Source organism: Perca flavescens, chromosome 19, assembly GCF_004354835.1.
Source record: "Perca flavescens isolate YP-PL-M2 chromosome 19, PFLA_1.0, whole genome shotgun sequence".
In the NCBI taxonomy this organism is placed as follows: Eukaryota; Metazoa; Chordata; class Actinopteri; order Perciformes; family Percidae; genus Perca; species Perca flavescens.
This window is the reverse complement of record NC_041349.1, coordinates 7,617,791-7,761,969: the sequence shown is the minus strand read 5'-3', so window position 1 is coordinate 7,761,969 and position 144,179 is coordinate 7,617,791. Positions and strand designations below refer to the sequence as shown.

The 144,179-nt window shown below is 39.0% G+C and overlaps 3 protein-coding genes, 2 long non-coding RNA genes, 6 other non-coding genes and 1 pseudogene across 14 annotated transcripts; 10 read left to right on the top strand and 2 right to left on the bottom strand.

The window, feature by feature from the left end:
• Nucleotides 1-10,389: 10,389 nt before the first annotated feature.
• On the top strand, nt 10,390-18,902 carry LOC114545860 (L-amino-acid oxidase-like; annotated as a pseudogene).
• Nucleotides 18,903-67,991: 49,089 nt separating this feature from the next.
• LOC114546181 (tripartite motif-containing protein 2) lies at nt 67,992-82,078 on the bottom strand. The gene is made up of 14 exons (XM_028564869.1): nt 81,796-82,078; nt 74,284-74,456; nt 73,896-74,044; nt 72,975-73,155; nt 72,126-72,385; nt 71,895-72,033; nt 71,636-71,800; nt 70,166-70,319; nt 69,870-69,973; nt 69,573-69,740; nt 69,173-69,341; nt 68,568-68,638; nt 68,245-68,385; nt 67,992-68,144 (listed from the first exon to the last, which is right to left on the bottom strand). The coding sequence occupies exons 1-14, from the start codon at nt 82,076-82,078 to the stop codon at nt 67,992-67,994; spliced, it is 2,310 nt and encodes a 769-aa protein (XP_028420670.1).
• Nucleotides 82,079-86,659: 4,581 nt separating this feature from the next.
• LOC114545757 (uncharacterized) lies at nt 86,660-91,584 on the top strand. Of its 2 annotated transcripts, none has more exons than XR_003690933.1 (8): nt 86,660-86,760; nt 88,113-88,188; nt 88,566-88,688; nt 89,399-89,465; nt 90,036-90,117; nt 90,340-90,408; nt 90,800-90,864; nt 91,076-91,584. It is a non-coding gene; the product is annotated as an uncharacterized LOC114545757 (long non-coding RNA). The 2 variants fall into 2 exon arrangements; XR_003690932.1 differs by having other exon boundaries at nt 90,202-90,408.
• Nucleotides 88,248-88,342, top strand: LOC114546251 (small nucleolar RNA SNORD14). Its single transcript, XR_003690997.1, has one exon. It is a non-coding gene; the product is annotated as a small nucleolar RNA SNORD14 (small nucleolar RNA).
• LOC114546248 (small nucleolar RNA SNORD14) lies at nt 89,228-89,322 on the top strand. The gene has a single exon (XR_003690994.1). It is a non-coding gene; the product is annotated as a small nucleolar RNA SNORD14 (small nucleolar RNA).
• On the top strand, nt 89,850-89,944 carry LOC114546269 (small nucleolar RNA SNORD14). The gene has a single exon (XR_003691014.1). It is a non-coding gene; the product is annotated as a small nucleolar RNA SNORD14 (small nucleolar RNA).
• On the top strand, nt 90,168-90,262 carry LOC114546250 (small nucleolar RNA SNORD14). The gene has a single exon (XR_003690996.1). It is a non-coding gene; the product is annotated as a small nucleolar RNA SNORD14 (small nucleolar RNA).
• Nucleotides 90,630-90,724, top strand: LOC114546268 (small nucleolar RNA SNORD14). Its single transcript, XR_003691013.1, has one exon. It is a non-coding gene; the product is annotated as a small nucleolar RNA SNORD14 (small nucleolar RNA).
• LOC114546249 (small nucleolar RNA SNORD14) lies at nt 90,902-90,996 on the top strand. Its single transcript, XR_003690995.1, has one exon. It is a non-coding gene; the product is annotated as a small nucleolar RNA SNORD14 (small nucleolar RNA).
• A 2,549-nt stretch (nt 91,585-94,133) lies between the features above and the next one.
• rnf175 (ring finger protein 175) lies at nt 94,134-106,097 on the top strand. Its single transcript, XM_028564109.1, has 9 exons — nt 94,134-94,308; nt 94,622-94,659; nt 94,849-94,990; nt 96,060-96,214; nt 97,519-97,626; nt 100,865-100,985; nt 102,159-102,292; nt 103,756-103,857; nt 105,009-106,097. The coding sequence occupies exons 1-9, from the start codon at nt 94,288-94,290 to the stop codon at nt 105,127-105,129; spliced, it is 942 nt and encodes a 313-aa protein (XP_028419910.1). The 5' UTR covers nt 94,134-94,287; the 3' UTR covers nt 105,130-106,097.
• A 998-nt stretch (nt 106,098-107,095) lies between these two features.
• Nucleotides 107,096-111,339, top strand: LOC114545820 (protein FAM111A-like). Of its 2 annotated transcripts, none has more exons than XM_028564360.1 (4): nt 107,096-107,129; nt 108,105-108,176; nt 108,607-108,657; nt 108,754-111,339. In XM_028564360.1, the coding sequence occupies exons 2-4, from the start codon at nt 108,159-108,161 to the stop codon at nt 110,398-110,400; spliced, it is 1,716 nt and encodes a 571-aa protein (XP_028420161.1). In that variant the 5' UTR covers nt 107,096-107,129; nt 108,105-108,158; the 3' UTR covers nt 110,401-111,339. The 2 variants fall into 2 exon arrangements, with proteins under 2 accessions (XP_028420161.1, XP_028420160.1); XM_028564359.1 differs by having other exon boundaries at nt 107,100-107,215.
• An 18,396-nt stretch (nt 111,340-129,735) lies between these two features.
• Nucleotides 129,736-132,283, bottom strand: LOC114573895 (uncharacterized). 2 transcript variants are annotated; one of them, XR_003694984.1, is made up of 3 exons: nt 132,238-132,283; nt 131,848-131,910; nt 129,736-129,990 (listed from the first exon to the last, which is right to left on the bottom strand). It is a non-coding gene; the product is annotated as an uncharacterized LOC114573895 (long non-coding RNA). The 2 variants fall into 2 exon arrangements; XR_003694983.1 differs by lacking the exon at nt 129,736-129,990 and adding an exon at nt 131,529-131,593.
• Between the last annotated feature and the right edge of the window lie 11,896 nt (nt 132,284-144,179).

Here is a 144,179-nt window from a genome sequence, read left to right as displayed (position 1 = left end):
ATTTGGACCGGGATATGGCATGGTTCTGGTGCGTTGCCCTCTCTACTGGACCCAATTCAGTACATAGATCCAAGAGCGCAGCTATATTACTATTACAGCTATATTAGGGAATTTAAATCGGCATATTAGCCAGAAATCGTCATGGTCCCTGAAGTCTCTTTCTCTCCTGATTCTTCCATTGGGGGTTAGTCCTCCTGCAGTGCCATCATGCAGCATTACGCACAGGTTCACCGCAGTATTTATGTTTACAACAATTTGTGATTGTTAACACCTTGCTAAAATCACAGCATCAACTAGTGGTATCCCCCACCCCGAAATACAAGTTGAAGACGAAATGTAATAGGCAAATACACTTTTCTTCATGCAGGTTTTGTTATGAACAGTATTAAAGTTTAGACCGATAACGAGGACATTAAGTGTAACGATTGCGCGAGAGCTTAACGGCTGTATTCCCAGACTTTGACTGTTCTGCCATTATCTAATGCTAGGGTATTTGATGCTATCCTGTATTCCATGCAGTCGGGCCATCTCATCTTCCTGCGGACAATGTGACGGTGAGACAGCGCCGATTAAATATTAAGAACGAGTTTTGATTTAAGATTTGAGTTGGAGGTGTTTATGGAACAATTATCACTCACTACAAGCGCAAATAACACTGCTGGATTTCATCTTCATGGTAATGTGGATGATATTTGAGTGAAAGAATGTGTGTGAGGCATCAATACTAGAAAATATTACGAGTAATCTCATTCTTGGAAAAATTCCTGTTTATTTACATAAATATAATACGCAGAGTTACTTCATAATTGCAGAAGGTGAATTTTGTTGTTGAGGCCCTTGGAGGGTGCCACTGTTGTCACTGTCTTGTTAACTTAAAACTCAATAATGATGTAGGGATGTTATATGTCTTGCCTACACATCAAAAGCAGTTAGTGAATGTCATCGTTTACTGTCTGGGCTCACACGGTAAAAATACATTACAGTAATAAGCTAACCATCACCTCCATTTTCACCAGCATCGTCCGTTGGTTTGCTAAAAAGCTAAAGGTCAAGCTGAATGAATTCATCATGTATGACCCCAACACCTTTTACTTGGTAAATGGGTTGCTTAAGAATTCTAGAACAGTGCATAATGACTCTGACGTTCTGAAGTACAACGTGCGCCCAAGTGAGAAAGGGAAGTTGGTCGATGAACTGCTACAAAAAGCTTTGCACAAGGTACGTCAGACAGAAGAAAGGAAGGAGGGATGGAAAGAAAGTTACACAAATTCACACATCCTTTCGAAGCAAATTATTATTTATTGTGGAGTAGGTTATCACCGGTATAGAAGGTTTATATAAAACATGGTGCAACATAACTAATTGCAGAAGTCAGAGTTTACTCTTAAAGGTGGTAGGATTGCAAATATCCAGGACTTAGACAAATAATTTGAACATCGACAACTTCTCAGTCCCTCCCCCCTATCCGCTAAAGCCCAAAACACTGTCCTAAGCCCCTCCCCCCACGAGAGAGCAGTGCACGATAGAGCGGGGAGAAACCTATCTGCAGCTCGTGTGATGGGAAGGGGGAGGGGAGGACGCTATGAAATGTGTGTGCAAGAGCAGTGATTGACACACAGTTGTCCCTCCCCCGCCCTGATATTTTAGTGCATTATGAATAGGGAACAATGGACGCATGAGAGGAGGGAGCATCACTGTGCCCTCTGGATTTTCATCTTAACCCCAGCCATAGTTTTTAATCCAATATTTTAGTGCACCTGGTCTGATAAATAGCATTCTTTTTCTCATGCATTTTCAATCTAGCGGCATGAGAAGTCTGGAGGAGGAAAGAGCATCACTGCACAGGGGTGGTGGCCCTCTCGATTTGGGTGCCATCTTCTACCCCAGCCATAGTTTCTAAATTCAATCAAGACTATTGCAGGAGCGTCCTCCTGATTGAGACTGCACCTGGTCTGACAAAAATGACCCTCTAGGGTCTACTTTTTAGGTCAATCAGTACTATCATAGTGATTAAGGTCAAATTTCAAAACTTGGTGATTGCATTCCTCCTTGAGAAATTTGGCAAAGATCCATGCAGTTGTAATGGCATCAAAAATGGTTTTTGGCAGTTACTGATGGGTTGTTGTTCCTAGGCAAAAGTATAGTCTGATCGAATTCATTTCTAAAACAGCTTTTGCGATAACTGTCTCTAAAAATCAATAGTACTTTCAACACTAACCTTGCTTCAACCTTGATGTTTGTTGTGTTCATTTTAATTTCTGTTTGGCTGCAATGTCAAGGTCAAGGTCAAATTTACAAAGCACATTTACAAGCAGTCACTCCTGCCCCAAAGTGCTGTACAGATACTAATACCGGTAACAGCATAAAAAGCATACTAATTAGCCAAGAAGAAAAAGTAAAAGCCTATTAAAACATAGTATCCCCGAAATAATAATAATAATAATTAAAACACATGTAAACATGATTACAAACAATATTAACAATGTCACAGCTCAGCTTGTGTTAAAAGCCATTTCAAAGAGATGAGTTTTTAAAAGTGATTTAAATGACTCAATAGAGCTAGCTGCTTTAATATTGAGGGGAAGATCATTCCAGAGCTTAGGACCTGCAACTGAAAAAGCTCTATTCCCTCTGGTTTTCAGTCTGGATCTAGGACAGCCCAAAAGAAGCTGGTCATTTGACCTAAGTGCTCTGACTGGGTTATGTGAAATCAACATATCAGCTAAATAAGAAGGTGCCAATCCATTTAAAGATTTAAAAACAAATAATACAATCTTAAAATGGATCCTGAGAGCGACAGGCAACCAGTGGAGAGACGATAGTACTGGGGTAATGTGGTCATAGCGCTTTTTCCCTGTCAGCAGGCGTGCAGCTGCATTTTGAACTAATTGCAATCGGCGAACAGAAGACTGGTCGAGGCCATAGTATAAAGAGTTGCAGTAGTCCAGGCGATTTGTAATCAGGGCATGTACAACTTTTTCCAGTTGACTCAGATTCAGATTCAGATTCAGATTCACTTTATTCGCCATTTGCAGTGTAACCCGCATTGAAAAAAAGTAGCTCAAAGTGCAAAGTCAACACATAAGAAGACACAACATAAAAACAGACAAACAAAGCCACATAAAACCTCAATATTAAAATGCTCAATATTAAAATGCTATACAATGAAATCCATACATAAATTTAAAGTGCCTAGTTAAAGGTGCTTTATTCAAAGCAATCACAGCTTGTGGAAGGAAACTGTTTTAATGACGATCAGTAGAACATTTGGCAGAACGATACCTTCTCCCTGAGGGAAGCATCTCAAAGAAAGCCCCTGCTGGATGGCCTGAGGTATCATTAGCCAGTTGCAAAGCTCGATTCAAAAGCTTTGTATGTGAACTTCAGGAGCGGTAAAGTGCAGCCAATAATTCTGCTGGCTGAGCGAACCACTTTATTCAAAGCCTTCTTCTCTTTTAGAGTGAGATTACCAAACCACACAGTAATACAACTGGTTAGGACACTCTCGAGGTAATCTTCAAAAACCAAACCACAACAAATGGCGGCCATTTAGAAATATTTTATTTTGGTGATTGTGTAGTATTGTCCATTACACAACATCATTGACACATGGTAAATACAGAGAATGAAAGAACAGGCAGTTGACATCTGAGCTCATTTAAACATAACAAAAACAGTCAGCACATTACAAAGAAACAAACTGTAAAATGTGATCATACAAATTTTCTACTTTTAATCTAGGTTCATTTGTGCTCTCAAATTATTGAATTAAATGCTCAAATTAATAGTTTTTTTGTCCATTACTTCATCCTTGTCCTTTCAATACTCTTTTTCTGTGTGCATGTTTAGCAATTCTGGCCAGCTTTATTAGTTGGGTGCAAACATACATTTCAAGTTTCCAGGTGAGGGATAAATGATCTTTATGTGCCACATAGGTTAAACATGATTTCATTACATTATAGATACATGTACGTAGATATACTGAGGATGTTTATGTTAAACAATATTGTTATATCATGAACATCCTATGAATATAATTCAAATGTTAAGAAATGTGTAATTTGTGAGTGTGACTCAGTAAACACAATAGTTGATACAATATAAATGTATTATTGATTCAAGGGAAAAAAATACTCATTTTGTTGATGACTTAAGAAAACAAATTTGTGTGCTTGGTGAAAGTCACATGTAACCCCTTCAAATCACAGCTGCTGCGAGAAGAAAACAATCTGCTGCAAACCCTGTAATTCGATGCCACAGATATAACAGGAAAACTCCAAGAAATCCTGGTGGAACTACTCTATAGACATGATAAAACTTGCTCTCTTTCCTTTGTTTTGTCCAATAATAACAATGCTAACCTTCTGTGCTACGAATTCCTAAAATGAATTCCTTTTTATAGTCTCAAGTGAAATTATAGTGTCAATGACATTGCTTTAATGGCAACGAGGCAATTTTCCTGCTCTGTGTAGGAACAGCAGAGGTAAAACCAAACTGCTGGGCAGACTAAACCAGATTCCAGTAACCAGTGCAACACACCCGTCATCGTAGTTTAGCACATGTGAGTAGTTCAGAACAAGACCAACAAAGGACCCTGCAAGCCACAACCACAACACTCCCATTGTGGCAGTGATGGTGTGGAAAGCCCTCTGCTTTGATTGATCAACCCGCTCCCTGTCCCCGCCCACTTCCCCCGGCCCTGGACGAATCAGAACGCGGAGAACCGAAAGGCTGAAGAAAGATACGACAACTGAAGCGAAGACTGTCAAACATAACATTGAGATATAGGGAAAGTCAGAGCCACCTGCTACACCACTCCATCCAAAGATCAGCAACCAAACACATACAATGCTGATATTTCGTATCTTGACTCCACCTGACTGTCTCAGCCCCATGTAGGTGACGGGGTGAACAACAGCCAGGTAGCGCTCGGCACAAGTCAGGATGTGAAAGAAAAGCACTCCAGGGAAAACCATATTATACACATAAAACCCTACCATCACCAACTCTAAGAGATTAGTGTATACACCACAACAGAAGGCTATGCTTCCAAAAGCAAAGATCAGCTCAAGAGCAGCCATGTTGTAGGAGAACATGTCAGAGTGGCTCGTTGTTGCAAAGGAGCGCTGTCGCCGCCATCGTTGGTGACCCAGGTAGAGGACAAGGGTGGAGAGAGGGAGGAGGAGGATGTTTTTATTGACGATGTAGGCTACAGAGAGGAGACGTCCAGCTCTGGAGTTTTGGCAGGTGTAAAATTGGGAGGAAGAGGAGTTGATGGACATAATGGTTTTGTATGGATTTGCTTTAATGGAGAAAAGGGAGACAAGAGGAATCATTTCAAAGATGATTAAAGTGATTTAAAACTATGACACATTATTTTGTTTATCCATTGCACATTTTGTCTATAGTAACAATAGATATTTTTGTGTTTAATATTAGTATTAGAGTATTTACTGTATGCAGATGTAATAGGCATGTGTGACTACATGACAGCAGAGTATGCTAACCTGACCACAACAGTCCAACAACTATCCCTGCTTCATGTGCCAATTGGAATTTGTCTTGAGACTTTTCCGTGTAAAAGTATGGCAGTGTATTACTGTCACAAAATCTAAATGTTAATTGAATTGTATTACAACATACGGAGTTATATATTAACAACAAAGGTTTTCTTGTTTCAGTGAGATACATTTATTGTCAAAAGTGCTAAAATGATTTTTTTAACATGAATTCTTTATTAAAATTGAATAATTTTGTATGCAAGTATAACAATGAAAGTGTTCTATTAATGTGAACCATAACTTTGAATAAACTGAAATAATAACTAAAAGTTTCATGGACGAAACTTAGGGAAGTTAATTCTAAAGAAATAAAAGGATGAAATTCTAGGACAAAAATAAAAATAGCAACAGTATCAAGAGAATTAGATCCTAACACAAAATGTCACTGATTTGAGTCACAATTTGGCTTACTATCTCATCGCTTTGACTTTAGTCTCATTTTGGACATAATGTTGACTTAAGTCGACTGTTAAGTTGACTTAATAAATGTGATGACTTTAAATTTTGGTTTTCATAATGAATAACTTTTCACCACTTTTGTTTTGTTCTTTTCTTGGCAGACATGTGCTTCCATGAAATGTTCATCATGTTACAAAACACGTTTTAAGAAAATATCTAATTAAGCTAAGTCCCTTCTTAAGATTAAAGTTATTAAAAATAAAACTTCAGATTTTTTTCACAATTACATTTTATTTTCAGATACTGGCAAACACTACTGGGTATTTTTTGTGTGGTTACCTTCAAAAGATATTTGAGTAAAGTTAAAAGAAAAAATGGACAAGTTAATTTACAGAAGGTTACTGGTCTCTTGTTTTTCCCCAACTTGAGTCAATGAATAGAATAGGGTAATGCTAAGTGTTAATGTTCATAAACATTGACACAGTGTTGGTTAATATCCAAGGAAAAGTAATGAAATAATATTAACTGAAAACTGTTACTTAATTAAAGGACACCCACCTTCTCAGCAGTGCTTGTTTTTTATCTTTCTCCTGCACATCCAAACTCACCGACTGCTATTCACTCGTTCTGATCCCAAGATATATTAATGCTTCTGTGTCTGAGTGAAGTAATGACACCCAGGACAGGTTATGTTTGCATGTTGTCAAACAAATAATGGATTCCGTGTCACTTTATACTCTTAATCTTGGCAGGCAAATTTCCTTTTCACATTACTCTTCTACAGTGAGGATATTTCAGGAACGAAATGTTTGAACTGGAATAATTTGTTAGATTTGTGTTTTTCTGCTAAAATCTATAATGCAATGTTTATATTCAAACATTTGCATTTGAATCACTCGTGGTGTTAAGATATTTCCTTTCATTAACTTTCAGTCCATCATGTTTGACAGGATTCAAATAACCTGCTAACTTAGACAGGTGTTTATTCAAATTCAGTGTCATGCTGACTGGAAGTCACTGTGTGTACAGACAGCAGTTTGGTGGAAATGTTTTGTCAGGTTCTTCATAATGACCATGAATACAAATGACTGTGTTGTACAAATAAAGATTTTATTGTAATTAGAGTAGGTGGGACCATGGCCAGCTGGGAGTTAACATCACAATTCCCACTCTATTAGTTAAACGAGTAACTGCAGTCCTAAACAGTTCTAACCGTACTTCTTAACAGTTTGGGGCCAAAATTCACTGCAACCTCAGTCAACGGTGTGTTCTAATATATATATATATATATATATATATATATATATATATATATATATATATATATATATATATATATATATTGTGGTCTAATTGCCAGATATTTTAGCTAATTGCACTGCTACAATAGATGTCTGAAAATAAGTATTTGCACTTTGCAATCCATTTTATCGCAAAAGAATCAAGTGAAAAGCCACAGTGTCCATGTTTCAATCAAATCAAATTCAATTTAATTTAATTTAATTTCAATGGTATTTATATTGTCAAATCATAACAGAAGTTATCTCAGGACACTTTACAGAGTAGTATATTACAGAGTTGGTCTAGACCATAGTATAATTTATAAAGACCCTACAATACAGATTATAGACAAACAACCAACACACACACACACACACACAAACACAGAGAAAATAAAAAAATAAAAGAAGTAAATAAAAGGTTTAGAACACATAACCACAGGCTCAGGCTTCTAAAAAGCTTACATCAGGAAAGAAAAAGGAGAGAGAGAAAAAAAAAGTTTCAGTAACAAAGAGAGAAAATGGAGAAAAGAAAGGGGCCATTATATTACATACCAAGGTAGAACCAAGGGGGTAAGCTTCGCTTCAGAACTTGAGCCATCTATGGCGCCATTTTGTTGCTAACTGGCCATCACCTCCTGTTAGCATTCCGCTGACCGCCATTTTTTTTTTACGTCACTTGACTGCGAATAACTTTACATCAGAAATGTTTGAAGACTCTATTTGTCCGTTGTTTAGTTCCAAAGAAACACGACAATGTATAAAAGGCTTCATTACCTTGTACCTCACGTTATGGCTCCGTAGCAGACGCTTTTGTAAAAATAAACTAACGATTGTGTCATAACCAAGTGCCTTACTGTCGCATAGTAGAGGAATTACCGTATAGTACAGTAGAAGCTCGCAGGCAGTTTTGACTTACATGAGCTGTTTAGGTTTAATTACTAATGTTAACTAGCATGTTAGTTAGCAATAATTAGCCTGTGCCCATGTTATCTCCTTACATATACCTACACTCTCCGTCTCTGTAAGATTGGGAATGATTGAGATTTCTCTTGGCACAGCTACCAGAAGACTTACAACTTTCAGACACGTTGCTCACGTCAAATTTACGTTGTCTCTGTCAATTGGAGGCTGCGCAGTAAAGCAAGAGATCACCGGAAAAGTGCTTCTAATAGCCTTCACTGGTCTCCGTCCAGAGCAACGGGGTCTATTGGTCCATTGTATATATGTCAATGACTGAACAGCGTTCAGTGTCCAATGGTTTTACGACAATGTTACAGTTTACAACGTTGCGACAGTCTTGACTGACGTCGCCGACGTCACAGTTTTACGGCAAACATGCCATCATGGCGTCTAGTAGGCTGGCGAAAATAAAGTTTGCAGAAAAGTTAGTTTGCCAGTAACGCAACAACAAAAAAAGTAAGCTGAAGTTCTTGAAATAATGTATTCACTGTTCCAGTTACACAACGCGATCCAGTAGAAGGATTAACGTCAGTCAAACAAGCAAATTAGGAGGTTGGAAACTTGCAGGATCTACTCACGGGAAGCGTTGCTTTAATGGGGAGGAGAAGGAGAAGTCTCGGAAGAATGTCTCAGCTTCATCAGAACAGCGGAGCAGTTTGGGCTTCTCATCAGTATTTAATTCCACCGGCACGGATTTTTTGTTTTTGACAGCATCAAGCCGACGTTGATTGATCAGTCCAGCACTGCAGTCGGGATACATGTGGACTCGAGTGCAGTGTAGGTGAGCTCCTTTCTCTCCCTGGCCAGACGTAGGATCTTGACTTTGTCCTGGAAATGTAAGACTTTGACCAGGATAGGTCCCGGAGAAGATCGGGTGCTGTAGCTTAACGTGGGAGAGCGGTGAGCCCTTAGGATGACCGGTGGTGTACCGGGGTAAAGTTAGTTTAATGTGTGACATTCATAGGTTTTCACAGATGTTACTTTCAATAGGTCCTTGTCAAAGCCTCGATTTCACTCAGTTTCAGTTTCAGGGTATATTTAACTAAAAATCCCAAAAAATTATGATGCATTTAAGAGCGCAAAGAACTGAATGTCTTGTCCAACGCGCCCGTCACAGCAGACGTACTTAGGGACCGTCGTAAAATTGCAGTACCCACTATTTCAATCTTTAGTACCTTTTTTTTTTGCTGTTCAACATAGAAATATTAAACTACTTCCATTATAGAGAGGGAGAGCCATTAAACATTTCACAATTGTGAATTAGTAAAAATATAATAAAGATAATTAAGATTAATAAAGATGTATATTTACCAATAAAGATGGTCTGTTTCTTATTAATGAATATATTGACAACTTTCACAGCTGTTAATACTTTGAAAATACCATATCAATATCCCTGATATGCTGACTAATAAATGCATATTTAAAGATTATTATTTTAAAAGGTTTCTCATTTATGAATATATTAGCATCAAACCACCTGTAATATGTATCAGACACCTTACACTGAGTGAAATTGAGCCTTTGACACGGACCTATTGAAGGTATTATGCGTGAAAACCGACAAATGTTAAACATTAAACTAACTTTAACCTGGTGACCGGTTTAAGTGGTGACTAAATTAACTGGTGAAACCTTAGACAACCTAGAGCTTGCATGTTGAACTTGGTTTTGTGTACCGTTTTAACGTGTTAACTTTTGTTTGGTTGTTTTGTTTTTCACACCCAACCTGTCTTGTGGCCTATGTTGAGGATTTGATTTTGGTAGGTCTAAATCAGGGGTGTCAAACTCAATTTCACAAAGGGCCACACTAGAAATGACAATCAAAATAAGAGCCAGACATGTTCAGTTTATTGACATGCTTGTATTTAACAAAAAAATTTCTTAGCCATCGTAGAATTTAGCAAGTCATGAAAAACAAACATTACATTTTTAAAAGCAGCTGCCACCCAGCAGACTCACCATAACTTGTTTCACAGCCTGAATATTAAAAAAAATCTCTGCTTCTTCGAGGAATTAAAGTCTTAAAGTCGGCATATCTGTCAAATTTTGTGTGGTGCACAACTAGTCTAAATTTGACACGTGATGATTAAAGGTGAATATGAAACATCTGGGCGCAGTGTAACGTTACCGCAACCATTCTGAGTTAGAGCTGCTTCATCAACAAGCACCTCATACTTTTTCCCGTACATGCACAACCATGGTACAAATAAGAATGACAACGTGAACATTTCGACGATTTATTGACGTTTGCAGTGTTTTGAATAGGCATTGATACAGTCACCTACATGATTATTCGTTCAATTTTAAATTAGCAGTTTGAAGAGGTCCCTGTGAATCAATGTGAAGAATGGTGATGTCTCAAACTACATTCTGAAGCATGTCTGCAAAACAATATGCAATACATAGGCCTACATGAACAAAGTAATGTATTTCCTGGTTATCAAGACCGGGTTCCTCATGCCATGCCAACGTCACTTCTCAAACAACGTCACCAGTTAATTCAGACACCACTTAAACCGTAACACCGGCACAGTGGGGAAGTTCTCCTTGCCGAAAAGTAGAGGGATCATCTGGTTCATGAAGGCAATCGTGTGTCTTCCCTCACTTCGTTCCGGAACATTAATAAAAGGAAGGTTAGAGGACCAACTTTTATTCTCAGCTTCATCAACTTTATTCTTCAGGTAGGCATTTTCCTTTTTGAGTGTTACAAGTGTTTGCACGTTTTGTCAGGTCATTAATATTATCCGCATTAGAGCTCACCCTATGTTCGAGCTCCGTGACTTGCTCAGACACAGAGGACACAGATCCCTGAATATTGTTCAGACCAGCTTGAATAGTCTTGATCTGGTTTATTGTAGGGTTGCATGATTGCACGACGTTGCGCAATATTATATCGAAAGTGTTGCAATAAGTATGCAATATTTAGCTTATTTGTGGAGTGCTGTGTCCCGTCCGTTGGCTGTGTGGCTTAGTTGTGTTTGATTTAGAGCCCACTTGAAACGCTGTAATGATCCATGTTGCCAATGTTTCATTGGCCAGTTACCGTGCAACTTGCACATGTTAGTTCACGTCAGTGCACTGATCCACTACGTGACAAACCCTATGGAGCGTACCACGTGTGTGCATATTTCGACTGTTACAGTGTAAGTGAAGAAATAGATAGAGACAACAAAACGGAACGAATCAGAGAAGCGAAAGAAAAGTTGTGTCCTGTTCTCTTTATTTATTTATTTTACACTGTCCAACCAGTAGAACATGTCCTGTTCTGTAAACATGGTCGTTATTTATTTATTCACGTTGGACCAGTCCAATATGACCGTCGGTTGAAATATACCTTGTATTGTAAGAAAACTTGTTGTATTTGTTATGAATCTATTTTTGAAACGTTTTCCCATAACTTTTGTAATTTTACACAGGTTTAAAAATATAGAAATTAATATCGATATCGCAATATTCATAATCGATATCGCAATATCATATTTTGTTAATATCGTGCAAACCTAATTTATTGGAATTTCTTTAACACTGGAAGTGCCGGAATTCCATAACTACTAGAATTGCGCCAGATTCCAAAGTCTGTAATCTCTCATGATAAATACCCAATTGCCATATTAATGCATTTATTGTGTAAGGATATCTTTACAAAAACGAAATAACACCAACATGTACATTTTTAACAAGTTTAATTATACATTTGAGTAGTAATACATTTATCAATAATTCCTATCGTGGCAAAGTAAACCGTGATTATTTCGTACATTCACACCAGTATTTTTTCCGTATGGAAATCTATTCAACATAACTTATAACAGACAAATAACAATTAAAAATATCTTATTTGATTATAAAACATTTTATTTGAATATTACAGCCGAACCTAACCTGGCACTGCCACCATTTTGGTGTCGGCTGCGGTGCGCAGCGCTGCTCGGACCATGTTCTGCTGCCCTTTTTTCCTCCATAAACTCCGCTCTCAGCTCCTGTGGCCGTTGCTGCATGAACTTCCTCCGGGCAATTTTACTGCTGGTGCCCTTCTTGAAGAGGATGTGTGCATTATTTTCAGCCAGGTCGAGGATGTATACCGTTATATGAATACAGCCACCGGCCATCTATGCATACCGTGCCTTTCGCAGAGTACACTTGTGGTGCTTGCCATCTTATTCAGAACAGAGCCCATCCACGGCATATTTATTGTAGTACATTACCGACTATGGCTTTGCCTTCGGCCCATCGGTGATGCCCACGCTTGTTACGTGAGACCGCTAGTGACGTTTCTTTGACAGAGACCATGATAGTTACTGATAGGATATGAAATTAAGTCTGTATGCTTTTAAATATATCTTACATACTGTTCAATGTTGTGTGGACTGCACGTTACATCTAAAAGGTGATATGAGGGACTCAAGTGTTAAAGATCATGGGAAACATCTGGGTGAGACGCCATGACAGGATCGGAGGCCATGAGAACTAATATTCTCCAGGTGTAATTGTTATGTTTCGTGCGAAAGAGAGCTGGAAAACAAGTTATGTAATCTTCATCTGTGACCTGTGGAGGGGGCCTAACCGACATCAGAGACCAGCTAAGTGTGGGACACTTAGTTGTGGTGATTGTGTGATTGACAGAGGGGTTCTCCAGATGGGAGGCCAGTGAGAAGAGTCTTCTCCCGCTCGGCCGTGAGTGCTCTGTGTGTGAATAAAGTAAGTCAGTTCAGTCAGTTCACATTAGCAGTGTACTGACGGAAGTATGTGGAATGAGACACAGCCTTAGACTTATCCCAACGAAACTCCTGTAGGAAGAGAAACTTGGACTCTTCATAACAGCATCAGAAAATGTCTGTAAATTTGATGCACGGTGTAATACAGTGAAGTGCCTCGCGTCCAGTCAACTAGACTTTCGATCTGTAAAACTGTAATGTACACTGAACCAAATATCCCAGAAGCAATAAAACTGGTTTCATAAAAGGGTATGCTTCTCTCTTTGTGTGATTTTAGTTTTCGTCAGTGTGCTGCTGCTGCTCCTACTGCTCACACTCTCTACCACAGCCTTGTTGCTGCTGTGCGCATGGAAGGACATCTGGCTGATTGTCTAAAGGAAAAAGACTACGATGAACTGCTGCAGACTGTGAAGACCGGCCTCCCGCACATAAATGCATCTCATCATGTTGTCATTGTAGGAGCTGGCATGGCTGGACTGACGGCTGCCAATCTACTGCAAGACGCAGGACACAAGGTACATGCAATGGGCTGATATTATAAAAACCACTGCACGGTGAAATTAGTAGCATTATTGACAGTAGTATTAGCAGCAGCAGCAGTAGTAGGAGATAGTAGTTGTATACAAGTAGCAGTATGAAAAGCAGTAGCAGTTGTAGCAATGCCAAAAGTAGTTTTACACCTGTGTAACACACCTATTACCTTTTGAAACATTACTTACGTGTATTTGTTTTTTTATGTTTGGCAAGATAACGATATTAGAGGCTAGTGGTCGTGTTGGAGGACGGGTGGAGACCTACAGTAATGAAGAAAAGGGCTGGTATGCTGAACTGGGAGCCATGAGGATCCCAAGAACTCACCAGTAAGTGTATTTTTTTAATTTATTCAGTTGAGCATTTTCATATAAATATCTGCATGCATCCCTTCCCCGTCTCGAACTAACATGATTGTGGAAAAAGGAAGCTTATGAAGCTATCACCTTTTTGGGGTGGATTTTGATTTTAAAACCGTCCATATAATGCGTATTATTTTGATATTATTACTGTTATATTATTTAAAACACTAAAGGGGAGATGAAAATGGAACTTGGATAGAATCCAAAAGAAATTAATGGTTAACCTAATGTAAAGGTGGTACAATTCGTACAGTGGAACAGACTCAAAGTTGTTATCTATAGAATGATACATTCCCGTTTATTGTCATAAAAGTGTCGTGCAAAATAACAAAATGCATTTTGTTGTAGAGGCCAGTGGAGCCTGCCATTGTTGCCACCGCCTTGTTGGTTACTTAACTAAAACTTAAAAAATGACGTCAAGATATTACATGTGGCACCATTAAATGTCTTGTCTACATCAACAGTAGTTACTAGCGGTGTGATGAGACACCTAGCTCACGAGAACGAGAAGCTGTAATAATAGATATAGCTAATGGTTGTAATTGTATGTAAAGCCTGTAAATTGGATGTAACATTCTTAGCGTTTCCCAAACTGCCGGAGATTACGGGCCCTATCTTGCTCTCAGCGCAATTGCCTTTGTACACCGACGCACGTATCATTGTATGTTGCACCCGACGCACGGCGGAAGTTTCCCTCCACAGACGCACGTCGGTAAATTAGGGAATGTATTTGCGCTCCCGGGGGCGGTTCAGCGAAAAGAGGAGGCGTGTTCCGGCGCAAACGTTATCTGGTGCTATTTTGCAGTTTCAGAAAACAATTCCGCCACTGACCAGGAAAAACCTGGTCTAAAGTCAGTGGCGCTAGTCTAAAGTCAGTGGCGCATTATTCAGATGCTATTTTAGGGGCGCATGCTTGGCGATAATGTAGCATGGGCACAACGCGCATACACTTCTCTCATCTAAACGGACGCAGCAGTTCCCATTTTTGCAAACCATACATAATTACAAAGAAAATGATTACTGAAAATGCGCTTCAGGGGTTTGGATAGATCAGGAGGCACTTTACAGTACAGTCCTCAAAAAGTCGCAGCATGCTTTGTGGCTTGTTGTGTTTCACACAACATTTCCATGACTCATGGATGTGTTGATGACATAAATGAGGAAATATTGAGGAATTAAGGAGACGTGATGTTGAACTACGGCGGGATTGGACACTCCGGCTGAATCTGGTCCGGGAGTAATGTGCGATGCGCTCCAGGTGGAGCAGGTGGACGGAGATGGAGTGGGGGGAGGAGGAAGGGGCACAACAGGAGCAGGTGGTGCGTTTGGAGGCCCACGCTCCATGGCTGCAGCAATCCTCTCCAGACTTGAGAAGAAGCGCCCGAGAGGCCGCAGCAACATCGCCACCCGGCCAAGACGGGCAATAATTACTTTGCTGCATCTCGGATAGCCTGTAAATAGCTGGTCGCCGGTCATGTCCGATCACATGAAAATCTGCCAATTCCGGTCACCAGCCGGTTAATCGGTGCATCTCTATTATAAAAAGAAGAGAGTCATCTACGCAAGTCTGTCTGAACTGCACGCTGCAGTCTGTGTGTGTGTCAGGCGCGAGTAAGAGAGAGAGAGCGGCTGTTCCCACTACCGTTCTAACGCTGGGTTTTACCGGCAGCTTTTTACAACTGCAACTCTGCTACCGCTCTGCAAAAGTGAACTCGGAGTCAAATTTGGCTAACATGCAGGGGATCCTCTATGCTGATTTAGAGTTCCAAGCTAGACTCATCTTCGAAGCCAGATGTATTATAAGACCAACCAGGTCAGACTCCGTCTACTGGCGGCTGCTCTGCACTTGTGACCGATATCGCGAGAACATTTTTACCTCGGCAAGTAGTCTCATCACACTTTAATCTCGTGGGACGAGATCTTGTCACACCTCTAGTAGTTGGTTAATGTCAGCAGGAAATTTCTTCATTCACTGTCTTGGCTCACAAGGTAAAGATACCTTATAGTATATTAACAAGCTAACCACCATCCTCTTTGTCACCAGCATCGTCCACTGGTTTGCTGAAGAGCTGAATGTCAAGCTAAATGAATTCATCATGTATGACCCCGACACCTCTTACTTGGTTAATGGGTTGTTGAAGAAGGCGTACACAGTGCAAAATGACCCTGACGTTCTGAAGTACAACGTGTGGCCAAGTGAGAAAGGGAAGTCGGCCGACGAACTGCTACAACAAGCTTTGCAGAAGGTATATAAGACAGAAGAAAGGAAGGAAGAATGGAAAGAAAGTTGCAGCAATTCACACGCAAATAAATGTTTCTCCATTGTAGAGCAGTTTATCATCGGCATAGAAGAGTTATATAAAACATGGTGCAAAATAGCTAATAGGATAACTTCCACAATATTGGATCTTCTGGGTCTTCATTAGTTCAAAGGTCACTACTGACCATATGGTTTGCCATTGATCAACAGCACACATCTGTGTCAAGTTGAACTATAAAAAAGTTCTGACCAAATTCACTAATTGCAGAAATCAGAGTTCACTTTTAAGCTGGTTCCACCAGTAAGGTTGAAACAGGACATGTTTCAAATGTGGACTATTTGAAATTTATTTTTTTGCTGTTCGATGGCTTCAATTGACTTTATTGTTGTGTTTGTTGGCCCAACCTGCAAGAGCTTCCATTGGGTGGCTTTTTGTGTCAGGCTGGGTCATACAGTTCAGTTACACATTCATGGTTCATTATAGACAAATCAAAGTTTAGTTTGTTAATAATCATACTGACACTATCAGCATAACTATCATCAATAGATAAATTATGTTTTCCTCTTTTCTGTAGGTGATGAAGTGGAGGCTCATGGATCTAAGGCTGCGCTGAAAAAATATGTCCAGAACTCTGTGAAGGTAAAACACAATGTGTTGTTATGAAATGTTGTAAAATGAGAAAACGGTGTTGTTGAGTAAATTGTGAATCACTACTGTTATTGTAGTGCAATACAAGTAACGTAAATTGGTCGTGCCATTTACTGGTTTGCCATTACGTTGGGGGCAAAAAACACCGATAAACACATGGAACTTTGTTTAATAGGAGTATCCGATAGAAGAAGGAGGTCTGAGTTCAGAAGCATTAAGGATGATCAGAGACCTGCTTAACATACACAGCGCTGAAAAAGATGATCTGTGTCCAGGCTGACATCAATGGCAACACTAAGTAAGACCATTCATCTCACACTGCCAACTTTTCAAGATTGGAATAACTTTTTTTTTATTTAATAAAGAGTTAAAAATTATAAAAACCCCTGTCCAGAAAATGGGATGGAAATCAAAAGTCATTATGAAAGGTTTTGGAAAACTGAAGCTATACACCGTTAACTAGCTTCGAGAGAAGACCACTACATTTTCATCATTTCATCTAAAAGACAATCATTTAGTGGCTTTACTTTTTAAACTTAAATGCAAACGAAAGTAATTTACGTCTAACAACAGAAAAACTCCTTTGACCTCCAACATGCAGTTGTTGGTGACGATACCATTAACTTAGCTTACCTTTGGTGTTTTAGTCAATTTTATTTAATTAAAAAAAAAAAATGATAAAAGAACGTCAGAAAAAGCACCAACATAATCTACAAAAACATCAGAAAAATTTACGAAAAAGTGACTAAAACGACAAAAAAAGTGTCAAAAACAAAAAGCAAAGCAAAGTTGCACGGTTGACGGGGAGACAACACAAGGGTTAATATCCTGTGTCGCTGTGCACCTGTAACACAGTCAAGGTAGATTTATGCACGTCTTTATGTTTTAAAGTTGTTATGGTGATCATGTTAGGTAACAAATGCCTAATAGCAAATCCAGCTGACAAATGGGAATATCTAATAGTTATGTTTCTGGCCACCTAATGCCATATGGAAATATTGCAAATTTGAACCGCTCTCTACAATACTGTATTCAATAAAATTATCTGTTTGTCTTTTTATTTTCAAGGTATGATGAAGTGACAGGTGGGTGGGACCTTCTTCCCAAAGCTTTTCTTAATGTCCTACATGTCCCAATTCTCCTCAACTCCAAGGTCAAACGCATCAACCAATCAGATAAAGGTGTAATAGTATCGTACAATACAGGACAACAGTCTTCTTGTACTAACCTTCCCGCTGATGTTGTCCTGGTTACAACCACAGCCAAAGCAGCCCTTTTCATTGACTTTGATCCACCTCTCTCCATCAGAACGATGGAGGGACTGCGGGCAGTGCACTACGACAACGCCACTAAAATCATCCTGACCTTCAGCGAGAAGTTCTGGGAGAAAGACGGCATCAGAGGAGGAAAGAGCATCACAGACCGGCCCTCTCGTTTCATCTACTACCCCAGCCACAGTTTCCCGACAAATAAAACCATTGGCGTCCTCCTGGCCTCCTACACCTGGTCTGACGACTCGCTCCTCTTCTTAGGTTTGAGCGATGAAGACGTGAAAGAGCTGGCTCTGAGAGATTTGGCGAAGATCCACGGGGAGCATGTCAGTTCTCTCTGCACAGGGATGGTGGTGAAGAGGTGGAGCGATGATCCTCACAGCTTGGGTGCCTTCGCACACTTCACACCATACCAACATTTAGAGTACTCTAAAGAGCTCTTCAGAAGTGAAGGCAGGGTGCACTTTGCAGGAGAACACACAGCCTTTCCTCACGCTTGGATTGAGGCAGCTATGAAATCTGCGATCAGGGCTGCTACCAACATTAACAACGAGTCAGCAAGAATTCAACACCATGATGAGCTCTAGGGTCTACCTTTTAGGACAATCAATTCTGTAGTAATAATAATAAGTCAATGTCAAATGTTAGTGTAGTTCAGGATGTAAAGACGTAAAATTACACAGTGTAAAATTGGAGCACTTTTGCTTGGGGATTGCATTACTTGCTTTTCGAGTAAGGCTCACTGTTATTGTCCTTCCACTACGCAGCTTTAATCTGCATCAAACTTGTTGATTTTTGCAGTGAACGATTGCTTGATGTCGCTAGGCAAAAGTATTATCAGATATACTCATTTACAAAGCAGCTTTGTAGTATAGTATGTGCACCACTAATGTTCCTTAAAGCTTGATGTTTACGTTGTGGTATTTTCTGTCTGTGATTGAATAAAGCTTTGTCAAGGTATGCTGTTTAACTGATAGTATTATTCAAAATTCAGAATTTAGGTTAACAGTTAAAGGGATTCTTCACCGATTAGCAGTAGAAACCCGGTAGTATTTTCGAATGGCCGTGCTTCCCTCCCTTATGTCCCCCTGAGACTAAATTTCTCTGTATTGTGGGTCTGGAAAAAAGCCTCTGATGGTGCCATTTAGGGTCATTGGATGCATTTTTGCCCAGAGGCTGTGGACTACAGCCAGCTAGTTCCGCATGTTTTCAACCCGCCCATTGGGGGTGGGACTGTCACTAGCCGATGCAAGTCGTGTGTCAGCCATCTTGAAGCTAAGCTAAACACTCGCTCTTTTTAGCAGCAAACTTTTACAACAATTGTGTGCATTCAAACTACCACACATGTGTACCACTGGGATACATTGGTACAGATCAGAGAATATGCCGGACACTTAATTACAGACGGAATGCTCAACATACTGCTACGGAGACCTCCGTAGTCGCTTGATGCCGCTAGCCAGGTAAGGGGACATCGAAAGTGAGGTGGAAAGCTAACGCTAGCCGGCCAGCTGTTCCATCCATCCTGCTTGCAAGTGCCCGCTCATTAGACAACAAACTGGACTACATTAAACTTCAATGAAACTCCCAACGCGAGTTCAGAGACTGCTGTGTTTTTGTTTTTGTTGAAACATGGCTGTACCGGACTATCCAGCTACCAGGCCTGCTAGCCCTTCGAGCAGATGTTGCTCTGCCGGGTAAGACTCGTGGAAGTGGGTTGTGTTAACACAGACACGGACTGGTGCAGAAATGGTTGTGCTTTTATCCAACTGCTTCTAACCGCTGGTGGAGTTTGTGAATGCACGGCTGGGTTTATACTCTGTGTTTACAGCCCACCAAGTGCTAATGCTTCTGTTGCCTCTCTAACGTCTCTTTCAGAGCATCAGAGAGCAGCGCAGACATTTAGGTGGCACCGTAATGAGGCGCTGAAATCCACGTTGATATTCCGTCCGGTAGATACGGGGCACCGGTGCCACAATAGCACCAATTTTAATGCGCCGTTAAGGTAAACAGTAAATTGCGTTGCCTGTATCTTTTTACGACAAATGCGCATATGTACAAAGCGGTTGCACAACAGCTGAAATGTTGTGTTGCGCACAAACTTTACAGAGACAACCAAATGAAATATTGACTTCTTTTGAAATAAGATTTTACAGTTTTGTAAGTTTTTATTTGTTATTGTATATTAAAAAAAACATTGAACATGTGGTTGCCAAAGGGGGCAACCAGAGGCCACGAAGCGGTTGCCAGTCGACTCAATCTAGCAACCGTTACTGTCAAGCCCTGCATCGCTAGCAACTACCATAACTTTTAAGTGCTGCTTATGTCAGGATCTTAAACATATTCAGAAGGCACTCAGTCAAGATACAAACATTGGCAAAATCAAACCACAACAAATGGTGCCCATTTAGAAATATTTTATTTTGAGGATTGTATAAAGCAATAGTCCACAACAATGAACAGCATTAACAAATGGCAAATACAGAGAATGTAAGAGTAGGCAGTTGACACTACTTATCTAAATTTAAATTTAACAATAACCTCAGCACATGTTACAAGGAACAAACAGTTAAATGCGTTAATACAAATTCACAATTTGTAATCTTGAATAGGTTCATTTGTGCTCTTAGAGGAGTTCATTCGTATTCACAAATTAGCTGTTTGTCAATGACTTAATCATTGTGCTTCCAATACTCTTTTTTTGCATGTTTAGCAATTGTAGCCAGCTTTGGCTGCTATTATTTGGGTACAAATATGCAGTTGAAGTTGTCAGGCAATGGGCAAATGATCTAAATGTGCCACATAGGTTATATATGATTTTATTACATTAATGATATATGTAAATATACTAAATATTTGTATGTTAAACAATAGTTGTATCATGAACGTCCTGTGACTATTATTAAAATGTTGTATGATGTGTGAGTGACTCATTAAAGTCAATGGTTGAAACAAAATAAATTTATTATTGTTTCAAATGAAAAAAAAATACTAATTTGTCTGCTCAAATTGGTGAATTAAGAAAAAGAAAATGTGACCCCTTTTAATCACAGCTGATGTGAGAAGAGAAATCTGCTGCAAATCAATTAATTTTGGGCCACAATTATAACAGGATAACGTGGAGATCCGGGTGGGACTACTGTATGGACATGATACAACTTGCTCTATTTCCATTTTTTATTCAATTATATCAAACCATTCTGTGCTACAACTTCCTATAATAAGTTCTTATTTATTGTCCAAAGTTCAATTATAGTGAAACTCGCACTTATCAAATTTAAAAGAAGTCATTGCTTTAATGGCAACGAGGCAGTTTTCCTGCTCTGTGTAGGAACAGCAGAGGTAAAACCAAACTGCTGGGCAGACTAAACCAAAATCCAGAAAGCAGTACCCTACACCTGTCATTGTAGTTTAGCAGATTTGAGTATTTCAGAGCAAGACAAACAAGGAACCCTGCAAACCACAACCACAACACTCCCATTATGGTAGTGATGGTATGGAAAGCCCTCTGCTTTGATTGATCAACTCGCTCCCTGTCCCCGCCCACTTCCCCCGGTCCTGGACGAATCAGAACACGGAGAACTGAAAGGCTGCAGAAAGGTACGACAACTGAAGCGAAGACCAGTGCACAGAAAATTGGTATATAGGGAAGATCAATGCCACCTGCTACAGCACTCCATCCAAAGCACAGTAACCAAACACATACAATGGTGATATTTCGTATCTTGACTCCACCCGACTGTCTCAGCCCCATGTAGGTGACGGGGTGAACAACAGCCAGGTAGCGCTCCACACAGGTCATGATGTGAAAGAACATCTCTCCAGGGAAAACTATAAAATACGCATATAACCCTACACTCACCAACTCTGAGAGACCAGTGTATACACCACAGAAGAAGGCTATGCTTCCAAATGCAAATATCAGCTCAACAGCAGCCATGTTGTAGGAGAAGATGTCAGAGTGGCTCGTTGTTGCGAAGGAGCGCTGCCGCCGCCATTGTTGGTGACCCAGGTAGAGGACGAAGGTGTAGAGAGGGAGGAGGAGGATGTTCTTAGTGATGATGTAGGCTACGGAGAAGGGAAATCCAGCTATGGATTGTAGGCAGGCATAAAAGTTGGAGGAAGACGAGTTGACTGACATATCGGTTTGTGTGGATTTGCTTTTATGAAAAAAAGGAAGACAAGAGGAACTGTGTTAAAATAACTGAGATAATTTAAAAGATTATTAAAGTGATTCAAAACTACAGCACATTTGTTTTGTAGCCATTTCACATTTTGTCCATAGTAAGCAGATATATTTGTTATGACATTGCGGATTATTTATTGTATGCAGATGTTTTAGGCTGTGTAAAAGTATGAGGATGTTTATTGCTGCCACGAAATTTCAAAAAATGTCAATTTGCTTGGTTTTCTTTAAGTTTTTTTATTACCACATAATGACTTATATAATAGCACAAAAGGTTTTCTTGTTTTAATTAGATACATTGATTCTTTGTCACAGCCGAGAAGTGTTGTGCTATGACATAAAATGACACATAACAAGAAACGTATTGTGGTTAAGAGAAAATAATGTGGAAAATAACTTGTAATAATGTGTAAAAATAACAGTTTCATGCAAGAAATATAAGGGAAATCGATTCTATGAATAAGCATTGTAACAGGTAATCAAAATAACGAGATCCTTACTTAAGATTTCACTATTTTGAGTGACTATGTGGCTTACTATGTCATTTTGACTTTAGTCCCAATTTGGACTACTAACTTACAAAATCAAAATTTGATTCAGCAAGTGTATTTTTGCTTTCATCATTAGTAACTTTTCACCACTTTTTTGTTCTTTCCTGGCAGACATGGGCTACCATTAAATGTTCATCATGTTACAGAAAAACAATAAAAAAACTTTGAAGAAACTCTTGAAGAAAATGTCTTATTAAACAGAGTCCCTTCTTAAGATAAAAGTTATTAAATATGGAATTGTAATTTTTAACAATTGAAATGTATTTTTCAGAAACTGACAAACAGAAGTGTGTACATTTTGTTTGAATAACTTAAGTAAGTAAAGTTAATTTCAACAAAAAATGGACAGGAAGTTAATGTACTGCTCTCTTGTTTGTCCTTAATTTGAGTCAATGACTGTTAAAAATGTAAATGGTATATCCAAAGAAAATTCCGTACAATATTTTACTGAAAACTGTAATGTAATTTAAGGACACCCACCTTCTCTGCACTGCTTGTTTCAGATCTTTCTAATGCACATTCAAACTCACCAACTGCTATTCACTCGTTCTGATCCAAATATGTATTAATGCTTCTGTGTCTGAGTGAATTAATGGCACCCAGGATTGTGGGATTTTTGCATGTTAAACAAATGATGGATTCCGTGTCACTTTATACTCTCAATCGTGGCAGGCAAATTTTCTTCTACAAGGAGGATATTTCAGGAGCACAGTTTAAAATGGAATACTTTGTTAGATTTGTGTGTTTTTTTGTGTTACAATATGTCATAATGCAATGTTTAGATCCAAACATAAGCATTTCAATCACTCGTGGTGTTAAGATATTTCCTATCATTAACTCAAACAACCTGCTAACTTAGACAGGTGTTGATTCAAATTCTGTGGCATGCTGACTGGGAGTCACTGTCTGTACAGACAGCAGTTTGGTGGAAATGTTTTGTCAGGTGCTTCGTAAACCACAGTTGTGGTCATAATACACTGCAATCTCAGTCAGGGTTCAAGTGTCTATTACTTTCTAATATATTATGATTGTATATCTTTTTGTGTGCTAATTGTGAGCTATTTTAGCTTATTGCACTGTCACAACTGATGTCCGAGAGTAAGTTTTATTTGCATTTTTGCAATGCAGTCAAACACAAAAGAATCATGAGTGAAAAGCCACAGTATCAATGTTACAAGTAAGTCCAATCATTCAACAAGTGAGACAATTTGCGGGGGAGGTTTTAATCCGGATGATGATGGATAGTAAAAACCAAGAGAAAGAAAAACAATATTACACATTTAAGTCTATAAAACCAGGTTTCAACCAACAATGCGTTACTGATGACCAAAGGAACCGTTAAAGGGAAACTTCACCGATTAGCATTAAGCTTTGTATCAGTAGAAACCTGGTAGTATTTTTGAATGACCATGCTTCCCTCCCTCATGTCCCCCTGAGAGGGGAGATCTCTGTATTGTGGGTCTGGAAAAAACCTCAGATGACGCAAAATGACGATTTTTGCGTCATCTGAGGCTTTTTTGCCCAGAGGCAAAAGACTACAGCCTGTATTAGGAGCCACTTCCGCACAGCCCAAAGGGGTTTGGACTGTTGGCTTTTTCCGGAGATTGCCGAGGAAAAAACAAGTGTCAGCCATCTTGAATCCTCGCTTAGCTTCTCAGCAGGAGCAGAAACTGTTCATCCCGACGGAAATTTTAGAACAACAATTATGTGCATTCAAACTACCACACACGTGTACCACCGGGATACATTGGAACACATCGGAGAATATGCAGGACACTTTATTACAGACGCACTACTCGACACACTACGCGAGCTTTGCCTGCACGGAGAGCAGCGGTGGTGCTCGATTCCTGTGGCCGGTAAAGTGACCTCATCAGTGGGGAGCGTTGAACGAGTGTGCCGGTGGAAAGCTAACGCTAGCCAGCCACCTGTTCACCAATCCTGCTTGCAAGTGTCCGCTCATTAAACAAACTGGACTACATCCAACTTTAACGAAACTCCCAACGCGAGTTCAGAGACTGCTGTGCTGTGTTTTTGTTGTTGTGGAAATATTGTTGTGGACAATCCAGCCTGCTGTCACCGGGTAAGACTACTAGTGGAGGTGGGCTGTGTTACCCCGGACTGCTTGTTGCAGAAATGGGGTGATTTGTATCCAACTAACTGCTAACTGCTGGTGGAGTTTGTGACTGTAAAATGCCGACAATTCTAGCTACATCCCAAGCAAATGTACGGCTGTGTTTATACTCGATGTTTATACCACAGCCCACCAAGACCTAATGCTAGTAGCTATGTGTTAGCCTTCTTTTATTACATGGCTTGGTTGAATTCTAATGTAGAATGCTGTTATTTCTGTTATATGTTATTTCTTGATAACAGGCCGCTGCTAAGGATAACACACCGTTGCCATGGACACAGTTCTGTTCACTCTGGAGCTATCAATCAATCCGCTGAAAGAAGTCCGGATAATGTATCAGTTGTGGCAAAAAAGTATATGTTTTAAATGTGTAACACCACTTGAGCCACGGTGAAACGTTTTTTTGTGTATATGGATGAAATGACAATAAAACACTTGTTGAGTTGATCGTCTCACTGTCTGTCTGTAAAGGGAAGCGTGGCTTGGGAGTGGCCTCATACAGCAGCAAAGCAAGTGCATTCTGGGATTTGGTGTCTTTCATCCATATGAGCCAAAAACACATTTTGTGGCTTATCTCGGCCTAGAAGGCACCAATTTCAATTTTCTTTTCACATTTCTACTACATTATTGACCCAATTTAAAGATATATTCAGCTTTCCAGCGTTAAAATTTCCCTTTAAGCAGCTCCTAGTCTATATCCACGACCTTCCACCTCCGGGATTGCTCCGGTGATGCAAAAAATTCCGCCGAATGCATGTCTTTTTGCTGATGTCCGTTTCCTTCCTCTTTCTTTATGTTGGCGTTCTAAACTCTGGTGGATTTCTGAGGACTATGGTTAACTGCTCCTCAGATATCTGCAGGGTAAATCCAGACAGCTAGCTAGACTATCTGTCCAATCTGAGTTTTCTCTCGTACAACTAAAACAAGAAAACTGCATTGCCTGTATCTTTTCACGGCAAACTCGCGTGTGTGGAAAGCGGTCGCACAACAGCTGAAATGTTGTGTTGCGCACAAACTGTTTAAACTTTACAGAGATAACCAAATGAAATATTGACTTCTTTTGAAATAAGATTTTACAGTTTTGTAAGTTTTTATTTGTTTTTACATATTAAAAGCTGAAGCTACCCCAAAATCTTCCTAAGCTAAATAATAATAAGAACAACAATAACAATTTGATTTATCCTCATTGATATTTATACACAACAAATTATATATATAGCTACAAAAAAATAGCCAAAAAGTCGGAAGTTAGACAGAAGTACAGAGAGTTGTTGTGCTATCAAGATGATGTACCGTCTCGTTGCATTGGTGTGAACTGGCAGCTTTCAGAGCGTTGCAGACCGGCGTGTTGCAAGTAACTGGGGGATTCATCTTGTCGCTACTCTTTGGTCTGAACTCGCTATACACCCACCACCCCACACATACACACACCGATACCCACGGTAATGGTGAAAGGAAGATTGATTTCACGTGCTATAGAGTGAAATTGTAAGTTGTTTTTAATTACCTGCTTACCTTTTGCTACGTTTTCTTGAGGTAAAGGAAAGGGGATATTTTGGTTTGCTATGGAAAACTACAGTCTAGCTAGAGTGACCGAGCGAATTACAAGAAATCACAACTTTTTATTTATTGCCAATAATATAGCCTATCTCTATAGTAGGCATATTCTAAACAATGTCAATCCCCATAGAATGTTGTTGTCACTGAAAACTAAAGTCAATGGGTCCCTGTTAATGCTATTGTATCGTTGTATCCTTCAATTCATTGAGCAGATGAGATGGATATTGGAAGATATTTAGAGATATATAGAGAAAGAGAAGCAGGAGATTGGCAGAGCAGTTGATTCTGAGGGAGCCCGTGTGATTGAGGTCAGTAGTGGTGTATAGGTCTAAGGATTGTTTTGTAACAATAAGCATTTGTTGGCAGGCCTAGGCACAATGCATAGCCTAAACTAAATTATTTCATTATATTTATTATATATGCTAGCTATATTCTAACCAATTTAACTTTCTGCATTCATTGGCTGTGATAAATTAAATAAATATGTAGATGTTGCCTAAATGTAGGCTAGGCTAAAGATGAGTACATGCCCACAGATTACACAATAAAATGAAAGCAATCCTACATACAGTACATACAGTATATAAAGTAATAATTACTCCAGATATTTTATTCCTTCCGCCATCAGGTTATTGTATTTAGACAGTAGCCACTTTAAATAGGATCCGTATTAAGATCGTAAATGATAAAGTATGCAGTGATGCCTATTTTTTTCTTTTTCTTGTACTGCTTTTTTTCATATTTGTTTAACTTACCAACTTATTAACTGTCTGGCCTCTGTTTATGTCATGATTGTGAGTTCTGTTATGTTCTGTTTCCTGTTTTATTTTGAAGTCCGTCTTGTCTCCCTTGTCTTGTCCAATTTACTTCCTGTCTTTGGTTTTCCCTCCTTTGTGATTGCCCTAATGTGTTTCACCTGTTTGCCCAGCCTAGTGTCACCTGTCCCTTGTTAGTCCTTGTTACCTGGTTTACCAAACACATACAATGGTGATATTTCGTATCTTGACTCCACCCGACTGTCTCAGCCCCATGTAGGTGACGGGGTGAACAACAGCCAGGTAGCGCTCCACACAGGTCAAGACGTGAAAGAACATTTCTCCAGGGAAAACCATAGTATACAAATAAAACCCTACCCTCACCAACTCTGAGAGACCAGTGTATACACCACAAAAGATGGCTGTGTTTCAAAATGCACAGATCAGCTCAACAGCAGCCATGTTGTAGGAGAAGATGTCAGAGTGGCTCGTTGTTGCAAAGGAGCGCTGTCGCCGCCATCGTTGGTGACCCAGGTAGAGGACGAAGGTGGAGAGAGGGAGGAGGAGGATGTTCTTAGTGACGCTGTAGGCAATGGAGAGGAGAAATCCAGCTCTGGAGTTTAGGCAGTGGGAAGAGTAGGAGGAAGAGGAGTTGACTGACATATTGGTTTATGTGGATTTGCTTTTATGGGAAAAAAGGAAGACAAGAAGAACAGAAATAAAATAATTGAGATCATTTCAAAGATGATTAAAGTGATTAAAAACTCCAACACATTGTTTTTGTAGCCATTGCAAATTTTGTCCACAGTAACAGCCGATATATCTGTTATAACGTTACGGATTATTTATTGTATGCAGATGTTTTAGGCTTTGTAAAATTATGACAAGGTATTGCTGCCACCAAATCCCAAAAAATATTTGCTTGTTTTTCTTAAAGTGAGAAAATTGAAATGGAAGTAAATTGAATATCTGGAAGTTGATATAAGTGTTTTTCATTACATCATACTGACTTATATAATAGAAAGAAAAGAAAGGTTTTCTTGTTTTAATTAGATACAATGATACAGTGTTGTGCTATAACATGAAATGACATTGACATAACAAGAACAGTGTTGTGATTAAGAGAAAATAATATGGAAAATAACTTGTAATAATGTGAAATAGTAATAAAGTTTCATGCAAAAAAGGAAAATTGATTCTATGAATAAAAATTGCAACAGGTAATCAAAATAAAGAGATCCTTACTTAACATGTCACTGTTTTGAGTCACTACGTGGCTTACTATGTCATTTTCACTTAAGAACTCAAAGTGTATTTTTGCTTTCACCATTGATAACTTCTCACCACGTTTTTGTTTTACAGAACATTTTTTAATTAAGTATTTTATTAAGCAAAGTCCCTTCTTAAGATGAAAATTATAAAAAATGGCATTTAACATTAATTTTAACAGATGAAATTTATTTTCAGAAACTGACAAACAGTATTGTGTATATTTTGTTCAGTTAACTTCAAAAGTAAATAAGGTTAATTTCAACAAAAAATTGACATGAAGTTAATGTACTGCTGACTGTTTGTCCCTAATTTGAGTCAATGACGGTTAAAAATGTAAATGGTATATTTTAGGGTAAGCAAAGAAATATGAACTGAAAACTGTAATGTAATAAAGGACACCTACCTCAGCAGTGTTTGTTTCTGATCTTTCTCCTGCGCATCCAAACTCACCGACTGCTATTCACTTGTTCTGATCCAAAGATATATTAATGCTTCTGTGTCTGAGTTAATTAATGGCACACAGGACTGTGGGATTTTTGCATGTTGTCAAACAAACTATGGATTTCGTGTCACTTCATACTCTTAGTCGTGGCAGGCAAATTTTCTTCCACAGGGAGGATATTTCAGGACCACAGAGTTGAAAATTTAATAATTTGGTAGATTTGTGTGTTTTTCTGTGTTAAAATCTGTCTTAATGCAATGTTTAGCTCCAAACATAAGCATTTCAATCACTCGTGGTGTTAAGATATTTGCTATCATTAAATTTCAGTCCATCATGTTTGACAGGATTCAAATAACCTGCTAACTTAGACAGGTGTTCATTCAAATTCAGTGTCATGCTGACTGGCAGTCACTGTGTGTACAGACAGCAGTTTGGGGGAAATGTTTTGTCAGGTGCGTCGTAATGACCATGGACACAAATTATCATGTTCTAATAAAGCTGTTACTGTAATTAGAGTAAGTGTGACCACAGCCAGGTGTGATTTAACCATCACATTTCCCCACTCTATTAGTTAAATGATTCACTGCAGTCATGACTGTACCTGCAAACAGCTGTGGCCAAAATACACTGCAACCTCAGTAAAGGGTTCAAGTGTTGATTATTTTCTAACATATTATATTTGTATACTTTTTTAGTCCACAACAATGAACAGCATTAACAAATGGCAAATACAGAGAATGAAAGAGCAGGCAGTTGACACTTTCAGAACCTGATCTAACCTTAACAATAACCAAAATGCTCAGCACATGTTACAAGGAACAAACACTTAAATGTGTTAATACAAATTCACAATTTGTAATCTTGAATAGGTTAATTTGTGGTCTTAGAGGAGTTTATTCATATTCACAAATTAGCTGTTTGTCGATAACTTAATCATTGTGTTTTCAATACAAATATACAGTTGAAGTTTTCAGGCAATGGGCAAATGATCTAAATGTGCCACATAGGTTATATATGATTTTATTACATTAATGATATATGTAAATATACTAAATATTTGTATGTTAAACAATAGTTGTATCATGAACATCCTGTGACTAAAATGTTGTATGATGTGTGAGTGAGTCATTAACGTCAATGGTTGAAACAAAATAAATTTATTATTGTTTCAAATGAAAAAATATACTAATTTGTCTGCTCAAGTTGGTGAATTAAGAAAGAGAAAATGTGACCCCTTTTAATCACAGCTGATGTAGAAGAAAAGAAATCTGCTGCAAATCAGTTAATTTTGGGCCACAATTATAACAGGATAACGTGGAGATCCGGGTGGGACTACTGTATGGACATGATACAACTTGCTCTATTTCCATTTTTTATTCAATTATATCAAATCCTTCTGTGCTACAACTTCCTACAATGTGTTCTTATTTATTGTCCGAAGTTCTATTATGATTATAGTGAAACTTGCGCTTATCACATTTTAAAGAAGTCATTGCTTTAATAGCAACGAGGCAGTTTTCCTGCTCTGTGTAGGAACAGCAGAGGTAAAACCAAATTGCTGGGCAGACTAAACCAGAATCCAGAAAATAGTGCCACACACCCGTTATCGTAGTTTAGCAGATTTGAGTATTTCAGAGCAAAACCAAGAAGGAACCCTGCAAACCACAACCACAACACTCCCATGATGGCAGTGATGGTGTGGAAAGCCCTCTGCTTTGATTGATCAACCCGCTCCCTGTCCCCGCCCACTTCCCCCGGCCCTGGACGAATCAGAACACGGAGAACCGAAAGGCTGCAGAAAGATACAACAACTGAAGCAAAGGCCAATGCACAGAAAATTGTTACATTTAGATCAAAGCCAACTCCTATGCCACTCCATCCAAAGGACAGCAACCAAACACATACAATTGTGATATTTCGTATCTTGACTCCACCCGACTGTCTCAGCCCCATGTAGGTGACGGGGTGAACAACAGCCAGGTATCGCTCCACACAGGTCAAGATGTGAAAGAAAAGCTCTCCCTGCAAAACCATTGAATACACATAAAACCCTACCATCACCAACTCTGAGTGACCAGTGTATACACCACAAAAGAAGGCTATGCTTCCAAATACATAGATCAGCTCAACAGCAGCCATGTTGTAGGTGAAGATGTCCGAGTGGCTCGTTGTTGCAAAGGAGCGCTGTCGCCGCCATCGTTTATGACCCAGGTAGAGGACGAAGGTGTAGAGAGGAAGGAGGAAGAAGGTCTTAGTGAAGTTGAAGGCTATGGAGAGGAGAAATCCAGCTCTGGAGTTTAGGCAGTAGGAAGAGGAGGAGGAAGTGGAGTTGACTGACATATCGGTTTGTGTGGATTTGCTTTTATTGAAAAAAAGGAAGACAGGAGGCAGAGAAATAAAATAACTGAGATCATTTCAAAGATGATTAAAGTGATTCAAAACTTCAACACATTGTTTTTGTAGCCATTGCACATTTTGTCCGTAGTAACAGCAGATATATTTGTTATAACATTGCGGATTATTTATTGTATGCAGATTTTTGTACAAGTATGACTTTGCTGCCAGCAAATCCCAAAAAAATATTTGTTTGTTTTTCTTTAATTGAGAAAATGGAAATAGAAGCAAATGGAATATCTTTTTTTATTACAACATACTGGCTTATGTAATAGAAAGAAAGGTTTTCTTGTTTTAATTAGATACAATGATACAGTGTTGTGCTATAACATGAAATGACATTGACATAACAAGAAAAGTGTTGTGATTAAGAAAAAATAATTTGGAAAATAACTTGTAATAATGTGAAAAAAATAACAGTTAATCAAAATAACGAGATCCTTACTCAAGACGTCACTGTTTTGAGTCACTATGTGGCTTACTATGTCATAATTTTGACTTTAGTACCATTTTGGACATCATTTTCACTTAAAAAGTCAAACATTTATTCATAAAGTCTATTTTTGCTTTCACCATTAATAACTTTTCACCACTTTTTTGTTCTTTCATGGCAGACAAAAAGTATTGTGTATATTTTGTTCGGTTAACTTCAAAAGTAAGTAAAGTTAATTTCAACACAAAATGGACTTGCTTGTCCCTAATTTGAGTCAATGACATTTAAAAATGTAAATGGTATATCCAAGGAAAAGCAATACAATATTAAAGGAAACTGTAATGTAATTAAAGGACACCCACCTTGTCAGCAGTGCTTGTTTCTGATCTTTCTCCTGCGCATCCAAACTCACCGACTGCTATTCACTCGTTCTGATCCACAGATATATTAATGCTTCTGTGTCTGAGTTAATTAATGGCACCCAGGACTGTGGGATTTTTGCATGTTGTCAAACAAATGATGGATTTCTTGTCACTTCATACTCTCAATCGTGGCAGGCAAAGTTTCTTTTCACATTATTCTTCCACAGGGAGGATATTTCAGGAGCACAGAGTTTAAAAATGTAATAGTTTGGTAGATTTGTGTGTTTTTCTATGTTAACATCAGTCATAATGTAATGTTTAGATCCAAACAGAAGCATGTGAATAACTCGTGGTGTTTAAATATTTCCTATCATTGACTATCAGACCATCATGTTTGACAGGATTCAAATAACCTGCTAACTTAGACAGGTGTTCATTCAAATTCAGTGTCATGCTGACTGGAAGTCACTGTGTGTATAGACAGCAGTTTGGTGGAAATGTTTTGTCAGGTGCGTCGTAATGACCATGAATACAAATTATCATGTTCTAATAAAGCTTTTACTGTAATTAGAGTAAGCGTGACCACGGCCAGGTGTGATTTAACCATCACATTTCCCCACTCTATTAGTTAAATGATTCACTGCAGTCATGACCATACCTGCAAACAGCTGTGGCCAAAATACACTGCAACCTCAGTCAAGGGTTCAAGTGTTGATTACTTTCTAACATATTATATTTGTATATGGTTTTTGTGTGCTTATTGGAAGATATTTTAGCTAATTGCACTGTCACAACAAAAGTCTGAGAATACGTTTTATTGCAGTTTGCAATGCAGTCTAACACAAAAGAATCATGAGTGAAAAGCCACAGTATCCTATTAAAAGCAAGTCTAATCGTTTAACAATGGAGATTATTTGCGGTGGAGTTTTTAGTTGACAAATTATAGACATGGCATATTTGCACGTCATTAACATCACAGAACACCTCTGTCAAATTACTAGAGGTCGCCAGGTCCACGTTTTTCCTGTGCGAAGTGACACAAAAACAATATTACACAATTAAGTTTCTAAAACTAGACCATGACATGACCTAGCACATGGGCTAAGCGTGTGCGTTGCCTAGCAACACCCTCGGCCTCTCCAGCCCCTCCTCGTGCACCCAGCACCACTACCGCCCTCTTGAGGCTAAATAGTTATGTGCAGCTCATAGGAGTAGCCATTTTGGTAGTTTTGTGTTAGACTACAATTCGACACCCCTCCCCCCTCCTCTTTCACTCACACACACACACACACACACACACACACACACGCACACACACGTCTGTGTCACACGAGACACAGACGTGTCCATGCTACAGGCTTGCTGTTCTGTTTTGCTTTTATTGTGATATTGTAAAAGGTAGATACGTTTTATTATTGAAGGATTATTGATTGGCTACCGATAATTGTGACATTAAGAAATTCTATTATACTTAAATAGCAGTTGCCTGTGATTATTTGTGTACTTATTGTGATAATTGCTGGTCGAACACGGATCCGTGCTCGGATTCACCCCCTTCCTTTGTTTCCTTTTAAAGGATTACCACAGAAATGAGATTGTTCCACAGTTTGATTATTGGCCCCTGACTTGCAGGGTGGTGCCCCGTTTTGATTGTTTGTCGATTTGATAAAGGTATAAATAACCATATTCATAACTTTATTAATATTGATAACACATCTTTGATAATTTGCCAATGATCAAATCTGTACCCTACGAGTACCCAACAACATGAAATGACATTGACATAACAAGAAATATGTTGTGATTAAGAGAAAATAATGTGGAAAATAACTTGTAATAATGTGAAATAATAATAAAGTTTCATGCAAGAACCTTTAGGGAAATTGATTCTATGAATAAAAATTGCAACAGGAAATCGAAATAACGAGATCCTTACTTAAGATATCACTGTTTTGAGTCACTATGTGGCTTACTATGTCATCATTTTGACTTTAGTCCCATTTTGGACATCATTTTGACTTAAAAAGTCAAAGTGTATTTTTGCTTTCATCATTAATATCTTCACCACTTTTTTGTTTTTTCCTGGCAGACATGGGCTTCCATATATTGTTCAATTGTACAATTACAAAACACTTTTTAAGCAATATATATTATTAAACAACATCCCTTCTTAAGATGAAAATCATTAAAAATGTTATATGTTAATGTTATGTTAATGTTATTTTTCAGATTCTGACAAACAGTATTGTATATATTTTGTTCGGTTAACTTCAAAAGTAAATTAGGTTAATTTCAACAAAAAATGGACATGAAATTAATGTACTGCTCTCTTGTTTGTCCCTAATTTGAGTCAATTACGGTTAAAAATGTAAATGATATATTTCAAGGAAAAGCAATGAAATATTAACTGAAAACTGTAATGTAATTAAAGGACACCTACCTCAGCAGTGTTTGTTTCTGATCTGTTTAAACTTTACATAGATAACCAAATGAAATATTGATTTCTTTTGAAATAAGATTTTAAAGTTTTGTTGTATTTGTTTTTACATGTTAAAAAATCACACTGAACAGGTGGTTGCCAAAGGGGGCAGCCAGAGGCCAAGAAACAGTTGCCAATTGACTCAATCTGTTTGCCAAGGGCAACCTGTTACTGTCGAGCCCTGCGTGACTAGCAACTAACATAAGTTTTAAGTGCTGCTTATGTCAGGATCTTAAACATGTTCAGAAGGCACTCAGTCAAGATACAAACATTGACAAAACAGATTATCTTCGAAAACCCAACCACAACAAATGGCGCCCATTTAGTAATATTTTATTTTGAGGCTTGTATATAGCAATAGTCCACAACAATGAACAGCATTGACAAATGGCAAATACAGAGAATGAAAGAGAAGGCAGTTGACACTTTCAGAAACTGATCTAACCTTAACCATAACCAAAATGCTCAGCACGTTAAAAGGAACAAACAGTTAAATGTGTTAATACAGATTCACAATTTGTAATCTTGAATAGGTTAATTTGTGCTCTTAGAGGAGTTCCTTCGTATTCACAAATTGCTGATTTGGGCTCTGAAATTAGTGACTTGTATTCTCAAATTAGCTGTTTGTCAATAACTTAAACACTGTGCTTTCAATACTTTTTTTGCATTAGTTGGGTACAAATATACAGTTGAAATTGTCAGGCAATGGGCAAATTATCTTAATGTGCTACATAGGCTACATATGATTTCACAACACATTCTCACACCCAACTCGTAAAATAAGGACGTTTGGTCAGGAGCCTTTCTCGTTCTTATTGACGTTAATAGTCTCCTTTAGTGTTTCATGTAAACGCGTTTGGTCGGGACTATTGCCGTCCCTTTTGACGCGCTTGGTCGGGACGGTTGGGTTTAGGAAAGGGTCGTGGGTGGGCGTACGGTTTTGTGTCACGTGGGAGGAAAGAAAAAAGCGACGGCCGCGGGTGAAGCGCGACAATAACAGAATTGCGGAGGTTGGATTTAGGAGAAAAACAACGGAGAAAGGACGCCTCAAAAGCCGGGAAACACACGCCGGAGACGGCCGCGATTAACGGGGAAACAACCAACCTCCTTACTCAGCAATTTCCCCTTACATACTTCTCGCTAAATCTCATTCAACTGCGGCTCTCCCCAGTACGTTACACAAATACGCCGAAGGGTGCCTTTGTCGTTGCATTAGACGCTGAAGGCCACTGTCCAAACGTCCTTATTTTACAAGTTCGGAATGAGAACGGGTTGGATTTCATTACGTTATGAATACATGTAAATATACTAAATATTTGTACGTTAAACAATATTGTTTTATCATGAACGTCCTGTGAATATAATTAAAATGTATGATTTGTGAGTGAGTCATTAAAGTCCATGGTGGAAACAATATGAATGTATTATTGTTTCAAGTGAAAAACAAATACTAATTTGTCTGCTCAAGTTGGTGAATTAAGAAAGAGAAAATGTGACCCCTTTAAATCACAGCTGCTTTGAGAAGAGACAGCTGCTGCAAATCAATTAATTTTGGGCCACAATTATAACAGGATAACGTGGAGATCTGGGTGGGACTACGGTATGGACATGATACAACTTGCTCTATTTCCATTTTTTATTCAATTATACCAACTCCTTCTGTGCTACAACTTCCTATAATAAGTTCTTTATTGTCTGAAGTTCAATTATAGTGAAACTTGCGCTTATCAAATTTAAAAGATGTCACTGCTCTAATGGCAACGAGGCAGTTTCCCTGCTCTGTGTAGGAACAGCAGAGGTAAAACCAAACTGCTGGGCAGACTAAACCAGAATCCAGAAAGTAGTGCCACACACCCGTCATCGTAGTGTAGCACATGTGAGTAGTTCAGAGCAAAACCAAGAAGGAACCCTGCAAACCACAACCACAACACTCCCATTATGGCAGTGATGGTGTGGAAAGCCCTCTGCTTTGATTGATCAACCCGCTCCCTTTCCCCACCCACTTCCCCCGGCCCTGGACGAATCAGAACGCAGAGAACTGAAAGGCTGCAGAAAGATACAACAACTGAACCAAAGACCAATGCACAGAAAATTGGGACATTTAGATCAAAGCCAAATTTTACACCACTCCATCCAAAGCACAACAACCAAACACATACAATGGTGATATTTCGTATCTTGACTCCAGCCGACTGTCTCAGCCCCATGTAGGTGACGGGGTGAACAACAGCCAGGTAGCGCTCCACACAGGTCAGGATGTGAAAGAACATCTCTCCAGGGAAAAACATATTATAAGCATAAAACCCTACCCTCACCAACTCTGAGAGACCAGTGTATACACCACAAAAGATGGCTGTGTTTCCAAATGCACAGATCAGCTCAAGAGCAGCCATGTTGTAGGTGAAGATGTCAGAGTGGCTTGTTGTTGCAAAGGAGCGCTGTCGCCGCCATCGTTGGTGACCCAGGTAGAGGACGAGGGTGGAGAGAGGGAGGATGAGGATGTTCTTCGTGACGTTGTAGGCAAAGGAGAGGAGAAATCCAGCTCTGGAGTTTAGGCAGTGGGAAGAGGAGGAGGAAGAGGAGTTGACTGACATATTGGTTTATGTGGATTTGCTTTTATGGGAAAAAAGGAAGACAAGAAGAACAGAAATAAAATAACTGAGATCATTTCAAAGATGATTAAAGTGATCAAAAACTCCAACACATTGTTTTTGTAGCCATTGCAAATTTTGTCCACAGTAACAGCAGATATATCTGTTATAACTAGGGCTGTCAAAATTAACGCGTTCATTTTTTAATATTTAACTCGTTAAAAAAAATTAACGAAATTAACGCAGCTGTGTTTGTTTACTTCATGTGGCGGCTAAGAAACGTAATACGTCTCCATAACAGCAGGCGGCGCTACTTTGTATTGTTGCCCAAGTAATGAAAACCGGCAGCTGATTGGACGAACGCGTCACATGGGTTTGTTTTCTCCGGATATTGAGAGCCAGACTGTCATGGCGGCCGTTCAGAATACGATCTCATATTGTACTAGAATAGTTCACTGAAACATGTTTCTGAAAACATTTTAAGCGAGAAATAGGCCGTTCAGTTGCTGAATCTGCTGTCTTCATTTCAGCTCAACAAAGGTCAGTTTAGAAGATTTTCGTCAGATTTTAAGAGAAACCTCACTCCGCTCGCCATTTCCAGGTGAGTCCCGACTACCCTGCCGGCGACTGATCTCTCGGCTCGTTGGAGACGAACTGCGCCTCGCCTGTAAAGTAGACGAGAGCAGGCGACAGCAGCCGGGGACGGTGACAAAAATCTGCTCTCAAGTCAGACAGTTTCTAGCCGTTTCAGCAGCCATCAGCAGGACTAAGCCAAATTGTTGCTGCTGTTGTTCTGAAAGATATTAAACATTCTGAACTTAGCAGAACCTTTCCTTGTTTGTTTTTTTCTTCATATTTGCAATGATTTAGCATTTAAATATCCATTATTATAAGCTTCAGTCTCAATTTAAAAAAGCGATTAATCGCGATTAACTACAGCAAATTGTGCAATTAATTAGTTAATTTTTTTTAATCGATTGACAGCCCTAGTTATAACGTTACGGATTATTTATTGTATGCAGATGTTTTAGGCTGTGTAAAAGTATGACAAGGTATTGCTGCCACCAAATCCCAAAAAATATATATTTATATATATATTTTCTTAAAGTGAGAAAATTGAAATGGAAGTAAATTGTATATCTGGAAGTTGATATAAGTGTTTTTCATTACATCATACTGACTTATATAATAGAAAGAAAAGAAAGGTTTTCTTGGTTTAATTAGATACAATGATACAGTGTTGTGCTATAATATGAAATGACATTGACATAACAAGAACAGTGTTGTGAATAATAGAAAATAATTTTGAAAATAACTTAGTAATAAAATAGTAATAAAGTTTCGTGCAAAAAAAAGGAAAGGAAAATTGATTCTATGAATACAAATTGCAACAGGTAATCAAAATAACGAGATCCTTACTTAAGATGTCACTGTTTTGAGTCACTACATGGCTTATTATTTCATTTTCACTTAACAACTCAAATTGTATTTTTGCTTACATCCTTGATAACTTTTCACCACTTTTTTGTTTTACAGAACGCTTTTTAAGAAAATATATTACTAAACAAAGTCTCTTCTTAAGATGAAAGTTATTAAAAATGGCATTTAACATTCATTTTAACAGTTGAAATTTATTTTTCAGAAACTGACAAACAGTATTGTGTATATTTTGTTCACTTAACTTCAAAAGTAAGTAAGATTAATTTCAACAAAAAATGGACATGAAGTTAATGTACTGCTCTCTTGTTTGACCCTAATTTAAGTCAATGACGGTTAAAAATGTAAATGGTATATTTCAGGGAAAAGCAAAGAAATATGAACTGAAAACTGTAATGTAATAAAGGACACCTACCTCAGCAGTGCTTGTTTCTGATCTTTCTCCTGCGCATCCAAACTCACCGACTGCTATTCACTCGTTCTGATCCAAAGATATATTAATGCTTCTGTGTCTGAGTGAATTAATGGCACAGGACTGTGGGATTTTTGCATGTTGTCAAACAAATGATGGATTTCGTGTCACTTTATACTCTCAATCATGGCAGGCAAATTTTCTTTTCACATTATTCTTCCACATGGAGGATATTTCAGGAGCACAGAGTTGAAAAATTTAATAATTTGGTAGTTTTGTGTGTTTTTCCGTGTTAAAATCTGTCATAATGCAATGTTTAGCTCCAAACATAAGCATTTCAATCACTTGTGGTGTTAAGATATTTCCTATCATTAACTTTTAGTACATTATGTTTGACAGGATTCAAATAACCTGCTAACTTAGACAGGTGTTCATTCAAATTCAGTGTCATGCTGACTGGAAGTCACTGTGTGTATAGACAGCAGTTTGGGGGAAATGTTTTGCAGGTGCATCGTAATGACCATGGATACAAATTATCATGTTCTAATAAAGCTTTTACTGTAATTAGAGTAAGCGTGACCACAGCCAGGTGTGATTTAACCATCACATTTCCCCACTCTATTAGTTAAATGAGTCACTGCAGTCATGACCATACCTGCAAACAGCTGTGGCCAAAATACACTGCAACCTCAGTCAAGGGTTCAAGTGTTGATTACTTTCTAACATATTATATTTGTATATATTTGTGTGTGCTTATTGGAAGATATTTTAGCTAATTGCACTGTCACAACAAAAATCTGAGAATATGTTTTATTGCAGTTTGCAATGCAGTCTAACACAAAAGACTCATGAGTGAAAAGCCACAGTATCCTATTACAAGCAAGTCTAATCATTTAACAATTGAGATTATTTGCGGTGGAGTTTTTAGTTGACAAATTACAGACATGGCATATTTGCACGTCATTAACATCACAGAACACCTCTGTCAAATTGCTAGAGGTCGCCAGGTCCACGCCTTTCCTGTGCGAAGAGACACAAAAACAATATTACACAATTAAGTCTCTAAAACTAGGTTTCAACCAACAATGTTTTACTGATGACCAAAGGAAACATTAAGCAGCTCCTAGTCTATATCGACGACTTGCTCCGGTAATGCAAGAAATTCCGCCAATTGCATGTCTTTTCGGCGATGTCCATTTCCTTTATCTTTTTTTGTGTTGGTGTTCTAACCTCCGGTGGATTTCTGAGGACTATGGTTAACTGCTCCTCAAAACTCTGCAGGGTAAATCCAGACAGCTAGCTAGACTATCTGTCCAATCTGAGTTTTCTCTCACATGACTAAAACATGTAAATTGCGTTGCCTGTATCTTTTCACAGCAAACACGTATGTATGGAAAGCGGTTGCACAACAGCTGAAATGTTGTGTTGCGCACAAACTGTTAACATTTTACAGAGACAACCAAATGAAATATTGACTTCTTTTTAAATTTGTAAGTTTTTATTTGTTTTTACATTAACTATTAAAAAAACACATTGAACAGGTGGTTGCCAAAGGGGGCAACCAGAGGCCACGAAATGGTTGCCAATCGACTCAATCTAGCAACCGTTACTGTCGAGCCCTGCATCACTAGCAACTAACATAAGTTTTAAGTGCTGCTTATGTCAGGATCTTAAACATATTCAGAAGGCACTCAGTCAAGACACAAACACTGGCAAAACAGATTATCTTCAAAAACCAAACCACAACAAATGGCGCCCATTTAGAAATATTTTATTTTGTGGATTGTATATAGCAATAGTCCACAACAATGAACAGCATTGACAAATTGCATATAGAGAGAATGAAAGGCCAGGCAGTTGACACTTTCAGAAACTGATCTTACCTTAATAACCAAAATGCTCAGCACATGTTACAAGGAACAAACAGTTAAATGTGTTTATACAAATTCACAATTTGTAATCTTGAATAGGTTAATTGTTGGTCTTAGAGGAGTTAATTCGTATTCATAAATTAACTGTTTGTCAATAACTTAATCATTGTGTTTTCAATACAAATATACAGTTGAAGTTGTCAGGCAATGGGCAAATGATCTAAATGTGCCACATAGGTTATATATGATTTTATTACATTAATGATATATGTAAATATACTAAATATTTATATGTTAAACAATAGTTGTATCATGAACGTCCTGTGACTGTTATTAAAATGTTGTATGATGTGTGAGTGAGTCATTAAAGTCAATGGTTGAAACAAAATATATTTATTATTGTTTCAAATGAAAAAAAAATACTAATTTGTCTGCTCAAGTTGGTGAATTAAGAAAGAGAAAATGTGACCCCTTTTAATCACAGCTGATGTGGGAAGAGAAAGCTGTTGCAAATCAATTAATTTTGGGCCACAATTATAACAGGATAACGTGGAGATCCGGGTGGGACTACTGTATGGACATGATACAACTTGCTCTATTTCCATTTTTTATTCAATTATATAAAATCTTTCTGTGCCACAACTTCCTATAATAAGTTCTTTATTGTCCAAAGTTCAATTATAGTGAAACTCGCGCTTATCAAATTTAAAAGAAGTCATTGCTCTAATGGACACGAGGCAGTTTTCCTGCTCTGTGAAGGAACAGCAGAGGTAAAACCAAACTGCTGGGCAGACTAAACCAGAATCCAGTAATCACTGCCACACACCCGTCATTGTAGTTTAGAAGATTTGAGTAGTATAGAGCAAGACCAAGAAGGAACCCTGCAAACCACAACCACAACACTCCCATGATGGCAGTGATGGTGTGGAAAGCCCTCTGCTTTGATTGATCAACCCGCTCCCTGTCCCCGCCCACTTCCCCTGGCCCTGGACGAATCAGAACACGGAGAACCGAAAGGCTGCAGAAAGATACGACAACTGAAGCGAAAACCAGTGCACAGAAAATTGGGACATTTAGATTATAGCCACCTGCTACACCACTCCATCCAAAGCACAGAAACCAAACACATACAATGGTGATATTTCGTATCTTGACTCCACCCGACTGTCTCAGCCCCATGTAGGTGACGGGGTGAACAACAGCCAGGTAGCGCTCCACACAGGTCAGGATGTGAAAGGACAGCTCTCCAGGGAAAACCATTGAATATACATAAAACCCTACCCTGATCAACTCTGAGAGACCAGTGTATGCACCACAATAGAAGACTGCCGTTCCAAATACATAGATCAGCTCAACAGCAGCCATGTTGTAGGAGAAGATGTCAGAGTGGCTCGTTGTTACAAAGGAGCGCTGTCGCCGCCATCGTTGGTGACCCAGGTAGAGGATGAGGATGGAGAGAGGGAGGAGGAGGATGTTCTTAGTGACGTTGTAGGCAAAGGAGAGGAGAAGTCCAGCTCTGGAGTCTTGGCAGGGGTAAAAGTGGGAGGAAGAGGAATTGACGGACATAATGGTTTGTGTGGATTTGCTTTTATGGAGAAAAAAAGGAAGACAAGAGGAACAGAAATAAAATAACTGAGATAATTTCAAAGTGATTCAAAACTCCAAAACATTGTTTTTGTAGCCATTGCAAATTTTGTCCATAGTAACAGCAGATATATCTGTTATAACATTGCGGATTATTTATTGTTTTAGGCTGTGTAAAGGTATGACTGTGTATTGCTGCCACCAAATCCCAAAACATATTTGCTCCTTTTTCTTTAAGTGAAAAAAATTGAAATGGAAGGAAATTGAATATCTGTAAGTTGATATAAGTGTTTTTCATTACAACATACTGACTTATATAATAGCAAGAAAGGTTTTCTTGTTTTAATTAGATATAATGATACAGTGTTGTGATATATCATGAAATGACATTGACATAACAAGAAAAGTGTTGTGATTAAGAGAAAATAATGTGGAAAATAATGTGAAATAATAACAAAGTTTCATGCAAAAAAAGGAAAGGAAAATTGATTTTATGAATACAAATTGCAACAGGTAATCAAAATAACGAGATCCTTACTTAAGATGTCACTGTTTTGAGTCACTACTGGCTTACTATGTCATTTTCACTTTAGTCCCATTTTGGACATCATTTTGATTTAAAAACTCAAAGTGTATTTTCAACACTTTTTTGTTTTACAAAAAACTTTTTAAGAAAATATATTATTAAACAAAGTCCCTTCTTAAGATATAAGTTATTAAAAATGGCATTTAACATTTATTTTAACAATTGAAATTTATTTTTCAGAAACTGACAAACAGTATTATGTATATTTTGTTCAGTTAACTTCAAAAGTTAGTAAGGTTAATTTCAACAAAAAATGGACGTGAAGTTAATGTACTGCTCTCTTGTTTGACCCTAATTTGAGTCAATGATGGTTAAAAATGTAAATGGTATATTTCAAGGAAAAGCAAAGACATATGAACTGAAAACTGTAATGTAATTAAAGGACACCTACCTCAGCAGTGCTTGTTTCTGATCTTTCTCCTGCGCATCCAAACTCACCGACTGCTATTCACTCGTTCTGATCCAAAGATATATTAATGCTTCTGTGTCTGAGTGAATTAATGGCACAGGACTGTGGGATTTTTGCATGTTGTCAAACAAATGATGGATTTCACGTCACTTTATACTCTCAATCGTGGCAGCCAAATTTTCTTTTCACATTATTCTTCCACAGGGAGGATATTTCAAAACCACAGAGTTTAAAAATGGAATAATTTGCTAGATTTGTGTTTTTTTGTGTTAAAATCTGTCATAATGCAATGTTTAGCTCCAAACATAAGCATTTCAATCACTCGTGGTGTTAAGATATTTGCTATCATTAACTTTCAGTACATTATGTTTGACAGGATTCAAATAACCTTCTAACTTAGACAGGTGTTCATTCAAATTCAGTGTCATGCTGACTTGAAGTCACTGTGTGTATAGACAGCAGTTTGGGGGAAATGTTTTGTCAGGTGCGTCGTAATGACCATGAATACAAATTATCATGTTCTAATAAAGCTTTTACTGTAATTAGAGTAAGCGTGACCACGGCCAGGTGTGATTTAACCATCACATTTCCCCACTCTATTAGTTAAATGAGTCACTGCAGTCATGACCGTACCTGCAAACAGGCGTGGCCAAAATACACTGCAACCTCAGTCAAGGGTTCAAGTGTTGATTACTTTCTAACATATTATATTTGTATATATTTGTGTGTGCTTATTGGAAGATATTTTAGCTAATTGCACTGTCACAACAAAAATCTGAGAATACGTTTTATTACAATTTGCAATGCAGTCTAACACAAAAGAATCATGAGTGAAAAGCCACAGTATCCTATTACAAGCAAGTCTAATCATTTAACAATTGAGATTATTTGCGGTGGAGTTTTTAGTTGACAAATTACAGACATGGCATATTTGCACGTCATTAACATCACAGAACACCTCTGTCAAATTACTAGAGGTCGCCAGGTCCACACCTTTCCTGTGCGAAGACACACAAAAACAATATTACACAATTAAGTCTCTAAAACTAGGTTTAAACCAACAATGTGTTACTGATGACCAAAGGAAACATTAAGCAGCTCCTAGTCTATATCGACGACTTGCTCCGGTAATGCAAGAAATTCCGGCAACTGCATGTCTTTTTGGCGATGTCCATTTCCTTTCTCTTTTTTTGTGTTGGTGTTCTAACCTCCGGTGGATTTCTGAGGACTATGGTTAACTGCTCCTCAAAACTCTGCAGGGTAAATCCAGACAGCTAGCTAGACTATCTGTCCAATCTGAGTTTTTCTCTCGCATGACTAAAACATGTAAATTCGGTTGCCTGTATCTTTTCACGGCAAACGCGCGTGTGGAAAGCGGTTGCACAACAGCTGAAATGTTGTGTTGCGCACAAATTCTTGAAACTTTACAAGGACAAACAAATGAAATATTGACTTCTTTTTAAATAAGATTTTACAGTTTTGTAAGTTTTTATTTGTTTTTCCATTAAATGTTAAAAAAAACACATTGAACAGTTGGTGCCATAAGGGGCAACCAGAGGCCATGAAATGGTTGCCAATCGACTTAATCTGGCAACCGTTACTGTCGAGCCCTGCATCACTAGCAACTAACATAAGTTTTAAGTGCTGCTTATGTCAGGATCTTAAACATATTCAGAAGTCACTCAGTCAAGATACAAACATTGGCAAAACAGATTATCTTCGAAAACCAAACCACAACAAATGGCGCCCATTTAGAAATATTTTATTTTGAGGATTGTATATAGCAATAGTCCACAACAATGAACAGCATTGACAAATTGTATATAGAGAGAATGAAAGGCCAGGCAGTTGACACTTTCAGAAACTGATCTAAATTTTTAAATAACTAAAAACCTCAGCACATGTTACAAGGAACAAACAGTTAAATGTGTTAATACAAATTCACAATTTCTAATGTTGAATAGGTTAATTTGTGGTCTTAGAGGAGTTCCTACGTATTCACAAATTGCTCATTTGGGCTATGAAATTAGTGACTTGTATTCTCAAATTAGCTGTTTGTCAATAACTTAAACATTGTGCTTTCAATACTCTTTTTGCATTAGTTGGGTACAAATATACAGTTGAAGTTGTCAGGCAATGGGCAAATTATCTAAATGTGGCACATAGGCTACATATGATTTCATTACATTATCGATACATATAAATATACTAAATATTTTTATGTTAAACAATATTGTTTTATCATGAACGTCCTGTGAATATAATTTAAATGTATGATTTGTGAGTGAGTCATTAAAGTCAATGGTTGAAACAATATGAATGTATTGTTTCAAAAGAAAAACAAAGACCAATTTGTCTGCACAAGTTGATGAATTAAGAAAGAGAAAATATGACCCCTTTAAATCACAGCTGCTGTGATGGGAGAAAGCAGCTGCAAATTAATTAATTTTGGGCCACAATTATAACAAGATAACGTGGAGATCCGGGTGGGACTACCGTATGGACATGATACAACTTGCTCTATTTCCATTTTTTATTCAATTATATAAAATCCTTCTGTGCCACAACTTCATATAATAAGTTCTTTATTGTCCGGAGTTCAATTATAGTGAAACTCGCCCTTATCAAATTTAAAAGAAGTCATTGCTCTAATGGACACGAGGCAGTTTTTCTGCTCTGTGAAGGAACAGCAGTGGTAAAACAAAACTGCTGGGCAGACTAAACCAGAATCCAGTAATCAGTGCCACACACCCGTCATTGTAGTTTAGAAGAGTTTAAATATGTCATAATGCAATGTTTAGATCTAAACGTAAGCATTTGACTCACTCGTGGTGTTAAGATATTTCCTATCATTAACTCAGATACCCTGCTAAATTAGACAGGTGTTTATTCAAATTCAGTGTCATGCTGACTGGAAGTCACTGTGTGCACAGACAGCAGTTTGGTGGAAATGTTTTGTCAGGTGATTCGTAAACCACAGTTATGGTCAAAATACACTGCAACCTCAGTCAGGGTTCAAGCGTGTATTACTTTCTAATATTGTTTGTATATCTTTTTGTGTGCTGATTGTGAGATATTTTAGCTTATCACAACTGTTGTCTGAGATTAAGTTTTATTTGCACTTTGCAATGCAGTCATCATGAGTGAAAAGCCACAGTATCCATGTTACAAGTAAGTCCAATCATTCAACAATTGAGACAATTTGCAGTGAAGGTTTTAGTTGACGAGTTTTAGACATGGCACATTTGCACGTCATTAACATCACAGATGACCTCAAATTACTAGAGGTCTCCAGGCCCCCACTTTTTCTGTGTAAATAGGGCTATAAATAGATATAAATATATAAAAACAGGAAATAACGTTAGCATATTTTTAGCTTTGACTTCATGATTCCCCCCTTCAGAATCTAAGCATCTGCACCTTAATCCATGTTATGGATGGTAAAAACCAAGAGAAACAAAAACAATATTACACATTAAAGTCTATAAAATCAGGTTTCAACCAACAATGTGTTACTGATGACCAAAAGAACGTCGTTGTGCTATCAAGATGATGTACCGTCTTGTTGCATTGGTGTGAACTGGCAGCTTTCAGAGCGTTGCAGACCGGCGTGTTGCAAGTAACTGGGGGATTCATCTTGTCTCGTCGCTACTCTTTGGTCTGAACTTGCTATACACCCTCCACCCCACACATACCCACACCGATACCCACGGTAATGGTGAAAGGAAGATTGATTACACGTGCTACAGAGTGAAATTGTAAGTTGTTTTTAATTACCTGCTTACCTTTTGCTACGTTTTCTGGAGGTAAAGGAAAGGGGATATTTTGGTTTGCTATGGAAAACTATAGTCTAGCTAGAGTGAACGAGCGAAATACAAGAAATCACAACTTTATTCATTGCCAATAATATAGCCTATCTCTATAGTAGGCATATTATATATAAATAAACAATATATAAACAATATCAATCCCCATAGAATGTTGTTGTCACTGAAAACTAAAGCCATAGGGTCCCTGTTAATGCTATTGTACCGTTGTATCCTTCAATTCATTGAGCAGATGAGATGGATATTGGAAGATATTTAGAGATATATAGAGAAAGAGAAGCAGGAGATTGGCAGAGCAGTTGATTCTGAGGGTGCCGGTGTGATTGAGGTCAGTAGTGGTCTATAGGTCTAAGGATTGTTTAGTAACAATAAGCATTTTTTGGCAGGTCTAGGCACAATGCATAGCCTAAACTTTTACAAGATACAAGCATTGGCAAAACAGATTCAAAAACCAAACCACAACAAATGGCACCCATTTAGAAATATTTTATATTGAGGATTGTATATAGCAATAGTCCACGACAAAGCACAGCATTGACAAATTGTAAAAAGAGAAAATGAAAGGCCAGGCCGTTGACACTTTCAGAAACTGATCTAAATTTAAAAATAACTAAAAACCTCAGCCCATGTTACAAGGAACAAACCGTTAAATGTGTTTAATACAAATTCACAATTTCTAATCTTGAATAGGTTCATTTGTGCTCTTAGAGGAGGTCCTTCGTATTCATATATTGCTCATTTGGGCTATGAAATTAGTGACTCGTATTCTCAAATTAGCTGTTTGTCAATAACTTAATCATTGTGCTTTCAATGCTCTTTTTTTGCATTAGTTGGGTACAAATATACAGTTGAAGTTGTCAGGCAATGGGCAAATCATCAAAATGTGCCAGATAGGTTACATATGATTTCATTACATTATCGATACATGTAAATATACTAAATATTTGTGCATTAAACAATATTGTTTTATCATGAACGTCCTGTGACTATTATTACAATGTTGTACGATTTGTGAGTGAGTCATTAAAGTCAATGGTTGAAACAATATAGATGTGTTATTGTTTCAAATGAGAAATACTAATTTGTCTGCACAAAGAAAATGTGACCCCTTTAAATCAAAGCTGCTGTGAGAAGAGAGCTGCTGCAAATCAATTAATTTTGGGCCACAGTTATAACAGGATAACGTGAAGATCGGGGTGGGACTACTGTATGGACATGATATAACTTGCTCTATTTTCTTTTTTTATAACTTCCTATAATAAGTTCTTTATTGTCCGAAGTTCAATTATAGTGAAACTTGCGCTTATCAAATAAGTCATTGCTTTAATGGCAACGAGGCAGTTTTCCTGCTCTGTGTAGGAACAGCAGAGGTAAAACCAAACTGCTGGGCAGACTAAATCAGATTCCAGTAACCAGTGCCACACACCCGTCATTGTAGTTTAGCAGATTTGAGTATTTCAGAGAAAAACCAAGAAGGAACCCTGCAAACCACAACCACAACACTCCCATTATGGCAGTGATGGTGTGGAAAGCCCTCTGCTTTGATTGATCAACCCGCTCCCTGTCCCCGCCCACTTCCCCCGGCCCTGGACTAATCAGAACACGGAGAACCGAAAGGCTGAAGAAAGATATTAAACTGAAGCAAAGATAATTGCACATAAAATTGAAATATAGGGAAAATCATAGCCACCTGCTACACCACTCCATCCAAAGCACACCAACCAAACACATATAATGCTGATATTTCGTAGGACGAATCAGAACACGGAGAACTGAAAGGCTGCAGAAAGATTACGACAACTGAAGCGAAGACCACTGCACAGAAGATTGGGACATTTAGATTATAGCCACCTGCTACCACCACTCCATCCAACGCACAGCAACCAAACACATACAATGCTGATATTTCGTATCTTGACTCCACCCGACTGTCTCAGCCCCATGTAGGTGACGGGGTGAACGTCAGGTAGCGCTCCACACAGGTCAGGATGTGAAAGAACATCTCTCCAGGGAAAACTATAAAATACGCATATAACCCTACGCTCACCAACTCTGAGAGACCAGTGTATACACCACAATAGAAGGCTGCAGTTCCAAATACATAGATCAGCTCAACAGCAGCCATGTTGTAGGAGAAGATGTCAGAGTGGCTCGTTGTTACAAAGGAGCGCTGTCGCCGCCATCGTTGGTGACCCAGGTAGAGGATGAGGATGGAGAGAGGGAGGAGGAGGATGTTCTTAGTGACGTTGTAGGCAATGGAAAGGAGAAGTCCAGCTCTGGAATCTTGGCAGGGGTAAAAGTGGGAGGAAGAGGAATTGACGGACATAATGGTTTGTGTGGATTTGCTTTTATGGAGAAAAAAAAGGAAGACAAGAGGAACAGAAATAAAATAACTGAGATAATTTCAAAGTGATTCAAAATTCCAACACATTGTTTTTGTAGTCATTGAAATTTTGTCCATAATAACAGCAGATATATTTGTTACAACGTTGCGGATTATTTATTGTATGCAGATGTTTTAGGCTGTGTAAAAGTATGACTGTGTATTGCTGCCACCAATCCCAAAACATATTTGCTCTTTTTTCTTTAAGTGAGAAAATTGAAATTGAAGTAAGTGGAATAGTCTGTGTTTTTCATTACAACATACTGACTTATATAATAGCAAGAAAGGTTTTCTTGTTTTAATTAGATACAATGATACAGTGTTGTGCTATAACATAAAATGACATTGACATAACAAGAAAAGTGTTGTGATTAAGAGAAAATAATGTGGAAAATAACAATGCAACAATGTTTCATGCAAAAAAAGGAAAGGACAATTGATTCTATGAATACAAATTGCAACAGATAATCAAAATAACGAGATCCTTACTTAAGATGGCATTGTTTTGAGTCACTACGTGGCTTACTATGTCATTTGACTTTAGTCCCATTTTGGACATCATTTTGATTTAAAGTGTATTTTTGCTTTCATCATTAAAAACTTTTCACCACTTTTTTGTTTTACAAAACCCGTTTTTCAGAAAATATATTATTAAACAAAGTCCCTTCTTAAGATGAAAGTTATTAAAATGTCTTAACATTTATTTTAACAGTTGAAATTTATTTTTCAAAACCTGACAAACAGTATTGTATATATTTTGTTCAGTTAACTTCAAAAGTTAGTAAGGTTAATTTCAACAAAAAATGGACATGAAGTTAATGTACTGCTCTCTTGTTTGTCCCTAATTTGAGTCAATGATGGTTAAAAATGTTAATGGTATATTTCAAGGAAAAGTAATGAAATATGAACTGAAAACTGTAATGTAATTAAAGGACACCTACCTCAGCAGTGCTTGTTTCTGATCTTTCTCCTGCACATCCAAACTCACCGACTGCTATTCACTCGTTCAGATCCAAAGATATATTAATGCTTCTGTGTCTGAGTGAATTAATGGCACCCAGGACTGTGGGATTTTTGGATGTTGTCAAACAAATGATGGATTTTGTGTCACTTTATACTCTCAATCGTGGCAGGAAAATTTTCTTTTCACATTATTCTTCCACAGGGAGGATGTCAGGAGCACAGAGTTTAAAAATGCAATAATTTGGTAGATTTGTGTGTTGTTCTCTGTTAAAATCTGTCATAATGCAATGTTTAGCTCCAAACATAAGCATTTCAATCACTTGTGGTGTTAAGATATTTCCTATCATTAACTTTCAGTCCATCATGTTTGACAGGATTCAAATAACCTGCTAACTTAGACAGGTGTTCATTCAAATTCAGTGTCATGCTGACTGGAAGTCACTGTGTGTATAGACAGCAGTTTGGTGGAAATGTTTTGTCAGGTGCGTCGTAATGACAAATGATTTTAAATGTGCCACATAGGTTATATATGATTTTATTACATTAATGATATATGTAAATATACTAAATATTTGTATGTTAAACAATAGTTGTATCATGAACATCCTGTGACTATTATTAAAATGTTGTATGATGTGTGAGTGAGTCATTAAAGTCAATGGTTAAAACAAAATAAATTTATTATTGTTTCAAATGAAAAAAATACTAACTTGTCTGCTCAAGTTGGTGAATTAAGAAAGAGAAAATGTGACCCCTTTTAATCACAGCTGCTTTGAGAAGAGACAGCTGCTGCAAATCAATTAATTTTGGGCCACAATTATGAAAGGATAACGTGGAGATCCGGGTGGGTCTACGGTATGGACATGATATAACTTGCTCTATTTCCATTTTTTATTCAATTATATCAACTCCTTCTGTGATACAACTTCCTGTAATAATTTCTTTATTGTTTGAAGTTTAATTATAGTGAAACTTGCGCTCATCAAATTTAAAAGAAGTCATTGGTTTAATGGCAACGAGGCAGTTTTCCTGCTCTGTGAAGGAACAGCAGAGGTAAAACCAAACTGCTGGGCAGACTAAACCAGATTCCAATAACCTGTGCCACACACATGTCATTGTAGTTTAGCCAATGTGAGTATTTCAGAGCAAAACCAAGAAGGAACCCTGCAAACCACAACCACAACACTCCCATTATGGCAGTGATGGTGTGGAAAGCCCTCTGCTTTGATTGATCAACCCGCTCCCTGTCCCCGCCCACTTCCCCCGGCCCTGGACGAATCAGAACACGGAGAACTGAAAGGCTGCAGAAAGATACGACAACTGAAGCGAAGACCACTGCACAGAAGATTGGGACATTTAGATTATAGCCACCTGCTACACCACTCCATCCAACGCACAGCAACCAAACACATACAATGGTGATATTTCGTATCTTGACTCCACCCGACTGTCTCAGCCCCATGTAGGTGACGGGGTGAACAACAGCCAGGTAGCGCTCCACACAGGTCAGGATGTGAAAGGACATCTCTCCAGGGAAAACCATTGAATATGCATTATACCCTACCCTCTCCAACTCTGAGAGACCAGTGTATACACCACAAAAGAAGGCTGTGGTTCCAAATGCAAAGATCAGCTCAACAGCAGCCATGTTGTAGGTGAAGATGTCAGAGTGGCTCGTGGTTGCAAAGGAGCGCTGCCGCCGCCATCGTTGGTGACCCAGGTAGAGGACGAAGGTGTAGAGAGGAAGGAGGAAGAAGGTCTTAGTGGAGTTGAAGGCTACGGAGAGGAGAAGTCCAGCTCTGGAGTTTAGGCAGTGGGAAGAGGAGGAGGAAGAGGAGTTGACTGACATATCGGTTTATGTGGATTTGCTTTTATGGGAAAAAAGGAAGACAAGAAGAACAGAAATAAAATAACTGAGATCATTTCAAAGATGATTAAAGTGATTAAAAACTCCAACACATTGTTTTTGTAGCCATTGCAAATTTTGTCCACAGTAACAGCACATATATTTGTTATTTGTTATATGTCATTTTCACTTAAAAACTCAAAGTGTATTTTTGCTTTCATCATTGATAACTTTTCACCACTTTTTTGTTTTACAGAACGCTTTTTAAGAAAATATATTATTAAACAAAGTCCCTTCTTCAGATGAAAGTTATTAAAAATGGCATTTAACATTCATTTTAACAGTTGAAATTTGTTTTTCAGAAACTGACAAACAGTATTGTGTATATTTTGTTCAGTTAACTTCAAAAGTAAGTAAGATTAATTTCAACAAAAAATTGACATGAAGTTAATGTACTGCTCTCTTGTTTGTCCCTAATTTGAGTCATTGATGGTTAAAAATGTAAATGGTATATTTCAAGGAAAAGCAAAGACATATGAACTGAAAACTGTAATGTAATTAAAGGACACCTACCTCAGCAGTGCTTGTTTCTGATCTTTCTCCTGCACATCCAAACTCACCGACTGCTATTCACTCGTTCTGATCCAAAGATATATTAATGCTTCTGTGTCTGAGTGAATTAATGGCACACAGGACTGTGGGATTTTTGCATGTTGTCAAACAAATGATGGATTTTGTGTCACTTTATACTCTCAATCATGGCAGGCAAATTTTCTTTTCACATTATTCTTCCACATGGAGGATATTTCAGGACCACAGAGTTTAAAAATGGAATAATTTGGTAGATTTGTGTGTTTTTCTGTGTTAAAATCTGTCATAATGCAATGTTTAGCTCCAAACATAAGCATTTCAATCACTCGTGGTGTTAAGATATTTGCTATCATTAACTTTCAGTACATTATGTTTGACAGGATTCAAATAACCTGCTAACTTAGACAGGTGTTCATTCAAATTCAGTGTCATGCTGACTGGAAGTCACTGTGTGTACGGACAGCAGTTTGGTGGAAATGTTTTGTCAGGTGCGTCGTAATGACCATGAATACAAATTATCATGTTCTAATAAAGCTTTTACTGTAATTAGAGTAAGCGTGACCACGGCCAGGTGTGATTTAACCATCACATTTCCCCACTCTATTAGTTAAATGAGTCACTGCAGTCATGACCATACCTGCAAACAGCCGTGGCCAAAATACACTGCAACCTCAGTCATGGGTTCAAGTGTTGATTACTTTCTAACATATTATATTTGTATATATTTGTGTGTGCTTATTGGAAGATATTTTAGCTAATTGCACTGTCACAACAAAAGTCTGAGAATACGTTTTAATGCAGTCTAACACAAAAGACTCATGAGTGAAAAGCCACAGTATCCTATTACAAGCAAGTCTAATCATTTAACAATTGAGATTATTTGCGGTGGAGTTTTTAGTTGACAAATGATAGACATGGAAACCTTTCCTGTGCGAAGAGACACAAAAACAATATTACACAATTAAATCTCTAAAACCAGGTTTCAACCAACAATGTGTTACTGATGACCAAAGGAACCGTTAAGCAGCTCCTAGTCTATATCGACGACTTGCTCCGGTAATGCAAGAAATTCCGCCAACTGCATGTCTTTTCGGCAATGTCCGTTTCCTTCCTCTTTTTTTGTGTTGGCGTTCTAAACTCTGGTAGATTTCTGAGGACTATGGTTAACCCCTTGACGCCTGAATTTATTCACAATTATATAAGAACTTTATTATGTGTGTTCCTGGCTCCAAGCTGATGCTAAATTAAGTTGAGATTGTTAATTTGTCTATAGCATATAGAATAGATATAAATTTAGGTATGATGCAAATTAGCGACAACAGGCATTTATGGTAAAATTCTTTACAAAATGGTAAAATTAATGAAACACATTTTCAAGTAATTGACAAATAAATTAATCTTGACAACAGCAAGAAAGAAAACACTCTCCTACTCCCTAACATTGACAGTAGTCTTTTCAGGGTTAGGGGCTAGGGTTAGGGGTTAGGGTTAATTTCGCTCCCGTGAACTGGATGTAGTTCCCACTCCGACCGGTCCTACGAGAAACCAGTGCGTGCAAAAGGTTTCTAGGTATGTATCGAATGTAAACAAACCGGCATTGGGGGGAATACACACGCTATCTCGCCTGCAGTCGGAATGGAAGGGGTTTGATGCAAATTAGCAACAGTCTGCGTTAAGGGGTAAATCCAGACAGCTAGCTAGACTATCTGTCCAATCTGAGTTTTCTCTCGCATTACTAAAACATGTAAATTGCGTTGCCTGTATCTTTTCACAGCAAACGCGCTTGTGTGGAAAGCGGTTGCACAACAGCTGAAATGTTGTGTTGCGAACAAACTGTTTAAACTTTACAGAGACAACCAACTGAAATATTGACTTCTTTTGAAATAAGATTTTACAGTTTTGTAAGTTTTTATTTGTTTTTACATTAAATATTAAAAAAACACATTGAACAGGTGGTGCCAAATGGGGCCACCATAGGCCACGAAATGGTTGCCAATCAACTCAATCTGGCAACCGTTACTGTCAAGCCCTGCATCACTAGAAACTAACATAAGTTTTAAATGCTGCTTATGTCAGGATCTTAAACATATTCAGAAGGCACTCAGTCAAGATACAAACATTGGCAAAACAGATTATCTTCAAAAGCCAAACCACAACAAATGGCGCCCATTTAGAAATATTTTATTTTGAGGATTGTATATAGCAATAGTCCACAACAATGAACAGCATTGACAAATGGAAAAGACACTTTCAGAAACTGATCTAACCTTAACAATAACCAAAATGCTCAGCACGTTAAAAGGAACAAAGAGTTAAATGTGTTAATACAAATTCACAATTTGTAATCTTCAATAGGTTAATTTGTGGTCTTAGAGGAGTTTATTCATATTCACAAATTAGCTGTTTGTCGATAACTTAATCATTGTGCTTTCAATACAAATATACAGTTGAAGTTGTCAGGCAATGGGCAAATGATCTAAATGTGCCACGTAGGTTATATATGATTTTATTACATTAATGATATATGTAAATATACTAAATATTTGTATGTTAAACAATAGTTGTATCATGAACGTCCTGTGACTATTATTAAAATGTTGTATGATGTGTGAGTGAGTCATTAAAGTCAATGGTTGAAACAAAATAAATTTATTATTGTTTCAAATGAAAACAAATACTAATTTGTCTGCTCAAGTTGGTAAATTAAGAAAACTAAAATGTGACCCCTTTGAATCACAGCTGATGTGAGAAGAGAAGTCTGCTGCAAATCAATTAATTTTGGGCCACAATTATAACAGGATAACGTGGAGATCCGGGTGGGACTACTGTATGGACATAATACAACTTGCTCTATTTCCATTTTTTATTCAATTATATCAAATCCTTCTGTGCCACAACTTCCTATAATAAGTCCTTTATTGTCCAAAGTTCAATTATAGTGAAACTCGCGCTTATCAAATTTAAAAGAAGTCATTGCTCTAATGGACACGAAAAAAAAAGAAATCGCCGCAGGGTGGTGCGACGTCCTGTTGTGTTCTTTAATCCCCCCCAAATGTAGCACAAGTAGACTTAATATTTCACAGTAACAGTTTTTCGTCAGATCTTTTATAGAACCCAACATTTCCTACTCTACCTGAATGCAGCTTTATTTCACGGAGAAAGAGAGAAAAAAAAGAGAAAAGCGAGAGATATTGACTGTGATTTGTTGTTTGGCAAACATTTAGCTGTTCCCCAAACAAACTCCCGTGCAGTTCAGGGCTTGTGTTTGGTGTTTTTAAATTTTCTTGTGGAAGAGATAGAGGCAGTAATGTAACCATTTACTGAATGGGACTTTCACACCTCCTCAAAACGCAGTGTGATGTGGGGTTGCGTTTCTCCAAAGTTTTTTTGCTAGACTCTTCTAACCTAGACTCTTCTAACCATTTATTATTCTAACCTAGACCCTTCTAACCTATACTCTTCTAACCTAGACACTTCTAACCTAGACTCTTCTAACCTAGACTCTTCTAACCTAGACTCTTCTAACCTAGACTCTTCTAACATAGACTCTTCTAACCTACTCTTCTAACCTTGACTCTTCTAACCTTGACTCTTCTAACCTACACTCTTCTAACATACTCTTCTAACCTAGACTCTTTTAACCTAGACTCTTCTAACATAGACTCTTCTAACCTTGACTCTTCTAACTTAGACTCTTCTAACCTAAACTCTTCTAACCTAGACTCTTCTAACATACACTCTTCTAACCTTGACTCTTCTAACCTATACTCTTCTAACATACTCTTCTAACCTAGACTCTTCTAACCTAGACTCTTCTAACCTAAACTCTTCTAACCTAGACTCTTCTAACATAGACTCTTCTAACCTTGACTCTTCTAACCTACACTCTTCTAACATACTCTTCTAACCTAGACTCTTTTAACCTAGACTCTTCTAACATAGACTCTTCTAACCTTGACTCTTCTAACTTAGACTCTTCTAACCTAAACTCTTCTAACCTAGACTCTTCTAACCTAGACTCTTCTAACCTAGACTCTTCTAACCTAGACTCTTCTAACCTAGACTCTTCTAACATAGACACTTCTAACCTTGACTCTTGTAACCTATACTCTTCTAACATAGACTCTTCTAACCTAGACTCTTCTAACCTAGACTCTTCTAACCTTGACTCTTCTAACCTAGACTCTTCTAACATAGACTCTTCTAACCTTGACACTTCTAACCTAGACTCTTCTAACCTAGACTCTTCTAACCTAGACTCTTCTAACCTAGACTCTTCTAACATAGACACTTCTAACCTATACTCTTCTAACCTAGACTCTTCTAACATAGACTCTTCTAACCTTGACTCTTCTAATCTAGACTCTTCTAACATAGACTCTTCTAACCTAGACTCTTCCAACCTAGACTCTTCTAACCTATACTCTTCTAACCTAGACTCTTCTAACCTAGACTTTTCTAACCTAGACTCTTCTAACCTATACTCTTCGAAGCATCAACAAAGGGCTCTCACTAACTTTCAAAGGTTGTAAACTTATTTCCATTGGGTAAGGAAATCCTTCTGCTTTAACCCCTTGATAAGTGCCAGCTTGTTTTCCGTTGGAACAATTCGATTATAGATTTAGATTTGAATGAAAAATAGATTTGAATGTTAAATTGCTAGCTGTTTCTGATTGGCTACTGTTAGTGTCTATAATACCTAATTAAAGTTTTAATGTTACATATTTAGTCGTTCTAATTGGCTTCTGTTATTTAAAGTGAATGGTTGCATTTTTTTTAAACACGTGTAAATATAATTTCTATATTCACATGGCTTTTTGATACCTGGGAAACTAATAAATATGTTTTTTGTCATTCAATGATATGATTTTTTCATTATTTGTGATAACAATAGTAACAACAATAATAGGCCTAATATTAGGGTGTAATCATTAATATTTGGGGCAACTAGCCTACATCTTGATGGGGGATGTTAGGGACCTGGATTATGGATGGGGGGGGTGCTGTCCCACAAAAGGTTGAGAACCACTGATCTAAATGGTTCAAGCCATTGCTTAGGATTGGTGTATTTCTGACACCCATTCATTTTAACCCACTCATGTTTTTATTGTACACATTACTGGATATGTCTGTCTTCATTAGAGCTCTATCACAGCAACTGTACATTAGCTAACACGGTATTAATTGAAATGCAATGGAGTATTTTCTAATAAATTGATAACATTTGATGGTGTAATGTAAATTTAGTTTAAGTGCTAGTCATACAATTGTTTGTATTAAATTTCACTGTGAAAGCAAATAAAGGAGACGTACCATCAATGTCCTCTATGAACACACAGTGTGCATGACACTGCTTAATTTGAATGAACACCTGTCTGTGTTTGCAGGTCATTTGAATCCTGTCAAACGTGATGTTTTGAAACATAGCTATTGATATGGAAATGTAAAAATCAATGTCAGTCTAAAAGAATGATTAAAAAAGAGATTTCCACTCACGCCTCCTTAACTGTATTAAACAGCAGCCTGATGTCAGCAGTCAGTGCACTTGAGATACGGGATAAGGATAATCAGACACACTACTGACAAGGTAGGTGTTCATTAATAGGTTAATGATTTTCAGTTAATACTTTTCATCGCCTAATACTGTACAAATATTTAAGTTGGTCTCTTCTTTTCCCTCCACTGGAGTCTTTGGCTGAATACCTATCTTTTTAATGTTGCCTTTCTTTAAATAACCTATTTTTAACTACTTTTTCCTTAAAATTCTTATACTGCACTGTACATTTTATTCTTGTCTTTTAATGATTTTAAATTGTTTTTATGTGAAGCACTTTGAATTGCCTTGTTGCTGAAATGTGCTATACAAATAAAGCTGCCTTGCCTTTGGCTAAAAAACGCTATAAATAACCAACTTCAGCTAATGTTTTCTCACTTTTACAGTTTTATAGTTTTAAGAAGTCTTTCATTCTCCAAATGTGTGTGGATATAAAATCCAGTTACTAGTTATCTTGTATTAAAAGGAGACATATATCATTAGTCCCTTGAAGGGAAATCCAATTTTTTCACCCTGTTCTTATACACATTACACACACATAGGTACATACACACACATGCAACAGAATATGGAAACTGTCTCAGCTTATTTCAAAGACTTTAAAAAAAGAAATACTTGCTTTAATGGATGTTGTTTGTTTATACAATAAAACCTTGTCATATATCAACTCCATAAGCCTATTCTCAGCAGACAGATAGAACAAAAACAATGATAGTTTTATATTCTTTGCGAAGTTCAAGCTGCATGCAAAGTTTGTTATGTTCCTTCTAATATTGGGTAACATACATGCCATTATTTTTGCCTTAATGATGATTTACCACCACAAAATAGGCTCAGACTAGAGTGGTCAGGTTGGCAACCCATTGCTTAATGTATATTTCTTCTTGTTAGCATTTAGTCTTGCTTGAAATATGACTAATGTGTTTTGACTGTAGCTAAAGTTTTCCCAGGATAGTGTGTCTTGGACACTCCAATGTTTAGGAGTAGGGCTTCAAATATTAATCTGCAACTACTTTGATGATCAATTAATCGGTTTGAGTCATTTTTTTATAAAAAAGAGGTGAAAATTCTCTGATTCCAGCTTCTTAATTGTAAGATGATAAATGTGAATATGTTCTAGTTTCTTCTCTCCTCTGTGACAGTAAACTGAATATTTCCGAGTTGCGGACAAAACGAGACATTTGACAATGTCATCGTGGGCTTTGGGAAACACTGATCGACATTTTTCATAATTTTCTGACATTGAATAGATCAAGCAACTATTAATCAAGAAAATAATCGACAGATAAATCGACAATGAAAATAATCGTTAGTTGCAGCCCTGTTAAGGAGCATCGTGTAGATCATTAAAATATAACTTTACTGAAGAATACTCCACAAAATACCATAAGAATATGAAATATAATTTATCTAAACTGTTTCTCAATCTCTCTTTCTTCCCTTTCTCTACAACAGCTACATAGAGTTGATATGGCAGCTAACTCCTCTTCCACCTTCAACTCCAGCAACCTTCAACCCTTTGATTGCTTCAGTTATGGCAATATCATTGCCAGCACTGTCGTAAGAATTATCCTCATCTTGCCTCTCTGCACTCTTGTCCTCTACCTTGGTCACCAACGATGGCGGCAGCAGCACTCCTTTAAAACAACAAGCCACACTGACATCTTCGCCTACCACATGGCTGCCATGAATCTGATCTGGGTCTTGGGTGGCTTCTGCTTCCTTTGTGGCACATATGCTAATTCCCAGCAGATGGTGATAGTATTCATCTATGTTATGCCTTTAGTTTTCTGTGGAGAGGCCTACTTTCACGTCCTGACCTGTGTGGAGCGATACCTCGCAGTTGTTCACCCCATCATCTACCTAGGGCTAAAAAATGAGCGTGGGGCCAGAATCAGAAACATCAGCATTGGGTGTGTTTGGCTGCTGAGCTTTGGATTGATGGGTGTAACAGCTCTGTATAAGTCTAGTTTGCCCATCATCCCATTGGTCTGCCTTTTGGTCTTCTCCTTAATAGCTGTGTCTTTTTGCAGCCTTTCTGTTCTCCGTGTTCTGATTCGCCCAGGGCCAGGCGACAGAGGTGGGAAAGAGGAGCGGGTTGACCAGTCAAAGAGAAGGGCTTTCTTTACTATCACAGCTATATTGGGAGTGCTGGGCTTGTGGTTTGTAGGGTTTCTTGTTTCCGCTGCCCTGCACAACTCTCCCCTGAGGAACACGACTGTCGGCTGTGTGGTGATGTTAAGTGTAGACTGGATGAATCTGCCCTCCAGTTTATTGTTATCTTTGCTGTATCTACACAGGGCAGGAAAACTACCATGTTGCTGAGTAAAGACATGGATTCTACTACATTTCAGCAAAGTACATTTCAATTGATCAGACCTGCATATAGTCTATTACACTAGCACAGTTTTAATGATTGGATTTAATATCGGAAATAGAAAACAGATTAGAGATATAGATTCAATTTGATTTGATTCAACTTTGTTGTCATTGTGCAGAGTACAAGTACAAAGACAACGAAATGCAATTTGCATCAAACCAGAAGTGCAAAAAGAGCATAAAAGTTAAATATTATATTCAAGTATAGACAGGACAAGAAATATAGTGCAGTGGAGACAGTAGTGTATAGTTGGTTAACAGAAGGTGGTGTAGAGTAATATATTTTAAATATAAATGTGTGTAGTGTATTAGCAGTTACCTTATGAGAGCAGAATAAATATGGCTATGTAATATCAACAATGTATGAACAATATGTACAGATATGTGCAATGTTGCAGAGGTAACATTATAATAGTAGTAAAGAAATTGCTCTTACAAAAGTCATACCAGGAATGCAGAGTTTTTGTAATTGTGGCTCTAAATGGCTGCATGTGCAACAGTTTTCTCAAAACTACAGATACAATTTTAATCCTCTTTTTTAGTTTTAATAAACAATTCATGATGCAATTCTGATAAAAAATTCACAATGTTTACCAAGTTGGTTACTACGTTGTTCATGGTGGTTACTTTGATATTAGGGAGGTGTTGGTTATAGCTACGGTGTCACAAGGTGTTACAATACAATCACGATTGGTATGTGGTTTGTATCCTATCATCTACTGTCTTGAAATCTGAATTGACTCTGGCAGGAGTTACGAGATCCAGAAAACAAAGTGACACAAACCAGGGTACAGTTCACAACATTCTAATTTCATGAGACCAATATCATCGGTCCACTCACTTCGATGACGTTAGAGTAGATAAGAAAGGGGCACCATAGGAAAGGACAACTGGTTACCAGACCTCTTCTGACAGCTGGAAGCTACATTAGCTGCTACAAGCATAAACACCACAATCCCCGGCCAAACTGTGGTTGGTTGAGTTGTATTCTGGGTAATGTGCCAGGTAGAAGGAAAGAATGCGTTGACTAAAATAGACTGTGGTTCTACTGAATAATTTTTAAACCTTCTATTTAAATTCTTTAATGTTATAGGAGTACAATGCTAAATAGGTGAAGTGTCTTTTTTAAGGTTTTGGTCACGTGAATTTTATATACTGTATAATATAGTAGTTTTATTTTAAATAATATTTGTGTGTTTAGTGATTGCGAGGCCTAGGTTTCACCTGTTCTGGGTAATTTCCCATTTGTTGTTGAGTGATTGCATAGAATTTTAGGGTGCTTTCCACAAAATGTTGTTGAGGTGTATTTTTTTTGCCGATTTGGGGTGGATGCTTCTGAGCACCAGATAATACTAATGTTTGCAGTAGTCTTGCACTAATAGTGGACAGTCATCACTGACAACATACAGAACTTAGGCTACCCCTGCCAGTTGTTTGAATGAATGAACGACAAATGCATAATCATATGAGATGATGCAGATCTTAGTCCATATAAACAACTCTGTGTGCCAGCCTGCACCTATGTGATTTGATTTGACTGCAGACCTTAATTCTTAAATAAAAGTTTGTTTAAGAGCTTCAGCTACCAACCAAAATAGATGTCACTTACTTTGTCTGACACACATGTTCGTTTTTCTGTACTTGTGAGGACTATCATTGATATAATGAATTCCCTGGCCCCTAACTTTATCCATCACATCTAAATGCCTATGTCACCAACTCTAAAATAAACCAAATTCTAAGATTAAGCTTAAAATCTGGTCTTAACCTTCAATTAAGTAGTGAGGACCTGCTTGTCCTAACTACAAGGGTTTAAAACTGAACTGAAAACAGGTGCTGTCTGGGCTGAAACCATTGGATTTAAATACACACCTCTTTGTTTAAAAATATTAATCTGAATGGACTCAAGCCATGGATAAGGATTGGCGTATTGGTGAAACCCATTCCACTTTTAAATTGTAAACATTACTGTATATGTCTGTATTTATTAGAGCGAAGTGACTGTATATTAGCTAACGTAGTGAGGCAAGTTATGAAATCATGGACATGATAGATCCTCACGTTTATGTAGAAATGAAGAAGACAACACATAACTTTTTTGTCATAGTTTCATGTTTGTGGTCAGAAATGGAAAAACAGATGTTATGTGTTTTTCAAAGGCACACACGCCACATGTGGTAGCTACTGGCCATGCAACTGATAGAATAAATTATCTATACTTTGTGTATAATACATGTTTGTGTCTATGATTTATTATGCAAGTTGTCCAGGAGTTAATGTTAGGTTTGAACCCATGCAGTGAGCTGATAATAAATGTTTACCATTTTTAGTAAATATTTAAAGTGTCATTTTGTGTCATATCTCATTGTGCACAACATACAGTTTAATCAGCTCACTATTCTGTTGTTGTACTTGAAAAATCCAACATTCAAATCTGTATATGGTCTGAAATAAATTCTTCAAATTCTTCTAAATTCTTTGGGAATATGGAGTGCCACAAGGTGGAGTTATATTGCCCTGGACAAAGCAATTCATAGTTGAAGGAGATGGTGTCTGGAATGAGTTGAATTGAAAAGGAAGTGTGGAGGTTAAATTGGATATAGGCCTATAGATTAAGACAACAACTCCATAGCCCGAGCAACATGGGCATTGGTAGTCAGCTCAGTTAAGGAGCCATGTTTCACATAAACCAATCATATCCAGATTATGCTGAAGAATCAGATAATTTTACAATAAAAGCCTCCAGTAGACATATTAATTGGAACAAGTCACCTTATATTATTAGTAGAACATGTTAGTGGCCTGCACATGTGACATTGTAGTATACAATTGTGATAAACTTAGATATTTTATTTTGTAGGACTAAATCGGGTGCTTTATGGGACACCTCACCACCACCACAAGGGGCAGGTGTGATTTAATGATTTCAGAAACAACAAAGCAGATGACAAAGTCACTGATCTATGGATGCAAATATCAGTAGAGTACAACACGTTGAGATCAGAATTTTTACAAAACCAAACCACAACAATTGGCTGCCATTTAGGGACCAATGCTTTATTTCAGTGTTGAGTGTTGGTGAATGTTAAAGAGATGGTCCGGGACAATGAACAGACATGACAGATAGTAAATACAGAGAGAAAGAGCAGGCAAGTGACACTATAAGAAATCAGTACTTTAAGAGCTGTGTTCCAAAACATTACATATCCATTTGAGAAAACTAAACTAAATTTATGTATAATGTTGTAGATCTAATGTTGCAAACCGAGAATGATATACACCCAAGCCACACATGTTACATTTTAAATAACAACTGTAGCATTTTTCTGTTGTGTTGATTAAGGAATTTCTTTTTCCAATTGTGAAAATGTCAGAAGTTCCCTCAAATGGATGTGCAGTCTACCAATGACCTATTTGTTTGAAATGGTTATTAACTATGTACTTACTTATGATTGCAATAAATTTAAAATCAAGATTAATGAGAAGGCAATTACATCATATCAAATTTAAACATTAATATGTATTACTGACATTAAGGCTGAATCTTCAGCAAACAAGGCCCAGATAACTTTAAGAAGCACAACCGGATTCTGTTGAAACAATCAATAGCGGCAAAAAATCCAAAATGAATCTCCAAGCTTACTTTTTATGAGCAAAATTGGAGATTAAACAGACTCATTGGGTGCAAAGGCAGATAATGTACTTTTAACAGACTGACAATCGGCACAATTAGGGAAACAACATGAACTCCTTTTTGGGACTCATTCATTTAAACATTGTTAGCTGCATGAAAACCAATGGCTACAAAATCTATTGAGTTAGCTTGTAACTAGTTGCACCCATTGACAGTCTTAGCATTTCAAAATACCTTCTTACTTGGTTTATAAGCTTGGACATGGTACTCTTAGCCATAGCTATCTTATTAGCTTTGTGTATATGTGTCCATTGGTTTCAATCAGAAATGCAATGCCAACAACCTGTTCTTGCTTATTGGCTAGCCTTATTATTTTCCCCCACAGCATTACGACTTTCGTTTGACAAAATATAATTGAATAAAAACGTTGATTTGTCCACTCACAACAGTATAAAATGTATTAAAATACCAACAATCATATTTAGATTAAACATAACAGACAAAATATACAAAAGAAGAAATATAATGGGCACTTAAGAATGTCAATGCACACAGTGGAACACAATCAAATGGCAAGTTAAAAATATTAAAATGACAAAACATGAATAAATAGATAAATAAGTAAATAAATAGAAGTAATAACTTACTTAAAGTTTACTATTTGATCAGGTGTGAACTTGATAGGATACAGCTCTACCACAAGCATCTGTTAGCCAACGCCCTTCTCACTCCCAACTCGTCAAATACTGACTCCCGTTCTTGTCCAACATGTTACTTAAACGTACATTGTTTAACCCCAGCCACTTTCCCTAAACCTAAGTGATTTTCCCTGCACGTCAAAAAGTAATGTCAGTCCTACCCAAGCATGTCAAATACTACGCCAAAGGGGTACCCAGAGTGTCAAACATCGTCGTAGATGGGATTACATTGGAATTATTTGAAAGCCACCTGCGTCTGTCTGAGATGCTAAAGGACACTTTTGGGTCAGTAACTAACGCCATAGGCACCTGACCGAACGTCAGTTTTTGACATGCTGGGAGTGTGATTGTGTTGGTTGGCCAAAGATGTTTTCTGTTTAATAACAATACAATGTTTACACTGTCTAACTGAATCCTGATGTAAGTAACTGATGTGAGTAACTTAAATGGTTTTCTTGCCTTAATTGATTGAATTGCTTTTTCTTATTATAACTGTCACATGGCACTTTTCCAAAAGTAATTTTTTTAAATGCTTAGCGATGTCAAATTTTTTTCATGTCCTCCACTGTTCTTACATTACTAACATTACTGTAAGTCTTGTGAACTGCAAAATGGGAGCTTACAGTTTAAATGCATAGTGGTTTGATGTTAACACTCACACAATACAGAGGCATGCTTGTAGGACACTGAGGCATTGTTTTATGAGTGATGACAGAACACGAATTGTACAAGCCAGCAACAGCACTTCTCAGAATTCTCAAATGAATCGAATCATTTGACAATTTCTATCCCCAGCATCTTGTTTATCGTTACCGAAATGGCGAGCAGAAACGAGTATGTAAAAATGTTACTGATTCCAAATATGGTAATTAATTTGAGCATTCTGACATTATTAAAGGTATTCTCACAAATATATATGATAGATTTATAGACTTTTTTTCTCCTTGCAACACATTTTTCAGGAAAACACTCAAGCATAGATGAGACGATGCTGCTCGTCAAAGCTACCATGTCAATCAACCAATTTAATCAATCATCCAGACAATCAGAATCAGTCAAGCAATCATTTCTAATCATGTCTCTATTGCCTAAGACTTAACGAATACTAGCATATGGCAAGAAACAAAATTAACATTCCCATATTCAGACAATCCTAATGTACAAAACAATGGTCAAAAGGCTAAAAGTGGCCCATGTCTTATTGTAATATTTTTGGTATGACCATCGCAGAGTGATTCTTCATTCAACAATATAGTCAATGTAAATTTGGCTCGGTGAGGATGCCCTTTTTATTCAATTTCTTGTTGCATATTTACAGATGCACACGTTTACTGTTGGGAGTTTCCCAGTATAATACAGTCCTCTACTGCTGGACCACTGTAATGAAAATTGCTTTGCTCAAGGCCATCCTGAGAAGCTCTAGAGGCGCTGACACACCAACCCGATTATCGGCCGTCAGACAGTCTGGTGAGGTCAGTGACCCGAGTCTGTTTGGTGTTTTCCGTGCCGTCGTCAGTCGGAGGAGCCGTCAGCATTCATTTGGGACTCAATATTTGACGAAAATTTTTTAAACTGACCTTTGTCGATCTGAAATGAAGACAGATTCAGCAACTGCCTATTTCGGCCTATTTCTTGCTTAAAATGTTTCAGAAACATGTTTCTGTGAACCTTTTTCGTAAAATACGAGATTGTATTCTGAATAAGCTGCCATTATGGTCGGCTTTGAAATTCGGGAGAAGCCAGACCCACGTGACGCGTTTGTCCAATCAATTAGAGATGATGTTGGAGCACAAATTTAATCTATGGTACAAGAGTCGTAGGGGAAATATGTGGTAATGGCCTAGAGTAAGAAATTATGTGAAACTAAGACGTAGACTTCTTTTAGCTCACTGGACATTATTTTGTCTGTTACATACAATATTACAAAGGCAGAACATTAGAACATTGTTAATCTTCCAATCCATTCTCTCCAAAACACCAGCTTTTATGAATTCACTCATGCTTTTGATACTTTTTCAATCCCATTCACTCAATGCTGGGTTTAGGAAGCAGTGGTCTCCAAAGAAGTTATTGTCATCTTTTTGCACCCTTTCTTTGTTCTTCCTTTATTTTTTAAAGCCTTTTTTCCATCCACTCCTCCCTTTTTCTATTAATGCCAAACTGGGAGAAAGAAGGACTTGTAGAGTTTGACATCATGAAGCAATCGTTGCATAACTGGTTTAAGTCCAGCCTTGCATCACTCAAGGGTCCCATTTTTTGTATTTCTCAAATTTGCAGTTTGGCAGCAAACTCTTGAATCCACCATTGTTCCATACTATCCTTATTCCTCTTCTTTAGACTTGTGTGTGTGCTGTAGTTTAAAGACCAATCTTTGTCCCACCAATCTCTGTTATCCACTGTTTTCTTTTTTGACGATAACTACAACGATTCTTAATCCAAATCATGTCATTTCAAAACTAAAACATTGTTTCGTTGTGGTCTAATGTTGTACTGATGGCTGATCCTTCTTTGCTTCCTCCTCTTTTCTATTCATCCCTTCTTTCGTTATAGGCAGCGGTAGAGGTTCATGCAATTATTCCTAGAATTTGACATTGTGTACCATATCTCTTCATTCCAACAACTGCTCCCTCCATCCGTCTTTTCCTTCCTCCGTCCAAGCCTCCATCATTGTAGGTAACGGTAGACTTTGAAGCAGTGGTTCCCGGAGTCAGCCACTACCACATGTCCGTCTGAGGTCAAAGAAAGACCTTGGGGTCCGTATAGAGGGTCAGCTGAGGTGTTGATGTAGGAGAGGAAGGAGCCGCTGCCATCAAACACCTGAAAATATTTTATATTACAATATTACAGAGAAAGAAAATGTAGTTTGATTACTGCAAAAACTCCTAATACTCCCAAGAAGGGGATTGTTATGTTGTACCTGTATTCTACTGTTGCCCCAGTCAGCTACGATGATGTTCCCATTAATGTCCACGGCTACACCAGTGGGAGCGTTGAACTGGCCATTTCCCTCACCATTAGAGCCAAATTTCAACACCAGCTCTCCCTCTGGGGTGAAAACCTGATTAGGACAAATAAAGAAAAATATATAGGGAGTATTAATGTGTCATGTTAAAATGTCCATAGATATCTACCTGTTCACCTGGATAACACTAGAGCAAAGGTCTAATTTCATTCTAAACAGTTCAAGGAAAAATAAAAGGTAATGTTCATCAGGGTAATGTCCAGTGAGTAAGGCTTTACCTTGACAGAGTGGTTATGGAAGTCAGTCACGATGATCTCATTGTTCTTGTTTACTGCTGCAAAGTGTGGACCTTCACAACAGGAGCACAAAAACAGGTTGTGCTTTTAACGCATCAACTAGCACTTCAGTTGCTTTCAGTGCTTACTATTCACTTCAACTGACATTTTAATTGCTGTCAGTGATCACACTTCAACAAAACATTTCTGCTTTCAGAGTTCACAATTCATTTGACAGAGCTCATACTTCATTTGACACTTTAACTACTTTCAGTCTTTGTACTTTACATGTGTCTCAACTACTTCAAGTGCTTACATTTTAACTGACATTTAACTGCTTTTAGTGCTTACACTTCAGCTGACACAACTTCTTTAGGTACCTTAAACTTTAACTGCAGATGCACATTTTGCTTTGTTTACTGAATAGTTACATAGTTGAGTATCATCCATCATTTTATATAGTATATATCAAATTACTTGGCGTATGATTTGAATTAATTGGAAGATCATACTTTAGTCTATAATACATTAAAGACTGGCATGATTGTCTGCCTTTTATCTTGTGGCTTTTATATTCATTTCTGGACAATCTATCTCTTTAAAAGTACCTGCAAATTGCTTGTCACCGGTGCCTCGACTACCAAACTTGGTGATGAGCTTGCCGGTCGGCTGGAAGATGAAGACAGTGCACGCTTTGTTGTCAACCACGATCACATGACCGTTCTGGTCCACGGACACGCCCTTTGGCCCCATAAGTCTACCAGAGCCAAGTTTCCCCTGATGGACCCCAAATACAAAGAGAAGGAAGAACCATTCAACAAAACACAGGACGTGAGTTTGAACAGTTTGTTTTCATACATCAGCAAATCTACCAGCGTGAAAAGTCCTTGAAAGATAAAATATGATTTATATTTCTATACTGATGCTCAATTAAATAAATGAAGACTCAAATCAAATTTAAAGTAACCCTTCATCCCTATAAACTCAAAGCCCCATCGGTGCACCTACCTTGAACTTGCCCTCGCTGGAGAAGATGCTGACCCACTTGTTGTCATAGTCGGCGATAATGATGTCACCGCTGGGGTGCACGGCCACGCCAGTGGGACGCTGCATTTGCCCTGGCGAACGACCCCGCACCCCAAAACGACTCTTGAATTCCCCCTCGTTGGAGAAAATCTGGAGTGGCGAGACACTTGTGAGGACCATCAAAGACACAATGCATATAAAACCTAAACCTACATCGATCTAATCCTAAAACCAAGTCCAAACCCTGAAACAAACATTTGAAGACAAAACATGCTTTACCTGGACACACTGATTGTTGCTGTCAGCAATCAGTATCCTGCCACTGGAGGAAGCAGCCACTCCTTGAAGGTTGGTGAACTCTCCTTTATTCCTCCCCTTCGTTCCTAAAAAGAGCAGCAAATTCAAATCAAATCACTGCTTAGGTAGGCCATTTTTATTAAAAGAAGGCAGCCAGCAAAGTAAAGCCAGTAAGCCCAAATCCAAGCTTTAAAATTTCCTTTCGACCTCATGAAAAGGAAGGATGTTGTAGCTTTAACAGTAATTTAAGCTTCAATAGCCATAACGTAGTGTCACACCGATCCTGAAGATGAGGTCGTCCTCGATGGGGTTCTGGGTTTTGCGCCGCGGGGTGCCCAAAGCACTGCTTGCCCTCTTGGAGCCCTTTTTCTTCTGGCCGGGGGACTTCCCTCGTCTCTTTGCCCCCTCAGAGGAGCCTGTGGACGGGGTGGCGTAGGCTGCTGAGTTGGTTGCTGTGGTGGTGGAGGGAGACACCTGGAGAGACAACGATGGAGGCAGAATTTATTGTTTACAAGCATCAATTGTAGGCAACGTGCATGTTAATTTGAAAACTTTTTCCAGGTTTGTGATTAATTGCTGGAATTATGTTGCATGCTTTGTTTTTCCTGAATGCTGATCTTCGAAACAATGCACATGGATGTGACATTGACATTCAGTGCAGTAGTATGCATAGTGAAGTAAGTAAGCTTTTCTGTGACACATGGTAAGCTAGCAAGTAAGGGAAAAGATTGACTGGGTGATGGAACTATTTCACTGCGATGCTTTGGGTAGTTTTGGGTTGAAGCAAGAAGGGATTGTGCAGAGATGAAACCGCACACTTGAAGTTCGATTTAGTTCTCTTGTTTGCATCAGATCAAAGTATTTTACATAGCTGGTTCCAGAAATGAGTGCAACACCATGAATGCCTTCAACAAAAGATCATCCAAAAGTGTTATCGCATGATTATCACCTCTTGCCTTGGCTTTTCAATCCGTCTTTCAAGGTGGTTGTTCTGAACGGTTATACTGTAAATACTTTTTCCTTCAGACGTAGTTGAACAACAATTTGTATGAACTACAGTAGTTTGTTTCAAGCATACAGTACAGGCCAAAAGTTTGGACACACCTTCTCATTCAAATGCGTTTCCTTTTATTTTCATGACTATTTACATTGTAGATTCTCACTGAAGGCATCAAAACTATGAATGAACACATATGGAATTATGTACTTAACAAAAAAGTTTGAAATAACTGAAAACATGTCTTATATTTTAGATTCTTCAAAGTAGCCACCCTTTTTTTTTATTAATAAGGGGAAAAATTCACTAATTAACCCTGACAAAGCACACCTGTGAAGTGAAAACCATTTCAGGTGACTACCTCATGAAGCTCATTGAGAGAACACCAAGGGTTTGCAGAGTTATCAAAAAATTATTAAAAAAAACAATTAATAAAAAAAAGGGGTGGCTACTTTGAAGAATCTAAAATATAAGACATGTTTTCAGTTATTTCAAACTTTTTTGTTAAGTACATAATTCCATATGTGTTCATTCATAGTTTTGATGCCTTCAGTGAGAATCTACAATGTAAATAGTCATGAAAATAAAGAAACGCATTGAATGAGAAGGTGTGTCCAAACTTTTGGCCTATTCTACAGGATTTCAGTCAATGTTTCTCCATTCATTTATTATTTTTTTTTAATTACGGCTTCACATTTGGCTTTAAAACTGTTACACATCCTCCACCTACCTCTACCTCTGTCTCTAAGATCCTGTTGACAGTCAGTTTGAAGGGGCTTCCTTTGATGTGTTGGTCATACAGACGGAGAGCCAATGAGAAGTCGCCCTCCTTCGGCACTGTGTACACAAACTCATAAGTCCCATTTTTGTGGTCCAATATTTCCCCGTCCACTATGCTGCCATCTGGGGTGAATACCTGGATTAACAGATGGGTAAGATTTTGTTATTTTTTGTGGGTGTAGCCACAGAATTGCGCTGTATTGTTTTGTGTGTGTGGTTGTGAAAAAGACCTCAGCTGATAGGATTGCATTGCCACTCTTGCAGGCTCCCCCTGACTTGTCTCTTGTCACTATGGTAACTGAGGCAGGAAGTCCCACAATGCACTGCTCCAGGCCTGCACCCATGGCTTCGCTCTGGCTCGCCACCGCACTGAGGAAGAGGAGGAAGATGGGGAAAATCAAGTGGTGTTAAATGTAAACATGCTTTTATAGCAGAGGTGATCGTTCTGAACATTGTCTTACCTGGTAGTGACGATGGTCCCCAGGTTGTGTATGGACTTCCTCAGACCATCTGTCTCCATCAACAGATCAAGCTGGTCATTCTCCTCCGGCTGACATGGTAGGCCAAGGCCGACCAGCTCCCCCAGTCTCTCCTGCAGCTCCTGCTCCAACTGCAGGCTCGCCACGCACGCCTCCCCAGCCAGAGCCTCCTCCGTCTCGGTACAGGAGGCCATGAGGTCACCCTCTCCCCGCGCGAGGCTGTCCACCTGGGCCTGAAGGACCTGGACACAGAAGACACATGATGTTTTTGATGTGTTGTCAGATGTTTTTTTTATTTCATGAAGTAGCCCACTGACATCATAGGCTGTACTAGTATTTTCACTCCCAACTCATCAAATACTGATGCTTGATCAGGACTCAGGACCTCTTGGCGTTTCTTTTTGACGCTTTGGCTATTCCTTTGGCATCATTTTTCAACGTACAGGGTAAAACCACATAGTTAGGGTTAGGCCAAGGATGTGGATGGGGTTTAAAGATGTACGTTTAAGTGACACAGGATATGAACCCTCCAACTTTTACTCTTACTCAGAGTTTCAGTCTTTAATAATACTACTACCTACTGTTGCTCTTCATACTACGCCATCTTACAGTGCCACGGTAGAGCTGTTGCTCTGCCCGGTGCATCCCATACAGATGCTAAAGGGTGCCTTGTGCGTCTTCATCTGACGCTGAGAGCCACTGACCAAGCATGAAGGGTTGGGAGTGAGCACAGATTAAAAGGTCACAAAATGAACAATCAATCGATTAGTTTGTATTCTTAAACTCTGGCAGAAGACCAGAATCTTAAAACACAAAAGCATGTGTGTGCACCTTCTGTTTGAGTCCATATGTGACCTCCAGCTCCATCAGCAGAACACTCTTCCGGACATCCAGCTGCTTGTGTAGATCCTCAAAGCTCGACTGGATGTCCTCTTCGATAGAAGCTCTCTGATTGGTCAGCTGTTGGAGGATCTCCTTAATGAAGGACAGGGAATCTGATATCTGAGGGAGTCTGGAGACACAAATACAGGGGGAAAGGGGCATTGTCATTTTTGCATTTGTCTCCTTGTTGATCAATAGTCCTGCATTTCCCTGACTGTCCACCAGATGTCAGCTTCTCCCCTTCACTCCTTAAACAGTGTCCCATTAGATATTTGTGGACTGTGGGTTCCCTGTGTTCCCTTAAGTACTGTATTTTACTTTGCAAAGCTACTTACTTTGCAAATCGAGATTTTACATACAAAATGTCTAATGAGTATCTAAAATGATTGTTGCAGACAAAACAAACAACATAAAGTTGATAAAATGAGCTTAATCTTCACCTGCTAAGATATTAAAATGCTGATCAGATATTACTCTAACTGAAATAAGAATGAAATAATATAACATCTAATAATATGACACTAACGGGCAATTGTTCTGCATGAAGAGTGCTTTCACTTTTGATACTTTAAGTACTGGATGAGTGTAATCTTCACAGGAAAATTTCTGAGTTATACACTTTCCCATGTATCAAAAGCAATAATATTGTATTTTAAAAGGAATTCTGTGTCCTAATGATGCCCTACTTATCGAAATATTTAACTGCGGACATCCCAGTCACATTACAGTTATTCTAAATGTCATATATATCTAAAAGGCAAAAGGCTCTCTTTACCATTTCCAATACTACTGTGACTGAGACTAAATAATCCTGATTACAAGAATACAGTCGTTACAGTGTGTGTTAACCACACGCAGTGAGACCTCCACCTGTTCTGGACGGCCCCCAGCTTCTCCTGCAGGCTGCTGCGATGCTGCTCTAGGGCCTGGCTGAGGGGCACCTTAGGGTGCTCCTGGTGGCCCGGCACACAGTCCTCACACAGCGCACACTCGCAGGCCGAACAGTACAGCTCTGCCACCTGCAGGTGAGAAGGGGAGCATGGTGTCAGAGACAAGAAGAGGAGGATAGAGGACACAGTTACAGGGAGTTTTGGATAAAACGCAGCACAGATACAGTTAAATTCACTAGACTGCTGATTTTATGATTTCACTCTTGTTTTTACCATTAATGTGTCTCTGTATATTTTACTGTTGTTAAACTGTAATTTGTTTTTATCCTGTAAATCACTTTGAATTAGAATCTCGTTTGCATTCCTACCTTCCCTGCATGTTGGGGGCAGGCGTTTTTGCCGGGCGGAGCCTCCAGGACGGTGCACTCCTCACTGCTGCTATCTGGGGAGTGTTGGTGGGCTTCCATCTGCGAGCGACAGCCTGGTGGGGGTGAACCTCCGAACACGCCCCTTTTTCCACACTGCAGCCAGGGGGAAGGGGCTGGTGGTTCAGATACACGTTTGTTTTTGTAAACTCCTTGTCTCACACTTTATTCCATTGTGCCTGTGTGAGGACGGGGGCCGAACATTCAAATGTACTCCTTACGATAACTCTTGGCACATGTTGGATCTTAGGAGAGGCATGACTTCCTGCTGGACATTGCCACACAGCACCAAGAAGAGAGTGCTGGGAAATCAAATCCAGGTCTTGTTTTCTGTATTTTTAGTGTACAATCATTCACTTTGGTCGGAGCTTTATCTCTCTGCTGCAAAGAGGCGGAGCTGAAAGTTCAGACATGCCCTTTATTTGAGCCTGTAGTCATTGATTATTCCATTACATTCCTGTTGGGTACACAGGGGTCCAGGCATTCAAAACTCCACACATTTTCCATCTATCCGTCCAATACTCTTTAGGTTTGATTTTGGGGGAAAAGCAACAGAAGTTGGTGTTGCTTTAATCACAAAGGGTTCAAACGGTGGTGGACAGCCTGGGGAGAAAAGAGTGGGATGAGGATTAGATAGAAAAGCAGATAAACACGGGTGAACACTCACTTAACTTTTCGGCTGAGTGCTTTCCTACCATGTTATGTGTGATCAGTTTTGGCTCTGCAATCATAATTATATAGACAATGAAACAAGAAAAGGTGAAGTAGCTGCAGAATTTGTTTGTTCACTAATGTTACAAATTGAAATGAAATGTACACAGGCAGAAGAGGTTCATTTTCAAACGTAGTTTCACTATGACAGTCAGTGTATACCCATTAACAATGTGGGTATGTACACAATGAACACAACAGCGATATTGAGCAGATACGATGAAACCATAGACTGTGACTAACAGATGGACAACTCGTCTCCTCTTCCTCCCGTTGTACAAAAGTGAAGCCAAAATATCCCAGACATGAGCGCTGCCAACTTGTAATTTCTGGAGCCAGAGTCTGTGCATCGAAGCTGTCATATTGAAGTCCCGCCCATACACTGACCGGCCAATCGCGAGTCAATCACAGCTGTCAATTATGACATTTTTCACCCCGTTTTTTTTTTTTTTTGCATTAAATAACTAATAAAAACCAAACTGATCAGAAAAATGACCAGTGCTGCAGCCAGCCACCAGGGGGTGATCCAGATGTTTTGGCTTCACTTATACAGTTAACCCCTGGATTAAACCCACTGACATTATTTTTGATTGAGTAACGTCTTCTCATAGCACTCTCTATCTCCTACTATAGCAGGGGTGTCAAACTCGTTTTATTTCATGGGCCGCATACCCCTACCTTGATCTCAAGTGGGCCGGACTGGTAAACCTTCTCCAGAAAGATCAGAAACTTTATCTGCCACAGAGTTTCTTGTCAGCTCGATGTTAAACTAGCGTTCTAAAGGCCATTGTAGGGGGAATTAGTTACAGACCCAGGAGAGAGGAGTAACAGCCCGAAAAAAAAATTAACATTAAAGTTGTAAATTTAGGGAAAAATAACTTGGATATTCTCTGAGATTAATGTGATAAATTTGGAATTGGAATTTCTTACTTCTCTGCAATTTTCACATTTTTCAAAGTCATTCAGTGGGCCCGATTGGACCCTTTTGGTGGGATGGTTCTGGCCCATAGGCCGTATGTTGGACACCCCTGCACGATAGGAATGCCCATATGTTCCTTCCAGGTGGCGCATCCGATCACTGCACACGCCTAATGTACTCCCAGATGGTACACTCCGTAGAGAGGAACAGGACTGCAGCAGGTCTGGGGAACAGATGCTACGATCCACAGATGTGGTGGGGGGGATTAGGACCAACAGAGGGATGTGAATGAAGAGTAAGATACTAAAAAAAAGAGCTTCGAGGAGCAGTAATGTAGGTCACGGAAATGACTTCAAAGTGATGGGAGGAGAGAAAGAGAGAGAGCGAGAGAGAGACACTGGAGTGAGGCTGGGGTTTCCATGGTTACAGACTGCACGGGGAAGGGGGGGAGGGAGAGACACGACAAAAAGTGAAGCGCAGTAATGGGCCCTTTAATCCAATAATCCCAAAAAAACTAAATGTAACCGTCTGTTTGCTCGACAGAGTTCGGTCCCAGTTCCAGATGTAAAAACACCTGCCTGGAGTTGAATTTAAACTCACATCTGGACCACGTGGATCCAGAGGCGTGTGTATTCTTGACACGTTCACAAGAAGAAAAAGTAACAGCCAACCTGATAAATGCATATGCTGCAGAAGTGCCTCTGTGGACGGGGGAAATAATTCAAAGGCACTTTATTAAATCAAAACCAAATTAAACTGTTGTTTTATTGACAGTTTCAATAATTGGGTGTCATTTGATAAGTAAGGGGAGTGAAAGAAAAGCTACTGAAACAAATGTCAACCTGCCTTGACCCAAAGAGGTTTTAATTTAAGTATTCAGAGCTAAAACGTAGTAATGAAATATAATAATTTAAACTGTCAGAGCGGTATTTATGTAACTTTATGTTTATTATTGAAGTTGTAGTTTGCAAAGTTTAACGCTGTAGAGCTTGTATGTGTTGGATTGCATTAGATGTCACTGGTGTACTTAATAAAGTGGACGTTGTGCATGCAATTAGAATTTTTGTAAATGTCTTAGTCTTTTCTTTTTCAAAGAAATAACTTTTTTTTAAATATTGATAAGAAATGCAAAAACCGAAAACAAAAAAATGAAAGAAAGATATTTTATTGTTGGAAAAATACAAATGATGTTCCTAAAAGTTGTAGTCATGAATTTACTGATTTTATATATAATTTATTTTTTTAAATCAAAATTGTATTTATTTATTCATATTTTGACTTTAGATGCATTAGATGTCACTGGTGTACCTAATAAAGTGGACGTTGTGCATGCAATTTGAATTTTTGTAAATGTTTTAGTCTTTTCTTACTCATTTTCTTTTTCAATGAATTAACTTTTTTTTAAACATTGATAAGAAATGCAAAAACCGAAAAAAAAAAAAAAATGAAAGAAAGATATTTTATTGTTGGAAAAATACAAATGATGTTCCTAAAAGTTGTAGTCATGAATTTACTGATTTTATACATAATTTATTTTTTTTAAATCAAAATTTTATTTATTTATTCATATTTTGACTTAATTTTTTTTTGACTCAGTTGTTCTGCTTTCCCTCTTCTCCATTTCCCTTTGTGCTGTTTGTTGTTTACTGTCTCTCTATTCTCATGAATAATTCATAAAGAGGGGTATTGGGGGTTTATGAATATGACTTCCCTGTGATCTAGTACATAATCCTGTTTTAACACCTCCTCCCTCAGTTATTTTTGTTGTGGAAAACACAACCTTCCTAACGTGGAATTAGCCTCACACACACAGACACATACTCTCATCACACACACACAGACATACACACACACAGATATTTGTTCTTCTTTTTTTCTGATATTTTGTGTATTTGAGCTCTACATGTTATCTTTTTTTTCCAGACAGACAAATACATTTTACACATATATACTGCTGCCCGCCTGCACCGCCACACTGCCCTACAATGATTCTCTGCAGTATAATGCTGCTACAAAGGATTATGGGGTGACAGTGAGGCTCTGTGTATGTGTGTGTGTGTGTGTGTGTGTGTGTGTGTGTGTGTGTGTGTGTGTGTGTGTGTGTGTGTGTGTGTGTGTGTGTGTGGAGACCTTGTGACACTGTGGAGGCTGTTTGTAACTGTCACTTACAGAACGAGGGACAAGTGAATCCTTTCTTTCTTTTGTGGATTTACAGATGACATTTGCAGACAGTTGTGTGTGTTATGAGTGTGTGTGTGTATGCAGGTACAACACACACAAACATCAGCGCATATGTGTCTGTGTGTGTTCTTGTACTTTGGGACCAATTGGAGTTGACGACGTTAAAGTCATAATCGTTAAGATGTTTATGAGAGGTTTCATGAGGTTTTCATTGATCATGATCCGAGCTGGATTGAGTTATTGTTGGTGCTTCACGTTAAAAGCCTTCAACCGTAGAAACCAGCAAGTCCTCCAAACCATGACACGATGATTTTTGCGCCGTGTGTGTGTGCGCGCGTGTGTGTGTGTGTGTGTGTGTGTGTGTGTGTGTGCGCGTGTGTGTTTACTGCTCTACCACAATGAATGGCCCAGTTTAGTGTTCGCTACAGATCGCGATGATATAAACCTCTGCTGGCTCTCAGCAGGATTTATACACTCCCCCTGCACATATTTCATGTTTGTTGTATTGTCAGCATTAATGTATTGAGGAAAAATTCTCTGTAGCTCTGATTCCCCGCCTCGGGCTTTGCTGGGGCACACAGAGGCCAACGCCTTGCTGAAGGGCAACTCAACAGGGGTTTTAAAAGTTGCTCGTTCCCTGTTTCTTTCAGGGCCTGAGACTCAAACCGACAACTTTTTGATCACAGATGGCCTCCATTTCCAGCTTATATCTCCTTGAAAGCCTATCTATCGGTAGCAAACTGTGCCAATCAGAATTGGGCCTTCTGTACCTCCCCCCAAAAAAATATCACTAACCAAACACAGCCTACCCTGGCCATTTTTCGCTTAAGCATGAAGATTGCGCTGTTGTAGTTATACAAGCACGCGCGCACACACACACACACACACACACACACACACACATGTTTGTTTTTCTATCTTTGTGGGGACCCATCATTGACATAATGCATTCCCCAGCCCCTTACCCTAACCTTAACCATCACAACTAAATGCCTAACCTTAACCCTAACCTTAACCATAACCTACTACTAACTCTAATCCTAAAACCAAGTCTTAACCCTCAAACAGCCCTTTAACCTTGTGGGGTCCAGCATTTTGGTCCCCACAAGGCTGTGCAGACCCCACAAGTATACTGTATTCTCCGGTTTTTGGATCCCACGAATATAGTAAAACAGGTACACACACACACACACACACACACACACACACACACACACACACACACACATGGACGGTCACTTTTTGTGTGATCTGATTCATGCAACATTGCCAAGATTATGCTATTTCCAAGTTCCTTACTAAGCTAGTTGGCAATGCACACTGTCCATGTAGTAAAGAAACAGCACAACACAGACTATTGATGCATTCACACATCTACTGTAGCTCGCTACATTGTTAAACACAATAATTACTCCACACAACGACGAAAATTATATTACATATAGCCCCCTCAGTTGTATTTTGTGGCACCTCTGTATAAACCTGTTTATAGAAAATAGCAAAAACAACTAATCTAATGGCTGAGATGATGTGACTATTATTTGAGTACAACGAACAGCGCTGTCCGTAGCATATAAACCAAAAAGACTGAAATTGTTTGGTCAGTCCAACACTTTAGGCCTGAAATATCTCAGCAACTATTGGATGGATTGCCATGACACTTCTGTACAGACATTCATGGTCCCCAGAGGATGAATTTTAATGACTTTGACCAGTGCAATCATACAGTCAAAATGTTTAATTTGTCCAATACTACCTGCAAAACTAATAGACCAGATCCTGTGATGTTGTGCTAACATAAAAAATCCCAACAACTGGCTGATATGTCGTTTTCAGCCGTAACTGCATTGTTTAAAGATGTATACCGGTAGTTAACCAGGAGGTCTATCTGTGGTCAAAGCTGTGCTTATTTTCTGTCCTGTGTTGCTTTGCTAGCGTCTCTGATAAACTTAATCTAGCGTTAGTGGTTTGCTAGCGTCTTTGATTCACAAAATCTAGCGATAGTTGTTTGCTAGCATCTTTGATAAACCAAATCTAGCGTTAGGAACAGCAACATCACACCGCCGGTCGGACTGACTGCTAGTTTGAGTGGTGTCATTTTCTTTAGTCTGTGGCCAAACAGGTAAATTAGCTCTCCAAGCTAACGTTAGTCAAAGTGTTGACTGCATCAAACATGCATTTTAGATGAAGGAGATCAGAGTATATCCAGTTGTTCCTCCGTTTTCTCAGCGCCGTTAAACTTTATGTACGGGACGCAGGAGTTTTCTACCGCGAAGTTATTGTGAACAAACATGATTGGGTCTATGCCATTTTCATCAACCTCAGCTGACTAGTTGATTGAATTACACATGCATATATTATTTCACATTTGATCACTTGAGATTAGGTAAGTACCAAACTTACTGACTGCTACTGTATATTACAAACTACACATTTAGTTGATTTTGTAGTCTTCTCACTTACAATTTGGTCAGCATAAAGCCCTAAAAAGTTTTTAAAAAAGGTTCTTTAGCCATCGTAGAAAAAATTGCCAAAAAACGTGGGGAAAAGCTTTAATAGCGTTGGCAAACGTGACAAAAACTTCAGAAAAATCGTCAAAAACTAATTGGCCCAAAATTTATTGTGACCCTAAATTTATACGAGGATTTGACCCGCGGTCCTTGAGTTTGACACGTGGTAAAAGACATGCCAATACACTAGAGCATGTTTTTCTCCCATCCCGGGAAGTTGTGTGGACTAGCCACACCTTCCTCCACAGCGCTGTGGAGGAGGGTCTGGCAACGCAAGACTAGTTAATTGGAAACCTACTCCCGTCATCTTTGGTTCAGCAGACCATACTGACGCCATTACGCCATATCATCGCGATATTTTAACAAATGCCAGAAACTCAAAAACATTACATTTCAGTTAAGCTTAATTTGCAAGTTGAGACACAGACGAACCAGTTTCTGAAGAGCTTGTCGGTAAATCTACAGTCTGACGTCACTAACACACATCGACTCAGGTAATCTTATCTCTTCATACAGCATATAGTATTCCCCCGGGAAAGTGCGTGGTCACTCTCCCTCTGTTCCTGTTTCTCTCTTCTTTAATAACGTCTCTCACCTCTGTCTCTCTGTCGTAGCCGGGTTTCAAGTTGATTCATTTCTTTATCTTTCCTTTGAGGATGCAACATATGAGTATTGTTTTTAGATAGTTATACCATACGTTGCTGTTAAACACTGCTTCATCTTAAAGGACCACAACAAAAATGACTTTGTTAACAGTTTGTCTATAGCGGAGAGAAAGACAAACACGTAAAAGTTGATGTAGGTAAGATTATGACATCAGTTTCAAGATTACTGGGTTGGTTGAGAATCTACCTGCTAACATTATTTACCTTTTTGTTTTTTCTGCAACTCTCTGTTCATATGTAGTCATGGACAGATTATCGTCTCCTGGGCATAGACATGGAACATGTCATAGGCCCCTGACATATCCTACTCTCAGACTCAGAGATGTTGTTCGGAGGATGTTTGCTCTCTTTGCTGTCATCTTTTTTTTGTCGTTTTGTAGTCAATTTGTGTCTCTCTGTAGTTGTTTTGAATCTTCATGGTAATTTAAATATTTTTGCGATCATTTTATGTCTTTGCGTTCATTTGTACCTTTTTGGTCCTTTTGTATCTGTGGTAGTTTTATGTCTCGGTCATTTTGCATCACTTTGTAGTCATTTTGCATCCCTTTGTAGTCATTTTGCATCACCTCATAGTCATTTTGCATCCCTTTGTAGTCATGTTGCATCACCTCATAGTCATTTTGCATCACTTTGTAGTCATTTTGCATCACTTTGTAGTCATATTGCATCCCTTCGTAGTCATTTTGCATCACATCGTAGTCATTTTGCATCACCTCGTAGTCATTTTGCATCACTTCGTAGTCATTTTGCATCCCTTCTTAGTCATTTTGCATCACTTAGTTGTCATTTTGCATCACTTCGTAGTCATTTTGCATCACTTAGTTGTCATTTTGCATCCCTTCGTAGTCATTTTGCATCCCTTCTTAGTCATTTTGCATCGCTTAGTTGTCATTTTGCATCACTTCGTAGTCATTTTGCATCACTTAGTTGTCATTTTGCATCACTTAGTTGTCATTTTGCATCACTTCGTAGTCATTTTGCATCACTTAGTTGTCATTTTGCATCACTTAGTTGTCATTTTGCATCACTTCGTAGTCATTTTGCATCACTTCGTTGTCATTTTGCATCACTTCGTAGTCATTTTGCATCTCTTCATTGTCATTTTTCATCACTTCATAGTCATTTAGTCTCTTTGTATCTGTCTGTAAAAGTCGTTTAGGATGTCTTTGTGGTGGTTTCTTGTCTCGTCGCACTCATATGATCGACTTTTCAATAAGAAATACTATTATCAAACATATATATCGTAATATAGTACTTCTGTCCTGAGGGCCCCTAAAACTAGCCTGGTCCTACCAGACTCTCGACCATTTCATTTGTAGAGAGAGTCTGGCCACTCTCCATTGACAAGCAGTTTAAAACTATTGGATCTGCCCAGAGCCACTCTGGAATTGCCATAACCATTGGTCGTGATGTCAGCTTAGCATCACTAGCGTTTGCCTTGGCCAACTCCTTCACCACTAACAGAGCGAGCTGGAAAATCAAACTTTTATCAAACCCCGTGGGGAGGAGGGCCACAACATCATGGCCACCAACACAACTCAGCAAAGATTGGTCTTGCTCGGGCTTTAACTTCTGGATATTCGGCAGCGTTGGCACAACGGACCGAATGGCTTCGCTCGCATCTTTCTCCGCCGCCATTACAGAACTACAACTCAAACTAGCGCACAACCTTAACGTCATCGTTCTCAGCCACTCCCTCTGTTTGGACCGGTAAAGATTTGGCCCGGAGAAAACCCGCGAATATACTGCAAACCCAGACGTAGTACTGAAGGAAAATGAAAAGTGAGCGGAAGTACGTGGTAGGGCGTAGCCAGGCTACCCTAAAACATGTTCCTGTTCAGTAATCCATAGCTGTAAAAGTCTGAGTGGACCAGTGACGTACCTACTGTTACTGTTAGCACTCAGGATGCTAACGTGCTGTACATACAGGCCTGATCTCGCAAAGAGCCTCATTTCGCAAAGACACACACACACACACACACGCACGCACACACACACACACACACACTTGTATTTGCTCTAGTGCTGAGGTGGATCATTCTCTGATTGCGTTCATCATGCAATCCGTCCATCCTCATTTCCTTCCCTCCCTCCCTCCCTCATTCATCCCTCCCTCTTTAACGAAAGCACAGCATGCTACAGATGCTGCTGTCATCCCCAAACATTCCTCCACCCATCTCTCCATCCATCCACCCATCCATCCATCCTTCTGTCCTCTCACTCTTCACACCCTAAAGGAAGGAAAAAAGGAAGTCCAGCACTCACCATGTTTTCCTAAGACGCAGGCCAGGAGTGTCTATTTTCCAGCCTGAAGCCATCGCGTCATGACAGTGTCTTGTTTGCTCCCTCTCCTCTGCTCTCTACCGTGTGTGTGTGTGTGTGTGTGTGTGTGTGTGTGTGGGAGGGAGGGGGTAGGATATCATCGTCACGGCAACACCAGCAGCTTGCAGCAGCAACAGCACCAGACGGAAGAGAGGAGAGGAGGAGAGGAGGGGAGACATCGGGCCTCGCTGCAGCATCAACCAATGAGGAGCAAGAGGGGGGAGAAAAGGAGGGAGGTGATTGGTCCATTTGCCTATCATCTACATGATTATCTCTCTCTCTCTCTCTCTCTCTCTCTGTTTATCGCAAGTGCGATGGATGCAGAAGTAAAAAACTACTTTAAACTATTTATGGGGCTCAAATTTCAATGTAAACATTAACATGGTGCATTATTGTGAAAAGAAATATCTGACGGTTGCTTCTTGCTTGTCTCAATTTATAGCATAAGATCTCTCTATTCTCTCTTTTATATCCAAGATAAACAGGTATTGGAACTGAAATTTCCTGATATTGAATCGGAAAAATATAATTGAATCGGAACCTCGTGAATCAGAATTGAATCGTCATGGGCGCTGATAAGCACAAAATAAAATACGACGAAAAGCGACTTAAAAGTAGGGCAAGTTAGCGAACAAATGTGAAGAGGTTTTGATGCTAACTTTAAGATCAGGGTAGTCTCGCATTGCCAGACCTTCCTCCACAGCGCTGCGGAGGAGGGTCTGGCTAGTCCACACAGCATTCTGGGATGGGGGAAAAACGTGCTCTGGTTTATTGGCATTTCTATAAACCAATCACAATCGTCTTGGGCGGCGCTAAGCTCCAGATGGAGCCACGGTGCCTCTGCAAAATAGCCTCGGGAAGGAACTTGTTTTGGTGGAATGTGTGTACGTTCAAAAGTAGTTTTAGTCGTGCAACAGAAAACTCAGATTGGACAGATAGTCTAGCTAGCTGTCTGGATTTACCCTGCAGAGATCTGAGGAGCAGTAAACCATAGTCCTCAGAAATCCACCGGAGTATAAAATTCCAACACATCGAACGCGGAAGGAAATGGACATCGGCAAATAAACATGCATCTGGCGGAATTTCCTGCAGCACCGGAGTGACCCGGAAGTGGAACGTCAAGTATTTAGACCAGGTTTTCCCTTACATTTGCACTGTTTAGAATGTATTACTGTATTGTTTATTTTACTCATCTTTATAGTTGTACGTATTACTTATAATTTTTTTTATCTTTATTTGTATAGGCCTATATATACCTAACCTGACTCCGCCAGATGGATCGCTTCGCATTTGCTTGGCATATCCATCTGGGAACTTACCGTTGGAGAACTTTTGGGAAGGGGCGAAAATCCTGGTTAGCTGATTGGATAAAACATCTGTCTATCACCACCTATGTTGGGGATAGAAGGGCCAAATCAACCAATCAGATCAACGAAGCGTATGAAAATACAACCACAAGCCAGGCTACCCCTGCTGCTGCAGGCAAAGCATAGCTCGTTAGCTCAGCAAGCAAGCAACATGTCGGTAAAGGATATTTGCCGTTTGTGTAACGAGAATTTAGGAATAAAAGGCACCAATTCAGGTTCCCGGACCATATTCCAAAAGAAGGATCCAAGAGAAAAAAGCATTAGCGAGCGGCTAACAGAATTAGGGCTACCGCTGTCTGAAAATACTGGTTAGCTGATTGGATAAACCATCTGTCTATCACCACCTAACCCGCCTCAAAACCAACGCTGATTGGCCCGGTCGTTTGGCAAACGGCTCAACATTTTCTCTATCTCAAGATGCCAGACTGATCTGCGAGTGGAAAACTGGAGCTCGCCAGATCAGGACGGTCTCATGAGACTAATATATACCCATCCTTATTGCACCGTGGGTCGGAGAAAACCCTATTTTCGATTGCTCTGTATGTCTGGAACATGAACATATCGCAGAGTTGACGATGAAGTTGACTTGACTTGAAATGTAATTTTTGATTTGTCTTTCTTTTTGATTGTCTATGTATCGATGAACGATTTGAACATACAAACCAACGCATTCCATAAAACTGTACAACAATTCGCAGCTGTGTGTGAGATCTCATTACCTCACACAATACAAGGCTGTTGCACTATTATGCTACTTGCATACTTTTGTCATATATTCTAAACTAGTGTGTATATACATATATACATGTACATTCTTTTTCATCCCTCTACTATTTTTCCAGTTTGTTGTGGCATTTTTTACCTTTGCTATCTTTTTGTAGATTATATCTTTTTTTTTTCATCTTTTTTATAATTTCTACTATATTTTCTTGTTTTTTTTCTGTATGTGTGTGTGTGTGTGAGTGAATATGTGTATATGTCCTTGGCAACTTTCTGCTTGTAACAGAGTAATTACCCAGTTTGGGATTAATAAAATGTATCTATCTATCTATCTATCTATACATTCTTCTATCCATCTAATTATCTATCTATCTATCTATCTATCTATGAAACAAATAATAACATAGAATATTATCAATCTTTCTTTCTTTCTTCCAGCATCTTTGGTCCGAGTCACTGATGGGAGGATCATCGGCTGCCCCCTCCCCTCCCTGAAGGACATCCATTCATCCCGCTGCCTCAGCAGAGATAAGGCAATCATCACAGACTGCTCCCATCCTCCCCCTGTCAATCAGGACCAGGACAAATAGACTCAGGAACAGCTTCTTTCCACAAGCCATCACCACACTGAACACACACACATGCACACCTTCACACACAGACCATGTGCAATAACTAGTACTATTAGTGTGTATATTTCTTTATATTTTATGAATGCATTGTTTTACTATTTATTTATTTATTGTCTTTTTAGATTTAGATTTATGTTTACTGGGCGAACTGCTGCTAAAAATGTCGTTGTTCATTTTTGTACAATGATAATAAATCTTCTGATTGTGATTCTGGTAGTAGTTGCCACTTCTCCCTCCGGTCCGCTAGGAGGCGGTACGGCGCCGTGACGCCATTCACGCGCCGCCACGACTGAATAAAAACAAGCGGAAACTCCACGGAGCTCATTTCCATTCCAACCGAGAGAGAGAGAGCTCGAAGCAGTACCCATCCCCATCCTTTCTCTGAAATTAACGGTAACTATGACTTTAAAATTACCTCTAGTCTTTAAATGGACAACGATACGCATTAATCACAACATATAGAGGTAACAGATGGCGACATTTGTCATAGATGATGTCTTTATTTACCGGATGGTCGTAGATTGTTCCAGCACTAACGCTGCTGCTGAGATGTGGCTGAAAAGTTTCAACACGTTGTTCATTTTCTCTGTTTGCGAGTTTATTTTAATGTTTTCAGCAGTTAATATGCAGTTAAATCTGATGCCTGACGTCCAGAGTTGTCATGAGGCGATTAAATAAGCCCCTCATGTTACAATTAAGCTAACAAAATTAGCCCAAAATGTATTTATATCTGTATTTGTAGTTGTAGTTATCGCAGTGTAGCTGCTGTAGAGCGTTGCTCAGCCTGTGTTTTGGGGATTTAGGCCTATCTGTCATATTTAAGTAGCATTTAAAAGAGACTGGTCATAAAAAAAAAAATGGTAAGTTCCTGCAACGTTAGTTTCCGGCAGGATAAACACGTGGAGATGCTCGGCCCAAAATCTCATCACCGCTCTGCACGATTTAAACTGGGATTCAACATTCAACCTTATTTAATCATTAACTGCACATGTGAAGTAGCTAAAGGAGTGTCTATTTTTATGCTACTTTAAACTTTTATTCTGCCACATTTCTGAGAAATATTTCACTTTTTACTCCATTTCATGTGGCGTCTTTAGTTACTAATGCACACAACGTTAATGTAGAGCTAAATTAATTGTAGGGCTGGATATCATTTTAACCTTTTTTAATTTTTTTTTTATGCTTTTGGTGCTGGTTTTTATTAAATGTTTGTATCCCTATTTTTTTTTTTTTTTGGGTAATTTATGGTCAATTACCTAATAATAAAATGACATTATACCTATTTTTTTAATTTGAAAAAGAAGCAGAAATTGTGAATTATTTTTGACTAATAGAATAGTTAAGATCAGAGGATGTTGAGTGAATCAGATTTTTTATTTTTTTATTTTTAAGCCATTAAATAAAACAACCCACATTTTAATGGAAGTAATCAATAATTTTACCTGTGAAGAACATGGATGCATGAATGTATATTTTCTATGGGTTCCAAACCATGCATGCATCAAAGTTGTTTTGGGTCAATTTGGTTGTAAGAAATCCATATTTCTGATATAAAAACTTTGAAAACTCAATAAATTTTGACCCAAGCGTGATACTTAAATGACGACATTGGCGTACTTCATTCAAAATAATCCGGTGCGGCTGATTTTAGTCATTGTTGAGATAAATGATACCTTTTCGGAGTTATTTTAGTTTCTATTCCAGAGGTGACGTGTGACATCAGTTTGTTTTCTCCTTTTTTTCAGGTTTTTAAATGTTTGTCCAGCGGCTATTCTCCTGAGGATGCTTCCCCTCTGGACTGTCTCCTACAATACACACAAGGTTAGAATATTTTCCAAGTTGGGATTTCTTTAATGTTTGTAAGAACCGTGCGTCCTCCTGCGCTGTGATGATGCTTTTTCCTGCCATTCGTAGTTTCCACCAGAGGTCTTAACGGACCAAAGATGGCCCAAACCTTCCTTGGATGTCTGAGCGCTTTTTAGCATCAAAGCAGCACGTTCATAATCAATCCGCTTGTTGTAGACTGATCTGAGCTTTCAAAAACTACACATTATGTTAACTTTTTGTTTAAAAAAAAAAAAAAAAAAAAAGAAGAAAATAGCTGGAATATACATGCTCCTCCATGTTTATCTGGATTTACTTTGCTCTGTTAAATGAGAAGTTTTCTGGCTTTCTAACAGCAGCAATGTTCTCCCCAGGGTTACACCGACCACCGGGGAAGTGAACTCGCGGGACACCGTACAGACGCTGTGTCACGATGAGCGATGGGACTAATTCCTCAAGAGGCAGAAAAGCAGCAGATGCACATAACCTGGGGACAGGTGAGCAGTTTATTTACCTTATCTACATTTTAAGGCAACAGTTGTTGGTTTTTTTGTGTATTAAAGTTGAGCAAACCGTCGGCTTACGAGGCCAAAAATCCTAATGTTCCTAAGAATTACAACCAGGCTGCACTGTTATTTTATCAAGGAATTTGAAGAAGTCTTTGGTTTTATGGTTTCGTCAATGAAGGTCTAAAAAACTAGCAACATGCCCACCACAAGTGTTTATTGTCTTGTCCACAACAGTCCAATATAGTCAACTATTCTATCTTAAATTTTCAGGAAATACTGAAAGCTGCAAATCTTCATTTTAATAATCTGGAACAAACTAAATTTGGTGCCTCATGCTTGGTTTTTAAAGGACTGAAAATCTATCACAATATTATAGTTTATAAACACGTTTGTGAAGGTCTGAGACTTTTTTTTATTTTCTGTTTTCAAACTAAGATTTGTGAAATGAAATTTGCAGCCCTGTCTTCTCAATTGATTTTTAGCCATTTTTTGTGTGTGTGTGTGTGATCTCCCAAACTCGGGTCTGTTCGCTGTGATGATGCTTTTTCCTGCCATTCGTAGTTTCCACCAGAGGTCCTAACGGACCAAAGATGGCCCAAACCTTCCTTGGATGTCTGAGCGAACAGTAAAAGTTCGTAACTTGTCTCGTTGACGCCATTTGCTCTCAGATCTAACTTTTATTTCCATCTCCCTATCAGGGTGACGGTCCTCCGGTCGCATTAAATCTACAAAATGAGATGAAGGTGATCGACGCCTGTGATGCTGGTATGTTTGAGTTAACTTATGTCTGGTCCACAAAAGGGAAACTTGCCCGTCACAAGTGTTGTCTTTTGTCCACAACAGTCAAATACACTTAAATATTCAATTTTAAATTGTAAAGAAATGCAGAAAGCGCAGCAAATCCTCATAATGTTCTGGAGATTAAAAAATGGGGCTTTTTGCTCGGTCTTTAAAGGATTAAAACAAAATGTATTACAGTTTAACACACCTTTTGCGAAGTTCCGATATACCCAAATTTCCAGGTTTAGAGGTTTTGATTAAATTTAAGATATTGTGGAATTTGCAGCCCTGTCTTCAAAAGATTTTTAGCCAAAACGATTGACTAATTTGAGCCAGTTTTACTGTGTGATCTCCCAAACTCGGGTCTGTTCGCTGTGATGATGCTTTTTCCTGCCATTCGTAGTTTCCACCAGAGGTCCTAACGGACCAAAGATGGCCCAAACCTTCCTTGGATGTCTGAGCGAACAGTAAAAAGTTCGTAACTTGTCTGGTTGGCAACATTTGCTCTCAGATCTAACATTTTTTTTTTTATTATTATTTCCTTCTCACTCTCAGGGTGACTGTCTTCAGTCGCGCTGTCGCATTGAATCCACAGAATCTTCCGCGGAGATGGGGGCGATCGTTTGCTGTGACGCCGGTATGTTTTATTTATTTTTTTTTAAGTTGTATAATCATGTTCACGTCTTGTCGCTGTGATGATGCTTTTTCCTGCCATTCGTAGTTTCCACCAGAGGTCTTAACTGACCAAAGATGGCCCAAACCTTCCTTGGATGTCTGAGCGACTGAAGGAGAACAGCGACAACTTCTGTCTTTTTAATGTTCGTCGCAACTAAATGCATCTCAAATCTCCCTTTTTCAGGTTGGATGGGAAAGGGAACGTCTGGATCTTGGAGTCCTTTTTTGAAGGCCAGCCACTGAAGTACAGAAGGTATGTATCTCATCTGCTTAAGGGAACTACAGAGTCATACACAAGATGAAGAAGTAATAGTCAATAAAAGGCAGAAATTACAGTAGAGAAATAACGTGCCCTTAAACACAACTTGGTTTGACTTGAATTAATGTTACCAGTGGCCCAGTTTGTGTTTATATTGAAAGCTGTAGTCGTCTGACTCGGGTATTTCAACTCTACCTTTATCTGGTTCCTACAATTCGCTGTGATGATGCTTTTTCCTGCCATTCGTAGTTTCCACCAGAGGTCCTGACGGACCAAAGATGGCCCAAACCTTCCTTGGATGTCTGAGCGAATTTTTAAAACGTGGTGAATAATGATAATCGGTCTGTAGCTTCATGGCTAACTTGTCATTACATATGACTTTCAGGTTGGGAGGACTCTGCTGGCTGTGCTTTCCATCCTCTCCGTCCAGGCGCCGGTGATTATTACCTGGTATGTAACGTTTAAACATTATGTACGGATTAACTGTTCGCTGTGATGATGCTTTTTCCTGCCATTCGTAGTTTCCACCAGAGGTCTTAACGGACCAAAGATGGCCCAAACCTTCCTTGGATGTCTGAGCGAAATCAGTTCTTTTTGACAATCGGCCCAGTTTGGTTTTATCTGTCAGCTAAAGTTTCTTTCTTTTTTAAATGTCTCACAGGTTGAACAACCAGTGGCTGCGCTGCATTGATTTCTCTACACGGAGGAGTTCTGCGCCGGTCCCCGCTGATCTAGATGGGACCGGCCAAAGACAGAGTGGTGATCGGGAGGATCTTCCACGTAGTCCAGGATGACCCGTATGTAGATTTTGGTGGGAAGTTCCACTGCGTTTGCGTTTGACGAAGAGAAGCTACAGCGGGGCAGCAAAGTCAGTCTGCGGCTGCAGGATCTGGAGCTCGCTGCCGGTTTCCTGGGAGCCAAAACCGACACCACGCTGCTGGAGTCCCGGGGCCCTCTGGAGGGAAGGGAAGTCCAGGAGAACCAGGACTGAGCGGACTGTCGCAGCCTGCTGAAGTTTAAATCTCAGGTTTCCTAAAGGGAGTCTGGCGGGGACTCGGACTGTGGATGTCAAAACATGACTTTAAGTCTTGTTAGATAAATAAATACATGCAGAAATAAATGAATAAATAGTGGAGGAGTGAACCTGGACATTTCAGTCTGTTGCTGCTTTTTTTTTTTTTTTTTTTTTTTTTAGCAGAAACTCTTAGTTCAGAAGGGTAAAGTTTCTGTTTGGACTCAGATCTGTGAACTGATTATGATAAATATTCATTGTATTAACACATTAGTCTTTGTTTTGTTTGTTACTAGGTAAATGGCGATAGTTCATTTTTAATTTGACTTAAGTGGAGGAACGTGAGTAATACACCTAGGCCGACTAGCACTAGGCCTTACATTTTGAACACGAAGTAGATTATATTAATATCAAAAGCTTAAATTTTCTCTGGACTATCATAAATGAATGTCTGACCTTTTGGAATGAACTCTCAACTAGAAAATCGCATGAGTTTTTGATTTATTTCCATTAGACCTTTGCCTACATAATGTGTTAGGAGTGGCTCCCCCGTGCCAAGATGGCAGCTATATTGAATCATTCGTTCCAATGGAGTAGCCAAGGCGACATCTAGTCAGTGTATATCTATGGGATGTCTGAGCGATATCCCGTTCTATTTGACAATCAAGCTCGGTTTGTCTGACAGCGGTTTTTTTTTTTTTTTTTTTTTTTGTCTTAGGTTTATTTCTCTACAAATTTATCAACGCTTGTTTACAAAACAAATAAAGATCCAACTGTTGCTAACTAAATTCTATGGCCTGTCATGCAATCATTTTTTATTATTTTTCTCCCTCCTGAAGACCTTTTACATGGCAGATAAGCAGCTATTGAAACATGTTTTGCACATTATATGGTGGTAAAGAATTGGTTGATACACAGGATTTAAGTCTGCTACTTTTTGAAATGACATCTGTAAATTTGTCATAAAATGGCCATGTAAACATAGTACATACAATAATCATTTAAAGAGCTACTACATCTCAAGGGTGAGTTACTTTGCAGATTTGGGTTTATCCACGATGTAATTCAACTTGTATTTTAATGATTAAACTACCCACCGTTTGATAGTTATTCAAATGAGCTCCACCTTTACCATCTGCAACATTAAAATTCTTGTATACGTGCAGTTTAGGCCCTGTTTAAATGTACATGGTCATTTTGAAAAACTGAATTTCTCTTCATTTGTGCCCTTCGTTTACACTCAAACGGAGAATTCGCCTCTAGAAACGAGTCTTTCTAAAACTTTGTCATGTAAGCTGAGACAAACGGAGTTTTAGGCTGCCGAGGAAGAGAAGAGGGAGGAAGTCGTGGACGAGAGCAGGCAGCAGCTGGGGGCGGTGACAAAAGTCTGCTCTCAAGTCAGTTTTCCAGCAGGTTTCAGGCTGAACAGGAAGTCCCAGAAATGTATAGAGTTATGACAGATCAGATGTCAAAATGCTCTACATGCGATCTGTTGCTGATTTTAATCAACACACTGTAGATGATCTGTAACTTGAACGGATTTAGTCTCTAAATGTAACTATCAGCCACACGACTTGCTCTGTACAGAATAAGCCTTTAAATCAGACAAATGGCAGTTAAAATCCCTCCAATTCAAAATCAATAAAAAGTTTATATAAAATGTGTTGAGTCGATTCTGACCCAATCAGCTGAGAGGCCGGCGTTTCCCAGCATGCCCTGGGTCCGCCTGGGTCTTGCAGTCGGTGAAAAGCCACTGCGCTGCCTGCGTCTCAGAACCTAGGCCGCCTTGATCTCGAGGTTATCGTTGCCCACGTGTGCATGACGTCAGATCAAGTCGGACACAAATCTAACTGGCATGCATTGGGCGGCGATCGCCGATCGATTATGCGCAGACCTGGCTCATCTCGAACGAGCTTAATGATTCGTTGCTGCTGCTATTTTTGGGATTCTGATTGGCTAACGTGGGCTTGAGCTTCTTGTTACACTGCCACCTACAGGTTTGGCACGCTCTTGATGGCATGTACACGGGTACGTGTAAACAAACACATTTCTGAAAACTGACAGCTGTGCACAATGTTATTTTTGAAAACGTAGAGTTTGAAATGTCTGTTTATTTAAATAGCGGGCCACGTGTAAACGTATTAGTGTCCCAAATTCCCCATACATTGTCCTTAATTATGAACCTGCTAAACCAACTGTGCTACCCTAACCTTGACGTGTCTCAAATAAGACCCTCATCATTTGGGACTTCAGTTTTTGGAAAATAATTTGGGATGCTAAACTGCCATGTAAGCCTAAAATGATCACATGATTCTGAAACCAAGAGTTATCTTTTGGTACTTAGTGTATTCTGATGCCAATATGTCTGTACTTTGACTGCCAATGCATAAGTTATGTACTTAAATGCTAATACTTTTTAAAGTTCTTAAATGCAGGACTTTTACTTGTAACAGTGTTTACACTGGTATTCCTATTTTTTACTTAAGTTAAAGATAATTCCTTGAGCAATGGTCAGTGTGTATACAGATATACAGACACTTATGCATATAAAAATAACATAATACTTATAGTTTTCACCGTGTTTAAAAACCGATATATATCTAATATCTGTTTATTTATTTATATATCTATCTGCACTGAGAATTACGACTATTTTTACCTTGTCTTGTGTTGTACTGGAAGTATACACAAACACTCATGCATATACAAATAACAATACGTGCGACTATTTTTACCCTCTTGGCTTTCCATACCCGCGCCTCGGAGCAGCTGTCTGTGGGGAAGCTGCTGTCAAAGCAGTGCTAGCTTTGCTAGCTGTTTGCCGGCTAGCTGCAACGGGGGGGAAGGATAAAACGCAAACAATGGCGGGTGTGCACCCTCAGGTAAGTAAACTGTTGTAAATAACGCGCCTGTTCATGCACTGTGAACCCTAAAAGATGATACTTTTGACTTCAAAACAGTGGTCGACGGTAGCTAACGTTACGTGCTAGAGCTACATGCTGCTGCTGCTGTTGGGACGTGGCAATACAGAGGCGTTATCAGAGACAAGAAACGCCTTGTTTTTGTTAAGCATTACGTTTTATAATAATTTTAATAACCGGCTTACTTCTCATTGAGCGTACTAAGTTGTATTAACCTACATAAAACTGTCCAGTGAGACCCACAGCTGCTATTTCTGTCCCTGCCTCTTTACAGGACGACCTGCTGAAAATGACTCACAGGGAAAACTGGAAGTGAGTAGCAGCACTTTCTTTCCCATGATACAACCCAGAAAATGCTTATTTTAAATAAAATAATTATTTATTATTATTATTAAATTATTAAATACTGGAATAAATATAATTAATAATAATTTTTATCCCCAGTCATGTTCCTTTCTGCCTCACGACTAACACTTTTTTTTTCTTACTGTCTGGGTTCAGGGTGCAGCATGAGCGTCTACACGTGAAGCACAGGGGTCACGAGGCCATGCACGCCGAGATGGTGATGATCCTCATCGCCACGCTGGTGGTGGCTCAGATCGTCCTGGTGCAGTGGAAGCAGCGGCACCACCGGTCCTACAATGTGAGCGGTTGATGGTGGAAACCGAGAATAAGAACGACAATATTAATAATATATACACTTTTGTATTGATCCCCAGTGGCGAAATTACAATTAACTTGCTCTGTTAGAACACACTACACACCTGAAATGAAATACACACACACACATGCTCAGGTCCTATACATGCACACATGGAGAAATGTCAGAGTTAAGGCCTCTTTACAATCGTTTTCCATGACGTCACACTTTTGCGCGACAGATTGGGAATGGCGTGTATACTGATTTACAGAAATGTTTATATGAAATATGAAGGGACAGTTTGGATTTTTACAAGTGTGGTTGTATGAGCTACATCTCCATAGTCAGTGTATTAGGTACAGTAGATGTTGGTCGGCACGCCCCCAGCTTGGAGAAGCAGGTAGGAGTACCGACACGGAAGCTAGCCGTGAGAAAGTCCTTAACGACGGGGAACTGAAGCCTTTATATCTGCTCTCTTAAAAGCCAGCAGATTCCTTTTTTACACCATTTACATGGAAGTTGCTGCTCTACCGCTGCCTCCATCACCACACATTTGTTTGTGTTATTGTGGGGATTTAGTGATTTTTAAAGTGTTAGGAACTAACTAACAAACTAAGCCATGGAGGCAGCGGCAGACCACAAGTCCCGTGTTCTGCGAGGTAAAATGACTGTTTGTGTCAATGAAGTAGTGATGGCTTTGACGTGAACATAGAACGGCTGCAGTTCCTCCCGCGGAAACCTCAAATGAAGCTGTTTGATGGCAAAATAAAGCTATGAAAATATTCTAAATATAGTCTACACTTTGTAGTTCCTAACCATTTTTAAAACACCAAAGTCACACAATAACAGAGCAGAGATAACAGCCTCAGTTTCCCGTCGTACAGGTCTGTCTGACAGCAAGGTAAAGCGCTGCAAATATTCTAAATATAGCGTCAGTCCAATTAAACTGCTGCCCCCGTCCACAGCAGGACATTTTTTAGCTTCTGTGTCAGTACTCCTTCCGCTTCAAAACATCTGAACCATCCCTTTTAAGTAAATAAAAGGAATATTAAACTGTCCTCCTCCTCCTCAGCTGGTGACGCTTGTCCAGATGTGGGTGGTTCCTCTGTACTTCACCATCAAACTCTACTGGTGGAGGTTTCTGTCCATGTGGAGCATGTTCTCCGTCGTCACCAGCTACGTCATCTTCAGAGCCACTCGCAAGCCGCTGTCCTGCCGGACGCCGAGGTGAGGATGATGGTTTGGACTCTGGGTGTCTATAAAACACGCTAGAGTTTAATTTCTCTGCCCGAGCTTGACCAGACCCGGCCTGTGGGTCGGGTCGGGTCAAGCTTGGGCGATATTCGGCCGATATTTTCTTGATTCGGTGGGGAGAAAGCTATGCCTCTCCAGCTGCTCCCGTAGCTCTGGGTGTATGTCCTGCACTGACTGACTTGAGTGTGAGGTAAACTGAGCTACATCGTGTCTCCCCCATCTGCAGCACTGCTGTCGGCCAGTGTGTCGGCATGCAGACCGTGGCGAAGGATAGTAATAATTAGATGATCGAGACAAGAAAGTCTCCTCAGTGTTTCCTTTAGGAGTTTTATTTTTTTTTAGCAGTGGGGGCAGGTCTGTCCGAACAACATGTTTTACGTATGAAACGGAACTGACACTTCGTTGCAGCACAAATATATTTATTGACCTCTATTCACACACAATGAGGCATATTTTCAGTTGTGATTGAACTGTATTTTTTGAGGAACTACAGGGTACTTAACATCTATAACAGGTCCACACTTAGAACAGACTCACTACAACTACATTTTTTGTACAGCCCTATTTCTGATATTATTATTATTATTATTATTATTATTATCTTTATTTCAGACACATAAAAAATGGTCCATATTACATAGAAGAAAGACATAAAAACAGTACATTTATCTCCTGGATAGGCTCATAAGCCAGTGAGCCCAAGTACCCGAGGAGTATCGCACAGAGCTTAGTCCAGGATTTGTCAATGCAGCGATGATACTATTCGCTGAGCTCGAAAGCCTGCACATACACCTGTACATAAGATTACGCAATATAGCAGGGCAATTTGGCAACCCCACGTTTACAAACATTTGGCTTGCACTACTCCATCGTGGGACTCTTAGTAGCATCCGCAACGCATCATTATACGCTACAGTTAGCTTTTGCATACTACTCTTTTTATAGCGCCTCCACAGATGTGCAGTATACATGGTAGTGCAGTACGCCTGAAAGATTCTGATTTGATACCGTGGTGGCAGTAATTTTGCCATGGTGGGCCGCCACTACATAATCAACATAGAGGAAACACTGCTCCTATATGGTTCCAGGGCTTTGGTTATGTTGCTGCTTTGATCTGTTACCCACACTATTCGGCTGAGGGAGCTAGCTTTTTTTGTTTTACGCTGCTTCATTCAGATCCATTTGTGATCCATTCTGAATAAACAAACACACAATTACATCCCTGGGATATCATTTGCATGTGTTTTTATTCAAAAGTGTGTTTCTGTGTCCTCCAGGATGGTCTACAAGTGGTTCCTGTTGATCTACAAGCTGAGCTACGCAGTGGGCGTCCTCGGCTACCTCGCCATCATGTTCACCATGTTTGGCTTCAACGTCTTCTTCAGGTGAGTCTCGACCGACAAACTGCCGGTAAGCGTCATCTGAAGCCCTACTCTTTCCAGGGTGGTATTTGTTGTTGTGTCACAGTCACTCCCACTTAAAACGTTACCTCACTGAGGCAAACCAAGGCAGCTTTATTTCTATAGCACATTTCAACAAAAAGGCAATTCAAAGTGCTTAACATCAAACATTAAAGAATCCAAAACGTGTTAAAATAGAAAAAGACAGGTATGAATTACAGGAATACAAGTTACAGGTCAGTGTCGGTGTAGGAAATGAACAAGTTCATTGATTTGAGCTGAAACAAAATTTTTCTTTTTAGATTTTCCGCTTGAAATATCAATTGCGGGGAAAAAAGTGCATCCCAACTTCTCTAAAGTTCTCTAAACGTCTTTAAATCTTTAAGTCAAAACCCCAAAGATATTCAGTTTACAGTCCTATAACACATAAAAAGCTGAAAATGCTCTCATTTTAGGGTAAAAAGTTCCCTCACCAGAGGCGAGGCAAGATAGCATTATACGTTTAGCAATTTTAGCAACAATGCCATTTAAAGTGCTATACGTAAAACATCAGAGCTGCACAACAACAGTTAGAAACAATTAAAAGCATTCTTTAAAGTAGAAAAAGGCCGGTATGAAATGATTTTAAAAAGGCAGCATAATGAATAAGTCTTTCAAGCGATTTTCTTTTTACATTAATCGCTTAAAATGTCAAGCAGTTGTGAAGATCGTAAATGATTGAATGGATGACTGAAAGAATGAAGGAATGAAAAAGAAAATGTGCATCGCCACTTCCCAGAGTGTAGGATGACGTCTTTTAAATGTCTGATTTTGTACAACCAAATCCCAAAGACATTGTTTAATGTTCTAATTTGTGAAATAAGCATGTGACCTGTTTCAACTCCACCACTCAAAGAATCGATAAGAACCGGAATCGAAAGGAAGAATCCGAATTGGAATTGAAATCAGAATCGTTGAAATCCAAACGATGCCCAACCCTAGTCACGTTCCCATGAAAGTATTTTGAAGTGTTGCATTAGAAAATGTTGATGGAACTGGCGAAGTTCGAAAAAAAAAAACGTGCCACAAAATGGGAGACATAAACAGCTTTGCCCAATGGGTTGTGATCTAGTGAACGTGGCACTCAGATGACTATAGTCTAGGGGTGGGAATCACCAGAGGCCTCACGATACGATATCATCCCGATACTTGTGTCACAATACGATATTATTGCGATTTTAAAGATATTGCAATATTCTGCGATATATTGCAATATATTACCTTTTTTCCAACTTCAGATTTTTCCCAATTTCAAATGTTGTCCCAAAAGGACAATTTTGTCAACATCTGTTGTATCTAAAAATATACATTTCTGTTTGTTCATCGCACTTCAGTTTTATTGGTGCAAAATGTGATCGTCAAGCAGACAAACTGACCAACACATATATCATAAAAGATCGATACTTGGCGTCTGTGTATCGATACAGTATTGCCACGAAAAATATCGCGATACTATGCTGTATCGATTTTTTTCCCCACCCCTACTATAGTCCCGGTATCCATCAGATGGGGGAAGGATCGGTATACAGGTCCCATCCAGTGCGCCGTACACTTGTGGCACAAGGTGCATGGTGGAGTTGTGGTGCTGTTAAGATAATAATTTATCAAAGAATGGAAAAATTCACTGGAGTTCTCTTAAAAAGCTTGTTTACCTGCAAGTAGAGTCAGTTTACAGCACTCGCAGCATAAGTACAGTAAACGACTGAAGATTGTTCATAGCTGTGTCTTGAGTTGAGAGTCAAGTTAGTTATTTGGTTCGTGCAATCAGTAGCTTTTCTCCTTATCTCTGGTCAGGCCTGGCATCTCCTCCACATCATGCGCTCTGCCCTCAGGGATGCATCCTGTGCTCTTTGCGAGGTCACTCAGCTTTCATGATTAACGCAAGAAAGGCAGAAATACTGAAACGGCAGTTTGGATGCAAAGGGTTTAACAACGAAGCTGAAGCAGAACCGTTCTAAGCATCATTTTTCTAACTGGCGCGCTACAGTATAGCCTGTCCCTCAGCCACGTCGAGTAAACTGACAAATTGGTTCAACAGCTTGAATGGTACGGCCCTGCACACAGCGGTGAACGGTTGTCTCGCCACAACCCTGTATTCTGCACAAGTGGCCAACTTGTACAATGCTCCGTCTCTCCATTTAGCCAAAGGACTTAGCTTCTAAACTCTTGGATTTAGCAAGCCGCTTTTTCAATCTACAACCATACGTAACGTCTGCTTGTGACGAATCTACGTGTTGCTCCAGCCCCCAAATGTTTTCTCAAAAGCCGTTTAATCTTTCCTGAATCTGTCCTGGTACGGAAGAGGGTTAGGGCCAATGTGACTATATATATTGGAGTTCTGTGTTCATTCTCAGAATTCAGATTGTTTTTGTTGTTCTAATGCTTTGGCTACATTGAACGCGTAACGTATGCATAGCGGACTGTATATTTTTAACTGGCTACGTGCTGCGCACACATGGTTGTGTATATAATATGTGCTCTAGGCCCATATTAACCTCCGACATCTTCTTTTATTTCTTTCTCAATATTTACATTTAGGTGCAACCTCAGGCCTAAACATAGCTATCTAAAGTAGTATTTTTTTGCTCCAAACCAGTTGATGGAAATGCTTCTAATTCGCATTTTCTTCTTTTTTTTGTGACATTTTAAAAGTTTGCTTAAAATTAGCTTGACAATTAGATGGAAACATGACTAGTGATATATACGACAACAACAACAAAAAGCAGCAAATCCTCTCATTTGACAGAATATTTGGCCTTTTTTTTTGTGAAAATGCCACTAATTTTTTTTTTCTTCTGTTGATCAGCTAATCGATCGATCGACTAATCAAGTCTGAAACAGTCTGCAGGACCAATTAGGGAACACTGTGAAGGTTCGGTGCAGATTCATGCCTGAAAACCCGCAAAACTCTTTAAATATAAACATGTGGCCGCAACGGTTACAGCTTGATCTCAGCACCTTAAGTGTCTTTTCATTTGAAAGCATAATAAATCCTCCATAAATGCCTTGTGGAGTCTTTTCAGATACTCAGACTGGAAGTCACCTCTGTCAATTAGCCTAAAATGTGTCTCGGTTCAGTTAAGCACAATTTATATGTGAGCTTCATTGGAAAGGCAATGCACCTTATATTAATTATTCCCACTTAACTAAGAGACTGCTGGCTGTTCTTTCTGTCCTTGTGCAGGATCAAGGCAGAGGACTCGATGGACGTCGGTGTGATCATGCTGTTTTACGGGCTTTACTACGGCGTCATGGGCCGAGACTTTGCGGAAATCTGCTCCGACTACATGGCTTCCACAATCGGGGTAGGACTAATATTTTCTATTGATTATTCATGAAGAACTCGACGTGTCGATACTAGTTTTGTAAATTCAAGCTCAAATCTGAACACAGACTTGATGCACATATTTTTAGATTCAGTGTGACTTGCACTTCCCGAGGATACTGTACTGCACTATCTTTGTGTAATGCCTTGACATTTGAGAATTATAAATTAAGCCTTGGGACAAAACTGTATTATCAAATTTTAAATGGTCACACTGTAGCTGCTCTGTCTACGTCGGTTCCAAAACCCAGTTCAAGGTCCGAGCGCATTACGAGATCTGCTACAAATGGACTTTTGCCTTTACCGGCTTTTAGAAACTGTTATGGACCGAGATCTTTTTTCTATGTTCTCACTAAAGTCTGGAATGGCATTCCACAGCACATCAGAACTTTAACGTCAATAACATCATTTAAATTAACATTTGCTCGCTATTTAATGGAGAGGTTTACCTGCGACCATTAAGTCAGCTTTATGGCTTTGCCCTGTTGCTCATTCTCCTGGTCTGTGTGTTTGTTACTGTTTCTGTCTAGGAGTTTTTGTTGTGTATGTGGTGTTTATGATCTGCAGAGCAGGAACCTGCTGAAAATCAGTTTTACACTGAGTCAGGCCCGATTGTCTTTAATCTTTTCCTGTTTAATAAATAAAAAATGAAATGAAATATCCTTATCTCTTGATGTCCAACTAGTACACCGTCCAAAATTCTACCTAGAAGTCACAGAATAAAGACGCTCCATGTGCAAAACTTGCCCAAGACTCTTCATGTTTTTAAATTTTCTTTAGTATCAAATTAATCCAGTGATAGTTGTCTCTACATCCATGGGTACACTGCAAACAGGAACTGCTGATAAATCATTCAGCTGGCTTTTATTGGTGCTTGTTTGCCAAAAATATAAGATTTAAAACCACTGGCTCAAGTTGAGTCCCACAAAATAACTCCCTAAATGCATGGCAACATTACTCTTTACAGCTTCCGAATTATTTGTTTTTAGTTATTATCCAGATAATATTATGTTGAATTATAGATTATATAACCGATATTTGCCTTGTGTTGTGTTGAAAATATACTGTTGAAATACTGTACCTCTAATTCACACTGTGTGTGTGTGTGTGTGTGTGTGTGTGTGTGTGTGTGTGTGTGTGTGTGTGTGTGTAGTACTACAACAAGGGAGGCATGCCCAGCAGGAGCCTGACCGACGACATCTGCGCCGTGTGCGGTCAGAGGATCCTGGTGGACGTGGAGGAGGAAGGATTTATAGAAGACACCTACCAGCTCTCCTGCGGACACATGTATCCGAAAACTCGGCTGATCTCTCTTTCTCGAGCCCTCACAGGGAGCTCACAGTCAGGCTACATCCACACTACTATGGTTTCATTTTTAAGCAGCGTTTTAAGACAAAAAAAACAATCTCTGTGCACACAGGAGTTTTAGCTCCAGCAGCAGGACTAAGCAGTCCGTATTAACTTGTCTGACAACACATATCACATGACCATTCACACACACTGGGCATGTGCGGGCCGGTGTAAACCAGAAACAGAGTGTCTGACGTTGATGAAAATCATAGATGTTTAAATTAATAATACAGAAAATACTTTGGAGATAGAACAGCAGGGATTTATTAGCTTGGAGTGAGGACGAGGTGGAACTGTTATTGAAAGGTACAGGATGTAAGCTGTCAAGGATGTCCGGACTATAAGTCGCACTTTTTTCCTACTTTGGCTGGTCCTGCGACTTATAGTCAGGTGCGACTTATATATCAAAATATATATAATTTAACATGTTTTTAAATGTTAAATCATACTGAAAACATTACAGTCTACAGCCGCGAGAGGGCGCTCTAGGCTTGTGACAACTAGAACGCTCCTCCTAAAGACAACTGAGAAAGAAAAGAGATAAACTGCAGGTAGTAAAATATGCAGCCCCGAAAACGGTAATCGAGCAGCAGCAGAAGGAAAGTTTGAAATGAGGGAGAAACTTGAGGGACTGGCGAAAAGGTGACTCTTACTGCAATGAAGAAAACAAAGAAAGCTAATTGGCTAATCGCAGGCTGAAAGCGAGATGGCCAGAGCTGGAGGAACGAGTCGGGAGGGGCTCGTCAACGGTGCAGTTAGGTCTCCACGCCTTTTAATACATCAGTGCTCCATGCCCTGGTAGCTAGTTGTTCTGTGTGCTATTGTATAGTTCAACAACTGTTAATGTGTTAGGTTAACAAACCGGACACCTACTGTATTCAGCCTGTTGTTCTGTGTGCTATTGTGTAGTTGACCGATGAAAAAACTAAATTCTAAATAAACGCGACTTATAGTCCGGTGCGACTTAAATATGTTTTTTTCCTCTTCATGACGCATTTTTTGACTGATGCGACTTATACTCCGGAGCGACTTATAGTGCACAAAATACGGTACCTAACCGATAAGACTGACTGACATGCATCGTCGTTTCCAAAAGATCTCTGTTTGTGCCCCGTCCAGACTGGAAGGTAACCCCGTAGTTTCAAACTGAAACCGGGGCAGCAATGTTTCCGACTGTTTTTGTTTCAGCGGCTCAGAAAATGCCATGAGTAGTGTGGGGTCGTAAACGATTTTTGTTTATATTGTTTAAGCTTCATCCAAATGTTTTCTGTCTTCACAGTAAGAACGTTATTTCTAAGTTGTGTTCTAAACATGCATACACTGTTCTAAGCTGTTTGCAAACTGTCTAAGCCGAGTCATTTCTTCAGTATTTTCTGCCTTAACTAGCCCCGCCCCCTCAGATTCCACGAGTTCTGCATCCGCGGCTGGTGCATTGTGGGAAAGAAGCAGACGTGTCCGTACTGCAACGAGAAGGTCGACATGAAGAAGCTGATGAACAACCCGTATCCTTTTACTGTCCCTGTGTGGTTGGCTTAGTGACGGGGAAGTGTGTCGTCTTCTTTCAGATTAGTTTATTGTCATTCATGTTAAGACTTGAAGCAACAAAATGTGTTAGGTCCAGAAGTTTACACAATAAATAACATTTGCAGTGTTTTAGCTAAACTAGACCCTCCTAATTATAAATAAAAAATAATAAATAGAACACATAAGTTAAAACTCATATTGATGTTTTATGCATTCACTGAAAGGAATACATGATTGGACTGTCATATCAGCCAATTTATTGGGGTTCAGGAACCAGCCCTGATGTGCAGCTAGCACCAGGCATTAGTCCAGACCACACAGTCGCTTAATAAACATCCGCAGCTGCTTAACAAATCTAAAACTTTTCCGCAAAGTGATTTACTCTCGAACTACCATTAAAACTCTCCCAGGACCCGCAGGTCTGTAAAATTCTCCCCACTGATGAAAACGCAGCTTTTAACATTCAGAATAGAAAAACAAACAAGCAGTAGCTAAACAAAAAAAACGTGACTCACCAGCATCCAATCCACAAGTAGCTAGATCTCGGAAGAAGAACATCCACAGAGAACACGAGCTCCACATCATCTGCAACTGTTAAAACCTCCCTGAAGTATTTTTCGATAGAACTCGAAGGGCCCTCGGAGAGCGCAGACTTCCGCCAATGTTAATGCAATGTGAATTTTCCCAGTTTGGAACACATTTTTCTGATTATTCCGACACCAGATGAAGGCAGCACAACTGCCCTATCTTGCAATGTTAACAAAGCGAAAAATAACTTGTGTATCCGTGTGCTTCACCCTTCCACCAACTTTAATGAAAATCCAGCTTGTAGTTTATCCGTAATCCTGTTGAAACAAACCAATATGAAATACATGAGCTACTAGGCGAAGGTAATAACGGGGGTAGGAACCTGAATTAGCAGAGATTTAAAACTATTTTTTTTCTTTCAGGTTAAAATTGCCTTTTATAATACACTCAACATCATAATATGCACCCTATTTGCTTTTTATTTAAGTATTATTATTCATTGCCTGACGTAAAAGTCTAGCGAACCATATTTTCGTCAGAATACTGAGCATCATCTCTCTTTTGTCTGAGCGCTCTCCTTAATTCCTTCATCTCCTGCCAGCTGGGAGAAGACGCATGTCCTGTACGGGCAGCTGCTCGATTGGCTCAGGTATCTGGTGGCCTGGCAACCCATCATCATCGGTATCGTCCACGGGATTAATTTCTCCCTGGGCCTGGAATAGAGCCCTGAGGAACTCCGCCGTAAGTACGTCCTGGAGTCGTGAAAACGTTTGGCAGCAAACTGTCAAAAGTCGGCGCTACAAGGACCCGATTCGGGCTGCTTCTGAAGTCTTTTGTTTCCTCGGTACATGTTTCTTGACTGAACGCTTGCACGGTTTCCAGCAGACCGATCCCAGGTGGTCCCGGGTCTCTGTGTGCAGAGGACACTGTGATGCCAAAACCGCTGCCAACTTGAACAAAACAATAAATAAATTGAGCACAGATCCAACGTTTGATCACGTGAAAACGTTTGACACAAGGAAGACATGTTTAGTTTGGAACTTCCGGAAATGTTGCTGTCATGTATGTTGTTTTTATTGTGATAAATCATTGCTTGACTTTGTACTGTATCCTCAAAATGCCTTTTTGTTGAACCGTTTAATAGTTTATTTGCACACTGCTGGCTCTGCTGACACACCACTAACACGACCGTTCTTTTAAAGAGTTAATCTGCAGACGACGTGACGGACGGTTCTGTCCAAACAGTTGCGGTACCTTAACTGTTTACGTTTCATGTAACTTTGTTCATTACAAAAAAAGTTTGATTTGCAATGTCTGTTCTGTAATGTTTTAATTTTGTTTGAAGCTAAGGTTGATGCAAAATGGTCGACTTGTATTGTAGAAGCTGGAGTCAGAATGTTATGTTATGTTTCTGAATGATTTTTGTAGACTTATCGGCTGATCCTCCATGATGTAAACTAGACAAGTTACAACATTTGGGGTAAAGATCAGAGAGAAATAGGTGAAGTGTACTTTTGTTTGGATGTTATTCTCAATTAAATCAGTTTGAATGGGTTTAATTATATCCGGGAAAACTTTTCCATCTGTCAGGAAGAATGCTTTCTTTTGCCAAATCAAATTTAACGTTGCTTTCTTATCAAGAATGCTGCTGATATTAACTTTGTATTTATTAAATATTTATAAAACCACATCAACGTGTCAGATTTTCGTTTGTGCACAAATACAGTTTTGGTCGAAAGGAAATGTTTAATGAGACTTTAGAAATAAGACAATTTTAGCAAACCAAGATCATCTGCTGTAAAACGCACCGAGGTGCTTCAGAATTCTGACTTTAAACTTAAAACTCAAATACATTGTTCACATGTGACTCTAATCCTCTTCCATAAGAAGCAATTGGTCAGGAATTAGCCTACACAATTGAGAATAAAGTTGAAATAAACCGTAAACACTATTTGCACAATTAGGGCTGGTTATCATTTAAAAACATTTTTATACCAGTTCCTATCCTGTGAATTCGATACCGCTTCCTAAACAATATCTTTTTCCGATAAATAATTTTAACAAATATTTCCAACTTTTTGGCATAAATCTTTTTTTTTCAGTTTCTTTTCTCCTATGTCACGCATCCTATATTCCAGCCTTTTAAAATACAACAACACACACGTGAGCAGCGGTGGAAGAAGTATTTAGATCCTTTAATTAAGTAAAAGTACTAATACCGCACTATAAAAATACTCTGCTATGAGTAAAAGTCCTGCATTGAAAATGTTACTTAGGTTAAAGTCTGTGAGTATCACGAAAAATGAAGTTACGCTGACAACCTAATTTCATGTGGACAAAAATATGTAATGTAAACTAATTAATAACAGGTTAGTTACCATCAACCCAACATGTACATATGTTTGTCATGTTTCTGCTTAATATGACGTAAACTCGGCAACTCGTGTAGGCCTACGTGATATTTTCGCAGACGTTCTGGGCCGTTTCGAATTTTTCCAGTGGGGGGGGGGGATCACATTTTTCCGATTATTCCGACACTACATGGATGCAGCATCTGTGCTTCTGAGCGATACAGATCTGAGCCAATCGGGTGACTCGTTACAAAGCAGAGTAGCAAATCAGCACTCTCTTCTCTTCTCAGCTGCTCTTTGCCGGATAACCGAGGGCTTTTCAAAGACGTTCTCACCTGGAAGACGGCGGACGTCTTGTTGCTTTCACCGCAGTAAGCTGCTGTTTTTAAAACATTGTTAGGCTGAAAGTTAACGGCATTCTTCTGTCGAGAGACCCAGTGACTGAAAAGATCCAGTGGTGAGTTAGAAAAAGTATAAATAATCATTTGTTAGTAGAGGAAAACTCCACCAGTCGCTACTCTATTTCATGCCGGCCCATAGGCTTATTATTATGCTAAAGACGGTGTGTAACATTGTTATAATGGAGCCTACTTCTGTACTTTTGTCAACCGATGTTGCTGTCAAGCCATGTTTAATGTGTGTTAGCTCATAGGCGTCGATTTCGGTGGTCATTTTGTCCGCACCACTTTTTTTTTGAAAACCTTGAGCTCTGGAACTTTCCACCACATTAACTACTCTGAGCTCTGGAACTTTCCACCACATTAACTACTCGTATTTGTTTTTAAAAGCAGACTAAAACATTTTTTCACAAGTTTTTAGTTTTAAGTAAATCTTTAACGTATGGTTAACGGCTGAATTAGGCTATTTTATCTCAGAAGCAGTGTTTTTATCATTATTCTCTTTTTAAAAATAATACCTACTTATTTCATTTTTATTATAATACTAGGTCTATTTTATCTCGTTTTTATCTTATCTTACAGTATATGTTTCCATATAAAATATATGTAATACATCCTTATCTTATATGTTGTTAGTATGTTTTTCTTATTCAGGATTTTTTTTGCAGCACATGAGTTTACCCCTGTTGTATGTAATGTGCTATATAAATAAACATGACTAGAGAACGTTATGTGAGTAAAAGTCATTCATATTTTTTATTAATTGATTATATTTTGTAGTGATGATCGGAGTCCAGGGTTTTGCTATATACTGTACATGTAGCAGCAGTGCACCGCTGTTACAGGCTGTATTATCAAGTGCTTCCAAAAAATAACCCTGGATACTGGCCTACTGACATTCCTTTTTTTTATCAAGTATCTTGTGTTAACATGTCATGGTCTTTACAGGAGCAAGCTGTCATCTCTAAATATCCCTCAAATAAATAAAATTGAATTGAAAACATGGCCGAGAAACACCAGGTAAGTTCCAGTGTCGACCTGAAAGGATTCATGTGCATATTTTGTGTAGCTCTTATAGGGCCGGGCGATAAATCAATTTTATCGATTAACTTGAATGTGTAGTTCACGTCGACTTGATTAAATGACAATTGTTTTTTCTCTTTAACATCCGCTGACGCTCCCCTTTGGGCTCCCGTAGTTTTTTTTAAGGCCATATCGCCCAGTCTATTAGCTCTATTTGTTATTTGTGATGAAGGTAGAAAGAGTTCATATATATACAGGTGCATATGATATTGTCTAGAAGAAAATGACAATTTAATTTGAATCCGCATTTTATATTTATCTAATGTTCAGAATATGTTTAATATGTCAGAAATGTATTGCAATAAAGTATTTTATCAAACCCTTTAAACCTAAAAAAGTAAATCTCAATCCTGTTCTGATTTTGCAGACTTTTAGCAGCCAAGCGAGAGTGAAGGAGGAAAGCCGTTTTGATCTCCCGGTGAGTAGACCAATACCCTGCATGGACAGAAAGTCAGCATGTTTATGACATCAACAAGAATGTGCAACTTTTTGTTTTCACTCTGGTTTCCTGCAGGTCGGACATTTGCATCATTTCACCGTGATGTTCAGTTCTTCTGACTCTAATGAATACGCTATTGACTGCGATCAACCTCGCACCGTTCTGGAGGTGATACAATCAACTGAGCAGTACTGGAAGAAGATGAAGACGTGTCCAGATGAAAATATTGTGATTCAGCTGGGTAAAGATGATAAGGAGTATACTGTTGCAACACATTTCCCTTGTTCTTGTATTGGGGAAGGTGAGTTTCTGTTCATATCATTCAAACCAGAAAAGGTTGAAGTGGCCCAAGACCAACTTTACAGACCAATACAGTCACGGGACAAGTATTCTGTCTTTTACATTGACAAAGAGGGAGGAAAAAACACCAAACAAAAGAACCTTTTCAGAAACAGTGCTGTCAAAGAGTTTAAGTATCTGTGTGTCTATGGGGAGAAGGGGATGACTGTCAAAGAGGCTCTGAAAAGAGACGGTCGCTTCATTGATCAACTGGGCGACTTCACTCTGACTGACAATAAAAATCCGAAATGCACCACCGAACAAATACAGAAGGTCGACAACCTGGATAATAAAAAATTCAAGATATGTCTTCCACGGAACAAGAGAGCAAATGATAGCTCGCGTTCATCAAATAATTCACCACAGAGGTCTGACACAACGCCAGCTGTAGATGAAGCACAGCAGAGAAAAATCAGAGCAGTGGTGGAAAAGAGAGGAGTCAGTGTCAGAGCAGTGATGGAAAAGAGTGGCAACATTGTCGACCAAGAGGAGATTTATGAAATACTGCGTCGCCAGTTTCCAGATCTCAAAACATTTATGGAGAGTAGATTCCCTGGTGATTCTTTTCAGAAAGCACTGAAACTGAGGAAGGAAAACTTTGGGAAGATTGAACAGTCATTCAGTGAAGTTCACAGAGTCAGGAAGCTGCTGAAACTGGGCGAGTCAGTTTGCAAAGTGGTTGTTGGGGATATTAGTCAGGGAACAGGCTTTGTGCTGTTTGACAACTTCATCTTGACCAACGCACACCTATTCAGAGGTTGTGTAGAAGGACAAAAGTTGAAGGAGGATGTAGATGTGTTTGCTCTCTTTAACCATGAAGATCCTGAGCCGCACATAAATGACTACTACTTCAAAGTGGCTCACCTTGGCATCTGCTGCACTGAGGGTGGTCTCGATTATGCCGTACTTGAACTCAATCCTGAGAGCCAGAAATCAAACCACTCAACACAAACAAAGAAAATGAAGGTGCCACCAGGACTCCTGAAGATTTTTGGTCCAATGCCTCGGGATGGTGAAGCCTGTATTATTGGTCACCCAGCTGGAGGAGTGAAAAAAATGGATCCTACATTTATCATTGAGAAAGAGAAGAGGGTTCAGGCTGTCCGTGATCATTTACATCCATACACAGACAATCCTTTCATTGTCTGCTTAAGGGATCACCTTATTAAAGAGCAAGGGATTGAAAATATAATGATGGGTGGAAAAACAGCAGACAAAGTAGGGACCTACAACACTTTCATGTATCACGGCTCTTCTGGCTCCCCAGTGTTTGATGCTCGTGGTCGAGTCTTTGGTTTGCACACCAATGGATATCCTTATGAGTTCCAAAACCACAAAAAAGAGTGTGATAGAGTTCGCCCAATCTCTGCTTCCTATATTTGAACACTTTGTGAGTACGCTGAAGGAAAGACGACAGGAGAAGCTGTTGGAGAGAGTTGAGAAAGAGGTGAAGGGAAACTCAGACCTAGAAAAGCTCCTTAAGTCTGAGGTTGAGCTGAAGGAAAGCAGACAGATACACAAGGATGAGACAGCAGACCCTGAGGAGCTCCTGGACTACATTGAGTCAATGGATACTAATTAAGTGTTCAGATGTTCATATCACATCTGGCTGCATAGGTTATTTTGTAGTTCATACAATCTTTGTCCTCCCAGTGACCAAATGATCAACCATCTCGCTAAATTCAAATTTGTCCAAAACAAAATGTAGGGAAAGGTTGGGCTAGGGAGTTTGGTATTGTTACTGATTTAACTTTTAGTTTTTTTTTCTTCACTTATTGTTGCTTTTATAACATTAGTAATGTATTTGGGCACAGCGGTGGAGCAGTGGTTAGCACCATCCCCTAATTGTTGACTGTAAATTGCCCGTAAGTGTCAATGTGAGCGTGAATGGTTTTCGGCCTCTAGAACCGTTTCAACATTTGAACTCCAGACAATGTTTGAGCAATCAGTTCCAGACTTTGTCTGGAGTTTCCCTTTCTCACATGTAGCCGTGTCAGACGCATTCAAACTTAATATAAATACTCTGTTTGGGTTTAGGCAAGGGATGGTGCCTGGATAGAATGAGAAGGATGCAGATTAGACCACAGTCACAGTACTCCGGTTTCTAATTTGGTCATAAACAACGGAGTCTCTTGCCATTCCTTGAATATGTCCAATGATATTGGCGTTAGTCCATACCGACAGAAAGTGCTGAATCTCATCTTTTCTCAGAGACATTTTCGTTTCCGTCTTTGTGTAAATCCCCCTTGTGCTTCACCCTCAGATGTTTGCTTTCTTCCAGGTTTTTTAGCGAGTCGATAGAATCATCAGTGTTAATTCTTATGCTTTGGGCTCAATCGGACATTACACAAACTTTGTACAAGGTAACTGGCAGGGTTAAGACCACTTGATGTCCGATCCAAACGATTCAGGCATTTGCGTTGTCATACACAGCTCTGCTGGGTAATGATAATTTTTGTTTGCAGTACATGTGTGAAAAGGGGCTTTTGTGTCAGCCCTGTGATAGCCTAGTGACCCTGCAGGGGATACCCCGCCCCTTGCCTAATCTGGGACCAGCTCCTGCTCAACACGACCCTGTAAGGCCCGGGACACATTGGGCCGACTGTTGACAGTCACAGTAGTTCACAGTAATGCAAATATACAAAACAACATAAAAGCCTGGTAACTTTAAAAAACATAGTAATATATTTATATTTTTGTCTGAGATGTAGAGGAGTGGAAGTAGAAAGTAGCAGAAAATGTAATTTCTGTGCACCTCAAGTGCGGTACTTGGAGTATGCCAATAAACATGTTTCCTTTGTTCAAATTCATTTTATATCCAGGATCAGGTTGTCTAGTACAGAAGGTATCACTTTAAGGATTAAAATGTTCTTGTTTTGGGTGATTCAATTGGGTATTTCGCTTAACTAGGATCTGTTTGGTATAAACTGTTGAATGTTGAGTGATAATTGATTTGTTTAGGAATAGGGTCATGGATTTGGGCGTCATGTAACCGTGTGACTCAGAAGGGTTGATTTAATTTAATATATGCCATGAAACATGACGAGCTGAACAACTCAGATGAAAGACACGCCCAGCTTAGACAGAGAGTGTGCCACGACTACACTATGCTCAAACACTGTGCGCCATCTTGCTGAGCTGGTCGATTAAAGTCCAGGTAAGACACCCAGATTCTTTCTTTGTACAGTATGGTCTTATGTTTATGATACATTACAGCTAGAAATGGCTAAAAACTATTTATCTAAGCCAAACACTGGAACATTAGAAGATCAAATGTAAAGAAGTACTTTTTCTTTAAGTTCAAGCTCAAAAAATTCTGTTGTAGTATGTCTGTAGGTACTTATAACACTGAGTAATTAATAAATACATACATTTGTATTGTTAATAGCCATCTTGGCATTTGCTTGGTATTAAAACAATCTGTTATTTGCTGGTTTATCACACAGATCTAACATCTTGATTAAATCATGATTAATTAGAGAACACTTTGATGCTGAAATTAACTCATCAGGTCACCGGGTTATTCAGTTTGTGTTAAATTATCTCTGTGTCGAGAACTTCTATCTTTATTTTTTCATTTCTTCTGTTGTAGGCAATCAACATTTTAGCTCTTTGTCGCCCATCACCCAACACTGCATTTAACCAGTACCCGAGTGGTAAAGGTTGAGGAACTTCCAAAACCTGTTTGTGTGGTTAATGCCAAGGTGAGTCAGCTCAGGAACTCTCTGGAATCTTTTATCCATTGTTCTACTTCAGAAATGTTGACTTGTATCGCAGTGAATAGTCAATAAACTGCAGTCATCTCATAGTCAATACACATAGAAACTGATTTATTGATTGGCAAAAAAAAAAAGAATATATACTATAAACGTACACAAACACACACACACGTGTGTTTTCACATTGAATTTATTACTGCATCACTGTTATGTCGTTCAGCTGATTTGTGAATGTTATTCATTATTTTATCTGGACAGCAGCAGCTTGACCACCATGGATAGTACCCAGCCAGGCGGAGCTGAAGGTGGAGCTACAGGTGGAGCTGCAGGTGGAGCTACAGGTGGAGCTGCAGGTGGAGCTGCAGGTGGAGCTACAGGTGGAGCTGCAGGTGGAGCTGCAGGTGGAGCTGCAGGCGCTCAGGTGAGCTCTTGTCATTGTGAAACAGCAGGCTGCAGGTTTATGAGCTGACTGAGAAACAAATACTTTTCGAACAACGTTTTTCTCATATTTTAAAGACATTGTTTGAGTTGTTGTAGCTCTGTTTTATTATTTGATATTCTAGCAGCTTACCAATTTCTTGCGGCTGTCACAAAGCAATGGCTTACCAACACTCACACTAGAAACAGAGCAAACTGTCCTCTTTATCACCACTTGACCAATGTGAATCCAATGTTTAACTCTGGTTGGCTCCATCAGCTCCTGAGCAGAATATCTGTAGCTGGTAGTGAGAGACACCACCATCAGAAATATAAGCATTAAGACAATAATTAAGAATTTTAATTACTTAGTCAATACACAGCCGTTGAGTAGGTTTTCCCTACTCGTCAAATGTATGACGCATGGTCAAGGACCCTGGCGTCAAGTTTCAACGAAATAGGGGTACCCTTGACGTTATTTTTCGACGAGGGGGGTCCGTCAGATAGACATTCATGTTATTCCCTCACCGTCGGATATCGACGAAAGAAAAAAACACGCCCCCCACAGGAAGCATTCAAAGCCGATAGGCCTATCCCACAATGCAATGCGGCCATTCATTTCAAAGAATCGGGCAGCGATCAGCTGGTCTTTAACGCCAGGATCGCTTCAATATACATATATACAGTCAGTGATTGTGTCACCAGCAACAACACGTTGCTCAGTTTTATTCCAGTAAGTTATGAACCATAATAACGTTTAAACGAATCCGCGGAAAACTCCGGAAGTGACGTAGTACGTCCCGCTCGGCGGATACGAAGATAAAAATATATAGGCCTAACATTCGTAATATTAATGTTTTTTTCTAATGTTGTATTTGAGGAGTTAAACAATAAAGATAGTTATAATATTAAAATACAGTTTCATGTATTTGTCTACGTTTAAACGAATCCGCGGAAGTGACGTGGAAATTCCACATCTCGTCTGTGAAAGAATGTTCCACGTTGTACGTGAGAATTTACACAATAAAATACTAATAATGAAAAAATTGTGTTTTATATTTAGCACTTTTATTTGCCTTATATATACTATATAAAAAACCTACAGTTGAGTGTTTAGAAATACAGCCTAATGGCTTGTTTGACTAATTTGCATTTGTTTTGAATTGTACTGTTGTGAAAAACAATATACAAAGAGAAGCATTTTTTTATTTTATTTTTATTTAAAAACGCAATTTTCTAATTTTGCAGTTGATGAATATTAATAGCAAAGACTAAAGGGGAAAAACATAAGTATATTTATGTGTGGGACTTAGTTTGATTTAAAATCACACTGCATTATTAGGTGTTTTAAATAAATTACTTTTTTGAAATATCAATTTATGGTAGGCCTAACATATTCATTATTATATTCAGAAGATGATCCTCATATCAATCACCGTGGTTACAGCTTGTAGCCATCCTAACCTTTGTAGTCTTTACTGAGACTACCTTTTCAAAATGAAGAAGGGACTATTTTTAAGAAGCATTTTCAGGAAATTAAAAGGATAAGCAGATTGTTACCGAGGTTTTTGTTCACAGAGTAAGATGTATATAGCTTTGTTTGGGTATGTATACATATACAACATTTGTATGGCATTTTTGGCACACTTCTACCTCAGCACTACTGCACAAAGACAAAACTCACACATCTCATTCAACCATTTCACAAGCTGAGAAAAGGGTCATGACATGGGTCAGAGCAGTGGTTCCCAACCTTTTTTCCTTGGTTCCTCTAAACAGTCCGCTCACAGTGAAGTCCTGCACGGGTCAACAGCTGGCGGCTGCTCGCTCTGCCTGCATTCTGCTGCGGTTCAGCGGCTAACTGCTAACAGACACCGCTGTGACCAACAAACAATACAAATGATGTCCTTATATATGTAATTTATAAAAGGTTTCTAGTGTCAGTGTATTGGCCGTGCAGTGGCTGCTTGTGCTTTTTCTTCAATCGTGTGTTGCACATGATCGAAGAATGCTCCCACGTCAGAGCAGCCAAAGCGTCAAACAGCTTCCTCGGACTTTTTGACAAGCGTCCTCGACAGGGCGTCCAGAGCTTCTTTGCAGCTCAAGTTGGTGGCGGTGTGTACGTACAGTTAGAGGTCATATATGATGAACCAATCATCGGCTCTGCTCCTATAGGCCCAATGGTGTTCATATGGACAACATGCACCTTTGGCTGGAAGGCCCGTGTTGAAAGTGTGTGTTATCATTTAGAGCAGACACCCACGGTGAATCAGATGGTTTATGTTATACAAGGCTGCATTACAGAGAATTTTATTATGACTCTCATGAAGGTTGTGTAAGGAATAGAAACCAGTCTCTCCAGGCAAGCACACAGAATATGGTCTGCTCTATCTTTATTCTCCATGCCAAGTATGAGCTCTTATCCTCTGGCAGAAGATATGGGTAAACTTAACATTTCTAAACTATAAAAACCTTGATTATGATATAGGCCTAATTTGGACCTACCTCAATTAAAACTTTAAATAATGTTGCTTGAGATTGAGGGTGTGCAATAGCTTCATGATATGAAGCATGGTTGTGTTACTCTTGTCACTGTTTGTGAAAGATGAGCAATAGATTGTTGCAGTGTGATGTGCTTCAGTCTAGCCTATATCACTTTGTTCATGTTGTTTTTTATTTTAAGTATGTCAGCTGTATGATAAAACAATATGTCAAGTGTTATTTGTGAAGCATTTGAACTCAAGGCAAATATCCCTCTGGGGACAATAAAGTATCTCCTGCTAAGTGGTCTCCATGATGTGTAAAAATTAAAACCTTGTTGTAGGACTATAGCAAACACATCGTTGGAAAGGTCTCAACCTGGAGAGGAACATATGTCAGTCTGAAGAGGATACATTACTCCTGCTTTGAAATATTGACCTCTGAACCTTGAACCCAGTACATGTATGAAGGCCTGTCATTTAGCAACAGAAGGTTCTACACACATAAAAACAGCTGTTATAGAAAGCTCTGGACATTAGCTGTCATGTAGATATGGTCACCAAATTACCTACTGTAAGCACTGTCAAATATGGTAATAAGCTATTTTCACCTATTTAACGATTCGATTTTTAAAATCTGATGACACCAGTGTGTTCTCCATCCCAAAAAACCCCAGGGTGTATCCAAAATTATACACTGCCAACTTCTACTTGAGAAGAAATATACCGATATACTTTAAAACTACAACTCCCATAAGAAACGCCACAGAAGCTGTTACAAAGCTTGAGCACTTGTAGTTTTTCCGGGGTGGGTGGAGGGACTCGTTGGGCTCCTCTTTCTGCTGTCTGCCGTGAAATGGCTTCATTCCACTTCAGATTGAGGCCGCCGGCCGGCCGGCCGAGCACACAATATATGAGACAAATACATGAAACTGTATTTTATTATTATAACTATCTTTATTGTTTAACTCCTCAAATACAACGTTAGAAAAAAACATCAATATTACGAATATTATATATTTTTATCTTCGTATCCGCCGAGCGGGACGTACTACGTCACTTCCGGAGTTTTCCGCGGATTCGTTTAAACGTTATTATGGTTCATAACTTACTGGAACAAAACTGAGCAACGTGTTGTTGCTGGTGACACAATAACTGACTGTATATATGTATATTGAAGCGATCCTGGCGTTAAAGACCAGCTGATCGCTGCCCGATTCTTTGAAATGAATGGCCGCATTGCATTGTGGGATAGGCCTATCGGCTTTGAATGCTTCCTGCTCGGATCATATCGTAATGTTCTATATTACAGCATATACTGTAATATTTCACCGGTAATAAGACCGAAATAATATTATTAAAGTAAAGAAATGAATACAATGATAACATCTAAATAAATGTTGATAGATGTAGCATTATATAGTTTAAAAATATAAATCAACAAAAAAGCAATCCAGCTTCCCTGGCCGAAATATACCGAAATAATAACATAAAAAGAAATACATATAAACCATGATACTATCTCGTGAATATTGTTGATTAAAACAGCGGTTATTGGGCTAAAAATACCAATAACTGTCACAGATTTCGAGTTAAGGGGGGGGGTGTTTTTTTTTCTTTCGTCGATATCCCGACGGTGAGGGAATAACATGAATGTCTATCTGACGGACCCCCTCGTCGAAAAATAACGTCAAGGGTACCCCTATTTCGTTGAAACTTGACGCCAGGGTCCTTGACCATGCGTCATACATTTGACGAGTAGGGAGTGAGACTGTGTTGCTCTAACATAGAAGTGCAACTTTTCACCATTTTGGGCAATTTTTTTATTGACTCAGCATGTACATAATCTGATTATCACTAAGGCTGTCTATGATTAAAATGTTGTAGCAATAGATCTTTCCATTATATGATTCATTTGTGTTTTCTTTGAGTTTTGTAATGCTCCTCAAGTCCACACTCCAGGCCAACTGTTACAAAAAAATATGAGAATACTACTACTCTGCTCCCAGTGTACATTATTTTTAAAGATCAAATCACACAGACACAGAGACATTTCATGAGTGAGGCCTATTGTTTTTACAACAGTAAATCTAAATCCTTTTCCCTGTTTTGCAGACTTTAAGCAGCAAAGCAAAAGTTAAGAAGAACGGTGTAGACTAATACACTGCATGCACAAAGAGTCAGCATTTTTATTACATGAACAAGGACATTCATCTTTTTTTCTCTCTCTGGTTTCTTGCAGGTTGGGCAATTGCATAATTTCACTGTGACCTTCCCCCCTGGCATTGATGAATATACTTTTGAATGGAAACAACCTTGCACTGTGCTGGAGGTACTTAAATCAAGTCAAAAATATAATAAGCTGAAGTTTTCAGATGAAACAAATTTGATTCAGCTGGGTGAAGGAGATAAGGAAGTTGCAACACATTTCCCTTTTACTTGTATCAAGGATGGTGAGTCTCTGGTCATATCACATACATCAGAAAAAGTTGAACCGGTCCAACAAGGAGAAAGTAGAAAAGAAATACAGTCACAGGACATGTGTTCTGTCTTCTACATTGATACAGTGGGAGGAAAAAATGCAAAAACAAAGGCGTGTTTTAGAAACAATGCTTTCAAACTGTTTAAATATCTGTGTGTCTATGGGGAAAGGGGGATAACTGTCAAAGGGGCTCTGAAAAGAGACGGACCCTTCAGTGATGACCTTGGCGATTTCGATCTGTCTGACAATAAAGACAAACGCTTCCTCACCAAACAAACACGAGAGGTTGGCAGCCTAAATGGGAAAAAAATCAAGATACGTCTTCCAAAGGATAAGAAAATGAAGGTGCTAGATAAATGTGCCAGCACTGTCCAAGACAGTGGCAAAAATGCTGGCATTGCGGGACAAAAGGGACGACAGAGGGCTAGTAGTGTAATAATTCAAAAGCTCAATGACTATGCACTCGGTCAATTTCAAAATCTAAAAAAATGGATGAAGAGTCATTTCCCAGGTGATTCATATCAGAAAGCATTAGACTTGAGGAGGGAAGACTTCGGAAAGATTCAGAACTCTTTTAGTGAGGTTGACACAATCGAGAAGCTGATAAAACTGGGCATGTCAGTTTGTCGATTATATATAGAATGTGACTCAGTCAAAAGTTGTTGCGGCACAGGCTTTTTGCTGTTTGATAACTATATATTGACGAATGCCCACTTATTCAAAGAAATTGCTGAATGGCGAGGAAATGAGTGGCAGGATAAAACAAAAATGATTGCTCGGTTTAACTATAAAAATGAAAATGAATCAGAGTGGATCACGTTTAATGTTAAAAGTAGTGTTGTAATCATTTATGATGAACTTGATTATGCCGTACTTGAGCTTGATGCCCAGAATAAAAACATACCAAGCCTCCTGAAGCAATTTAGTGACCTACCTCTGAATGGTGAAGCCTGTATTATTGGTCACCCAGCAGGAGGTGTGAAAAAAATGGATATGATACGCATCATTGAGAAGGAGAAGAGGGAGCAGGCTGTCCGTGATCATTTTCATCCATTCAAAGATGGTAGACAACGCTCAATAAATCCCCTTCTCAAAGATCAAGGGATTGAAAATATAATGATGGGTGGAAAAACAGCAGACAAAGTAGTGACCTACAACACTTTCATGTATCACGGCTCTTCTGGCTCCCCAGTGTTTGATGCTCGTGGTCGAGTCTTTGGTTTGCACACCGGAGGATATCATTATGAGTTTAATAACCAAAAAGAGAATGTCATAGAGTATGCCAAACCTCTGCTTAGTATATTTAAACACTTTGTGAGTATACTACACGTAAGTGGAAAGAATGAGCTGTTGGAGAGAATTAAGAAAGAAGTGAAGGGTAACTCAGCCCTAGAAAAGCTCTTTACGTCTTTGGTTGAGCTGCAGGATAGCGATGATGAGACAGCAGTCTCAGAGGAGCTCCTGGACATTGAGTCAATGGATATTGATTAAGTGATCAGGCCTTGAAAGATATTTCTATTATTGTAGACATGATTATATATATATATATATATATATATATATATATATATATATATATATATATATATATATATATATATATATATATGTCATACCTATTTGAACCTAAAAAGTTATGTAGTGATTAGGCTTGGTTGTTGCCAGGGGGCTCCATAGCGCCCCCTAACGTGTGCCTTAAATTGGACAAAAGTAATAAGTTAATATACCAAATTTAGAGGGAACATAGGTCTCATCTTGAAATCCATCGTGCTATTTTTAGAAAAAATTACATAATTCTAAAATTTCCGAAAAATTGGTTTTAGTGCAACAATCTTCATTTTATCAACGCTTGTTTGAGGACTTTAAGATGCACGTTTAGGCTTGGGAGTGGTATGGTTGCTCTATAGCGCCCCCTAATTGGTTTTAGCCCTTGGGTACATTTTTGACGGCCTCATTATATACAAAAACTCACAAAAAGTGGCACCCACATAAACACATGGGAGGTGTGTGAGACTGTACAGCGATTTTGCCCAAACCTGTAAGCGGGCTCTATACCGCCCCCCTAAGGCATGGAAGGCCTTAACTTGGACATAGTTGCTCAGATCACCAAATGTAATACACTTATTGCTCTAATCATTGCGGACATATTTCCCATTTACCTTCATTAGCCCCTCCCAATTGGAAGGCAGCCATTATTAATTATGAATTTTTCATGTGTTTTACATTCTTTCAAATTACTCCTAGGCTGTTATTTCAATCTTCTTGAATCTTTGCAGGTAGTATCTGTTGACCGTCATGACGAAAAGTTATCCAAAGAATTTTGATAATTGAAAAGATGTGGAAGTTACAGCAACTTCCTGCCTAAACAGGAAGTTGCATTATCTTGGCAACAATTACTCCAATTGCCCCGAAACTTGAAAATGTTGTTCCTCATGGTCGATTCCGCATCTGTTCCAAACATGGCGGCAATCGGCCATTAGATAGGGCTGTTTAATTTTATTTCAATAATTGGCAATATGTTGATATATGGGAAACTTACTTTGTCTAACTGCTCCTGGGGCAGGAGTCCGATCAGCACGAAAACATGCTGCTTGCAGCTTTAGTTAAAGTTGTATTTGTGCATGTTGCAAAAGAAGCTGTGTACAGTCAGTGGGGAAGTGGTACAAGGAATGTCCCATGACAGTTGAGCTGTAGTCTTAAAACCAGTTTAAGCCTTTATGGCTTAAGGGTGCAGATAAGCAGGAACACAGAAAAGGTAATTAAAGTTGCAGAACAGATGAGGAAGTTTGTAACCTAAATCATGGTTGCAGCTGTCGGTGTGGTCCTGCTCCGCACCCTGCTACACCCTACTACGCTCTGTAGTGCCCCCCTGCTACTTCATCACACCCCCAACCGGCACCGTCAGACACCGCCTACCAAGAGCCTGGGTCTGTCCGAGGTTTCTTCCTAAAAGGGAGTTTTTCCTCGCCACTGAAACAAAATGCATTTTGTTTCAGCATTTTATTTCAGCATTTGCAACTAAATGCTTGCTCTTGGGGGAATTACTGGAATTGTTGGGTCTTTCTATATTATAGAGTGTGGTCTAGACCTACTATATCTGTAAAGTGTCTAGAGAAAACTCTTGGTGTGATTTGATATTATAAATAAAAATGAATTGGATTGAAATGTCAAATGTAAGTAACTTTTTTTGGTGTTTAGTGTTTTGTATTGATTTTTACCGATATTACCTGTTTGTATGATATTGTTCTCTTCAAAATCTGTTTCATGTAAACTAAAAACACATGCTTGAATTCATCCATCATACCGATTCAAAATGGGACTTTAGCAAATACTGACTGCATACAAAAAGGAGTTGCTGTAACCCTCTAAAACAGTCAGCTAAGATATAAGGGTTTATGCTACTTGCAGGCATTGCGGACAATGTGCATGGTCATTGCAAACCATCTGGTTGTTCATACTGATGATCAAAGTGATCAGAGTAGCGGTCACAGCGGCTCCTAGAACGGACTTCATCTCTTGGAGGTGCACATGTTGGCAGACCCGCCGCAAATAGTCACCCAGGCCGCAGTTGCGTAATATCGCCGTCCATACACCAGAATAAATAACATCATAGTCACCGGTTTAGAGATCAAACACCGATCATATGCCCGGGCCATAGTCGACTAAGATTTCTTTAGTCAATTAGTCATTTTTTATGCCTATTCATGCTCAATTACTTATTTCCAAGAAACTTCTGAGCACATTTATGGTACACACTTTGAAACACAAGATTTAAAGTGGTGCTTTTGCAGGATTAATTGTGGAGAAACTCAGTTTTACAGATGGTTAATTAACTACATTTATATTGTGCTTTTCTAGTCTTAACCACCTCTCAAAGCTCACAGCTCTGTCAATTAAATCAACTAATCGATTAGTCCACAAAATTGTATAAGTGTTAGTCGACTATACTTGGACTGCTTTTATCCTATAGACCTTCAACAATTAATGTTAAAGATATCCTCAGCTAAGCCGTCTACCTGTCTCTTAGACCCCATCCCAACGAGGCTACTCAAAGAAGCGTTACCCGTGGTAAACACTTCATTACTAGATATGATCAACATGTCCTTACTAACAGGTTATGTACCGCAGTCATTTAAAATTGCTGTGATAAAACCTCTTCTGAAAAAACCCACCCTAGATCCTGAGGTCTTAGCAAACTATAGACCTATATCTAACCTTCCCTTTCTATCCAAGATCCTTGAGAAGGTGGTTGCTAATCAGTTATGTGATTTTCTACATAGCAACAGTCTATTTGATGATTTTCAATCAGGATTTAGAAAGAATCATAGCACAGAGACGGCACTGGTGAAAATTACTAACGACCTTCTAACTGCTGCAGACAAAGGACTTGTCTCCATTCTTGTTCTACTAGATCTTAGTGCTGCATTTGACACTATTGACCATACTATCCTGTTACAGAGACTGGAACACTTAGTTGGCATTAAAGGAATCGCACTAAGCTGGTTTAAGTCCTATTTCTCTGAACGATCCCAGTTTGTTAATGTTAATGATAAACCCTCCAAGCACGCTAAAGTTAGCCATGGCGTTCCTCAAGGCTCAGTGCTTGGACCAATTCTATTTTCCTTATATATGCTTCCTCTAGGTAATATTATTAGGAAACACTCGATTAACTATCACTGTTACGCAGACGATACCCAATTATATCTGTCAATTAAGCCAGATGAAAGTGGTCAGTTAGCAAGACTTCAAACGTGTATTGAGGATATAAAATCCTGGATGACCCACAATTTCCTGATGTTAAACTCAGACAAAACTGAAGTTATTGTGATAGGACCAACGCACCGCCGAACCGTTTCGAAAGATATAGTTACTCTGGATGGTATTACCCTGGCCTCCAGCACTACTGTCAGAAATCTAGGAGTTATTTTTGATCAGGATATATCCTTCAACGCCCACTTAAAACAAACCTCAAGAATAGCCTTTTTCCATCTTCGTAACATTGCCAAAATTAGGAATATCCTGTCTCAAAACGATGCTGAAAAACTAGTCCATGCATTCGTTACTTCTAGACTAGATTACTGCAATTCCTTATTATCAGGTTGCCCAAATAAGTCCATTAAGACTCTCCAACTGATCCAGAATGCTGCAGCACGTGTTCTGACGAGAACTAAGAGAAGAGATCATATTTCTCCTGTATTAGCTTCTCTGCATTGGCTTCCTGTGAAATATAGGATTGAATTTAAAATCCTCCTCCTGACTTACAAAGCTCTAAATGGTCAAGCACCATCATACTTAGAAGAGCTCATAGTACCTTATTGTCCCACTAGAGCACTGCGCTCCCAGAATGCGGGCTACTTATGGTTCCTAGAGTCTCTGGAAGTAGACTGGGGGCCAGGGCCTTCAGCTATCAGGCTCCAGTATTATGGAACCAGCTCCCAGTTGGGGTTCGAGAGGCAGACACCGTTACCACTTTTAGGAGTAAACTGAAAACCCTCCTCTTTGATAAAGCTTATAGTTAGGGACGAGGAGTTGAAGCGTCCACCTAACCCGGCCCACTGCTTCTCCTCGTAGTCATCAGTTTTTTCTATACTGTATAATTAATAATCGAGCGAGAGTAGAGGGAGGCGGTCCAGTACAGCCCGACCCGGTTGGGGGGAGTTCTAGCCCGACCAGGCACCTCTCTTTAACCTGCCTCTCTTAAGTTATGCTATTACAATTCTAGACTGCCGGGGAGGCTGTTCCTCCCTAAGACACACTGAGCTGCTCTCTCATCTCTACTTGTTACTTTTGTATGCATCCTGTCCCAGAAATGCTTGTTACTAATCTAGCTCTGGGGAGTTTACTCCCCGGAGTCCTTATTTCTTCTTCGCAGAGCTATGCTCTGCGATTCTCTGCATTTCCGGCTGCATCCTGCTGCGTCCTGCTGCATCCGCAGCCTCCCCGTGCTCTGCAGCGCCACGTTACATCCCGCAACGCCCTGCTGTGATGTTCATACGCACAGAGTAGTCAGGATCCGGTATAGGAGACTGCACTACTCAGTATGACACGATGTGCCCTGCTATGACATGAACTTCCACGATAACCTTCAAAGTCAATGTGACTTCTAATGTGACTGTTATCACCACTGTTCATCACGCCCCCAACCGGCCCGTCAGACACCGCCTACCAAGAGTCTGGGTCTGCCGAGGTTTCTTCCTAAAAGGGAGTTTTTTCTTGCCACTGTCGCAATAGCCACTGCTAATGCTTGCTCTTGAGGGAATTACTGTAATTGTTGGGCTTTTGGAATTTATAGAGTGTGGTCTAGACCTACTCTATCTGTAAAGTGTCTCGAGATAACTTTTGTTATGATTTGATACTATAAATAAAATTGAATTGAATTGAATTGAATTGACTAAGAATTTCTTTAGTCGAGGACAGCCTTACCCGGGCGGCGACAATGCTGAACGGTGGGGAGATGAGCGAGCAGGATGCTACGTCGGTGGAGCAACAGGTGACGGCATTTCTCCACTCTAAAGGGATAGAGTTGGACAGGGGCTACATTGAGGTCTGTCACACTCTCTCCTGAAGAAACAAGACGGACAAACCAGCCGCAGTCATTTGTTTCACCAACAGGAAACCATAAAACTGAACTACTGAAAGGGAAGACTGCTGAAGGGCACGGATGTGTACTTGAATGAACACTTGACCAAGGAAAACGCGGACATTGCCAGAAAGGCCTGACTCCTTAGATGGAACAAGAAAATACAATCCACATGGACTGCAAACTGCAAAATTTTCATCAAGCTGAATGGAACACCAGAGCAAGCTAAAGTTCTAGTAATTAGGAACTTGGAGAAGCTAGATAAATACCAATGACACAAATAATAATAAGGTAATGCCCCAGTAAGAAAAAAAGAAAGGAAGAAAAAAAAAGTCACATTCTGATAAGAATTCATCGGCCTCCGGACTAGATACCTTTTCATACACAGAGTATAAAATGCAGGACATAGAAAATAATATTGATCCAGAAAACAATTTACTAAGCAATATCAATACCAGCTGCAGTTATTGTACAGAGATGAAATTTAATAAAACTCTCCAATTAGAACTATATTCCAATTTCCATAGCATCAAAACATATTTAAGCCAATTTAAGAACCAATTCAACATCATAGCAATATCATACACCTGGATCAAAACTGAAAAAGGTGACTTTGAAATTGATGGCTACGAGCTGAATTATAAAAACAGAGCAAATAGAAGTGGAGGAGGTGTGGCAATATACGTGGATAAACGATTTAATTATAAGGTGGTAGAGAGTATGACAGCAGCTGTTGATGATTTGCTGGAATGTATTACAGTAGAAATTTGTATGGAAAGTAGTGATGGTCAAATGAAGCTTTGCAAACCAGTATCTTTACTTTCTGAGCTCACTAGATGGTGCTCTCTGTTCAACAAAGGGTTTGAAAACCCATTGACTTGCCATTCATTTAACCTTTTTCTTTGAACAGAGAGCGCCATCTAGTGAGCTCAGAAAGTAAAGACACTGGTTCTCGAAGCTTCATTTGACCATCACTAATGGAAAGGACAATAAATATTGTTGTGAGCTGTATATTGACCCTTTGCAAACACGTGACGACGCCATGACGGACAGCAGAAACACCGGAAGCACAAGCTAAACACTGTAGTAGACGAGCGGACGTTTCATTAGTTTAAAAAAAAATAACACTAAATAAACTGTAATAATAATACTATCAACTTCTTTATTCTTCTATTATCTCACACGATATCTCACATGATCAGGACCCTTACGGGTCAACAAGATGCAGTTGCACCTCAGACATTTCCCTGTCTAGATCCTGCCTGTAGCTAGCTTGCCCTGCTAGTTGATAGCCATTAGCTACTAGCTGCCGTCCGGTGAGGGTATTCAGACAGGCTTCTGTGATAATCATCCCAATAACAATCCACGGAGCAAAAACAGTAGTGCGGTAGTATGCTATATTCTCCATACCCAAACTTCTTCTTTTGTAAACAACTCTGCTCTTCACTCTTCACACACTAGCTACGCTCCGATCTGCACCCTACTGTTTCCTGCAACTAGCAGCTACTACTGCACTACTGTTTTTTTTTTTAGGGTGGATTACACTTTAAGACGTGACATGACCTGTCCTCTGGAGGACATAGCCACACCACCACCGCTCCGTGGACTGTTATTGGGATGATTATCACAGATTATCACAGAAGCCTGTCTGAATACACTCACTGGACGGCAGCTAACGGCTATCCGCTAGCAGGGCAAGCTAGCTACAGGCAGGATCGAGACAGGGACCAGGGTAGGTGAATTTAAACAATGTCAGAGTTGAAAACGCATCTTGTTGACACGTAAGGGCCCTGTTCATGTAGCACATACATATTCATTGCATTTTGTGTCTGTTAAGAGGCACGAAGGCACTCTAAAACTTGCCCAGACAACTGCCGTTTTAGCTCAGGGGAGGGTTGTACATGTAGCTGCAGCTTCTCTGTGTTACCTGCACTGATTCGGGTCGGGTTTTTTTCGAAAAAAAGTACTCGCATAGCTATAGCGATCGTGTTATATAAATCTTTACTTAGTCTATGTTTTTAGAGGAGATGGTCGGTCATGGCTACTGTTAAGAATACTCTAAAAGACGCGTTCGTTTAGATTTCTGAGGAGGAAGGAAAGGATGGGGTCGACTTGAAAGTTAAGCAAAAGGTTTAATTGAACAACATGATGAAAACGACAAGACAAAAACATGGTACACTGTAAACAGCGGACTTCAACATGCTTCCCCTTGTGGGGTCACAGCTGAAGTCCTGCGACATGACAAAACAATACACTGTAACCAGCGAACTGCAGACATACTTCCCTTGTTGGGTCACAGGTCCGCAGTCCTGAATTCATCTCTATTTCCGAATTATATTCCTTTAGGATTGTGGGTGTTTCCTTGACTGAAAGGTCTCTCAGATTAAAGACACACCTCTGATTTCAGGTTTACTCCAGGTCACAGACAAAGGTCGTTTAAACATGGTAGTGCCAATTCTACAGAGATACACATTTTCTTTGTTTTAATCACGTCTAGCCTAGCAGGGAGTGGCTCTCAAAGTTGTTTAAACAATAAGTCTTCTAGAGCTTTTACATTTATGCTAAATAACAGCCATGACCTAATCAATTCTTTAGAAGCTTGAAAAGGTTTGAGCCAGACAAATGCTGATTAGGCTTAATCAGTATTGAAACATTCCTTCACTCAGTCACACAGTCAACAGTTTACATTTTTAAGTTACATGTTTTTACCTAAAAGTATATTGTACTAAAACATAAGCATGTTTTTAACTTTTTTATCTTCAACAGTCCCTCCTTTCACACCTTAAAAAGGTGTGAAAATCACTATAAAAGTTACTGAACAAAAATGTAGACATTAGACTGAGAATTCTGGCCCTTAAACAGTTGAAAGGAAAGTGACAGATCAGAGGGGAGCCCAGGGTCTCATTTACCGCTGGTCCAATTCTCCTCACTCCCCTGGTTGGCGATGGTGTCCTTCTTGCTGTGCTAGTGATGTATGTGAGTTACATCCCATGAAGACGTAATGAAGCAGAATCACCAGCGGAAAAGACAGGAGTCTCTCAGAGACCTTTAGAGCAGCCACCTGATCCATAAAGGTAACTATCTTTACTTTGAAAAAATTTGAATGTTCTAAGTATTTCTTCATGTCACAGAAACGTTTCTCCCTCTTTAGAAACAGGACAGCTCCTGTTTCTGAAACATCAAGATTTGGGTGCACTGGGTGTGCTGCCTGTAGGGAAAAAGCCATCCTCAGCTTTTCCGGTGCTTCAGCAGGGACTCCAGTCTCCCTGCTCTGTCAGGAAGCCACCGCAGGATGTCAGCAGCAGCGATGCTCCATGCTCTCCAAGCTTTACAGCAAAGGGCAAATATTTAGTTTTTCCCTTAACATTTTCCTCCTTCCAACACCTGTCAATGAGCAACTAAATGCTTCAGCTATGTTTGGCAAATCTAGCATAGCATATTTACTGTAAAATCATTACAGATGGTAGTTAATGTAGAAATTAGTTTATGTTTCAAGAAGGCTGATTTAATATTAAGTAGCGTAGCCTATCCCAAGCCACATATTCTTTGAAGTAGCCTATGGCCTACAATTAAATGACGTAGGCTACATAACATTTTACAATCACAGGCTATTAAACGTGTTTTCTTAAGAGAGATATGGCCCTGTCTTGCACTCAGCGCAATTGCCTTTGTACACCAACTCATGTAGCCTATCATTCCTATTTTGCACCCGACGCACAGCGAACTTTTCCCTCCACAGACGCACGTCGGTAAATTAGGGAATGAATTTGCGCTCCCGGGGGCGGTTCAGCGAAATAATCCCTGGTGCTATTTAGCAGTTTCAGAAAACAATTCCACCACAGACCAGGAAAAACCTTGTCTAAAGTCAGTGGTGCTAGTCTAAAGTCAGAAGCGCGTTATTCAGATGCTCTTTTAGGGGCGCATGCTTGGCCATAATGTAGCGTGTGCACAACGCGCATAGGCTACACTTCTTGCAAGCTAGCTGGTTTCAGCCAAAGCAGCGTCCATAGCAACCATTGAAAACAATGGTTGTCTTCAATACATTTTTTTCAAGTGTGCTAACTGTGATGTAGCTACTCCCGTTTCTGTATTTTTTTTCTTTATCTTGTTTCCCCCCCTTTCTTTGCTTGTAGCTTTTCTTCTTTCTATCTCGATATATCAATTGTTGCACTTTTGATATTGAATGTCATGCTGCACATTTGAAAAACCAACCATTATTTTTAAATTAGAAATAAATAAAGTGTAGTCTTCCAACTGTATGCCCACGTTTTCACAAGTTTACTAATCCCTTTGACATAAACCCTCTTTTCAATATCAATTTAGCATAATACCTACTAGTGATAATACAAGAAAAACATGATGTAAAACATCAAATCATACGGTGACCCTGGGTATTGAATAGATGAGCCAATAATGAAACTGAGAAATAGGCTGATTTTTATTTACATGTGTAGTCAATTCAGTACAATAAAACTTTAATGTTCCCCACATTGTACTGTTTGAAAGGGACCACATTGATGATGCCAATTACAACAATAAAGTACAAATCTTAACTAGGGTAAATGAAAATATCACAGTCTTGTTCTTACAGTAAAGTGTAATCCAAAGACATGTAGTGGCAAGAGTCATAAGAAGTCTATTTTAATGAAAATGATGAATAGGCACCTAATAAATGTTAAAAGGCTTCAAATCACGTGTCAAATTCAAGGCCGCCGGCTAAATAAGTATACATATATACAATCTGTACAGACATGCACCAGAGTTTGGATGAGCTTTCACACAAGCCGGACTTTCCAACCAAACGCTCCAGGGTTCTTTTTAAACGGAGTGTGTGTGTGTTTGTAGGGATGCGGTGGGGGCCATCAACACAGTAAAAAAAAAACTCAAACTTGTGTACGTTCGTAGGTAAGTATTTTCATTCATGCAACAGAAAACTCAGATTGGACAGATAGTCTAGCTAGCTGTCTGGATTTACCCTGCAGAGATCTAAGGAGCAGTTAACCATAGTCCTCAGAAATCCACCGGAGGTTAGAACGCCAACACAAAGAAACAGGAAGGGGACTGACATCAGCCAAAAACGGTGGCAACAGACCTAGGTATAGACTACTAGAAATAAGGGTGTTTGCATGGTGTGTTGACCCTGGCAATGAAGGCACATGGTTCTTTTAAAACCACAGGCAGTGTGGGACCATGATTGGCACACTGAGCACTGAGACCATGAACGCCACTTCTTTGTAGCATTCTTCTTCTTGTCATCAAAATGGATGCGGCAGACACAACACAAATTGCCTCCATCTACCGAAAGAAAAACAGAAATATTTTGGAAGTGAAGTCAGTTAGTTGAACTCATCAACCTATACAAAACAATGTCTCTAAGGCAGCCATTTCATTTACAACTTTTGCCAAATGAAAATCTCCCTGATTTAAGTTAAATAACAATAAAATAAGTCAGAAAAGACTGAGGAGCCAAGTTGACATTTAAATTGAGCTCGTTTAGCAATCAGAGGGGGCTGAGGGTCTGGGAAATGAAAAAATTATTTCTGAAAAGGTTAAATTAGTGAGATAATTTAAGTAATTATTTAGTGACACATTTTATCAGGTCACTTGCACCTCAGTTTATCACAGCATAACAGTTACCATGGTCAAAAAACACAAACTGCCGTTTTTTCCCCATAGATAACAGGCCTGGCCTTTTAAGTATATTAACCGTCGTACTGGAAATATCCCTAGTTTTCATGTCAGAACCTTTGTTCTTATATTTTATTTTCAGTTGTTTCAACTTCTTTTTTTCCCACTGGACTGCACCTAAATGAAATGCATTTTAGGTTCAATCCAATTCAACCAGTTTTCACCTGTAATAATTTGGCAGCATTTATGCTGTCAATGGTTATAGTAAACAACTAAATCTAAATCTCAACAGCCAATTCATAGTGTGAAATGATCAGGATACCAAGCTTATAGAAGTTGTTTAATGTCACTTGGATAAATCAGGGCTCTAGAGTGCGACCAATTTGGTCGCAAATGCAACCAAAATTTGTAAGGGTGCGACTAAGATTTTTCCTAGGTCGCACCGGTGCACCTAACGTCCTCGCATCCGCTGCCTCTCCACTAATGAATAATTACGAAAAATAACGAATTAATGTTGCGTTACATTACCCATTCCTTCTGTAAAGCCGTAACTGCGTTTGGATCTCTCCTCCGTGCTTCTTTTTTTAAATTTCAGATTTCAGCCTTTATTTTGATAGGAAAGCTGAAGACATGAAAGGGGAGAGAGAGGAGAATGACATGTAGGAAAGGGCCGCAGGTCGGAGTCAAACCTCTATATTTACCAACTGAGCTATCCGGGCGTCCTCTCTCTTTTAATCTGTTATTGTTGTTGGAAACAAGTGAAGGAGCTTTCTTTTATTTTCAAACTGGTAAAGGAAACCCTGTCTTTGCATTTTATTTTAATCATAATCTATTTTAATAAAAAAGCTTGTGAAAAGTGGTTTTGACTTAAAACTGAACATTTAGCCCACTTTGTAAAAAAATAAATAAAAAAATACAGAGCTATATATCGTGTATCGCCATTCAGCGTTAATGGTGACGCAAGGAAAAATTTGGGTGCACCTAAATTTTGTGCTGGTGCACCTAAATAAAAACGCACCAGTGTAACCAGGGAAAAAAGTTAGTCTGGAGCCCTGTAAATATTGTATCTATATATTGTAATTTTCAAACAAGTGAGCTTTTCTGTCAAATGGCAATGGTAAGTTTAATTTAAGCTCGAATTTAAGCAATACCAAAAAGTGATTTGTAGAAATTGGCTTTCAAAATGTATTAAGATTGTAAGAAATACCATTTCCACACATGGCCTCAAAGATCTGTTCCACTGACTTCTTTTGGATGCAAACTGCTGTGTCTGTTGATTTAAAGACATTCAACTGTGACACAAAAGGTGAAAATGTCATCATATAATTTGCATCAGACATGTGGACAGTGGTCAAATATGCTGTGTAATGATGTTGAATTACAAAAGTTACATATGTAGTGAAATGTGCTCCTTAAGTTTAATGTTGGGAGGGTTCGGTGCCTTGCTAAAGATCACCTTGGCAGTGCCCAGGAGGTGAACTGGCACCTCTCCAGCTACTCAGTCCATAAAACAACTCAGCATACCTTCTGCGTCCATGTGCTCGGACATTCCCTCTGCCATGTCAGTGGGGTTGCATTGTGCTGTATCTAATTGATACGTTTAGGAAAAAAGGAAAACGTGTAATATGAGCATAACAAATAATTGGTCTTCCTGCATTACTGGAGAACAAATAATCACATAGCAGTATCAATGAAGGTATATGATTTACAGGAATGATAGACATAGAATTGAATTACTGAATAGTCTTATGAGCATGAAAAAGACGTAAACCATTGCCAAGGGCCATCCCAGTCACATGTAATGGCTCAGCACTACACAAAGACTCACATGAAGGCCTGTATTCTTTAGTTAACTTATTTTCCCATAGAGCCAAATGGTCTGCAGGACCACAAGTGAAGAAAGAAATCACTTACTTATTTCAAATGAAATTTGCTCAGCAGCTGCCAAAATGGCCTCTAAGCATTATCCTACTACAGTGGAAACTGCTTATAGTGATCACGGTTACAGCGACCAACTGCATATATGGATCAAAAAGATTGGGACAGAATAATTCCTATACAAATGCTTTTTAAATAAAGTTGTTTATAGTAATCAAGTAGTCTGCTTGCAGTGTTCATTTTTGTGTGCGCGCTCATAAGCTTGCTGTGCGCAGTCGCGCGTCATGCAATATTTTCCTCTACTCACACCACTGTGGCTCAGTGAGTTATTTTGCCCTCCATTTCTTGCTCTTCTTATGGTTTCAGACTTTTATGGTGAATAATTATTGGCCCTGGTCTCTCACAGGAGCAGGTAGACCTACTGTATGTTTAATGAGTGGAGTGTAAGGCTTTCACCCTGACCTTTCAGACTTGAAGGGCTTGGAGCAGGAGAGGGCCGTGATACAGTTTGCTATTTTATCTTTAAATCAGTAGCGAAGCTGCCCATTTCATTACTTTATATTCATATAATAATTATAGAAATTAGATAATCTGCATAAAAAAATAAACAAAAATAAAACACATTTGCCTATAACCATCATCAACTTATAGTTATTAACTTGACCCGGAGAGATATGAACACTGTAGGCGGTTTCCAATACATCACTAAACAATGCATCTCTGAAACAAGTCAATCACTAGGTGGGGAAATGTTAGAATAAAGATTACTTTAGGGCATTTGTACTTATCTCAGGTGTACAGTGGATAGACATTACAAATGGAGGCCAAAAAGAGAGTGAATGATGAATTTACCTGGCAGGGCAATTTGTGTCCATAAATGTGAAACGCTGGTACGGCCAAGGAGATGTTTTGTGGTATGCCCTCCTCTGATTTCTAATAGAACACAGTATGGCATAATTTTGAGTTAATTTGTCAAGGTCTTTTATCAAAACAATAATTCAGTTTTACACAAAAAAAACAAAGTACTTACACGCAAATGTGAGGCAACAACACAGGCAATGTCATAGACTACTCTGAGGTGTATGTTCTTGTCGTCACGTCTTCGAAGAAGCTCATCAATGACATACAGAGAATAGGCTAATCTATTTCAACACAAAAATGTGAATAATCAAACACTTCATACTGAGGAAAAGTGAAGACTTAATAAGGACACTCAAAATGATCCAAACATATAAATAAAAGTGAAAATTAGAATCGTGGAAAGGTTAAAATTTTGTAATATTTTGAAATCTCCCATATACATTCCATGAGGTTCATATTTGGTGATTGAAGAAAAAAAAAAAATGTATGAGCTGTTTCCCAATTCAAGGTCTGCAGCCTTCAAAGGCTGCAACTGTAGACCGAATGGCTTATGTTAGGTTCATGTTATCCTAAGCATTGAATATTGACTGAGTCAATAGTCATAAATGTCACTACTTGCCTTTCTCCTTGGCTCATGTTGACAAACATTAGCGGCATTTCACGATGACAGGAAGCTCCAAACGCTCCTGTAACATCAAGTTTCTTTGCTTGTTGTTGGGACCTCAGAACGTTGCCAGCCTTGAAGTTACTGCAGTCCTAAAGATTTAATTAGATTTATGAGCAGAATAATGGTCTTCTTCCAGGAGTTACATTTAACATTTCATGGACTCAGAGTTTTCAGTGCTAATACAGTATTCTGCAACTGTGACTAACCTCGTTAGGCTTTGAGCCGTCAGGATGTGAAAGAAGGTATTCCTCTACATCCTTTTCATCAACAAACATGCAGGTTCCATGAAATGGCTCAACCACACTTGTCCCTGAGCTTTGCTTCCTCACAAGGCCAAAGTTGGCATCCAATGTCACTATCATATCTCCATCCGCCTGGGAAACAAACATTTACAGTAATCCTGGTTAATCTCATACAGCCTTCCTAAATGCAGGTTGTACCTGAGAACACCTGGTTGATACACTCATACTAATATTGTCACTATTTTATTATAATACCTTATACAACAATTAACTGATTTTGCGATATAAATTTAATGCCAAAAGGTCAAATATAGTTAATCAAACAATAACCATGCTGGAACTACAACCAACCTTTGGACATGCTGGGCATGTGGTCCCATCAATTAACTGTGGGCAAACATCTACCAAATTTCTTTGTCGAAAGTGGTAATGCCTAAACTGGGATATGGATTCTCCCACCAGGGCTCTGTAGACAGTATAAGCAGCATTTTCACATCAGTGAAAACCTTTACTTTTCATAGAAACCTTTTCATACAATTACACACTTCCTAAATAAAGGCCAAGGTGATGGTAGTTAACTAAGATATAGGGCTGGGCGATATGAAGAAAATCAAATATCACAATGTTCTTGACCAAATACCTCGATGTTGATATTGTGACAATATTGTAGGATTGAAAATTGGTGCTTTAATAAAATATTATTTACACAATGAGATTTTTGATAATCATCAGAAATGTTGATTTAATGAGTAAAGGCAAAGTATAAAGGCAAATAATAGAAGAGCTAGAACAGTCTGCTAAGTACAGAACAACTTTACTCTAATGCAGCCTTCAAAACCAGGAAAAGACCACATTTAGTATATTATGATTTTACGATATCCAAAATCTAAGACGATATCTAGTCTCATATCACGATATCGATATAATATCCATATATTGCCCAGCCCTACTAAGACATTATTTTTATAGAAAAATATCAATAATAACTTTGCATGTAACTATATAATCCCAGACGGTTCCATAAATAATAATGATGCAGTACAATCAAAGTAGAAGGTCCAATTGTCACATCTATGCGGACTGGTCACTCTTCCATGAAAGTAACTAAAATCTTCACTTCACAGACATGACTTCTAACTGACCTCTGCAAATTGACTTACATCTGCAAGTGTAAGGTTGTTTTTCCAGCGTAGGGTGTTGCAAAAACCCGCGACTCGACTGACAGACAAACAAAAAGCTTGAGCAGAGAGATGGAAAAGGCTGTCTGGGGCTTGTCGGCTGTTGCTGGCCAGAGCCCATACTGTACCTTCGCAGAGTGCAGGCTTCTGGTTCACACGCACACATATTGACAGTGACGCTGCAGAGCTGTCCTGCCAAATAAAAAGAGGGAGATAAAATAAAAAACATAACAAAGTACTACTATAGAGACACATACATTACTCCACATTTAATAGGACTGGATTTAAACTTTAAAATTAAATACATTGCATACACATTTTTTCAATGTAAAATGACAAACCTGTGCTGATAATTACCTTCATGTCCTTCATGTACACAGCATGGGTGCTATGGCCTTCAGGTAAGTATAGGAATAACCCCAGGGAAGACGGCTCATAGTAGGCATTCTGTAAGAAAGATTTATAGCTCTAAAGAAAGTTTTTAAAACAACAGACTGAAGACACAAATAATTGATACAACATACTGCTAAAATATTACCATAACAATTTATAATTACTTTATGTCTGTATGTATGACTGCATGGTATTATTACAGACAGATAGATAGATAGATAGATAGATAGATAGATAGATAGATAGATAGATAGATAGATAGATAGATAGATAGATAGATAGATATGTGCTTTTGGGTATTATTATTATTTATTTTTATTTCACTCAATAGGCGTATGATATAGCTTCAGTGAAGCGTTAGCAGCTACATGCAATAGGCCTTACTATTTACACTGTGAACAGTGTGGAAAACTACTTTCAAGCTAACGGGGACATTTACTAAAACAAAACATGCTAATACGTTTTATGCTAACGTAACAAATGTAGGCTAATAATACAATAACGTTAGCTAACGCAATTGCAACAATAATCTCTTGTCAACACGGATGTCACGCTACACAATATATGCAATAGGCCTTACTATGTACACTGTGTACATTGTGGAAAATTACTTAATTTCAAGCTAATGGGGTCATTTACTAAAACAAAACATGCTAATTAGTAACATTTATGCTAACGTAAAGCAAGTAGGCTAATAATACAATAACGTTCGGAGATAGGAGAGGCTGGGGTCGAATTGAAAGTTAACCACAAGGTTTAATAAAACAACATGAAAACGACAGTCAAAAGACAATTGTTACACTGCAGCTGACAGCGGACTGATCTCATGCTCTCCTTGCGGAGTTACATAAAAACAGTCATGTGACATGACAAACAAATACACTGTAAACAGCGGACTCCAACTGCTTCCCTTGCGGGGTCACGGATTGAAGTACCGAATCTTACTCAGGATCAGAATTATATCCCTTGGAATTGTGGGTGTTTCCCTGAATGGAAACTGTCCCAGGTTAAAGACACACCTCTGATTTCAGGTTTACTCCAGGTCACAGACAAAGGTCGTTTCACCTGGTAGGGCCGATTCTGTTCAAGTTTACAGAGTTTGCATTTCCTTTGTTCTAATCACGTCTGGCCCTGCAGGGAGTGGCTCCCCAAAACCAGAAACAATAGTTACCTTTCCTGTGGGGACAATGAGTCTTCTTCATATGCTAAATGTCAGACATGACCTGATTAATTCTTTAGAAGCTAGGTTTTGGGTGAGGCAGTCAAATGCTGATTAGTGTAGTTACTTGATTAAATTTAGCTGCAGACCCCATTAAACATTGTTTTCCAAACATAACCTGGCTTTAACTTTTTTTAAACCTAACAGTCCACCCCTTCACACCTTAAAAAAGGTGTGAATTTCACTATAAATGTTATTGAAAACAGTAATTTACATAAACATAAAAATATGACAAAAATGTATACATTAGCAAAGTTGTAAGAACTAAATCATAATTTATAAAAGAAATTCATGTCCTCTTCTGACCTCATCATCTGACTCCTCATCTTGTATCAAGAACGTTATTTTCTCTTAACAAAATATGTTTTGCTGGTTTTACTCACAGTGATTAGTGACTTGCATTCCATTTGAAACAAAAACAGAAACAATTAATTAAATCAGAACATATTAAAGCTGTTGACCAGGTAAAGACAATGGAAGGGAAAACATCTTAGAAATCAAAGAAAACAAAACCAAATTCAAGTTTCCACACTGCACTTCAAATACTGCACAAGTAATAACTGGTCTCAAATCTGTAATGCAATCAGGTGGGCTGAAATCTATTCAATGGCAGAAAATATCTTTTATCTGGCTCAAGGAAAAAAATGCATTAGGTTTGATCTTAATCTCAAAAGAGCTAAAAACTGATACACACACACTTCAATATATGCTATCAGTTCAGATGGAGCGAGCACAAAGAAACAGTCTTCATCAATGTCCTTTTTGTAGTGAAAGATGCAGACTTGTGATAAAAGTCTGAAATACAGATTTTGACAGTTCCTTGTTCAATATTGTCCAATCTGAAAATTTGGGACAAAATCTCAGATCGCTGCTGGTTCATTCTCATGCACCCAGCACAGGCGGCAACGTCACCAAAAACCTTAGCAGGCTGTGGTGCACTCTTGACGTCACATTTGCGCGCCTAGCTTGGCTGCAGCTGCTGTAAAAACTGCTCTTATCCTCCTGAGCATTCTGGCCCTTTAACCGTTGAAACATGAAGGTGACAGATCAGAGGGGAGCCCAGGGTCTCCTTGTGGATTTACTGCTGACCCAATTCTCCTCACTCCCCTTGTTGGCGTTGGTGTCCATCTTACTGTGCTGGCATTCAAGCGTTACATCCTGTAGGAAAAAAGCCATCCTTAGCTTTTTTTGGTGTGTCAGCAGGCCCAGGGTCAGGGGGTGGGATCCAGTCTCCTTGCTCTGTCAGGAAACCACCGCAGGAATTCAGCAGCAGTGATGCTCCATGCTCTCCGTCAGCGTCTGGTCAGATGAACTGGGTTCCTGTAGGCACTCTGCTGGGCTTGAAGTTGAAGTGTGAACATGGATCCTTGTTAGAGGTCGACCGATATGGGGTTTCCCTGGGCGATGCGGATGCCGACCTGGACCCCTTAAACATATGAAGTCATCAGGCTGAATGACTTCATGAGCAGGAATCTGGAGTCTGCTTTCATTTGTGAATAAAATGGCTGTGACAAGACACTGCCTTGTGAAAGGTCATATTATTGTTTTCATTGCTGGGCAATGTCTAGGTGTGAAAACAAGGAAGAAGAAAAAATGTGATAGTTTGTCCTTGATTTGTCCATTAATTTCTCATGGAAGGAGAAATGTTTCCTTTGTCGTCTGTGTTTTCCAAAGTCCTTAAGACAATTGGCAAAAAGCTTCAGTCCATAACACAATAAATGATCCCAAAAAGTCATGAGTCCATTGTAAACATACAGTACAGATCATCAATTACAAAAACACAAAAAATAAAAACTCCACAATTTTCTTTCTCAATGGGGGAATGTGGGCTGCGTGATTCATCTTTTACTATTACTTCAAACATTTTTAACAAACTTGATCAGCAAATTGCTATTTTTTGAGCAAATCAATTTCTATATAAGTCCGGTGTCATTCTTTTGTGCCACATTTAATACCCTGAGAAGAAGATTTGCATAACACTCTGTGTGGCCAGCACAGGGAAACTTTACAAATCCTCTGATCTCCCCCCATTTTTTTTATTATGGGCAAAATATTTACAAGTAGGGAATAAAAATAATAAAAAATCAACAAACCATAAAGAAATATCAATGGAAAAGCTACTACCTTGACTCTCTCAACCCAATGATTTCTCAGAGACATCATCAGAAACATGAAAAACAATAAAAACCAACAAAACAAAAAATAGTGGAAGATTAGCTACAGTAAGATCAGAATGCTTAAAAATACAATTAATTTATCTCCATGTGCCTGCTATTTATCATTTTTAGTGAAAAACAAACCAATTTTGAGTCAAGATGCACAAAAATGCCAAATATGCATCTACCAATTTATCCATTGAAAACCCCCTAAGAATCTTAAATGATGTTTGTTATAATTATAGCTAATGTCAAATTGCTTAAAGTAGCCCAATTTATTTCTCCTGAATTTATCTCCACCCCCCACTGGACTGTCTTCCCAGGTAGGAAGGAGGAGTCGCATGGATGAGAGTGTAAATTCAAACAAAGGCACCTTTTGTCTTTGTTTCGTGTGACTTAAAAGAATGTGTGAAAAAAATCTAACAGCTGCTGTTTTGACTTGCAATAGGCTTATCAATCAATCAGACGCAATTCTACTCAATGCAAAACCAAAAATAATATAAAAAAAAAATAAAAAAAAATAACAGATGAAAAATAAAATGCACTTATCTTAACTACCTGAACCATTGAGCAACAAACATGAATTCACAAAAACTCTGAGCAGACATTTTGCTCCCATTTTCAACTGCTGCTCATTCATGCATTCACTGAGAAACTCCACTGAAACTTTAAAACATTTCCACATCTTTCATGGGTTCAGGGTCGGCGCCCCAGTCTTCAAAAGACATTCATACCGATTAATCCATTTCCACTAGTTCATCCATTCTCACTGATCCACCCTTTTCCACAAAAATCAAAACATCTTATTTACACTTTTTCACAAACCACACACGCAGCACGAGTCGCTGCGGCAGACTCAAATTCCAACACCACAATTCTATTTCTAAAAATATTTACAGTAGGCCTCTGTACAATTTCCTAAGTGTTTTCACACAATTCGACTATACCTATTTAATTGATTTTCCTATTTCCATACTATGGGTCACGAGAAAAAACTGGGGGGTCTTCCAATGGCGCTTTATTTCCGCCGTCGCCGCAAAATCAGCCTTACCAAGTCCTACTTCCCCACAGCTGTTTAAGCTGGCTTTAAAAAAGTCTTAATGTTTTCCTCCTGCCTTCACAAAGACTAATTCTCTGTCTCCGTCCCCCGGCCTTTCTATTTAAAATGTATTCACTGGTCTAAACCCGGTCGAGTTCAAATCGATCCTCTAATACTGCACGCGAATCAAATGCTGTAACCTAGTTAGTGCACTTCATATTTAAAATTTCTCACAATCTAAAATCAGCCAAACTCAAATGGACTTCTAATAAAATGCAAGCGGTCAAACGCGACCTCGGGTCTCCCGTCCCGGTCCGTCTGTGCATTTTTCCATGGACCCTCTTTCAGGCTTTTTAAGCTTATACATACAAATCAAACACAATACAAATAACAACAAACAACATACATTGCTTTTGACTTATCGCTTTCAACGTAGCTTTCAATTGGGATTTTAATAGACTTAGGAGTTTGACGCTGCTGATCTCTCCCACCTAAATTTTTCTAAATTAACTATTGCAGATTTTCGATAAAAACAGGTTCTGGCTCACCTTTCAATTTCGGGCCCTGTGTGAGAGAGGTCAGCAGTCAGCACTCCAGTTTTTCAATTCGCCTTTTTTCCTTTCATCCTCCAAAAATCCACGTCGAGGGTCACCATTCGTTAAGAATTTCCTAAAAGACGTGTTCGTTTTGATTTCTGGCAACACAGTCTCACTCCCTACTCGTCAAATGTATGACGCATGGTCAAGGACCCTGGCGTCAAGTTTCAACGAAATAGGGGTACCCTTGACGTTATTTTTCGACGAGGGGGTCCGTCAGATAGACATTCATGTTATTCCCTCACCGACTGATATCGACGAAAGAAAAAAACACGCCCCCGCCCCTTAACTCGAAATCTGTGACAGTTATTATTGGTATTTTTAGCCCAATAACCGCTGTTTTAATCAACATTATTCACGAGATAGTATCATGGTTTATATGTATTTCTTTTTATGTTATTATTTCGGTATATTTCGGCCAGGGAAGCTGGATGACTTTTTTTGTTGATTTATATTTTTTAAACTATAATGCTACATCTATCAACATTTATTTAGATGTTATCATGGTATTAATTCTTTACTTTAATAATATTATTTCGGTCTTATTACCGGTGAAATATTACAGTATAGGCTAATACAGAACATTACGAAATGATCCGAGCAGGACGCTTTCAAAGCCGATAGGCCTATCCCACAATGCAATGCGGCCATTCATTTCAAAGAATTGGGCAGCGATCAGCTGGTCTTTAACGCCAGGATCGCTTCAATATACATATATACAGTCAGTGGTTGTGTCACCAGCAACAACACGTTGCTCAGTTTTATTCCAGTAAGTTATGAACCATAATAACGTTTAAATGAATCCGCGAAAAACTCCGGAAGTGACGTAGTACGTCCCGCTCGGCGGATACGAAGATAAAAATATATAGGCCTAACATTCGTAATATTAATGTTTTTTTCTAATGTTGTATTTGAGGAGTTAAACAATAAAGATAGTTATAATATTAAAATACAGTTTCATGTATTTGTCTACGTTTAAACGAATCCGCGGAAGTGACGTGGAAATTCCACATCTCGTCTGTGAAAGAATGTTCCACGTTGTACGTGAGAATTTACACAATAAAATACTAATAATGAAAAAATTGTGTTTTATATTTAGCACTTTGATTTGCCTTATATATACTATATAAAAACCTACAGTTGAGTGTTTAGAAATACAGCCTAATGGCTTGTTTGACTAATTTGCATTTGTTTTGAATTGTACTGTTGTGAAAAACAATAAAATATATACAAAGAGAAGCATTTTTTATTTTATTTTCCATACATAGTTATTTAAAAACACAATTTTCTAATTTTGCAGTTGATGAATATTAATAGCAAAGACTAAAGGGGAAAAACATGAGTATATTTATGTGTGGGACTTAGTTTGATTTAAAATCACACTGCATTATTAGTTGTTTTAAATAAATTACTTTTTTGAAATATCAATTTATGGTAGGCCTAACATATTAATTATTATATTCAGAAGATGATCCTCATATCAATCACCGTGGTTACAGCTTGTAGCCATCCTAACCTTTGTAGTCTTTACTGAGACTACCTTTTCAAAATTAAGAAGGGACTATTTTTAAGAAGCATTTTCAGGAAATTAAAAGGATAAGCAGATTGTTACCGAGGTTTTTGTTCACAGAGTAAGATGTATATAGCTTTGTTTGGGTATGTATACATATACAACATTTGTATGGCATTTTTGGCACACTTCAACCTCAGCACTACTGCACAAAGACAAAACTCACACATCTCATTCAACCATTTCACAAGCTGAGAAAAGGGTCATGACATGGGTCAGAGCAGTGGTTCCCAACCTTTTTTCCTTGGTGCCCCCCCCCCCCACACACACACACACACCTTTGAAACTGAAGTTGAGGTAACTCTCGAGATAGAGCTGGGTCAGAGGATATCAGAGGTCATAAATGATGAACCAATCCATCGGCTCTGCTCCTATAGGCCCAATGGTGTTCATATGGACAACATGCACCTTTGGCTGGAAGGCCCGTGTTGAAAGTGTGTGTTATCATTTAGAGCAGACACCCACGGTGAATCAGATGGTTTATGTTATACAAGGCTGCATTACAGAGAATTTTATTATGACTCTCATGAAGGTTGTGTAGAAGAATAAAAACCAGTCTCTCCAGGCAAGCACACAGAATATGGTCTGCTCTATCTTTATTCTCCATGCCAAGTATGAGCTCTTATCCTCTGGCAGAAGATATGGGTAAACTTAACATTTCTAAACTATAAAAACCTTGATGATGATATAGGCCTAATTTGGACCTACCTCAATTAAAACTTTAAATAATGTTGCTTGAGATTGAGGGTGTGCAATAGCTTCATGATATGAAGCATGGTTGTGTTGCTCTTGTCACTGTTTGTGAAAGATGAGCAATAGATTGTTGCTGTGTGATGTGCTTCAGTCTAGCCTATATCACTTTGTTCATGTTGTTTTTTATTGTAAGTATGTCAGCTGTATGATAAAACAATATGTCAAGTGTTATTTGTGAAGCATTTGAACTCAAGGCAAATATCCCTCTGGGGACAATAAAGTATCTCCTGCTAAGTGGTCTCCATGATGTGTAAAAATTAAAACGTTGTTGTAGGACTATAGCAAACATATCGTTGGAAAGGTCTCCACCTGGAGAGGAACATATGTCAGTCTGAAGAGGATACATTACTCCTGCTTTGAAATATTGACCTCTGAACCTTGAACCCAGTACATGTATGAAGGCCTGTCATTTAGCAACAGAAGGTTCTACACACATAAAAACAGCTGTTATAGAAAGCTCTGGACATTAGCTGTCATGTAGATATGGTCACCAAATTACCTACTGTAAGCACTGTCAAATATGGTAATAAGCTATTTTCACCTATTTAACGATTTGATTTTTAAAATCTGATGACACCAGTGTGTTCTCCATCCCAAAAAAACCCCAGGGTGTATCCAAAATTATACACTGTCAACTTCTACTTATGAGAAATATACCAATATACGTTAAAACTACAACTCCCATAAGAAACGCCACAGAAGCTGTAACAAAGCTTGAGCACTTGTAGTTCTTCCGGGGTGGGTGGGGGGACTCGTTCGGCTCCTCTTTCTGCTGTCTGCCGTGAAATGGCTTGATTCTATTTCAGATTGAGGCCGCCCGCCGGCCGGCCGAGCACACAATACATGAGACAAATACATGAAGCTGTATTTTATTATTATAACTATCTTTATTGTTTAACTCCTCAAATACAACGTTAGAAAAAAACATCAATATTACGAATATTATATATTTGTATCTTCGTATCCGCTGAGCGGGACGTACTACGTCACTTCCGGAGTTTTCCGCGGATTCGTTTAAACGTTATTATGGTTCATAACTTACTGGAATAAAACTGAGCAACGTGTTGTTGCTGGTGACACAATAACTGACTGGATATATGTATATTGAAGCGATCCTGGCGTTAAAGACCAGCTGATCGCTGCCCGATTCTTTGAAATGAATGGCCGCATTGCATTGTGGGATAGGCCTATCGGCTTTGAATGCTTCCTGCTCGGGTCATATCGTTATGTTCTGTATTACAGCATATAGGCCTACTGTAATATTTCACCGGTAATAAGACCGAAATAATATTATTAAAATAAAG

Excerpts from the sequence above, each read along its gene's own strand:
- LOC114546181 (XM_028564869.1), bottom strand. The coding sequence starts at position 82,078 with ATGCAAAATGACTACGAAGTGATGCAAAATGACTACGAGGTGATGCAA. Across the intron at positions 69,342-69,572 it reads CCAGCGAGGGCAAGTTCAAG|GGGAAACTTGGCTCTGGTAG; the intron begins GTAGGTGCACCG and ends GGGGTCCATCAG. Across the intron at positions 68,386-68,567 it reads TCCATAACCACTCTGTCAAG|GTTTTCACCCCAGAGGGAGA; the intron begins GTAAAGCCTTAC and ends TGTCCTAATCAG.
- rnf175 (XM_028564109.1), top strand. The coding sequence starts at position 94,288 with ATGGCGGGTGTGCACCCTCAG. Across the intron at positions 94,991-96,059 it reads GGCACCACCGGTCCTACAAT|CTGGTGACGCTTGTCCAGAT; the intron begins GTGAGCGGTTGA and ends CCTCCTCCTCAG. Across the intron at positions 103,858-105,008 it reads AAGAAGCTGATGAACAACCC|CTGGGAGAAGACGCATGTCC; the intron begins GTATCCTTTTAC and ends ATCTCCTGCCAG.
- LOC114545820 (XM_028564360.1), top strand. Across the intron at positions 108,658-108,753 it reads AAAGCCGTTTTGATCTCCCG|GTCGGACATTTGCATCATTT; the intron begins GTGAGTAGACCA and ends GGTTTCCTGCAG.